Genomic DNA, 142,761 nt, shown 5'->3' on the forward strand with positions numbered 1-142,761 from the left:
TTATTTAGGGTAAGGAACAACACATGACACAGCTCCAGTCTGCTAGGCTTGATTAACCTGTGAAGTTGGCCTGGGGCAAAAATTTGTTGTTGTGTACCTTTTAACGCTGCAGCAACAACATCGTCTTCAGTTTAATTAAATTCAGTTTTATTTAAGACATTATATATATTAATTTAGGGCTGCACGGTGGTTAGCACTGTTGCCTCAGAGCAACAACGTCCTGAATTGACTCCATCATTTGGCCGGGGCCTTCTGTTTGGAGTTCGCATGTTCTCCCTGTGCGTGCATTGGTTTTCTCTGGGTACTCCGGCTTTCTACCACAGTCCAGAGACATGCAGTTAGTGGGGTTAGGTGAACTGGTGATTCTAACTTGCCCACAGGTGTGAATGTGAGTGCAAATGGTTGTCTGTCTCTCTGTGTTATCTCTGTGTTAGCCCTGTGTCAGGCTGGCGACTTGTCCAGAGTGGACCCTGCCTCTCGCCCTAAGGTAGCTGGGAGCAGTGAGACGAGCAGACCAGGATATGGCTCTTCAGAACCAGAGGCATCTGCTAAAGAGGTGTGAATTTATGTTAATCCGAATAAAGAAAACCACTGCTACGTCACTGGCTATGTGTATAAAACCCGCAGTGCTAAAATAGACTAGCATTCAAATTTGTACTTTTTTAAACACCAGTGGATAGATTAATCTATAAGAAAGCAAGTAACTTGTAACTACAACTGTCAGATATAGATAGTGGAATGAAATGGTTACAGTAGCACTCTGTGCGGTAGTGAAAAAGGTAAGTCATTACCAGAACTTCCTTAAAAAGGCAGTGAAAGAGGAGCTTTGGTGCACTTGGAAGTTTAGTGACCTTTTAGTTGTAGCCTCTTTATCATGCAAATATCAAACTCTCAAATATGTAACCACAAGGATTATACAAGAAAAGTTTTCATCTTGACGTTTGTGGTATTTCACAAGACTCCAAAAAGCCCTGATTTACACAGGAAAAAAACAGCTGCCCAAACTCTGTGTTTAAGCTGTCATTAATAAAGTATGAATGAAAATGTCAAACCAAGATCGCTGCACAATGTCTGTTCATGAATGAATCTGACTCACTGCCTCTTCTTTTGAAAACTGACATGTCGCAAAACTCAAAAGTACAGCTGAAGCTCATTCGACAGGAAGTTATCTGCTGTTGTGCAATAGGAAGAGGGTGTATCCATGGTTACCTTTGTCTGACCCTTTCGTAACAGTAGCGAACAAAAGGCACGCCCATTCACCCGAACAGTATCACATAAACACCCACCAACTAAGTTTTTTTTTTTTGGCCCATTTAAAACTCTCAAGTACTGTAAAATTCCTGGAAATTGAGGCGGGATTCAGATTTGGGTTATAGAGTGAGGTGAAATACGCAGAGCACAGCGTGTTTGACTGATTATTAATACCATTCTCAGGCTCTTCATATAAACCATTAAAATTATAATTCAAGTAGTATATAAAGTACAGTTTGTACATGCCACATGAAGTATGATCTAACCCTGTTTATTTGGCATTCATAAGCTGAAAAAAAAAAACACAGATAGGGGAACACTTAAAGTGTTTGCTCATTCATTGGTCTTTAAAAGTAAATTAATAAGTTACCGATAAAATATCACAGGTGTAAAATTCACAGTATATACAGAGAAGTGTCAGTATCAGAATTGTCCTTCATATAAATGTGTTTTGTCCTAACCAGCCTGATTAATGGTAGCTTAAAATAAATGTTTCTAACTGAAAGCTAGATTTGTTCATTCAGATTTCCTCTGTGCTTTCAGCCACATCTCATGACTGTCATTCGTGAACAGGCTTAAACATGTTACTGTAAATATTCAAGTAAGTTTTGATTACCAGTAAAAATTTAAAACAACCACATACATGTGCTGTATTTACATTTCCTGTTATTAAAATGCTTAATGTGAATATAGCTGTGTTACATTTCACCCCCAATTACCTCATACATGACAAATGCAGTAAAGATATCTAAAAATGATCTTATTTTGGTTTACAGTTATATTAGAGTCCTTCATAAGCTACTTATTTTAATATAGGAAGTAAAAGTGTTACAGATGTACATCTGTGAAATTTCCACAGTTTCATAACCCAATGTCCTGTATTATAAAAGTAATTCCGAGTAATCCAACAAGCGATCTCACAGTTGTTAATCTTTATCATTAATCCTATCATTGTGTGTAAGTATGTGTATGCTTGTAGGAGTGCTCAACAGTGCGTCACTGGACTGTCTAGATGGCAATGATAAGAGAAGTGAAACCGATGGGCTACAGATCACAGCAAAACACCATGCAGCAGGTCATTAACCTTGTAGTTTCAGGTCTCTTAACTTTCCCTAAGGTGATTTTATCTGAACAAAATAAACTGCATTTAACTATTTTGGTTGTTTATATTTTCATCTACATCATAGTCTCCACTGCAGCAGTAATTTCCCCCACAGAGATGATTAAACGTTTTATTTTCTCACATCTAACAAGGGAGTTGTCTTAACATCACAACATATACTTAGTCATGTTTATATCTCTTTCTAAAAGAGCAATAAGGGATTCTTGCACTAATAGACAGCTCTAAAATGTTTGCATAACTGAGGCAGCTGTGGTTCAGGAGATAGAGTCGGTCGTCTGTCAACTGGAATATCATGTGTGAACTGGTTTGAGTCTCGGCCTCCAGTCTACATATTCAGTATCTTGGGCAAGATAGTGAACCCTAAGTTACCCCTGGTGCATCCACTAAATTGCGAGTGTGTCAATGTTGTGTTAAAAGTCCTTAGGTGTAGAAAAAATAGAAACTTATATGAATATGTGTGTGAATGAGGCTTCTAGTAAGAAAGTGCTATAAAGATACCAAACCATTTAAAACAAAACTCCCTATAATTACTGAGAAAATACATGAATGGACAATAAGAAATAAACGTATACTACTTTAAAATATGGAGTATTACTTGTATTTGGTGTTTATAAATACCAAGAAAGGTAGTTTAACATTAAGTGTTGCCTACTGGCGTCGATTAAAACATTTCTGTAATCTCACAACTGGGTTTAGGGAATTTAAAAAAAACAAACAAACAAAAAACGTTTAGCATTTGTATCATGACTACAAAAAACAACTACAATTCCCATCAGCTACGTGTGTTTACGGAAGCCTGACCCGTAAGCTAATGGTTGCCTCGTTTTGCTTTTAGGGTACAAGCTGATGTGATTTCTCGCAGGGGCGGTGACGTACAATCTAAAATTCACTACATAAAGGGAACTGTTCTCGTGAGATACTGGTTAATGAACTAAGCACACCTCCATTGGGATTTGACGACCGTTACGTCGTGCTCGATGTGATGGTTGTTGTTTTGGTTGTTGTACGTAGCCTAGCATATTTTCTTAGTTAACAGTGCGACTTAACGACCATTAAACATCCATGAAACCGACAGACTCGGATGAAGATGAAGCAGAGCACCCGAGCTCCATGCAGAAGGAGCTGAGACGTATGTTAATGTTTTGTCGTGCTACGTTTGCTAACCTGTTTGAATGGGCAGCTCAAGAGAGCGTCGTTTGATTGTTAGTTAGCTCATAGTAAGATGAAACCGACTTGGTGTCTTAAATTTATGCCGCCAGAGCCCAATAGAGCATTATCTCTAGAGGTATGTTACCGAAAATAACTATTATTGGTGGAAAAGTACAGGTGAAAGGCACATGTCAGCCACCTGTTGCTGCTGGGGCAGCAGATGAGGACACTTCACAGAACATAAGTGTCAATGCAATCTTAAACCAAAAGAAAACACAAGCTGACCGTAAAATGAAGCTTCAGATTCTGAATCCTGGCGCTCAAAGTGCAGCTAAAAAGGAGACATTATGATCTCATGTGAACTTGACCAGGGAAACTGCCCTTGCTGTCAGTGTACAGAAGTTTAACTACATATTTAATCCCCGAGATTTGTTAGCATGACTCTTTGGGCTGAAAGTATAAGAAGTAAATGTGTAAAATTGCAGAAATCTGAATTTTAATTACTTTGGTGTAGTATGAATGACCATGGAGGATGTCTTTATCAGTATGAAAACTTGTGAAAATACAATTAAAAGTCCCAGATTTCTGTTCTCCTTCTCCTTTCCAAAGCCATTTAGTGGGCCAGTTTGGAGCCTTTGCTGGGCCGATTCTGGACCCCGGGCCTAATGATTGGCACCACTGCTCTAAAGCTTTCATTTTAGGATGCCTGCCCTAGGAAAAATAAAAGCTTTGCATTATTTGGCTACTGACTGGCTAAAATAAATGGGTGAAATTGAGATTTTACAGCTTAGTTTTTGTGCAAGTGCCACCTGCTTACCTTCGTAAACACAACACTAGTGGTGTATTTGTTTGCTGTATAGACATGACTTTTTAGTTGTCTGTGCATTTCATCAAATAAATGATATACTGTGTTACACTGGCATCTATGTGTATGCTGAATTCAGAGCGGGCCAACCAAAGCATCCAGCATCTGAGCAGTGCTCTGCTGCAGCTGGACCCTGATGGAGATGAGGTGGAGAAGGTCAGAGGTGGTGATGAAGACCATTTTACAAGCATGGCCGAAGAGGACAAGGCTGCATGGAACCAAAAGTCACAGAGTGAAGCAGGTGACTGATTGAATACCTAGAAAGTTGATTCTGTTCACTTGCAAGCATTTCATTCCAAGAAACCTTACACCACTCAACTAACTTTTTCTGCTGACTGCAGGCTTTCTCAACCTTATAAACAGTATAGTTGCATAATGACGGAAATTGGCACAACTGACTAACAATGTGCAATGAGCTCAGTCCCGTGACTGTTAATATGCCAATTGTCATGAACACTGATCAGTGAGGAGTGGCTAAAATCATAGCATTGCAAGATTGTGAAAGATCTACTCTCAGGCCCCCTCCAGTGTTAAAAAAATGGTCACCCCTCTTTTTTACATAACCAAGTGTTCCTCCCAGCCCGGGATGCAAACTTCCTCACCATTGAAAGATTGGGCAGTACCTGTAGGTATAATTACATGCAGAGTCTTGGCTTGACAAACTGAATATTCTGTGTTGTCCCGTCTGCCAGTGGTTGTTTGGGTTCTCTGATAATGTATAATTTACTGCAGTCGTCTTAGCAGCTGCATATACTGTATTCCTGTGTCTGTGCTGGAGCACCCAATCATTGAGGTGGACCACTTTTTGACGGATTGTCTTTTGGTGTTGGAAACCACAGAGACATGGTGTTTTGAAAAAAGAAAAATGCATCTCAGCTGTTCTGATACTCCCGAAACATAAGAGATCAGATTGTTTCCTTAGGCAGCAGTTGTCCTTCTTCTCTCCTGGATCGCTCATAGCATTTTTCCCAGCTTTGACTAACCAACCTGGGATAACCACATTTTAATAAGGAGCTCTTTGATATGACGTTCTTTTGCTTCCCTGGCTGCTGTGTCCATTGGGATGGTGTTTGCTCTAAAACTAACCGCAATGGTGCTAAATTATGCACTTGTACTGCTTATAAGGCTGGGAAACGTGCAGTCAGCTGAGACAGAAGAAGTTACTTGGACAAGTGATGAAATGTTTCTGATTAGTTGTAATTCGGTTACCTGATATAACTCAGCCCTTATAGTGGGGTATCGTGAGATTTCCCCTCTCACAGTCTTTTTACACAAAGTTTAAATAAAGTGTTTATGTGTTTGTGTACATACTTATTTTTTATGTCTTTTGTAGTTAATCAGCTGAAGAGCCTTCTGCTGAAGCAGGGCAGAGAAATTCCCACACCTGTCTCCCCTTCCAAGAAACAGTCTCCATCCAAGGTAGAATTAGCAGTTTTGCATGGTTTAACATTTAAATGCGTTAGATCTGACGAAGGCCTGTTACAGAACTAATACTCAGATTAGGAACCATTCTCCAGACTTGAATGTACCATGGTTTTTGTAGTTCACTAAAATTAAAGAAAAAACTAAAACTAGGTTTGAAAACTAAGTGAAATAAAATAAAAATAAACAGGGAAGGCCCTTAGTTTTAGTCTTTGTCATTCTAGCAAGCATCAGGACAGGAAGCCCTGTAAGTTTGTTAAAATTTGTCACAGACAAATACGACTCACTTTCTAATAATAAAAAAGTAAAATAAAAAAAATGTGCTAAAAGTGAAATGTGCAAAGCCACTTTGAAAACAAATGAAAGCTAAACTGAAATGAAATGAAATTAAAACTGACTTCACTTGCCACTCTTCTGTGTTTTGGCTTTTATTTTTTATTCTTCTTTCCCTTTTGCATGGCAGGAGGGGATGTCCAGTTTACCTGCCTTTCAGGATTTGGTTCCTGTATTTCACAAGTCAGAATACATCCAACATCTGGAAGCTGAGGTTAAATTCTGTAAGGTCTGTGTGCACAAATGTACGTGTGTGTGTGTGTGTGTGTGTGTGTGTGTCCTTCATTACCAGTGTGCTCATTTGAATGGATGTTAATCAGCTTCTCTGTTTGTGTGACTTCAGGAGGAGCTGCAGGGAATGAAACAACGGATCAGAGTAGTGGTGGTGGAAAATGAGAAGTTACGTTCAGAACTGAAAGCCAAAGCTGTGGATGAATCCTTAAAAGATTACACGATCCGAAACTCCACGGTAATTTGTGCGCGTGTGAAAATCATTGGTTTGATTTTTGTGATCGTGAAACCGGTAATGCATGTAACAATGAAGGCACGTATAGTACAAACATATAATGTGTGGAATAAAAAAGACTCTGAGGTTGCCTTATGGCTCAGTCACACTTAAATAAAAATAGGACGGTCATTTCTTTGCTGCTTTGACACTCCAGCTTTGACAACAGCAACTCAGGCTTTGAGGATGCAATGAGATTGCAAGCCCTTTGCATTAATCGTAGTCGTGCTATGGTCTGCAAACGCTGTTTTCCTATTATATTGTGACTGTTGCATTAGTCATTTTTCTCTGGACACTTTCAGTAGAGAGACACTAGAATATAAAGTTAATGTAGCCAAGTTTTTATAGTTCAACAGACTGAATTTAAGCATCATAAACGCATCTTTCAAATTAAAGATTTGGTCACCCGTTCCAATTTTTTTCCTCAGATGAACGAAGTCATCGACAACAGCCACATAGCCTCCGTTAGAGACCACATTGTGCAACAGAAAGATGAACACAACACATGGAAAAATGAGCTGGTAGGAAAGATGAGTCTCTACTGGTTGCCCTTCGGTTCTCTTTTACCTCAGTGTTCATCAGATTTTATGCGTCACAATAATGCACAACAGTCCCAGATTGTATTTTAAGATTTGTCTTTTGCTAATTTCCTCCAATAAAACTTTAACAGTAGAAACATTAATTCTGTTTTTTAGTACATTTATATAGGAAGCTGCTGCAATGTATTTAATTGCATCCAGTTATACACTGTGTTCCAAAGTTAGATTCAGATGTTTGTGCTCATCAGGAAAAACTGAAGGTGATCTACCAGGCCCAGATGGAAAGCTTGGAGGCGCAGGTCATCTCTCTCAGGTTAGTTCTTTGCGGCATCAAACGAGCAGAAACTCATCTGGGTCATTCCTTGAAGAAAAGGTCAGTTCCTCCCACTTGACGCCCCCAGAGTCTGCAGATTGTTTTTTGTTTAGTCACTTTAGTATTTTTAATGACACCCTGGAAAAAATGTTTATTTTGTACTAAATATTTTCCAAGTTAAAAGTGCAGAGGAGTTGGTTTAAAAACAAAATGCTCCTTTTTCCAAGTTATTATCTTCTAGCATTTTTGAGCTCAGCATAAAACGTTCAGGGCTGAGAAAGACATTTATGCTCTATTTAAAACTGCAACCAGATCAAGTGGACACCCACTCAGTGTCACAGTGCAAAACACAAAACGTTTTTGTTCAGCATGAGTTTTTCAATAACTAACTTTGAGCATCAACATATAGTTTCACTAGCCAAACTACTATTTGCTGTCAATGGTGTCACAGAAACATCAATTTCCGACCTGAATTTTTTTTTATCTGTCTTCTGGTAATTCACTGGAGAAAAATTTAAAAAGTCCATTTCTCATATGCTGGTCAAAATAAGTCATAGCTTACCTACATTTTTATACCAAGGCCATCTTCTATCCCTGATCCCCTCCGTTTTGAAACCTTAGTCATTTTTATCCCTAGTAAAGTCTGTAAAAATCAGTTATCTTTAATTCTTTTTTAGAACACTTTTCTCTCTCTCATATCTTCAGAAAGGATCTGTCAGTCAGTCAGAAGGAGTGCGAGGAGGTGAAGCTTCGCCTGAGACACAGAGAGAAGCAGGCCGCAGATGCACTGAAGGCTGATGGAGCTCCTCGTGTGGCAGGATTGTGCCTGAAGTGTGCACAGCACGAAGCTGTGTTGGCTGGGACTCACACAAACCTGCATGTCCAGGCTATTGACAGGCTCACAAAGTCAGTGGTAACAAATGCTTCCTGCAGAATCACTCACAAGTTAGCAGCAGCATACTGACTGTGTAAACCATAGCATTAGTTTAGAAGTAGTTAAGTGTACAGATTCTGCTTTTTTTTTTTCTTTTGAACTTTTATTGCCAAAAATAACAAGGCAATTCACATCAACAACACCTGAGACCAAATCTGCAGTATATAATGGTGAGGGTTATTCAAAAACTTAATTTAAAAGGAAAAACATATATACACATATACATATACATACATACATGCATACCAATACCTAAGCACAGATGTAACAATGTTAAGGCTTGAGTGTCCTTTCAAGATATTTTATAATTGGTCTCCATTTTTTTCTCAAAGGTTGGCACTTTTAGTTGTAGTTGAGCTGTTATCCGTTCCATCGTATAGACATGTCTAGTTTTCAGAAGCCACTGGGCAACTGTGGGTGTTTCTGGTTTGAGCCAGTGAATTGTTATCATTTTTCTTGCAATCATGAGGAGGAGATGTAGGAGAAAGTGCTGCTCATAGGAGAAACCATCAGGAAAGATATCCAACAAAAAGATCAGAGGATCCATTGGGAGGTTGACTGACAATATGTTTTGTATAATGTTCTTAACATCCATCCAGTACTGTTGTATGTAAACACAGTCCCAAAAGATATGCATCTGGTCCCCCACAAACCCACACCCTCTCCAACATTTATCACTGACACTACTTTTGGATAGAAAGGTTTTCAGTGGAGTTCGAAAAAATCTTAATTTAACCTTCCAGTCAAATTCCTTCCACATTTGACTACCCACCCCTCTGTGGCAGCCACAGCAGACACTCTCCCATGTGACATCATCCAACATTATATTGAGTTCCATTTCCCATTGTTGTTTTATATGATAGGTATTATCAGACATGTCAATCAGCAGTTTCTGGTAGATCAAAGACACTTGGTTTTTCAGTGTACCCGACTTTTCAAGCAGTTTTATAAAATGGTTTTCCAACCCGATTGGTTCTCTTCTAATATTGTCCCAATCTTTATGCTTTGTAATGTAGTCCCTTAACTGTAATTATCTATAATGGTCCCCTGGGGATAAAGCATATTTAGCCCTTAGCTGGGCAAAACTTTTAAGAGTATTCTTTTCAAACAGCTGATTGACTGTAATCAATCCTTTCTCCGCCCACCTCTCAAAACTCCGATCTGACAATGATGGAAGGAACTCAACATTTCCAGATTCTGCTTTTAATTCCTTTTTGTCTGATTTTTCTCAGAGAGCGGGATGAGTTACTGGTGGCTCTGCGTGCTGTGAGGACCAGTCAGCAAGAGACACAACAGAGGGAGTGGTCGGCCTGTCTCCAGGTCAAACAGGCTGTGGAGATGGCAGAGGAAGCAAACCTGCAGAAAGCTAGGGTCAGTGAAACATGCACACACAAAACTTTCCAGCTGACTGCCATCTTTGCTTATTATAGTTAATATTTAGAATACATTGCATTCTTTAATGCTCAGATTTACCTATTTATAAGCTACACACACTGTATACATATACAAGCTTATGGGAATACCACTATCATCATACGTCCACTAGAGGGTGCTTGAACATTGCCAGTAACTTGAAATCAAGGACATATTCAGCTTTCATGTTCTTCAACCTCAGTGTTGACTCACAACATCATTTTTTGTTTTCTTTGTTCTAGTAGAGCTGGTTATTACTCTGTTAACCCTTCTGTTTTTGTACACATGCAGGTGGAGGTGCAGTGCGAGCAGTTGTCCAGGGAGCTGGCTCGACAGAGAGAACAGCTCGACCGAGACGCACACGGTTTGCAGCAGAGACTGGCTGAGGCCAGAGAGGAGGGCCGAGCAGAGGCCCGCAAACAAAAAGAGGAGCTGACGAATATAGTTAGTCTTTCTTTTTCATGTACATGATTATTAGTCGCAGAGTTGGGAAATTCACAGAAGAAGTGGATTAGAGAAGAATGAGTCCGTTCATTTGCCTGTAAAATACTGTAAATAACTATATTAACAGACAAATAAAAATATACTCTTTTAATGAAACATTAAGTAGTAAAAAGTAGGAAATTGAATCATTGCTATTTGCTTTTGCAGTAGCTATTGCATATTTCTTGTACTTAGAGTTTGTCTGTTATGTTTTGTAATGATACCCTAAAAAAAATTAATAACGTGCAAGTGTTTGTATTTGCAGGACATTTTACTTGAGTTCTGAGTGACGCTGCAGTGAAATGGCCACAGAAATGGTGTACTGTGTTTGTCTGTCAGGTGTCTGGCCTTTCCCAGCATGTCGCTGAGTTGGAAGGACAGCTAGACAGAGCTCTCAGAGACAAGAGTTCACTGACCAGTCAGCTGGAGGACACTCTCCGCACACTTACCAGCCAGGAACAAGAAAACACAAAGGTATAGGATGCTGTTTGCGCAAGAAAACTTTGAGTCAGTATGTGTTCTCATTTCTTATTGATGGCATGATGAGCATTTCGAATAAACATGAGTCTAACTTTATCTGTAGAAGTATGGGATTGAAAAAGCAAAAAGCTCTTTTGTTGTTGTTTAAAAACGTAGAACTATTAATTTTAAGGACCCACATGCTTCACTATCTGCTTGCATTTAATTTCTAAATCCACTGGATGGCAGCAAAAGATAATCTATTCCAACTTTATATTCAGTTTTTGAACACGTAAATGCAAGAGCATATTTTTCTTTCATTAATATTTGTATTTATTTTGAACAATTCAAGAACACAAACAAAAACAAAAAGAAACCAAGTGACTCAAAAGAAAAGCGAACAGCAATCTGCTCCTCTCATTCGACACATGGCAATCCACAAGCTGAAAAAGACTTCAGAAAAAGACAAAGTGTGTGAGTTCACACAAAATTCAACCCTCATATTATTTTACAAATCTTATAAAAATAAAACTTAGTTTACAACAAACAGCTAGATTCAAATCTTTCTAATAATTCAAAGAGGTTCTCAGAACTTTTCAAATGTGTTTGTGTTTGTTTCTTCATCCTTCTAGGGGAAAATTAGAGATTAAACATCACAGTGCTTTTATATTTTTGGTGAAAGACTGAATTAGTAGGTGCTTTCAGGGATGGTGAAATGTGAAACTCTAGTCAAATACACGAGTGTGAAAACACTGGAAACAAGACAGTCTGATGATTTAGATGGGTGCTTTTCAAAGTAAGGATATGATAGGATAATAAAAAGAAAATCAATAAATGATGAAGCATTGAATGTGAAGTTATACTTGTTAATTAAAAGACCGTCTGTGTTTAACGAGGACTATTCATCTATAGGTATGTGTGGATCTGAGATATCAGCTCAGCCAGGCCGCGCTGAAGAAACAGGAGGCTGAACGAGAGCTCAGAGAGCTCAACGCCAAGACCAGCAGACAGATGGAAAAGGCAGCACAGGTATGTGCCGATGTATTGATTAGGTAGGATTTATTTGATTAATTTGATATTTGTTTAAGTCAGCTACTGACTCAGTATTTTGTAGAGTTGATTATTTCATAAACAGTCTTTATTTTTTTTAATTTTTTTTGAGGGTCTGCAATGAGCATAGCAAGCAAAATTAATATTGAAACTTAGATTTTCCAAATTATTTCAAGTTATTTGCACAAGCATCAATTATCCAAACTGTTAAAGGGATAGTTCACTCCAAAATCAATTTTTCATACTTTTCCTTCAGCCTTTAGTGATATTAAGCCATAGAGATTGTTTTGGTGTGAACTTTTCCGCTGTGGAAATGACTACCTTCTTTTATATAATACAATACAATATAATACAGCTAAATGGCATTTTCCTTGCCCCATGACATTGGCATTAACTTCTCTTTACAGAAGTCACGACTCAAAGTATTGGTAGTAGTTTGGGATAACTGTGTCATGATTTCTAGAAATATATTTTGTGTCTTTCAAATGTATTTCATGTGCTTTGAGCACCACAAGGCAAATGCCATTTAGCTCCTTTATTTTCTACAGAAGGCAGACATTTCTACATACCTCAGAAAACTGGACAAGATGCACCCAAACAATCTATACGAATAAATGGCATTAAAGGTTCTGATTGATCATTGGGTGAACTGTCCCTTTACATTTAAATAATGAATGCTGGATATTCTGTGTTGGGAAAATACACGTTATACTTTATTTAGAAAATGCATTGCTCTTATATGTCAAAATATTGCTTGACCAACTGAAATAAATTTCCATTTTGAGGTTCAGACGATCAAACCTGACGTCTTTTTCTTGTCCTGCTCAGTTTTTACATGTTATTGTAACCAGGCTTTAATGTTTTGTTCATCTGAGGGCACGAGGTGGGTTGTTGTGAAAGATTTCCTCACCTCCTCTCTTCTTCCATCTCTGCGGGACAGGAAGTGGAAAGGCTGAGCTCAGAGCTGGTTGGCTGTCGGCAGCATCTGGAGGCGGTCCAAAAGGACGGGAGCCAATGGCAGGCCGAAGCCCTGAGCCTAGCAGAACAGCTGGCAAATGCCCAGCGCCAACTGCACCTCACCAGGTAGTACCTAATCCTATTATACATGCCACCACACTCACACACACACAGTGCTCCCCTCTGTCCAGCTCCTGCCCAGCTCAGCCCAGTCCAGTCCAGTTCAGACCAGCACACCAACTGTACCGCACCAGGTAACAGCTAATCCTATTATACAAACCACACACACATAAACACACATGCGCGCCGCTGTGCCATGGTCCCGATACCAACTGGACCTCACTAGGTCACCTCTAATCCTGTTAAGCATGCCACAACATAATGCAACACAACACACACACACACACACTGCCCACTCTGTGCCACCAGGCCAGTGCCCAGCCCAGCAACAGCTCCAACAGAGCCAAAATGGCGCCTGAGCCTTTCTTCTGTCCCTGGCGCACACACACACACACACACGCGCACACACACACACAACAGTGCGGCTGATGGTCACTGGACAGCCTGGCCTCAGTGCCACCTGCCAGTGCCCTGCACCCGTCCTCACAACGGGCACTACCGGCACCCCTCCATTATCTTTCTATCTATTTTTGCACCATTCTGTCCTTTTTTTCCAGTGTCTCTATATCAAGACCTCTGATATTCTTTATGATTTCATCCCACCTATTTGCCATAGATTCATATTTACTACCACCCGCCCTTTCGTCCTTAGCTGGCCTTTCTGTCTCCTCTTTAATTGAAACTAATCTCCCCATAACGTTATCCTATCGTCGTCCTCCCTTTGACATTATTCTTTCTTTTCTTTCTTACTACAGTCTTGTCTTTTTCTTCCCTCTGTCCCTCCTGTCATCCTCTGGCTGCTTTTCCCTTCCACACCATTCACCGCCAAGGCCACGCCAGCCAATGCCAGCCGCTCAGGGCACTCTCTCACCCCCGCTGCCCACAGCCGAGGTGTTTGAGATGGGCACAGATGTGGCGGCGGTGCCCCGTGGTGCTGGAGGCTGCGGGATGCAAGTTTGTGCAATCTAAGTGTGTATATGTGTGTCTGGTTTAAGTGTGTGTGTCCACTGCTGCTTCTGGCTCTGATCTGTGTTTAAGTGTGTTTGTCTGTCAGCTGGCCAGCATTTACACACTGGTTTCATGACTGGCTGCTGTGTTTTTTTTTTTTTTTAGTTTTTTTTTTTTTAAGGATGATGTAATGAGCGTGTGTGCGTGCGTGCACATGTGTGTGCATTTTGCAGCCAGCTGTGGAGACTGACATGCATATTAATGTGGCTACATGATGACTTTGACCTGTACTAGAGGAGCTACTGGACGAAACCATTTTACTGCCATGTGTGCGCCTGTATGTGCATGAGAGAGTTTATAGTTTTATCTGTCCTCAGTTGCATACTAGATGTTTGACAGCTGTTGACTTGGCTGAGCATGTAGCCATTCAGATTCAATTTTGGTCATTAGCAGTGAAAACCACTTCTGATAGAGATTTAATGTCTGCTTCTTCTTTTTTTTTTTTTTTCAACAGTTTTAGATGACAAGAAGTCTTAATTTTTTGCACACAGTAACACCTTTAGTCACATTTAAAGGCAAAAGAGTATAAGAGTATAAAAATGATTAATACCCATAACCGCCCCTGGTTTTAAGCTTGGATGGTTCCATAGTGCGGTGGTTTGCACATTTTTCTGACAGCTGAAAGATTCCTGGTTTGACGCTGAAAGGAGACACAATGAAACCTGTGGAGCTACCTGCTATGACGACTCTCCCGTGAATAAGGCAGCAGCTGAAAGGTGCTTTTTGTAGCAGCTGGCTGACAGTTGATTTCCACTTCTGCCGTAAATCTTTGTTGAATCTACAATGTAACCAATGCAAGTGGCCTTCTGCATGGTATTTATTATCTTGTGGTTGTAGCTCAGTGTTTTAAATGCAGTGCTACCCAAAAATCCTGGGAGTTTTCCCCCCTTTTTTTGTACATTCCCACTCCCAACAGTTTGGCAGTCTCCCCTCAAGAGTTTGACCACATCTGTGAGTACTAATATTAAGGCTATGATTGTAATTTCTCATGTTTAGATGATAATTGTTATTCTTTCTCTGCTTCATTCAGAAACTGCAGTGAAAAAATAGCTAGAAACACATAGTACCTAATAGGCCAATCACAATAGCTGCAGGCTGGGTCGATGTGACGTCTAGTTATAGTTCCATGGAGGTGCATGTCAGGTTAAGGTGTAGTTTAAATTGTAGTTTTTCAGATTTTTCTGCAGTTACAATTTACCTGTAGTGTCGTCCTAACACAGAGGTATCAATCCACCGTGAGTTGTTGTGTTGTGACAGTAAATGTTGAACACAGTTTGACTGTACAGACAAAAGGTTTGTCCGTCTGAGATGCATTTTAAAGCAGTTTCAACTCATCACTTTTGATATTTGGTTAATCATTACTCTGAGCTCTGAAGGAAAAAGTCTGCTGAGGACACAGAAAGCTGTCCAGCAGGCCTGTTTCCAAAAAGCAGTTTTCTTAGGAGCGTGGAAAGTCTTAACATCCATACATGGATATGAGATCTCTGTTGATTTAACTGCTTTAGAGAATGGCATATTTCACTCACATCTTAAATATGAAACATTTTTCAGCATCAAATTTGGAATGTAAACATTCACAAGAATTTTGATACATTTCTGGCTTTTTAGGAAGTTACTCATTGACAAACACTTTCCTCATCCTCCATATGATGACTTTCTATCTCATCTAAAATCTCAAACTAAATGCTGACCCCAGTTCTAGCCCTAACCTTGAGCCAGTTCTAAACTAAACATTAAAACCAAGTCTTAGCAATGTAATGGCTCTGCACAAAAATGTATCCATACAAAGATGGTAGCATACATGCATCGCACACACCTGTTGAAGTTTGGTCAAAGCCTTTGTCCCTCCTCAGCACTGCATTATGTTTGTTTTTTCTTTTTTTTCCCCCCCCTTTTACTTGTCATGTTCTCATCACTTTTTTCTTTTGCCATTCCAAAATGAAACAAATAAACCTCAAGCGATCGTCTCTCTGCTCTTTCACTAGCTCTGTGTCATTCTCTTTCTGTCCATCTGTGGGCCTTCAGGGGTTATGCAGAGCTACATGTATTTCATTCATAGTCATGCCCTCTGCTGTTGTTCACTACAGAGCCATCCAAGGGTCTTTGTAGCTTTACTGGGCTGTGTTTTTGTTGCTGTGTGTGTGTGTGTGTGTTGTTGGAGAGTAAGAGGAGAGGGTGAGATTCACGGTAGCAAGGCTGGAAGGCATTTTATGGCCAGCCTTCGAAGGCAGCTCTTTGATTTTTCTCTTTGCAACTTGCTCGCTCCTCTCTTTCATTCGGTCCACCTCTCGTGGCGCAAATGATCACAGCTCGCCTTCAAACAGGGGGGACATGAAGCGCAGACAGCTTCTGTTTGATTTCTGATAGCCCTACCTTCCTTCCTGATAAACACATACATATAATACGGACACACACACTCACACACATATTTGTTTGTACAACGGCATCTTTGCAAATGTGCACGCCGATATTCACATCAGTCTAACCCACATGCCTGTACACAAAGACGCAAACACACGCGCTCACACACAGATGCAAGCACGCATCCGGGGGTCCCATGGCGGCTGGTGCGCTGCGCTGTGCTCCAGGATTGGATCATCAGCCAGCTGTGAGTTGGACAGCCCAGGATCTGTCCTAATCCCCGCCACTCTGTTCACATCGCCTCACATGCGCACACACACTCTCCAGTCCCGGCCCCAACCCAGCAGAGGGCTTTACTAAGTTTGTTTTGTTTGTTTGCTCCTGCCTTTCTTCACTTTCTTTCTTTTCTTCTTTCCATGTCTCCATCCGGCCTCATCTCTCCCCGTGTTGTGATCACACATCCCAAAGGCCATAGTGAAAACTGCCCAGCATAACTTCTATTTCAACACACGCCAGATAGGAATGAGATGTGTGTTTGCATGCGTTAGTGTATCCATGGTTAGTTGAGACCTGTGGGCCTGCATTGTGTTTGAGCCGAGATGAATGTCTGAGGCTCCAGATCTTCCACCGGTTTTGTTATCCCCATGAAATCAAGCATCCATGTTCATTAGGGTGCTTGCTTAGAGCTGTAGATGGACCTGGAGCTTCAAACTGCTTCTGTGAATAAGTTTACTTGCGCTCAGTTTTTCCACCTAAAACTTCTGAGTGTGGAGTCTTCAGCCAGGAAATATCTGAACATGCCGGTCCATATAATCTGTGCCTGTATGTGACGAACACCTGAAGAACGAGTTTTCAGTTTAAATTGTCCTGGCAGCAAATTTGTCGAGGAGGCTGAATAAACCCATTATGAGGAAATCTGCAGTGATGATTATCTGGTTGAAAATCCTATCAGCAAATGTTCATCTTTATGCATTTGGGGTCACAGTTTCCAAAGGTTGACACTGGATAATGGGGGCTGTGAGATGAGGAAGGTCTTTTGGGTTTGGATCAGCATGTCCTCATCTGTTCTTTGGCAGCTGTTCTAAGTGCACCCACTGCAGCAATATTGCATGCTAACAGTCCTATTTGAAAGAATGGGAGTAAGTCAAATGTTTATGACCCAGGAGGCCACAGTTTGCCTTCCATTAGGACCTTTGTGCTTGTGCTATGTCTTGCCTTCTCTTTAAATTGCTCCTTCATTTGCTTTTGAGGTTTAGGCCCTTAAAATGTATTAGATTAGGATTAGCTAGAAAAATTGGTTTGGGTTAAAACATCCCTCTTCAAAGTAATGATAAAATGATGCTTATCCCACGAGTCAAGGGATAAGCATGCAGGTGGAATTGAGAACTAACAGTTTTGTACAGTTAGGTCCATATATATTGGGACACTGACGCAAGTTTAGATTGGTTTTTTTTATTTGTTTGATAAAACATATTACAATTATAGTTATATAATGTGCATGGATATAATGTGTAGACTCTAAGCTTTCATTTGAGGGTGTCCACATTCAAATTGGATGGAGGGTTTAGGAGTTTCAGCTTCTTAACCTGTGCCACCTTTGTTTTAAAGAGAACAAAAGTAATAGGACAACTGACTCAAAGGCTGTTTCATGGGGACATGTGGGCAATTCGTTGATTATGTTGTTTTAAATTAAGCAGATAAAAGGCCTGGAGTTGATTTCAAGTGTGGTGCTTGCATGTGGGAGAGTTTGCTATGAACAGACAACGTGTGGTCAAAGAAGCTTTCCATGCAGGTGAAACAAGCCATTCTTAAACTGGGGAAACAGAAAACAAACATCAGAGAAATTGCTACAATATTAGGAGTGGCAAAATCTACAGTTTAGTACATCCTGTGAAAGAAAGAAAGCACTGGTGAAAACAAAAAGACCTGGGCGTCCATGGAAGACAACAGTGGTGGATGATCACAGAATCATTTCCATGGTGAAGAGAAACCCCCAGCCAAGTGAACAACACTCTCCAGGAAGTAGGCGTATTAAAGTCTACCATAAAGAGAAGACTGCATGAAAGTAAATACAGAGGATTCACTGCAAGGTGCAAGCCACTCAAAAGTCTTCATAATAGAAAAGCTAGATTGGAAAAACATCTAATAAAAGTCAGCACAGTTTTCAGATCAATTTCTACCAGAATAATGGCAAGAAAGAAGTATGGAGAAGGTGTGGAACAGCTCATGATCCAAAGCATACCACATCATCTGTAACACACGGCGGAGGCAGTGCGATGGGTTTGGTGTGCATGGCTGCCAGTGGCACTGGGACACTCGTGTTTATTGATGATGTGACACAGGACAGAGGTGCATATTCACTGTTCCTCTGAAATGAAATCTGCCAGGTAAAATAGTAGAGGTATGTGATGTATTCAGAGCGTATCCAACAGCGAGGTGAAGACACCATTGTTGATCTGCCATGCATCCTTGCTTTAACCAACAAATAGTTGCAGTAAATAGAAAAGATTTGGTAGACTTTGTACTGCATGAACTAATATCTTTCCCATCTTTTGGCATAATTTTATATTTTCACAAATAGAAAGAAAAGGGCTGATTAATATTTTCTGATTGTGTAGTTGTTTATTGAAGTCTTTCTTGTATTTCTTGTAGCTATGTTATGCATGCCATCACTGCATTGCTTTTTGCAAAAAACTTAAAATATAGTTGGTACTAGATCAGGTCTGGTTAGGGCGCAAGAGATGATGTATTAGAGATGCAAACATGTGAGACATTTAAGGCGTGCATGCACATGTGAAATGATTAAATACACCAAATTAGTAGCGAGGGAAATACAAAAGTAATCATATAGGCCGAGCAAGGAGAGAAGCATACATTTTGTGTTTTAAGGCCACAGTCTCCTTTCTGTGACCCTGAAATCAGAAGATGGGTGCAAAGTGACACAGAGCGAGAGGGTTAGGCAGACAAAACTCCGGACCACCCGCTGTGACTCTTATACATGAAGTTCCCCAAACTCTATTAAACACGTCACGCTGCTGCGTTCCCTCTGTACCGCTACCTCGTTCTATTTTTTTCTCCCCTCTGTTGTACATCGTGATAGCAAGGTCTGGAAAGGCGGTGAACAGAACTGTGTGTGTGCGAGGGCGGAGAAGTGTAAATGAGGAAGGTGAGGCAGCAGATGCCGCGTCCCGCCAGAGGCTCGCTTTGAGCAGCGAGTGAAATCTGGGCGCGACAAAACTGCTGCAAACCAACTCGGCGGGAGGCCCTTGTCCAATCACGGCCCGGAATAAAAGGGCCGGGGCGCCACGCGGGCTGCAGTCGCTCAGGAGAGGCGGGGCCATAATGAACCTTCAAGCGCTGCCAGCGAGTGCACACTCACACACACACACACGCACACACACCACAAGAGCACAGCATCGCTCTTTCTACCTGGCATTAAGAGTGTCTAACCACTGTCACCATGAACATGAATGCACTCAGCCTCTAAGGCAACTGTGTGCATGTATTCTTGTGTGTGCATGTGTGTGCGTGCGCACATGTTTGGAGTATTCTTGTTTCATGAACTGTATTGACTTGTTTGCGAGCGTGCAATTAGACGAGCGTGCGTGCACGTCTGTGTGTGAATGTTATGTGTTGATACCTTTGGGCTACACCTGTGTCTGTGAAGTTTGATGTGTGTGTCTCTGTGTGACAGCAGCAGTGCAGTGCCAGGTATGAGACTCGCTGTGTGTTTCTGTGTGTGTGTGTTTGTGTGTGTGTGTGTGCTTGTCTGGTCGGCGGCCATGTTGTTGGGTAGCAGATGGCACCATGGTTGGCAGGGGAGGGGCTGCTTAGCACAACTAATCAGACAGTTACGGATAGGGCAGCTGGGAGGGCCGTCGGCCAGCCGTGTGTGCGTGTGTGTGTTTGTGTGTGTACCACAGAGTGCCATGATGTTGACAGTGGTGGGCCCGTTGGCCCGGTGACGAGACCTTGCCGTGTTCTTCTCTCCTCGCTGTCGGAGTGCCCTCTCTGCCATCGTGCCTCCTCGCCTCTCTCTCTTGCACTCTTCCTGTCTCTCTCGCTCAATCTGTTGAGACCTACTTGTTTGTGTCTTCCTTTTAGCTTTTTTAACTCTGTCGCCTTTGATCTTCCTGTCACTGCTGTATTTCTTTGGTTAACTGTTCAAAGGTTATGTTAATTTGCCTTATGAAACTGTTATTAAAATACTAGCAAATTTATACTGAAACCATTTTTGTGCAGTTTTAATGGAATTGGCACTATACGTATAAAAATGTGACCCCTTGAGCAGGAACATGTCTGTTATGTTGATGTATATTGACTTTATGAAGTAGGTCAGTATCTGAATGCCTTTTGAAATCATGCATATAGTCACTGACATATTTCGTCTTCACCCTTGATCTTAATAAATGTGTCTTCTCTCTATATTGGTGGTTCTTATGCTCTGCTTATGAATCTTTTCCCTTTATTCTACCTGAGTGTGCATAACATTAAAGGAAATTTACCAGACTTGAGGCATCTGACTACCAGGTAAGATGGTTCTTAGAACAGCATTACTACTGCATTAGTACATATGACTTAATGGCTTTGGCCTTACCAGGTACTCCCTGATCCCTTAAGCATGTGTTTCATGTGCTGAGATTGTATTCTGCAGTGATTTTATACGATTAAATGTTATTATTTTCATCATGCATGTAGGTTTAAAACAGTTTTCCAGTTAGGTGCAAGTGTGGATAGTTTATGTAGGGAAACACAGTAGTTTGAGCATTACAGAATTGCAATACAGAGAGAATTCATTCTTGTTAGGCTCTCAGCCAGTGCACCCATTTCTCATTAGTATTCGCAACCTAAGTATTATATATAAACATGTTATATGTTATGGCTGATAACTTATAATGTGCAGCCATGGTATGTTGTCCTTCTCACTCTTAACTCAGGAGCTTATTTATGTCTTTCGCAGTTAAAATATAGATGCTATAAATTCACCAGAGAATATTCACACTCTGTACTGTAAGTATGAAGATTATTAAGCAGGACTGTAATCTATCCATCCGGCGGGGCTGGGAATGGATAGAAAAGACAGATCGCTGACTGTGAGACCTCAGGCAAGATGGAGGCAAATCTGTCGGCTACAACTGTTGCCACCCCAGCCAAGTGTGCCCTGGGACACTGGCCTACATACACACACTACTGCTGGAGGACAAAACGAAAGGGAGTACCAGCCCTCTGCCATCCATCCACCATCCACCCTTCACCTCATTCTGTACTCATCCTTTGCATATCTTTCTAAACGGGTATGGTGAGAGGGGTTTACCAGTAGCTCTATACATTTTAGAGGATTGTGTTGAAGATCCAGTGCAGGTCGATTTTGAAATCTGTGTTTAAAAGTGTGTGTTGTTTTTGTGTGACTGTGTCATCTGTTCAACTTTTGTGCCTTTGCACACCCCTGCTGTGAGGGTGGCAGGATCAGTGGTGCTACCCAGTGCCCACTACCCAGTAGGCACAGCTTTCATCCAACATGACAGAACCTCTCTCTGCCCCCCCATTTCTCTTTTACCTCTCTCATTCTCTTTTACCTGATTGATCTATCCTTTTGTCGTTTCATCCTCTTTTTTTTTTTTTTTTTTTTTCCTGCATAGCTCCTTTTTGTTCAGTTTTTTTCCCCTTCCTTTTGCCTTCGTTCCATCAGCTTCTCTCTGTTACCCTGGGTGGACACAGCAGTGCCAACCGGTGCCACATAGGTAGTGGGCCAGTGCTGCCCTCAGCAGATTGTACTGGGAGTTGATCACAAAGAGCAGTAAGGAACAGAAGGATGAAAGATCAGATTGGAGCAAAGTAGCAGCTAAGTGGAGATGGAAGATACAGCAGGACAAATACTGAAAGGGAAGCGTGTCAAAGAGTTCAGACGGCATAGAAAAGTAATAATAATTATATACTGGGAAAAGACAGAAGGATCTACTCCTACAAGCTAGATCTGAGAGATCAAATCAGGCAAAGCTGATAAAAACCCAAAACAAAAGAAGAAATCTGATCAGTGTGGCTGTAAGCACTAATAGGAGAAGCCCCAGGAAGGAGTGCTGTCCACTTTGGTGTCTATACATGGCACCAGCAACAGAGCTGTCATGCAAAGCTAACCTGTCAAGTAGCTTTGTCACTTTTTAAACCTTTTTAGTATTCACTGCTCGAGCATATGTACAGTCCAGTGGCAGAAAGAACATGAAGAAGGACGATTTCTCCCCTTCCTGAGGTAATATAAAAAATTGCATTATTTGACCACTTTGGCCACTGCAATGAGTGAAACAGCTTTTTTCTATTGGTACTTACAGCTACACTTTTAACATGATCTAATCAACTCTCCATGGTGACAACTCTCTGTAACTGCTAGGCCTCTTCATTGGCGCTTGCAGCTACATTTAAAGTGAATTAATATAATTTCCCTGCAGTGTATGTTGATGTGCTGCTCATTCCAAACAGCCAGGTGCGAGCCAGGTTGAAGACGCGTTGACCTGGTCCTGACATAAACTGTGACATCACGCATTGTTTTCTGATTTCTGCATTTTGAAGCCTCAAGATTAGCTTTCTTTGGCAGCTATTTATTTATTTATTTATTTTTTACCATAAAACCATATCTGGACAAGTTGGAAGGTTGTTTTGCAAGCTGCATTCATAAACTGAACAGGTGCAATGTACCGACAAACATCTGCTAATTAGTACTAAGTAAGTAATGACTAATGATAAGGCACAAGGCACTAATAATACCAGATTTTCACTCACCAAAACTGAAGCACAACTCCTTGGATAGTCTGTACACAGCAAGCTGTATTATTTGTCAGATAATTTCATTAAGGATTGCATCAGCAGCAATCGGTGATACCAGTTAGCAGAGGTGAAGCCTAGCAAATCCTGTCCGGCTACAGCTCCCTGTGCCGGGACAGTTAGTCAGTGCAACCACTCCAGATGCAAAGTTTACTCAAATTTAAACCTGTAAAGTTGTCCTGAAGAATGCAAAAAGAAAAAAAATAACTGTAAAGTATTTTAAGAAGAGGGGGCCTCTGGGAATTTATTCGATTTTCTTAGGCATCCTCAAGTGGCCACCAGGGGAACTGCAGGTTCTGGCAACTCTAGTGGTTGCTACTTGGTAAAGACACAGCTGATTATAAATAAATAGCCCAGGGGAGAGGAGAGACGTTGTCAGAGACACGAGGTATGAAAGTAAGCAGATGATTGAGTTCACTAATGACCGTTTGGGTGTATAAGCAGAGAAAAGTGGTGCATATTCCTTTGAGCCTGTTGCCTCCAAGCACACGACCCACTGTGAAGGCTGATGGATGTTTTAAATAACATCATGCATGTTTCAAGTAAGAAGTGAATTCCATCACAGGTAGACGGTGCTCATGCCAGCAGAGAAAAATCTGCTGTAGTAAGATTTGAACTTGTAGTATAAGTACCTTTCTCACTCTTTCCTCTCTCTGTTTTTATTGCATTGCATGTAAGTTAAGTGTTTAACATTAAGACATGTACAGTTGTAATCACAGATTTCTTTCTGTTTATTTGGGTAATTAACCAGAACCTTTTGTTATTATATTTGTCCCATAAAATTTACACAACAGGTATTAGACATACACTTTAAAAGATGGCTAATGAGAAGTAGCCTGGTTGAAATAATTAATTTTAGGCAGTCGTTTACCTTTTCTGCTAAAATAGATTTGACCTCGAGCACTGCCACATATGCTACCCACAACTATTTCTGCGGGGCACAGATTTGACACTGACGTTGGGTCCTTGGTTTCTGGATTGGGTCAATATGAGAGCATATTGTACGTATGCTGTGTGTTTATTTTTAAAAATCACAGATGCCTGCGCTGCCAGGCCGCTTTTCTTGTGTTAAGACCATCAGTCATCTGTGCCAATTAAGATTTTTAAACTTCTCTCGCTCTGTTTTGTGAGCAGATAGATGATGACAGAGGCCAATCAGCCACTAATTGCTTCAATCTAGAGCTGGGTTTTTTCTCTGAGGGAATGTGTGCTGTAACAGCAAATGTTTGTTTCTGCAAGGGTCGTGTCTATTTGTAGCCGTCTGTGTGTATATGCATACATTTATTCATATGCATGGGAGATTAAACAGCTTTTCAGATGAGCAAAATTGCACACTTTTTTTTGTGCATACTTTTGCATATGTGTGTTAGTTTGGGAGGCGGGGGGTATATAGAGATTTTTTTTTTTTTTTTTTTTTTTTGCGCTACTTTTAACAGTTGCAGCTTTCTGCTTTTCGGGCACGATTTGCTAACCACTGACCTTGGTGTCGGCGGGGGGCTTTAGTGTTCCTTGAAGAAGAAAAGAGGCTTGGGCCGCCCGCTGTAAACAAAGTTGACTTGCCGACAGATGGATTGAATGACAGAGAGGCTAACTGAGCCAGGAATGGACCTGGCAGCATCGCACCAAGCGCAGAGAGAGGGAGGGAGGGAGAGAGAAAGAGAAAAAGAGAGAGAGATAAAGGGGGGAGAGAGGGGAGAAGAGAGAAGAGGTGGCCAACAGGAGAGGAGGTGTGAACAGGTGCAGGGCCGCTGAAGGAAGAACCAGCAGATGGAGAGAGACACAGCCAGTTTAGTTACAGGAAAAAAAGGGTGGGAGGGAAAAGAGGAAGGAGGAGGGAGAGATGGGAACGGGAGGAAAAAAAGGATCGGAGCAGAGATGAGAATGCTCTGGACAGATAGATGGACGGATATCTATATATATGTATAGATATATATAAGGCTGGGTGCAGAGTAAAGAAGCAGTGAGGCTGCATCAGGCCGCCTCTGTGTTGGATGTGCTTGCTTCACGGAGTCGGACAGCAAGATGAAGGGAGGGGTGCCGGAAGAAAAAATGTGGGAGCAGAGTGATTGACTTGCATCACCCAGAGGTTTAATAAAAATGTGCTAAAACACATTGAGGTGCGTGTGACGGGAAATCGTGTGACACTCTGCGTGGTCTGCCACACGGAACAATTCAGATGTTTATTGTGTGCGACATCACCGATACGCAGCGCTGCAAATGTTCAATATGTCACATTATTTTCTCTGTATCGCGCTCATCGATTGTTGGCAGTTACCAGTTAGACGGGCCTACACGAGGCCGCTCGCTCACCGTCTCTCTGTCGCACACATAAACATCGCACTCGCACATAAGCAGAAATCATCTTTGTAGTCTTGCGTATCAAACTGTTGAATATTAATATAGTCTGATTGATGCAGTCTATCATAAATAACTGTGTATCTACTGGAATTCCTCCACCAGAGTGAATCATCACGAGTGTCACCGTTTTGAGCGGTTAGAGAGCAAATAATTAACAGTTGTCATTTTATAGTATACTATGAGTTTATTTCAGTAAAATCTTACTGACTCGATAAATGGGGTGGAAATTAACTGGGGTTTATTTATAGCTACGTTCATATAAGTGGCAAAACAAAGGGAAAAACCTGACCCAGATCTGGTATGCTGTGTTTTGCTAGGGTGATTTGACTTCATTTGTGGCCTTAAAATAAAAGAAACTATCTCCTAAATTTAACATTTTTATTCTGGTGAGGGAGGTCTCTTCAAAGATGGCAGTGCTCCCTATCCAGGGGTCACTGTACAGGCTGTAAATTAGGAAAAACTGAGTGTTAGGACCTTCTCAGTCAATCCTTTTGAGGACCTATGAGAGATTGCATCAAGAAGGGATGGTAATTGGAGGAACCCAGTAGAGTTAGAGAGACTCAATGAATCAGTGGCGGGGAGCGCCAACGTTTTCCTTTAATTAATTTAATAGGTGCTTAAAAATCTCATTCAGAAATCAGTTTGTTTTTTTGTTGATACTATAATGAGATCCTGGTTACATGTGTAGGACATTTCACATCATACATAAATCTGTAATTCTGCAATTAAAATGTTACATTGAACCGCTAATTCAATAATTGATAGCATCTTCTGGTTCTGGGCTCTCGTAAGTATTTACCTGTGCAGTAGAAATGCTGCTATTTGTCTTTGTCTTGATTCTTCAACTCTTTGCAGGGATCATCAGTACCTGCAACATTCAGTCCTTTTTGTTGCAAACAAAGCCTGTGTTTTCACATGTTTTTTGCTATAGGCTCAGTTCACAGTCTGTTCACCTGTATGTTAATTTCACACCTGTTATTTTGCACCACATGAATATTGCAGAGCATAAATCTGAATATTCATTAATTTGAGGAATTGTTCTTTTTAGCTTAATGCTTGTTTTTATGTAGATAATTAATATACGATACACGTCAATATTTTACGCTTTCTTTATCTTGCAGTGGGTTGAATAAGTGGCTCCAGTTTTTGCTTCATCAATCTTGTGACTGCTTTTTAAGCATTTGAAATTACAGCCAAATATAAACTAAATGATTGTTTTTCCCCATTATCTCCGTGTGTGTGTGTGTGTGTGTGTGTGTGTGTGTGTATATTCGTATTTTTATGCTTTAAATATGCACGTATATGTATGTGAGTTATATAGTGGAGAGTTGATTCTGTTTTTACTTTAGTCAGAACAGCGGTCAGTTGTGTCTGGCGTTGGCGAATGTCTCCAATTCCTCCAAGTCCACCGTCTGACTCCAATTTGTGCTCGTTCTGTGATAAACCACGGCATTTGGTGGTTCTGGCGTGGGATGCCGGCTGCACCATGGGGTGCTGCAAACTCCGCGCTTGGTCAGGCCCTGGCACCCCACATCTAATGGGCAACAGCTTGAATAGTGCCCACTTAAGCAGGCAGTGTGGACTGGGCTCCCTCTTCTTCCTCACCACTCCAGCCAGCTAGTCAGCCAGCCACCGCCTCTGCCACCTCCCACTTACCCAGCAGCCACTGTACCTGGACGCAGCCCCAGAGCCATTCCAGCCTACCTTAGGCCCCTGGCCCATGCAGCTCTCCGCCATACTTATCAAGCTGTCCTACTGTGCATCAGGCCAGGCATATACAAACAGGCCCAGCTATCTGCTAACTGAACAGTCAGTCTATTGCCTCCTAGGCCCAAACAAGAGTTCCTGCCACAGGCAGCATCCCAGAGCCCATTCACCAATTAACTGGAAGGCAGATTAATGCCCAAGGAGAATTCTACAGCTCCAGCCCCACATATTCAGCCTCTGCTCTACCCGTCACCCCTTATGCTTGCTCCAGGGCTTGGCTTTTCGCTGATACCTCGCCTTCGCTTTCTCTTTTTTATGCTTTAATTTGATAGTGCTCATCAGCAGCCATTTTGTGACAGCAATTTGCAAGTAAACATGTTGCATTGGATTAGAGGTACAAAATGGCGCAGGGGAGAAACGACCGCGGAAGTTTGATCTGCCAGCTTCAGTTTGATCGTTGGTGAGGCATTCAGGCTCTTGTCACAAAGATACAAGTACTCGTGCCCAACTTATCGAACCGAAACCTAAACTCGGCGCACTTCTTTCGGGTTTCTTCACCCAGGAACGAAAGCTTCCAGTCCGTTTGTTCAATTCTCTGTACTTAACTAGGTCGTACTTCTGAGGTTCGGTTCTGTAAATCAGCACGACCAAGCAGATGCCAAATGTGAAGCTCTCTGTCTTTTGATTTCCTATCCTCAGTTTTTATCACCCTCCTCTTCCTCACCACCACTCTATTGCTGACTGCTGGAACTTTCTGGCGATCTGTCTGATGCTAATTGGTGGGTAAACAGGTCTGGTGTGAGCCCCCCCCCCCCCCCCCCCACCACCACCCCTCGTCCCAATCGCACACAAACGCACACTCATAGAAATACACAAATACACACGGCCCCCTGGAACCTCTTGCAGGACCAAATGGCTGGCAACGCCTGCCCGCCATCTCCCGCTGAGCCCTGGTGTGCGCTTTGGTGGCTCAGGCTGCTGTTCAAGCCCAGCGGGGGTTCATTCACTCACACACACACTCATACGCGTACAGACACACACAGTCTCCTTGTGTCCCCTGCACACCCGCCACCCGCTTTCACACCCCAGACAGCAGGACAGCAGGAGAACACACACACACACGAAGGAACAGACAGACGCGGTCACTTTAGAGATGCAGGCCAAGCGCTGTAGGGGAGAAAAGTTTTCACTTAAACTGGAGAATTCTCTCTTCATTAGCGCCTTTGGACTTCAGGAAGAGTTCTGTTTATTTGTTCGTTTTTTTCCGCTCTTTGTAGTTTTTCTTTTCTTTCCTTCTTTGTCTGTCTCTCTGTTGTTTGGGTACGTTTGGACTTAGTTGAGATAGAAAGTTTGGTTCAGACAGGAACAAAATGTGCCGTTGTTCAAAGCCAGAAGCACCTCAGCTTGAATCGTACCTGTTCTATTCCGATACCGACACAAATCTGAATGCAGTTTAAAGTTATTTGACTCCTTCTTCACATACTTACAGACATGACAGATCAGCTGACTCACTGTTGTGTGTTCTCAGCATTAGTGTAGCATATATCAAACCTTTTATCAAAATGTGCGGGATGGCAGTTCGAGTGTTGTGTGAATGAGACAGCTGCTGTATCACTCAGGGGTCTCTAAGCTGACAGTGGCCTGACACATTTACCCTTCGACCCCCTCCAAGTCTTTTCTGTCATTGTCCTTTCTGCCCTTCCTTTCTTTCTCATGTATGTGCTCTCCTCCTGCTTCCTCTCTCACCTTGGTTTTAGCAAAAAGCCTCTCTGACTGTCTCTAGACACAGATACATATTGTTTCTTTTTATAGAAACGGCTGCAGATACGACCTGGCGGATTCTTGTCAGCTAGCTGGGATTCACTTGATAAATGCCCCCGATTACATTGTAAGCCTTTGTGCATTTGTTACTGGACGCCTGGGAAGTCTGAAACACCAACAGTAATGAATATGATCTGACGTTTAACTTAACGCCTAGTTTCCACTTCTCAGTTTGAGTGCAGTTATTAAAAGTACTGCTTCCAGAGCAGATTGCACGCAGGAAAATTGTTTCTCAGTGTGTCAACAAACTAATCTCCTTTGTAACCAGAAGCCACTTAAATGCACTGATTGACATGTTTGTTAATGCACAGACTTGAACTTGATCTAAGTGTACAAATCGTCTTCTGCATTATGTTGCAGGAGTAGAACATTAGACTCATTATTTCTGCCGTTTTTAGCCACAAAACACAAATTCCTACCTAAAAACAAAGATTGTGCTTGAAATGCTTCAGAGTGAAACCTTTTTCATGCACCATCACCCGCAGAGTGTGATGAGTAAGACGCCACAGAATGTCAGCGAGTGGCTGTGGAGACTTTTCACATTATTTTCCTTTACACATGCGATGCTGTGCATGTGTACACAGCAGCTATAGAGGTATCAGAACACTCTCATCTAGTCTTTTAGGGTTCTAATAATGGGCCGCTGTGCGTGTATTTTTTTGCAGTGCGCTTTTAAATGATGTGCCAGAAACTAGAAAGTGTGTAGAAATGGTGAAAACACGTTTTCTTTCACTGATTCTTCTTTTTTTTCTTTCTTTAACTTCTTGGTTTTTCTCCTAAGACAGGACAGAGAGGGTGCAGACCGGGCTCACGAAGAGGAAATGGCATCTGTGACTCTTTCAGCTCGGGAAAGGGAGCGAGAGCTGACTGTGATGCTGCAGCAAGCAGAAGCCGAACACCTGCAGAGAGGTCAGTGCTTCAATCCACAGCAGTGACAACGGGTTTGTCTTCATGCTTTTGACTTGCGGCACAGGTCACAATGTCCTCTTTTCACCTCTCTGACTTAATCAGCCATTTTTGGCTCACATCAGGACAGGTCAGTTCTTCAAAAGAAAAAGCCCCTCCTTTCTTCCCCATCGGCATTTTAGTCACCACAGAACCTGTCATTCAGAGTCATGCTGTCGTAATACTTACAGACTGCACCACAGCTCGGTGTTGCAGTTTAATAAATGCTTTCTGGAAAACTTGGACGAGCAAAGCGTGATAAAGCTTCTTAAAGCAATTTATATTGTAACGTAAAAACCATTGAACATTATAAAGCTTACATGTTTTGCAAGAGTTTTTTTTATGCTTTTCATATTTATAATTTTTAAAACGCTTTAAAAACTGCATTAGCAGAAGGAATCTTGTAATGTTTGTTATTCTGTTTTATGCTTCAGACAAACAAAAAAAAAGGGTCGGGAACTAATGAATCTTTAAATGTTATATGTACAACATGTGAATAAAGAAATCCGAGTTTGTGGATGCTGATAGAGCAGGTTCATTGTTTAAAAAGTTTTCAGCGAAGGCCTGCACACACTTGAGAAACTGTACATGGCTATGCCGCCGTCTGTTCTCAGATTTGCATCGCAACTAGGTTTACTGTAGTCCCCTGCAGTACACAGGCACGTCAGTTCTAACACAGAGGAGAGGTCGGTGTACAGTCGACACAAACACGACTACAGAACGCAGCAGGACTGAATGGGACGGAGCAATTAAAGTCAAATATCCAGAACAACAAGAGGCAAAACAGCAGAGATGACCAGGGTCAGCTACACATTCACATCCACTGAGCTGGACGATTTTCATTCTCCTCCTCAAGGACGATTCAGTATGGTGGATCTTTGTTCAAACAAGGTCTTGAACTTGCATCATCCAGTTGAAGGGTGTCTTTCTTCTTTCTGTGCCCCCTCGTCCCTGCCATGACGGCACAGAGAGGAGAGCAATTCATCTGAACTGTGCAAAACATGGCTGAAGTGACCTCAGAAGTGCAGAACAGAGCAGAAAGAGCCAAACAGAAGCCTTAAGAGGAGAATAGAGAGAAGAGGGGCAGAGCAGAGGGAAGGTGATGGGAGCAGAGCAGGGAGACCCAGCTCAGAGCTCCCTGTCTGTCTGCACAGCAGAGCTGCTGCTGCTAGCACATCTGTTGCACCATCTGGATATCCCCCCCAATAACCCACCACCCACCCTCAGCCACTCTCCCTCCCCCACTCTCCCTCCCCTCCCTCCCTTCCCCTATCTTTTTATTTACCTGTGGTTCCCTTCAACAACCCGGGAGCCTGCTGGTACGCAGAACAAAGATGGAGGGTATAGAGGGAGGAATGGATAGAGGGAGGGGTGGTGGCGGTGGAGGTGGGGGGGTAAACAAAGAGTTTTTTTGCTGGCGCGTGTCGACAGCACACATGTTGTCTAAAGAGAGCTGACATCAGAGCACAGCAGGAAACTGTGGATGGGGAGGGGATAGAGGGGTGGACGTCCTTTAGTAGCTCGCATCACTTCCTCTCCCCGTGCAACCCAACAGACGAGCTGGATAATTAGCTTTCTTGCTCTCCAAATCCCGCCTCTCTGTCCATCCGTTTGTCCTTCCATCCATCCGTTCCCCCCCTCCTCTCTCACTTCTTCTCCGCTCCCTCCCACCTTTTTTCTTTTTTCTGAATTTTTTTTTTTCATGTTTCTTTTTTGAGTAAATGTGTACAGAGCAGCCTCTAGATGATATCAGATATTTGTTTCTCTCTGTCCCTCCCTCCCTGCCACGCTTCTTCCCTCCATCCCTCCCTCCCTCATTTTTCCTCTGTTTGTTTCCAGTGCCAGTTCTGCTGTGTTTCTGTGTCCCAGGGTTCTTTTTGGCCTACGCATGGCCAGACGCATTCAAAGCCTGTTCAGCTAATTAGCATTCTTCATACAACTTTTCCAGCACTGACCAAACTTTGTAGAGTGTATGTGTGTGTGCACGGCTGTGAGTTTGTGTAGTTTAGTTTAATAGTTTAATGCTCAGTAGCATCCAATTTCTGCTCGACTTACATTGTCTGTGGTAGTGAGGCGGCTGTGGACAGTGAAATAAAATAGGTTAGAGGTTCCTTTGGAGTCATAGTCAATGGATGAGGTGCTCATCATCCTAAGCATTACCCTTTAAAATGCTCCCAATCAAGACTTGTATAACTTTCTGCTTTAATAGCTAATCTGCAGCACGGAGAGAGATGTCTAAAGGAGAGAGTCCAGTTTCTGCCTGCAGAGATCTGACATCACAATATATCTTTATTTTCTCCACAATATTTGCCGTATGAAAAGGAAAAAAGTCTGAGTTACTTTTCAAAGACTGCGAGTCCTTGGTGTTTTTTGGTTTTTGGTCGACTGTAACAGAATGCCGGAGCAGGTGGATCATTCCCTCAATCCAACCGGCAGCCATTGTTATTTTAAAAGAGCAGACATATGTTGGAGAGCTGAACGTGGACCATTTCAAAGGAACGATGAAAGCCCCGTGTTGGATTGTTCAGAAAGAGGCACCCATGAGCGGATGAGGAGGTGGCAGGAAGGGTGGAAAGGAGAAAGAAAGCGCTTTCAAACAACTATCCGCTCTTTTTCTCCACCTTGTTTTACCCTTCTCACGCACTTTATATTTAAATTCTCTCTTCTCTGCATGGCTGCTTTTTTTCTGTACATTTATTTGTGTCTATTGAACAGTTTTTATTTTAATAGGATTGTTGACTAAAGCATTTTTTGCAGATTCAAAGAGACATATGTACCTATATGTGACTTTAGTTTCATTGTTCTGCGCTGTCCATAAGGTAGACGTTGTCCTCTGACGTGAGGCCACTTGGGTTTTTTTTATGTGCCCACAGAAGTTGGGAAATGTCTTTTTGCTAACTTTTCATAACAACATGTTATGTTTATTGTATTTTATTTAGTCAGTCACGGTGTAATTTTTATTCTGCACAGAAACCAAGCAGCACACATAGTCACACCAACATTTAAACAATGATTTTTCTTTCTAAAACATGAGATCTCACATGATGACTCCAGTTTACCAGACACAGTGAACATCCTCTAGTGCAGTCCTTTAGTACAGATCACTTTGGCATGATATCCTTTTTTTCTAACTTTTTTTTGTTCATATTATTGGCCCTGACCCACAATTTTGTTTTTTTACTTATTTAATTATAATTTTTAATCTTTTAATGACATGAGCATACAAAACTGCTAATTTTATCAGCTTAGAATAAAAGGGGCAACTGAGATTTTCCAAAATATGGAGGCCTTTTATAGGGTTCTGTAAATGTCTTTCAATAATTTCTCCAGATTTGGAATCAGATCTCTGTCTGTTAATTATATCAATAATATTGAGGGGAGTATGCAGGTATACTTGAATACTTTGAAGGATGGATGCTTTACTCTCCTCATGTTCTCTCTTGCCTTGTCATTTAAATAGTCTATTATCTTTCCTTCCTTTCAGGTTTATGAGCTGTGGCGCTATAGTAAAAATATACTTGGATGATATCTTAATGATTATGCTGTGCTTGTATCGTTCTCACCTGTGGGGGGGAAAAAAAAAAAAAAAAAAAAAGCAGTAGCCCAAATCTTCTTTTTGACATTCAGTATTTTATATTCTCAGAGGTGAAACTGGCAGATACAGTCTTCAAATTAAGCCTCTCACTCTTCCTTGTGTTTAAAACCTGCATACGCATAAAACATTTATTATGCTGTCAATTTTTTTGATTTGGCTCCGCGGCTTAAAAATGTAATCATCATGTCCTTGTTACTGAGATTGTCCTTTTTACATATAGCAGCAGTTAATTAAAGGGAGTGTAACCGCTGTTAGGTAAACAACAGCTGCTACACTGTCAGAGCAACTTATTCAGTTGTGTTTAAGTATTAGATTGGAAATGGTCTATTTAGGCTCAGTTTGGTTTTGGTCGGACTGGAGATTTATTTTGAAAGGACCTGAATACACATCTGTATCTCTATAACCTATGTGTAATTTATCATTCAGAAAAAGGTGTCGAATTCTTCTCTATATTTAGCTGGCACATGTTGATATCATCATTGAAGCCAGTCAGCTATAGAATCACTGATGGCATTAAACTATGTTTGCATCCAAAATAAATAATATTTAATTTTTAAAGAAAAGGGTCGGTAGGTGAGGACTTCCACCTCCTTCTGGAAGGACGTCACCTGTGGTGGTTAAACCTAAAGTGACTGCCAGCTTTCCCATCATTGATTACAGTTGGAGAGTTGGATGGTCTCCTGAGTTCCCAGAATTCCCTCATTGGGAGGCTGAAGGAGGAGTGCTGCAACCTGGGGACCAAACTGGAAGAGCTGGCTGAAAAAAGCAGGTCAGTGTTTCCTCTGTGTTTAAACATTTATTCGCTCAGTTATGCCTTAATTTTTTATTTTTTTTTTAAATTTGCTGTTTGCTTCCTAGCTCAGTGGCTTTTTTTTCATGAAACAGTTGTTTGCTCTGCCACTCTGTTGTTTATTCCCTCTATCTGCTGGACATCCATGTCATCATTTCACAAAGCATCATCTATCCAGGCTGTGTGAACAGAGCACGTCAACATACTACATACTGCTTTCCAGTCTGACCTGTTTTCTTGTTAACCTGATGCTACAGTAGTCACAGCAGGCCTGCCCAGCTCTCCATCTGGGCTGAATGCGTGTGTGTCTGTGTATGTGATTGTCTTCTGGGTGGGTGTGTGTATGACAGTGACCCTGGGCTCAGTGTCCTGTCAGCTGTTGGAGCTGTGCTGCACATTAGTCACATGACAGCCTCCAATCTGGCCCTGCCAGACCGCACTGGCCTCACCAACCACAGGACACATGCACACAACACACACACCAAAGTACACTGTGTATTTTGTTTGTTTGGAAGGATGTGAGTGCCAGGTACACGTATAGAGTTTTTATAGGTACAGAGTCATGCAGACACACTGGCCTGAAGGCTCATTGTGTACATCTTCTGGATGTGTGCATTATGTAGTTTAGCAGCAGCGTGGTGGTGTGTTTGGTGCCTTGGGCTGTTTGAGTTCCTGGAGTCTAAGCCCAACGTAGCGGTTAAAGTCCTGCTGGACGGCCTCACTCGGGCTAAGTGAGGTTACAGTGAGACAGTTGCAGGAAGAAAAAGAAAAATGATCATCTGTTTTTGGTAGTCCTGCTGACTCTGCACCTTTTATCAAGTGTGCTGCTGCAGATTGGCCAGTGTAATGTTGTGAAAGTGACACTTACTACGTCTGGACATGCAGCCCATTACCTTTATTTTTATCCCTGCATTTCCTGCTGTTACCTCTACTGTTGATGTTAGGTAGGCAGAGTGGAAAATGGTGATCTTAAAACAGGTATGTTTGCCATCTTTGACCAAAGAGTAAATGAAGTCACTATTTATTTGTTGTTTTGCCTCTTGAGACTTCTATTTCCTGGATCAACATAGGCATCATGAACCTAGCCTGTTTTTTGAGAATACACCAGAGAAAAGTACTCAGGTGTGTGAGCTCTGTTGTGAGGCAACAATGCTAACCACTGAGCTACCTTGATGCCATTTATTTGATGACACATACGTTCTCGTAAGATGTGTGCACACACTAACAAAGACTCTGCTGCCATCTCTGCTATTTCATTGTCTGGGACTACGCAGATACACTTTACTAAAAAGTCTTATATTAAAGGAAAAAAGTGGATGATGAATTCAGTTTGTTGGTTGTATAATGCTTCGTACGTTGGTAGTGTGAATATAGCAGCTGTGTATGTGTGTGTGCAGAAGTGAGCTGGAACAGCTGGCATTGGAGAAACAACACTTGGAGGAAACGGTGAAGAATCTGAGAGCTCGCTGCTCGGATATGGAAGAACAGTGTGTCCAGCACGGTCGCATGCACCAGCGCATGAAGGACAGGTGGGCGCATAACACACATAACTACACAGCTACACATACTGTCCGTGCAGCAGAGGGCAAACTCCCCGTCAAGAATTTTATCTGATTGAAAGAGTCCCGTAAACATCAGTGACATTACATATAAAACACTCCTGCTCTCGGAGTGTTTTAAATGTTCGTTTCTTTACATTTCTACAGCGATGGCAGCGAGCCTTTTAAAAACAGAAGCACAGTTTTCTTCACATTCTGTCCCCCCACCAGTGAATCTTCTGCACAGCTGATGTTTATTTTTATATAAGAATTGTTTTAATTTTTTGTTGACACAGTGGTTTTTGTGTCAGCGCTTTATTCTCCTGCTGTCTGTACTGAGGCTGCACACACCAAGAGTTCCTGATCAGAAACTTTTCTCTTACATAACAGACCGGAGGAAAGTAAAGTAGTTATAGCAGTATAACGAAGCGGTTGCGACTGTTCACCCCGTTCAAATGCAAATCTCTCACAGCTCAAAATGTATAACGGGGACATGTTGAGGGGAAAAAAGTCTTAAATCGAGGACGTTAGGCGCTCCTTTATCAGATTGCTCGTTTACAGCTGTGCTTCTTCACACCTCTGTGGCTCAGATGAGTTATGAAGTTAACAAGTGGGTAATTCATGAGAAGTTGTGCGTCTCAGCGGTGACTAAACCTATAATAAGCAGTGGTAAGTTGATCTCTTGTCAGTGGGAGCTGACACACGATGCTCCCGTGAATTTTTCACACTCTAATAGACTTAATTACACTGCAGTGAAGAGTAAAGTAAGATTTGGAGAATTTAGAAACCATCAATAGTCTTCAAGTCATAGAAGAACATTGCAGTGTGGATTTTAAGAAAAGAACAAAGCTGAACAGAGTGAGCTAATGAACTGAGAAGTCAGTTAAGAGAAAATAAATCTGATAGTGTAACAGCTGAGTATTTGTATTTTAGGTGAAAATGCGTAAAAATGACTCAAACGTCCTAAATATGAAGATTTGTTGGGTTTCTTTACTTATGAAAGCTGCAGCTAAAAGTGCTTCCATCTTTGGCTTATGCTACAGTATCTGTACATGTGTATGCGTGATGCGGGGGTCTCTTCCTCCTTAAGTGCGGAGCCCAGTTGGCGTGTGTCTCCACGGGGCGCCTGGCATACAGCCTGGCTCTGCCAATGTGGGAGAGGGTGTGTGGGTGTTGTTGCCCCACTCTGCAGGATCTCTACCCCAGTGCCCCCCACTTTTCCTCTTAACACACACACACACACTTGCAATCACGCTCACCCTTTTCTCCTGCTCCATCCATGACACTACATATTGTCTACCTCCCACCGGTGTTAACCTGTCGATAGTCACACGCTGCCAAAAAAACAAAGTTTACCAAGTCACAGCTGTCTCCTGGTTCTGTGTGACTCTTTGTGTGGTTTAGAGAAAGAAAAGCTATTTAAGTTGACAAGGAGTGTGAAGTATGAATATTCTGTATGTTTCTGTGCATATGTTGCTGTGGTATTTTGTGTATGTGTGTATGCGTGTGTGTGTTGGTTGCTATTGCATGTTCTCAGGAGGTTTAGCAGAGCAGGAATGTGGCTGCCAAAAGTGGATTGGCTGGGAAGTTGGCACCTAACTTCTCTCTTCTCCCAACTGAACCACGATAATCACTCTTGGCATTTACTGAGTTTTATTTTCTGCTTTGACACTTAGTTTGTTGATGAATCCTCCTGATATTTAAAAATCTCTCGAGTTCAGTTCTACAAGAGGTCACTTCAGGAGCGACTGTTAAGCCAGCTGACCGCGTTTTTGCATTTTATTTTGCAGCCGGTAGAAGGTGTGTTTGTTCGAGAGTGCGTTTATACGGGTTTGACGAGTAGTTTTGGCATTTATCTGCTTTTTTTTAAAAAAAAGGTGCAACATAGAGATGAGGTAGAGAGGTGTGATTAACATTTATGATACACAATGCTGCTAAAACTTGTTTTTTTAATCTCTATATGTGCTTCTTTTTGAGGTAAACATTATAGAATATATATAATAAGAGTATAAGAGAATAACATTTGTTGGAGTTTGGGAAGTTTAGCGACAGGCTTGAACTTTGAGATGTCGCTTCCGAGTGTGTGTGCATGCAGTTTTGTTTGTGTGCGTTTAAGCCAGTACGTCATCAGTTCTTTTCTTGTACTTGTTGTCGTGATCTTCGGTGTGCCTGCGCGTCTATATGTCGGGTATATGTTCGCTGGTCCCCGCAGGCCCCGAGTGTTCGGTGGGCGCCCCGCCGTGCCGCTCGGGGGTTAAGGTGTACGTGTTAACAAGCTGGTGTAAGTGGGTTCAATATCCAGCGCCCCGCCCCTCCCCACAGCCTCTCCATCGGCCTGCAATCTGTGCTGCGAAGAGCGGCAACAGCGCACCACGCACAAAACATTTGGAAAATCAGCTTGATTTATTTTTACATGGGCAAGCTGATTGCCAAACTACACAGGGGTTTTAGCACACAATGTTTTGCTGCACCATTTAATTATTTATTTTACTATTTCTGTGTTGTTGCTTTTTTTTCTTTCTTCTTTTTCTTTTTTTCTGCTTGGAAATGAAGAAATGGAGCGGAGGGTGGAGAGATGGAGCAGGACAGCAGCGAGTTAGAGAAGATGCATAGATGCAAATGTTGAATATAAAAGCGCTGCGATTATTATCGTTTTTATCAGCCTTTTTTAAAAACATTATGATTTAGTTTAGTGTTTAATGTAGTTTGGGATTTTAGGTTTAAATAGTATTTTTTTTTTTTTTAGTGTTCAAGAATATTTTATTTAACATGTTTACTAAGGTATTTGATCGTTTTCAGATGCTTTTGTGTCAGAAAAATACAAACAAGAAATCAGCCTTTACTAACTAAAGACAGCCGATCAGGTGGGCAGGTGATGTTTGTAAGTTTGTATTATGTGAAAACAACTTAATACAAGCACAAACGGAAGAAAAAAGATGTTTTGGTTGGCTTAATATGGTTTTAGATTTTGCTAAAACTGTGACAAAAGTGAACATTTTGCAGTGCAGATGAATTAGTTAATAGAAACATTAAACTCTCAGTGCAAATCATGCATTCTTAGTTATTCCAAAATATTTAAAATCATGACATAAGTAAAAATGAGCATTTCTTTTAAAGTAAAGATATTATTAAAATATGAAAACGCTGCATGAGTACATGTACAGCTGGCCCTGAAACTTTAATCCACTTTAGTCCATTTTAGTTGGAAATTTCTCTTATAATGCAGCTTTAACATGAAAAAGGAAAACATATCTATTGATCTCTCTATATATGAAATAACCTTTTTCTAATAGAGTAATGTTGGTTGGGAAATGTGACTTAAATTAACTGTAACTTCTCCAGTTTTCTATTCATATTAATTATTTTTTCAGCTGTGGCTCTTCTGCCCTCCGTCTCCTCTTACCTCCCCCTTCTCTTCTTCTTATCTCTTTTCACTTTACTTTCCTTTCCTGCTCCAACTTTTCTCCTCTCCTCTCTTCTCCTCCTCCCCTCTGCTTTCCGTACTAAACACCACGCAACCTTTTCTCACCCCACAGCTGTTGGCAGGCTGTTTTACCAATTATCACTACGCATGTACACACTTAGGTCACGCACATAGACTCTCGCACACATGTACGACGGACCAGCACAACACCAACGCTTGCTTAACCACGCATAGTGACAGCGGAGTGTGTTTGTCAGGCCTCGGTGCGCGAGTGCTGTAGAGGTGTACGAGCGCTTTTATGAGCACGCAGCTCACTGTGCAGCCCTTTAAGAAGAGTAGCAACATATACGCAGATGTGTCTGTAGATCCACAGGCTTCACTGGGCCATATGGCCTCCACGGAGAAAGATGGTGCTTGCGTCTGGAGGAGAGCAGAGAGGGAGGGAGGGAGGGAGGGATGGAGCGGAGGATGGAGGGCCATGTGTGGCATGAGCTGTGCAAGCAGTTGTTGAAGTATGTATGCCTGTGGATGTGTGTGTGCGCGAGTGCATGCGTGTGTATGAGTGTGTGTGTTTGCACCAGAGGCTCCAGGAGATTGGTTAATGGAACAAATGGTCGCGGCGGGCCAGGGAAGAAGGAACAGGCTTGCTGCTACCGCGGGCGGACAGCGAGCCTCAGGCGAGGGCTGCTTCATCTGGGCTCATGCCACACACATACACACACCCTCTGTCAAACCCTCGTCTCTCCTCATCCCCCCGCTCCCAAACACACAGTGTGCTGCCATGCCGCCCCAGAAGCAAAAGGACGCTCTTCGCAAAACTTTTCATTTGCAAATGAAGTTGGCAGAGGCTGGGCAGAAGAAAACAGGACAGCTTTCATTTGTCTCATCTGTGTCTTCGCGCACACACACACACACACACACACACACGCACACACACACACAGATGCACGCACACACACACACACACAGATATTTGTGTGTGCGTGCATCTGTGCGTGATGACTTGCCACTATGTGTGTGTGATCTAAGAGGTACAGAGAAACAGAGGGACGATAAAAAGAGTGAGATGTGGAGAAAGTGAGGATAAAGACAAAGAAGGCCCAGTGTGAGGTTCTGCGTCGTTAACGCCTCGTATTCATCTTCCACAGAGCGCTAATATTAACATCACCTCCTTACATTTCACGTGCGTTTTTTTTTTTTTTACTGATCACACATAGCTGTTTTTTCACAGATTTTTATTTTTCACATAACAGCAGCCCCTTGCCTTTCAGGTTTTTATCATAAAGCACTGATCACAGGTAGGTAGTTGGGTAGTCAGAATGTGGTTTGTTAGCAGCTACTGTACAAACATTTCAAATATTTAACTTTACATTTCAAATTTTTACAAAAGCAAACGTGAGGAAGTATTAACCGTTTTAAGACACTGCCTCCTTTTCGTTCCTCACTCATACTTGCGTTCTTACCTCTGGATGGCGCTGATCAGTCGTCTCCCTCCTCCTTCATCTTCCTCTTCTTCCTTTCTCATCGTTTCTGTCTCCGCATGGCCCAGCTGGCTCCCGTAGCCGGGAGCGACTGCAGGGCGGCCTGCTGAAAGAGCATTGTCAAACGGTGGCTTTACAGCTCTGTCACACACACACGCACACACAGACGCACAGATTTGCAGCTCAGATGTCAGGCTGTAGCCAGAGGCTTGCAAGCTGGAGCGTTAACTGTGCAAAGCGTCACATCTCAAGCCCCAGTCAGTGACTCTAACACTACTTCATAAAACTACAAGTAGAAAACTCGAGCAGAAGCACCTGCCCCTTCTTTAGAAAAAATGTTAAAAGTAACATCAGCAGAAACACTTTAATGCCAGCAAAGCAAACGCTCAAACACACGGCTTAAAACAGTCAGGAGGCCTCACGGCAGCAAACAACTCTGACATTAAATAGATGATTTCCCAGCCTGCAGCAGCACCGACACCTCTGTTAATGCAGAAATGAAAGCAGAGACGACTTCTGTGCCCGTTCAGAGCTGTTTACAGCTTCGTCAGATCGTGAATATATTTCTAACATCCCTTCCTAAACTCTTTCCAGATTTTATTTTTAATTATAAATACTGGCCAGGAGCCTTTCGTTTTACGCTGGTGAACTGCTGTCTGGGACGCTTTACCGGAATGAAAGAAAAAGCACCTGAAATGATGAAGGAAAATAATTGATATTAACAATATGAAATTACATCATACGGAAGGTGATGGCACCGAAAGGTCTTAAGATGAAAAAAGACAAACAGATTTACCAAGTTTGTGTCTGTTACAGATGTTTTATTGGGTACAGCACAGCTGACGGCCTAATACTAGCCCCACTTTATCTGCAATTAAGATTTTTTGCACAGACCTTTTTAAATTTTAATTTATTGATAATAACTTAATACTTAGGTAAGCTGGATATTTATGGGTTTTGTTACAATCAGCGCAAGAAGCAGACATGATGTTTATTTTCTTTTAATCTCAACTTTATGTTTACTTTAATGTAAAGCTAAAAACTTTAAAGCACCACAGCATGCAATGTAAATGTAGCAGTAATATCAAGTAATTGTATTTGAAAATAAAAAAAACAGTAATAATATAAATGCTGTTTTAGTGTTTTTAAATCTTATATAAAGGTTTAAGAGTGCTGATCTTTTCTTTTAGAACAAAAATGTCATTAAAACTCATTTTCTTGCACCTGTTAAATAAAGACTTCACAATAAAAGCATGATTAGTTAACATGGCTTTGTAGTAACAAACACAAGAGAAGCCAAATTAAAAAATCAATGAACAAAAACAAACATTTTTAAGTAAAGTATAGTATTTTTTAATGTTGGTGATCAGATGCTGAAAAGTATTTTTCACTTCATGCCGTGCTCTTAGAAGAAGAAGCTGACCTGACAGACTTTAGGTTATTATATTCACGCTGTTATTCAGCGTGCATGAATATAAATGTTCACAGTGCAGTGCTCAAAAAAATAAAAGGAATAAAAACTGAACTGCTATAGGATCGCTGCCTCCTGTATGTTGTTCCCTTAATAAGTGCTGAATATTGGTTTTGCAGGACTGCGACAGATGAGTTGCAACTTTCATGTGACTGTTCATGGAACATCTGGCAGGCTAGTAACATCTAAGACACTTTTTTTTTCTTCCCCTCCTGATCTTCACACTGTGCTCAGCACTGCAGGGGAACAGCTGTGAGCTGGAAACTAATGGGGGAAAAGAGCAGTTTTAACAGAGGCTGCTTCACAGATGATTTTTTTTTTTTTTAGTTTGACGATTAGATGCCAATTCACCCGACATTTGTTTAATCGCCATTTCTGTCTTCACAATTTCTATTTTCCTCTGTTTGATAGAAGTGCGGTGCACCAAAGCCGCTCCAGTTAAAATATACATATTTAAAGATTACTGGATCTTAGAGGATTTTGCAAATGATTTGATTGTTAGGATTTCTTCAGTTCTAAATTACAGAAAAACATCAACTATATCCTGCTTTAGAAATTGCCCATAAACAATATACTTCTTTAATATCCAGTATATGTAATTTCTTTATCTGTTTATTCAGGGGATGGTGATCTTCTGTGTCGTGGATCTGGAAATGAAACTGACTTTCAAGCGTGACGCTCACATGTGAAATCCGCTGTGCCTTTACAGAATAAAGTCTGTGGAAATTGCCAGGTGGCCGTAAACAAAAAGCAAAGAAAATCAAAAGACAGTGAGGGAATGCATGTCGGTCTCATCCCGATCAAAACCCCGCAGCGTCAGCAATCGCGTTCCCATGTCAGATGCACATGTTAGCGAGAGCAACAACTGGCATGACAGGTTGGTGGAAGAGGACGAGGGGCATGGCCTTCAGGCACACACACATATTCTTGAGTGCGGTTTTGTGCCAGCCAAGATTTAGCTGGAGCGCTGGGGTGTGAGGGTGGTGATGGTGGGCATGCCTGGGGTTGGGCGAAATATGGTTTTGTGTTGTGCGTGTGTGTGTGTGTGTGTGTGTTTGTGTGTGTGTGTGGCAGCTGCAGCCTTCATGCCCCTGGCAGTGTTGTTGTAACCAGGCAAACCAAGGCCGTCTGCCTGCGTTCTTCACCCCCCTAGGCCCCCTGCCTGCTACACACACACACACACACACACACACACACACACACACACACACACACACACACACACACACACGTAGGTTCAGAGATCTTTCATTGTCTTTAGATTTAATTTTTTGCAACATTGAGTCCGATTCCTTCGTTTTTTGTGATGTTTGAGCATGTGTTTTTATCTCTCTGGTTTGCAGATTTTTGAAATTTACTCTTTAATTACAGCCCACGTTCGCCATCGCTGACAGATTTTCTTTTCTTTATTTTACTCTTTTAAAAAAAAAGTAAAATACCTGATCTCACAACCCAGTTTATTCAGGGTAGCGTCAGTTTACTCTGTGGCTTTTTTTCGAGTAATTTTGATAATCTATGCACTGTGCGATAAATATTTTCTTAAAGTGGCACGCTCCACTGGCTGATTTGTTTAGTGATAGGAACACACACATTCATAAGGGGCTGCTGAGTGACAGACCTGAACGCCGCTTCCAGATCTTCTGTATCTATTACAGTCTCTCTGTTTTTCTAACGTGACGTTAGCACTTTCCCTTTGGACCATGCCTTTAGGACATATGCTCCCACCTGTAAATAAATATGCAAACACAGACAAACACGTACACACACAACAGAGTTTAGACACTAGCTGTGGGCTACGACTGATGTATACCAGAGAGAGGTAGCTGTGTCTGTGTTTGTGTGTTGTAATTAATCTCCTTACTAGCAGCAGTCAATAGAGAGTGCTGTGGTTCGAGGTGCAGATTGTGAGCAGAGTTTGATTATTGGGCTGTCAGGGGAAATTACTGCAAACTGCCTCCCAGCAAAACTTGCTTCTGTCATGTCTGCTGGAGAGCAGAATACACACTTAGTACCAGGACTGCTCTGGAAGCTGTTTTCAGGTATTTTAGGGGAATTATTTCAGTGTAGATGTGTGTGTTGTGTGTGTGTGTGTGTGTCAGTAAAGCGCTGGATCCAGCAGGTGGTGTCCTTTTACCAGGTCAGCGGGGAAGCTTTCCCTTCTCTAACCCCGGTCACTGAGCTGCCAGCCCGGCCATCAGCAGGCAGCAGGGGGATGGTGACGGCTGGAGCTTGGAACCTCGGTTTCTCTTCGCCCCCGCCACTGCTCAGTCCGACACCTCACCTGACACCACAAACTGTCAGCCCTCGTTTTTCACCGGCTGCAGATCCCCTTCACACAAACATCCGTTTATCTGTCCTCCCATCAGTCGGTCAGTGAATCCAAGCTTCCTTCTAACCTAACCCGTTCCAAGCAGTGTGCAGAACTGAGCCAGCCAGCCAGCAGTGTGTGTGTGTGTGTGTTTAGGGGGGTGTTCAGTGTAGGGCAGTGCCTGAGCATTAAGCCGTTTTAAGCCCTAATTAATGAGTGTGCCAGTCGATAGAGACCAGTTATTGGATTTGCTGCTTTAGCTGCTGGAAGGAGCGCTACCTTAATCACACACACACGCATATACACACAGCCCCCCTAGGAGGCGGGGTTTCAAGGTGAGGTGAAGTGGATTAGAGAAAGTGTGTTGTGTAAGGTCAGAGGTTGGCGTCTCTGAGGCCAGACAAACTGCGTCTGTGGTTGTTTATGTCTGCCCTGGGGTCAAATCCTTCACTTACTGCATTACATAAACCTTCAGCTTACAACCTATAGCCGGTTTAAACATCTCGAGCCACGACCTGGCCGACTGATTTACTGGCTGCCTGCTTAGCTCACTTAGCGTCACGTCAGGGGGTTGTGTAGAAGCCTGCTGGCATTTTACATTTTGTACAGCTGTTGCCATTTTGTTCAGAATCATTGTGTTTTGGATATATTAACTCCAGAGTGACCCAGTTATGCTTTAGGAATGGATGATCAGTGTGTTGAGAAAAAACAGCTACAAAGTTACTTTGTGGAAGTGTAAAATGTAATGTAACTATTTAAACCCCGTTTTAAACTGAAAGTAACGAAAAGGCAACATGTAAAAGCTCATTTTGAATTCAAGGGTAGCAACGCATTTAAAAAAAAATGTTAGGATGGGGGCATGTTGACCGCTGTGTTGCATCACCTCTTCTTTCAGAAACACTCTGCATGTGTGTGGGAGCTGAGACGATTAGTTCCTGTAGTTAAAAGTTCAGCCGGGGTCAGTTCAGGACTGCAGGGAGGTCATTTTCTTTTCACCTGGACTCTTTTACTGCAAAGCCGCTCTGCTGTAATACGTGTGGTTATCTTGCTGAAATATAAAAGCTTTCCTGAACAAGATGTTCCAGATCTCTGTCTGTATTAATGGCGACTTCAAAAATGTGCTAATTGAGTGTGCCATCTGCTCTAATGCCTCACATTCAATCACCGATGCTGGTTTTTGATCTCTGTGCTGATATGTTGGATGATCTCTCTTGTCAAGATGGTTTTGTCAGGAAAATCCCAGCAGATCAGCAGTTTCTGAAATACAGACCAACAACCGAGCCACGTTCAAAGTCACCTAAATTACCTTTATTCCCCATTCTGATGCTCGGTTTAAACTTCGGCAGGTTGTCTTGACCACGTCTACATGCCTAAATGCAATGAGTTGCTGTCATGTGATTGGCTGATGAGATACTTGCGTCAACAGGTAGGACTATTAAAGTGGCTGGTGAGTGTATGCTAATTTAGACTCGTTTTTAGAAGCGTCCCTGAGTCGATGCAAGGATTTCCACTACACTGCTGTCAAATGCAGCGCCATCTGAAGGCCTGATGTTTGGCGTCCTGCCTACTTCCTCCCATTCTGCTCCAGACTCTTTTAGTAGTACACCCCCCAATTTTTTATCGCTTTAGATAAACCTTACACCTTAAACATAGTGACTCCCCTCTCCATCCGGACTTTTTAAATTCTTTTTATAAGATAGTCTCCAAGTGCATGTGTCTTGTAGGCCAGCCATGCTACTAAACCTGTTTTCAATTAACCTAATCACTTTAAAGATATTCCAACAGGTGTTTTTCCCACTTTTTTTCCCCAGTTAAATAACTTTTCCAGTCTTTTTCCAACACGTTGCAGGCATCAAACTCAAAGACAGCACACATTAAAATAAAAAAAAAAGAAATAAATGTTCTCAGTTTAAACATTTAGTATGTTGTCATTTCACAATGTTTATTTAAATAGAGGATTTAAATGATTTAGACTCAAATTTGAAACAATATCCACATTTTGAAGAAGGATAGTTTTGAGATACAGATTTTAAAGAATAGTGGTTTGTGCGTGAAAAAAGAAATTTGATTAAGTTAAACTTCTGAATGCAAACAACAGAACTCTCTGTAGGACTAGAAATATTTTATTTTGGGTAATCTGACTTTAAAGTTAAAGTTGATATAAAATGAGATTTTTAAGATATGGCAGGTTTTGTTTTGTTTACCGTTGTAGGATATCGTCTGTGAACAAGTTGTGGATCATTTCATAGAAATATCCTCGCAGCATCAATCAATGAATGAATACATTTTCACTCCAGTGTCACATTTTTCTCCACTAGCAGACAAAGTGTAAAACCCCTGTTGGATTATAGAGTGGATTTCAGAGTGGATTTCAAAGCGGGCCAAGTCATCGCCACAAAATCTCCCGTTAATTCTCTTTGATTTTCGAAGTGGTGCATCTACATGTATCGATATCAGAGGGCATGACTGGATAAGGACTGGCATTTTCTCAGCGTGACTCAGATTAGTTTAGTGGTGTGGAGCTAAAGGCCTTCAATCGACACATTCCCAACACTTCCCTCATCAAACATTTACAGCTTCAGAACAACAGGCTCTGTTTCTGACCTTTAGGTGCTCCGCTGTGTGTGTGTGGCCGACATCCCCGCACTGGTTGTGTTTGTACCTTGTGTCTTCGCTCACCGCAGCGGGGCTGCTTCTGTGTGTGTGTTTGTTGTGTTGTTGCGTGACGTGGCGATGTCCTGCTGTGGTGCTGTGTGAAGGCGTAGGAGGTAGAGCAGAGTGGGAGGAGGGAGTGAGGGGGTGGTTGGTCAGGACAGCTTGGCAGCCGGCTGGAGGAACACCAGGCAGGGAGGGGAGTCATCGCCCTCAGCCTCCAGGACTGGACAGAGCCTCCAGGTCTGGGATAAACCACTCAGCGGGCCCTGAGACAGGGTGGAGGAGAAGGAGGAGGCTCAAAGAGGGAAGGTAGGGATGATGAAGAAGGACAGGCAAAAAAAAGATTAAACCCTGCAGAGCGGAGTGAGGACCATGTGGGTGGGGAGAGCAGGGTGAAGTGTTGGGATGTTCGCCTCCCCCGTCTGTCTCACACAGGCAGCACTACCACTGCCAACATGACCAGCAGGGCAGGGGCATCTGTCTCCCTCCCAGCTACCCCCTCTCTGTCTCTCTCTGCCCCGAGCCACTACCCTCTTCATCCTCCTCTTCTTCACTCTTCCTTGTCTGTATCCCCCCACATCATTGCTTTCTAATGAACTTGTTGAAACAGCGACAATTTTAGCTTATAATTCATATCAGAGTAATTAAAATTCCTCACAGGGTGCTTATGAGCTCTGAGGAGCGCCGCAGAGACCAATGTTGGTTTTTTAGATTCAGAAAATGTAGCAGATACTTTATTAACCATTTTACATTTCCTCCTGCCTCCCTCTAAGTAGTAAGTAAAGTTTTAATACCACAATACAAACATACACTGATAATACAGGCTGAACTCTTAAGTCTTAAGTAATCTATGTGATGTTTTCAAGAGGAAGATTAGAAACACCTCACCCAAAAATAAGGATGGAGGACACTATCAGAGCAATCTGGTCTTCAGAAACACTCAGCAGTGCTTTAAGCTGACCGTCTCCATGCCACGTACACTGCAGCAGTAAACTGTGGTAAAGGAGCTCCAACCAAGTGTATAGTTTTTGGAATTTGGACATTTTTGTATTTAAAATCTCTTTTATACTGGTCTTCAATAATATTCTAAGAATTTGAGATACTGGATTTATGATTATTCTTATGTAGGGCATTTTTCCATTTTTATTAGCTGCATATCAATATGTGAGCAGTACATAACTTCTAATGCTCCTTGAGGTGGTGCTAGTGTGTGGTTTGTAATCTAAAGGTCGGGTCCCTACACAGGAGAGAAACAAAAACAATAAATCCTGCCACAAAAGTGTTTTATTCATCGAGAACTGGTTTAATCTTTAATATTTCATCATGTTATAGAGGATTAACTAGTGGCTATTTTTGTTTAATAGACATATCAGACTAAATGATACATTTCCTTTTGAAATATAGCAGAAGTAAATAAAAAAAAAATGAAAATACATAAGTAAAGCATGAGTAATCTGAAGTTGTGGTACTCGAGTAATTGTACTTAATACTTTGACGCATTGTTTTATGTGTGCAAGAGTCTCTAAATTATCCTAAAGTTCCTCATATAGAAGACAGAAATATGTATACTTTTATAGATGGCTGGTTAAATATGTAAATGTGCATTCCAGTGCTGTGATGTCTCTTATTTTGTGTGTGTGTGTGTGTGTGTGTGTGTGTGTGTGTGTGTGTGTGTGTGTGTGTGTGTGTGTGTGTGTGTGTGTGTGTGTGTGTGTGTGTGTGTGTGTGTGTGTGTGTGTGAGAGAATGAGTTCACCACTGCATTTGAGGGGAGCATGGCCGACTGAGTTGATGGATGAATGAGTGAAATAATGGGCTGCTGGTGGGAAATATCTCAACAGACATTCATCCACAACCCCCAAACACACATTCGACACACACAATTTCTCACACATCCTTGAACTCCAGCTGGAACACACACACACACACACACACACACACACACACACACACACACACACACACACACACACACACTGAGTTTAATCCTAGTGTGCAGTGAAAGAGTTCATTGTCTGCAGGAGCGGCTGTGTCAGAGGGGGGGACACACTAATTGGGATGTCGTAGTAAAGATCAAAACTTCAGAACTGCACCCACACACACGCACACAACTTTCTCACCAGACTGACTGTTTTTGACAGCTACAGGATGACAGACTGATGATATAACTGAAGAAAATCCGAGTAATTTTTAAAGAATAAGTACTTTTGAATGATCTCGTTAGATAGATGTAATATCCAGACATGCTAATGTACGCTGCAGTGATGAAAACGGTGACTAAAACAAATGAATGGTCAACATGTCTTTTGATCGCTTTGTCCCATTTTATCAAATCTTACTTTATTGCAGTAACTGAATCTATAGTTATAGGTTAATTTTCTCATTATTATCATTTAAGAGTGGAAAAAAAGCTGTATGACAGTATGTTGCCCATAGTAATGATCTTGATATAGTGATACTACAACTCTCTATGTTGGAAGTCCTGAAAAAGCAAGCAGTAGGAACGATGCATGCATCTTATAGGTCTGAAAATCTAAAAATGAAGTCAGTGCATTTTTTTTCTTCTTTCAGTGTCCAACAGGGGGCGACTTCTTTTGGTAACTCGCTTTGTTTAGAAGTCTAAAGGAAAGTCATTTGATCTTTGACCTGAGAAAACACAATCCTGAGGAGTATATGAGCTCCATCACTAGTTTAAAGTCTTACTGAACACCACGTGAAGCTTATTTTCTTATAAAGTCATTAAAGTCAGCAAAAATGATGAAGGATTGTATGAGTGACAAGCTGCTGCCCTGTGAGCACACAGTGTCCCTCAGTCTCTCACGCAGGGATTATACTCAGTTAATAACGAGCACTCATTCCTGCTATATCACTCTGAAGACCGCAGGCAGAGCTGTTGACTTGTAATGTCTGCAAAGGAGTGTTTGCAGTTGCAGACATCTGCAGTGCAGCATATCCACGAGGTGGAAACTGTGACACGCCTGTAAGGCCTGATGTAGATTTCTGTGTACTAGCCCTCACATCCATTCCTATGGTTTCAGCAATCCTCCTCGAGGAACTTGTTGTCACTTGTGAGGCATATTTATGCTTTACTGTTATTGTCACTGATAAATTCAAAAAGTGTTGGGAAAAGTACCTGGAAATTCGCAGGAGGAATCAACAGTACTGAACAGACCAATCAGAATAGTTGCAGGCTGCGTCGACTTGACGTGTAGTTGCATTTTTAGGGAGCTGCCCGTCAGGTTACGGTGTTTGCTGTTAGATAAAAACGAAAGTTTGAGGCCTGCGGGCATCACGGCAACTTCAATAATCATTTTACTCTGATTCTGTTGATGAGAAACACCAGCTGACTCATGAACTGGTAACTTTGGTTACTAATCACTCTGAAGTTTTGGGAAAATCAGATTTTATAAAAAATATTTGGTCCAGTGTGTCACTAATGTATCCCTGAATAAGTGTTTTCGTAAGATTTCATCCAGTTTCACATGAGTGGTTTTTTGTTTGTTTTTTGTTGACTCTTCCTCATTAATTATCAATAGATAGATCATGCGGCCTACTGGATTAAACTTGGTATATGTTCTGTATATAAATTAGCTCTTAATGCACCAAGCTTATCGACTCGATGCCTCAAGTCAGCATTTTTTTTTTAAACTTACTTTATGGTTTTCAAAAACTGTCTAAAAGAGGAATTTTTAATATCCGTCATTATATAAACATCTGGCCAGCATCCAGTCCTTTGATACATTTCAGATATTGCATCGTCCCTGTGTGCACTCACAGGGAAAAACTTAGACTGCACTCGTATCCCTGTAAACACTGTTGATTGCTTGATCAAAACAAAGTCCAGTGATATTAAAAGCTCTTTGTGGATCCAGCTCTCTTTCAATATTTACAACATTTGGTTTTATATTAGCCAGGAGGGTACGTTCTTCTCACACTCTTTCAGTCAATATTGTGTGTGTGTGTGTGTGTGCGTGTGTTGCAGGCTGCAGCAGTTGGACCGTCACTGTCAGAGCAGCGCCCAGCAGGTGTGTGAGCTGCTGGCCAAACAGAACCAGCTGATGCAGGAGAGAAACACACTGAGCGAGGAGATGCAGAGCCTACGCATCGAGGTACGAACGCACGAACACACAGAGGAGTGTGTGATTGTGTGTGTGTGACTCACTGTTCTGATACTAAATGAATTTGTAGTCGTGTCTTTTCTCTCCGGGAGCACGCTAAGAGTTGTCAGTTTACCAAGAATAAAAATCAGTAAGAAGACATTTGTCCCTTCGTGACTAATGATTCTGTCTGGTTCTGGATTTGCTGAAAAACATGTTGTCTGTATTCTGCTGTGATTCATTATCGCAGGGTGTGTTTGTGCGCGCCTCTGTGTGTGTTCACATACACTTCTCACTATGTGTTGTGTGTTTGTCTTTCAAGCTGCCGAACATGAGACGAACTGAGACTCTGTCCACATGAGTCTGTCTCGCCGGTTTCCCTTCATCGCTCCGTGGATCAGGATGTTCTGTTCGTTTGTCAACAGGAAAACAAACCGTTGTTTACTTAGAGGATATTTATGTCCTCTATTCGGTATTAATGTGGATTGTGTTCATGTAACTGAGTTTTTTGTGGCATTTTTTTGTCTCATGAGTGTAATTATGATTGATAGGTCAAGTGAGTATTCAAAGTTGGTTTTTTTTCCTCCCACTTTAGTATTCATTTTAACAAATAAAAGCTCAGTTCACTAATGAGCTTTCTGAAGTACTACTTCTTTATATAGAAATGCTAAAATGATGCACAACTCAATGTCCAATAGGAAGTGTCCTGGATTAAAAACTGTAAAGATCCTAATCCAAACTTTACTTCCATTACAGGATTTTATTTGCTGGGAAACTTTGAGCATAAAGTGCCTCTGTAAACCTCTGCCATACTGGACATAGACTTGATTTATATTAAAGATTGTTATGTGTGCAAGGCGCACCCCCAACACTCATTTTGTGAGTTTTTAGTGAACATTGTTTTTTTGCTCTGTTTAGACTGAGCTGAAAGTTCAGGGCGGTCCACAAAGCGAACAAAAAGTCGACACGATGGCAGCAGATTGACATAGTGCTTTATTGAAGCTGTCTGTAAGAAGGAAAATAATGTGCATCCCTATCATATACATTTTATGTGTAAAAATACTAAGGATGTACAGAGTAAAAAAAACAGCTTCATGTTGATGGTAATTTGTTGTTTTCACATCGTGGCGGGCTCACTGGCCAGCAGCTCTGCATCTGCACGGAGCACAGAAAAATGCAGTTTGATCCGCTTTTCTGTGAAGCTCTCCAGAGTTTCCCCGATGCCGTGTCAGAGTCTACGCCGTCTCTGTGCCTTCGACAAGAGCGACGCCGACCTCGGCCGCGCAGCGACTCGGGAAAACGCGGCCCACTCTGCCGAACAGCTGGAAGCTGTCCGCAAATGTCTCATGCAACTGTAAAGCTACAGTGGATGGACATGGCATCAAAACCCAGTTATACTGTGTAATATTTGTACATGTTTGCTGTTTTGTTTTTTTTGTTTGCCGTTTATAAATAAATGCATCTCATGCTTGTTTATGTTAACTGTGATGATAGCGGTCTAGTACCAGAGAGAGGAAAGGGGAGGGGGAATCTGCCGCAGACACGAGGTCGAACACTTTCACCTTCCAAACACTCGAGCTTTTACTGATCACCTGGTGGAGAGCGGTTTGCCGTTTAGAGCTGATGGGTTCATTAACAATGGAAGAGGTCGGTTGTTGAAAGAATTTTACATATGTCTAAAACGTAAGTGGGGTCTTATGTGTTATGTGATAGGTGTACAAAAAGCAGCAGCGCAGCATCAAATCTCAAACTGTTGAGGTCACCAGTAAAGCTGTGAGGAACAATGAATTTCTGCATTCAGTTTAAGAACCTCAGTGCTGAGAACTGAGCCACGTGCCCACGTTGCTGACAAAGTCTGATACAAAAGGGTTACCTTCCCCCCCTATTAAAAGTCAGAGGAAACCCTTCTTCTTTTTTTATGATCTCTGACCCCACAGTCAGACTCTGATATCATTGCTGTCACTACATGGACCTGTATCCATCGAGGATAGAGTGGGGGAGAGTTGGCGGCTTACTGTTAAAAAACTTTGCGAATCAGAGCAGGAATCTGGGACATCAGTGCCACGGCTGATCAGTGGATTTGTTTTTTTTAAACAAACACTGACCAATTTACTAAAAATTCCAACTGAGCCCAGTTCACAGCCCGCTCTAACTCGTCTCAGCGTGCGGCACACTTCATCCGGTCTCGCCAACTCTCAACATCAGAGCAACATCAAAGCTAGTGGTTGTAGATGGAGGGGGAGATGTGTTTTGAAAAATCCTCATTTCCTTATAAACATAAAAAAACAAGCTAAAAGTCTTCCTTTAAAGCAGAGCTGAACCAGACTCCTCTGAGTCATATAAAAAGTGATGGGTGTTGAAAGTGCTATGGCCGAAGCTACAAAGCGATATTTTATGAACTCTGGTTTCTAATGATTTTTGGCGTTAAGCGTGCACATGCAGCTAGAACTCCTCAGTCGCTCGCAGACCTGGGTCAAATCAAAGCTGAAATCCTTCCAAATACTTGGGGAGCGTTTGCTTGAGCCTGTCGAGGGTGCCAGCTGGGTGGGATTTGTACTCATTTCGCTTCAGCCGTGCCAGACAGGCTCAATCGATCACAGAGCAGTATTTTTCATACGAGTTCCGAGTGCCACTTTGACTCAGGACTGGTGAAGCGGACAGAGGAGGACTACAGCTTGCAGGCCAGCGCCATCCTTTTATACTTTCTGCCATAAAGCGCCTAGTAGCGGTTTAATGGATGTGCAACAGTAAAGCATATGGACTTCAGAGCAGCGGAAAAACAGGTAATTTGTTGTATATCTGGAAATGGAGAAAAAAAAAAAAGGAGACATTTATTTTTAGCACAAAGTGTTGAAACACAGCTACATCCCCTTACTGCTAAACGCCAAAACAACATTAAATAAATTAAATAGAAAATCAATTCAAGTTATCCATCAATAAAGATAAAAACATTCAAATAAATAAAGTGGAATACAGTTTTCCACGGCTAATAAGAGCACATCCCCTGGTACTCTTTTACTCCGTCATCCAGACACTGAAGGTGACATCTCCCCCACAAGATGAACATGTCGCTATTTCAAATTTTTAAAAATATATTACCTCACATCTGGCGATATATATATTTTTGTCTCAGAAATGCTGGGTGTCAACGTTTTTGACTTGTTCTGAGCTAATCCGTAAGGCTTACCGGCCATTTGAAGACAGTGACTTTGAGGGGACTTTCAAATCTTGTTGGTCAGACTGGAAGACATACGACAACGTGATGACTGCAAACGAAGAAAATTCCACACCGGAGAAAAGACGGCGCACGTCACAGACAGAAGAGCGCGGGGATGGTTTAGTGGTAAGGACCTGATCTTTAAATAAACTTGTTCTTCTAAACATCCAAAGAACCGACAGGAACACGACGACTCGCCTTCAAACGTACATTTCTTAACCGAGTACTAACTCACCTCTCTCCTCGAAACACTTACAGCTAAAGCCTTGCATTCAGCCTTTTGTGCTGCACTTGTTTTCCTTCTCAACTTCCACTTTGTCTTTCTCACCCAACTGTGCCTCAACCATCACCAACACACACCTGTAATAAGAATAAATATGAGCGACATCTACTAGTCTTCATATCTGACATCTCATTGAGATAATTATGCAGATTCCTAGGTGTCCATTCTCCCAAACTTTCGTCGTCTGTCTTTAATATGTCCTGTCACCTCTGGGCTGTCACATTTTGGTCACAAAACAACACGACAACATTAAAACAACAACAAAAAAAACACACAAATGGAGCAGGAAGGCTATCTGCTTTCCCTCCTACATTCTTCAGCCATTTTTGTTTCTTGAGGTGCTTTTTTTCCTCTCAGCCCTAAGAAATAACAATATATTTCTTTCTAGAATAATGTAATAACAATAGAAAAAGTTAAATAGAAAACTGATGAGTAGAACAATAAATAAAACATATATATATTATAACCATTGCTGTGATTCTTGTAAACCCATAACTGTTGACGTGTACCTCCTCACGAAACATATATACTTTTTAAAATCCTACAAGAGAAACTCACAGGAAACAGATCAGCTGTTACCTCACGGCTCCTTATCACATTATAAATATTTCACATCTTTCCTGATTTTTTTCTCATCACTGCACTCACCCTGCCATCTCAGACTTTTTTTTTTTGCTCTGTGCTGAATCTGCTCCTTTCTTCAGGTTCCCTTTCCTGCACAAAGACACAGAGGTACAGCCGCATGGATCCAAAAGCCGCTATAACGACGCGTCACAGTAAAGCTTTCCATCGTCGAAACAAAAGTACCGATTTGCTTTTGTTTTCCCTTTCAGAGAATTAAACTCAGAGGGACTGAAAACTGAAAAAGAAAAAAAAAATTGGGGGGAACATTCAAACCAGCTATTTTCACCTCTGCAGTAATATATGCATCGACCATCTTGCACTGCACTGTAGGTTATGTAGTAAAGCTCATGGTTTGGGAGACACATCCTTCTGAACTGCTGTGCTTTGAGATGCGATCTTAAAACACAAACCCATAACTGGACCTTAAACACGCACACAGACACACACGACACGCGTTTGATCTACAGAGCTGATGTGTAAGAGCTGCATCAGGAGCAGCAGCTGTTCTGCAGCTGTATAAGCATAGGTGTGGTTCATGTTTTGCTGGCGCCTGTATAATGATCAGCAGCATTTAGCCAGTATTGTAGCACCGGGTTTTAGTAGTAGCAGTAATAGTATAAGAGCAGTAGGAACAGCGGTACCTGTAGTAGTTGTTGTAGTAGTTGAAATAGCAGCAACGATGATAATGACTTGCACTGAGCAAAACCTGAGTCAAATCCTGCTCGACAACATGAGGTGTGTAGGATTCTGCTCACTGGTGACAACTGCTTCCTCGATGCGGCAGCCTCAATAAATCCCAGAATTATGTAACTGAGGATTTCAAATCTGACCTGTCTGCAAAAGCCTGAGATACAACTGGTAATGGCAGTTTGGGTTTTGAATGATTCAAAATGCTGTGTTTCCATCCCACGGATAAAGAAGCCACAAAAACGTCTCCTTAGAAATGCATCAGCTGTTGTCTAAGTGCATCAGAGATGTTCATTTTTAGAGTTTGGCAGGGCCGACACGTCAAAGCACAGCAGGCCACCGGAGGTGCTCCCATCATTAAAGGGTCATTACATAACAACTGATCACATCACAGTTCGGATCACCTGGGGTTGCAGTGCAGGATTAGACCGTAATTTCGCCTGAAGGTTTTTTCTAAGGAGGGACTGGGGAGAATTTAAAAAAAAAAAAAAGGAGAGAGAGAAGAAGCACACTGGAGAGGTGAAAAACAGATAATGAGGAAGAGGAGAAGGGCAAAAATCCTTCAAGTCATAGTTGTTCTGGGTTGGTCCAAAGCTGTGGGTCTCTTTGCGCCCACAGTGATGGCCTCAGAGACCAGCTGTGATGATGTCACTGTGATGGACAGTTCATTCCCGACCGCTGGCAGAGTACGAGAACTGCGGGAAGTGTGGTCGTCTCTCATTGTCTAGACAGTCCATCCCATCCTCATCGACTAAGAAAAAATACGAAAAGTATGGATTCAGAGGTCATTTTTAAAGCATTTACTATATAACACAGTTCATTTGTATTAATACATGACATCAATCAGGAAATATACAACTTCTCTCTCCCATCTGATCATCTTCTCTGTTACTGTCGAGTTAAACAATTAAAAAGTAAGTTTCTGATGTGCCAGTTTCATACTACTAACATGTGACCTACAAACAAGTGGAACCTCACATCAGTTCCCGTCATGTATAATACAGCGTTAAATGATTTTAAAAGCACGATCTGTATCCCAGAAGCCCTGAAGAGCTGCATGTGGCCGGAGGACTAGCACAGAGACACTCGAATAAACAGACAAAGGTGTTTGTTCCACAGTGTGAAACAGTCATCTGTTTGAGTAAACGCTGTAATTTCACCACTAACATTTTACAGAAATCCTGACACGTATTAAACACCCCACAACAGAGAATGGTGTGTTTGTTTATTTTGCCATTATGTCCAAGGACAATATCTGCAGCTTTGTAAAATAACAAAATGTTAAAAAATACACATGTGATTTAGTCAAATTTTATTCTTGACTTATTTGTTCATGTGTGTGTGTGGAAAAGAAAGAGACACTCACATTTCTCTGGTGGGGTGATTGTGATGGTCTGAGCTGTGAACTCCTCATCAAAGTATCTGGTGTCTGTCTCCGACGTCACCTGAGGCTTGAACGGAGGAACGAGCTGGGACAGAGATGCGAAGAGATCAGATCAGATTGTAAATAACAGCAGTGGTCGTTGTTGCCGTTCCAGACTGACAGGCATAAAAATTCCTGTAACTAAAAGTCAGGGGAAAAAAAGGCCAGTAAGAAGAAGAAATAAATCCACCAAAATCCTCCTTTCACCACAGTTATTATTCATAGTTAACATCCGAGCCACAGATCCAGAGTGTCTTGTCTTTACATCATTACTATAAAACCCTATAAATAGTTGTTAAAGCAATTGAATAATTTGAAGGAGGTCTTTTATGCTTTTTAATCACTGGACTCTACTAAACTCTGTAACAGAACAAAACAATTTTTTTTAAAAAGTCAAATGAGGAGGCTTGACACCTGTATAGCTGCTTAAGTGATGCCACCTGACTCTCACTTGATGGTGTTATATGAGCAAACACATGCACAGGATACAAAGTCACACATCTCTGTAACACTGTGCTCTTTACAGCTGCCCGTCTTCATAAGTTGAATACATTATTTTCTACAGTCCTATTATGTTTAATTAGACATGCAGACTATACCTTTTTATCGTAGACGTCCTGCCAGTCAATACCAGAGAAAAAACTGTGTCTCATTATTTCTTTAGCATCATCTGGCCCTCCTCCGAGCCTAGGACAGAGGACAGGTGAGGACAGGAAGTGACAAAAGCAGTAAAACATGAACAGCACAGCGTGAACAGAATGTAAGAAAGATTTCTACAATCTATCGACAAATGGTGGCTAACCAGTGATCTACAGAATGAAAGGCTTTGCCCATTAAAACATCAGTAAGAATCAGCACGTCTCTATATTTGTATTATTAGTGGCTGCGATGGTTGTTCATCTCTAATGAAGGCACTAAAAGTAGTGGGTGTTTTTTGTTTATATAGCAAAACAACTCAAGTTAGTCTCCTCTGTGTGTCTGAAGGTAGTAACTGAAAAATTACTTTACACAAATATGAATCAACTTCCCAACTTTCCCCACTTTTGCCGGTGGTTGTCAATTTATCAGATCTGTTAATATCTTGTATTAAGTCAGTCCCGGGCCATATTGGTGATACAATTTAAGCGGAAGTAAAAATTTAAATTTTGCTGACGTGGTGATACAAATAAGGAGATTTAGTTTACGTCAAAACAGTATTTCTAACAGAGGTCACATTACTGAATAAATTTGATTTCATATGAAAGTTAAAAAAACCCCAAAAGCTTCGACACACACCGTTTGTTCGGATCTTTGAAGAGCAGGCCAGACAGCAGGGACTTTGCGTCAGCTGACAGAGTGCGCGGGAACTTGATGTCCTCCATGAGGATGAGCTCAAACAGCTTCTCGTGGTCTTGGTTGTAGAACGGCAGGCGACCGCACATCATCTCGTACGTCACAACTCCCAGACCCCACCAGTCCACCGCTCGACCGTAGTCATTGTCCTCCAGGACCTGAGGAGCAGACACAAAGATACGAAACTTCTGTGTTTTAAAATGGGACCATTAGTTTTATTGGGCATCTGCGTTTTCTCCTGAACGTCTGCATTTATTTTATTGGACAATATTGACTGCTTAAGGTATCCAGTGAATAAACAGATGAGAAGGAACGGCACCAAAGGACAGTCAATATGTCATTAGGCTCCAGGGATGAATAAAACCAAAAAGTTGTCTGAGATGAACAGAAGTTGCTGCACAGTTATCAAGGGCTAAGGTGTAGACGACAGCCCCCACCTCTCTCAATACACAGCCACGTACAGAGGCAAATATTATGGGATGGCAGGTCTTCAGAGGCTCCTGTTACAGTAGGAAAGTCAGCGTGTTGGCGTGGCCTACCAGATGCCCCCCCGGTTGCTGCCAGCTCTCCCTGGCACACTAAGCTCTCCTGGCAGTGACAGACAAGAATGTCCCTGGATGGAAAAGGCAGGAACAGCCTCCAGTCCAAGTCAGGGCCACACCAACCTTCAAGCTGGGTGGCAAAAGTACTGCATGGTAAACTGCTGTGTTTCGTGTCTATTTGTGTGTGTGTTTTAAGGAAAAATGTACTGTTTAGTAAGTCACTTTTATATCAAAATCTCGTGTTTGGGCCGCCTTCCTACTCTTCATCCCTGCCTGCCTGCCTGCCTGCCTGCCTTGTACTGTCCTCTCCATCCTCTAATCATGCCTTCCCTCACTCGCTCTCCTCTCTTTCATCCCCTCATGTTCCGCTCTGCACACCTCTGGAAGGGAGAAGGAGAAGAGAAGGAGGCAGAAACAAGAAGAGAGGTATTTCAGGTGCTGTTGAGGCCCTCATTAACATAATAAGCTTATTAACATGATGAGTACAAGTGTGTGCATGTGTGCCTGTGTTGCACGTGTGTGTGTATGTGCGTGTGACTGACAAACAGACAGGGCTGGAGAGCAGCCAGAACAGCATATGTTGTACATCTCGCCAATAATAACAACATCTCACTCACTGTTAATAATGGACCAGTCAGGGTGGACATGAGCACACGCTAACAGAGACTAAAACATTCACAAAAGGCCTGTTTGTACTGCCACTATTTAAAATGACATGAAACAATTACACAGTGAATTTAATCATATCATAATATTTAAAAACAAACTCCACTCTGAACGAACACCAGGCATTGTGTGGCAGATGCTACGAGGACAGGTGTCATAAATACATAACTGGCTCATATTAAACGGAAAACAGGGTCACATATCAAAACTTTTAATAAAGTTTAAAAAAGAACAACAAAAAACCTTTGATGGCTTTTTGTTGGGTGAAAACAGTCTCTAAAATTAAACTATACCACTCTAAATGAATCAGTTCAATGTTATGTGATATAATCAACTGTATGAGGAAACTCAAGGAAGCGAAATCTAGTTTTATTTAGCATATTTCTGCATTTTAAATCCTAAACAGAGTTGCTGTCATTTAAAGTAACCACAGCCTAAAATGCTGTGAAGGCAGGCAGAAAATATGCAATATGCTTATTTTGAATACATTTTTACTTTGCAGTTTCTTTTCAGTTCTACAATTAGATAAGACTGCTGAATTCAAATGTCATAGTGCACCACGCAGGGAAGAGAAAAAAAAAAAGAATACGAAGAAAACACCAAACAGCTGCCTGTGAGTTTCCACAGCAGTTCAATGCCACGGAAAGCTGGTCATTAACTGACTGAGCTCATGCACTTGACACTAAACTGCTAATGATGCAGGCGGACTGCTTCAATGTGTGCAAGTCAACATGTACAGTACGTGGAAGTGAATAAGAGACTTATGAGTGCTATTTTATGTGTGAATGTGTGTTTGGGTGAGAATTAAGCTGGTCACCCAGTTGGCAGCTGCAGAGTAGAGCTGGGGGAATGAAACACACCGCCAGCTCCAGATATATTACTGACTGGTACGGCTGGAGGGATAACACTGGCTTAGACTGCTGGGAGACTGAAAGACACACACATGCACACACACAGCAGATGGAATATTTATCCATCCTCATCAAATTCATAAAGTTTTGAGTGTGAGATGTTTGGTGTTGTTTCAGTTCCTGCAGCTCGAGGAGACACACACACACACACACACACACACACACACAGGGAACAGTTTATGAAATTCAGAGCAGCTTACGAGGCTGATTTTGCATCTTTGTACAAAAAAGGTACAGAAATGTAAACTAATCAACGGGTCCAGTTAGGCATGTATATGTATGTGCTTGTCAGCGTCTGTAACAGTGTGTGTAATGGTGTGTCCGTGTGTCCTGGGACTAAAGAAAGTGGTGGCAGCTCGGTTGCAGGCAGGGAGCAGATTAATCCACACAGAGCCAGAATGATGCCCCACAGCCCGAGGCATGGAGGCACTGGAGTGTGTGTGTGTGTGTTTATGGCATGTGTGGTTATGTGTATAATTTAAAAAGAGGCAGGGCAAATAAATAGGACAAGACAGAGGAAGAAACAAATGGGACAAATCGAGAGGAGAGGAGAGGAGAGGAGGAGGAGGAAAGAAAGAGGAGAGGAAGAGGAGGAGAGGATGAGAAGAAGAGAAGGAGGAGAGGAGAGTGATTTAAAGCAGCAGTGATGGAGAAGGTCCTGTCCTGTCCTGGTCCCTATAGTGGCAGCCATGTGGCAGCTAGCTGCCGATCGCGGGATGAGGGCTTTGGCAGCCTGGACAGGGCTAGATGGGACGGGATGGGCACACACAGCCTGAGGCTGTACCAGCCCAGATACCCAGCAGGAAACACAAACACACATCCACATACACAGTTCATATACTGTGAACATACTATCCCATATTGTGGGTATCAGACAGAGGCCTTCCATCTCCAAAGTGTCATCACTTGGAAATGAATTTGTGCTGTCACTGTGCTAACATTTTGAAATACGCTGACTGTGCCGCTATGTTTGTGAAACATTTACAATAGAAAAGGAGTCGCAATAATATCCAACATATACAACATACAAACAAAATAAAAACAAACACATACAAATAAATGGAAAAGGCCCAAATCCATTCCCTTTAACACTTTCAAATTTGCCACAAAGAAATGTGTCAAACGCACAAAAAAAGAAGAGGAAAAAAAACACTCTCCATGTGTTTTCTCTGATCCCGTTCCATCCCTTTGCGAGGATCTTACACTGCTTATTTTTTATTAATCTTACATTAATCTTTTTTTTTATTGTTGACTTCCCTTGAAACAAACAATAACACTTCAATCTAATTCTTTACAAGTTTGGATGAAGAATTATTCAGCGTTGCGTTGCTGCAGTATCTGTTTGTGTGTTCTTCAGGCACGCAGCAGACAGAAACCCTCTTTATTCACTTCTCATCTGCCCTTTTCACTGACGGCAAACACAGGAACTGTCTGAATTTCACTCCTGTAACCCTGAAATATTTTCTCTCCCTTCTCATCTTCCTCTGTCTTCAACCCCCATCCCCCCTTTCTCTTTTTTATCCCGGCTACTTTGCATCTCTGTAACTTGGCTCCGAGCAAACTGTGTTATTTTTACACGCGGGCGGGCGAGCAGAGCGTGCGGGCGGGCGAGTGGCGGCGGCGGTGGTGTAGATTTCCAGGTTTTTTCCGAGCACCTTCCTCCAACCTCGCCCATCTGCCGCCATCTGCCTCGCTTTAGCCTGCACTTTCTACTGCAATCACACACACACAGCGCACACATGCGCGCGCACACACACACACACACATAAATACACACAGACGCACATCCTGTGAAAAATAACCAACAGCCTCCAATCAGCTTTTGGCACGCAAAGGAAGGGACTAAAAAAAAAAAGCACAAAATGCTGCGCCAAATTGTCCTCCATACTTTTTTGAGTGGGATATATACTATGCCTCTCCCCTCCTGCCTTCATCTCCACATCACCATCGCTCTGCTTCCACCACCCACAGTCGTGCAACACTCTCCACAGTTGATCTGCTGGCCTTCGAGTGAGGCAGAGCTGATGACTGGACAGCGGATGGTTGAAAAAAATGATTACAAGATCGTAGCGCTGTGTGTTTGTGTGTGTTTTTGTGTGTATGTGTATGTGAGAGGAACCGTGCTTTGCCCTTTTCCAATTCAACCAACACCCTGCTTCGCACGCAAAAACTGCATATTTACTGTTCACCCTGATATTATGGAAATTGTTTGCCTGTGAAATCTGCAAATGAAACTGTACATACATAAATTCCACTATAAGAAGACTCCTAACACCCTCATGAGTGTTATGGGTAACAGGTCGGGAGAAAGTCTCTGGATCATCACTTTGTGATTCAAGTGTACTGAACGCATTAGCTCCGCCTCAACCAGACACATAAATGAAACAATAACATAATTCATGATAACGAAACACAGAATGACCTCTCTTTTAGTGTGTTTCAATACTTAGAAATACATTTTGCTATTAACAATGTATTTTTGCAATGCAGTAAAGGATACTGTATGTGTGGTTCCTGCAGGTTCTTCATGAACCTACCCTGCACGCACCCATTTATCAAAGCTCAGTAATAATTCCGGTAGTTAAATTAATCAGCCAGGGCTGTTGTTAGATAAACAGAAACTGTGCAGTGGGCAACATGAGCCTCACAGTTCACAGGGGCCTTCCTGGTGGAACCCTGAGCACTGCAGAAAAGCTGCCTAATGGATGGGCCGCCTGTGGATGCCACAGATGCTTTTATGTACTACGAGGCCCGAGTCAATCTGCTCAGTTTACGGAACATAACATACAGTCACTGAGATTTCTGTTGTTGATCAATTATATAAATCAGTTTAAAAAGTGGACGTTCCTTCTTGGATCTGGTGGTAGAATCCTTCACTTTTTGGCCTTTGAACACCTAACATGTTCATGATGACTGTGCTGAATCAATGTCACATGTGGAAACAGGCTGAGCTCTATATCCTGCACATCTAAAAATATCTTACACGTACATTGTCCTGACGGTGTATGGTTTTTACATGGTGCCCAGAACTACTATACAGTACAAACTCAGTGGTAAGTGTGAAGTCACTCTCAGGAATGTGCCCTGTGACATATTAACAATTTCTTTAACTGCTTCTCATTTCTTCTTCTTATCTACAAATAAAATCAGAATTTTAATGAAAAAGTTAAGCAACAAACGCATAAAATTCTGTGACACCACACATCACGTTATACTTCAAATTTCACACGTGGGGTACACGTGAGTGATCAATTAGCGAAAATCAAAGGAAAAAGCTTCTCCTTTCCTGTACAAGATTACAGATGTGCATGCATCCAGCTGCAAATACCAAGGATGTGTGTTTATTTGCCGCATTGCAGTTCAGTGCAAGCACCTCACATTCACCCTCTGATGACAAAAAAACATAAATATATATACACACATTTAAAAAAAAAAAAAAACATTACCTCAGGCGCAAGGTACTCTGGTGTACCACAGAAGGTCTTCATGGTAGCAGCATCAGTGATGCCCTCCTTGCAGAGCCCAAAATCTGTGATTTTGATATGGCCATCTTTATCCAGCATTAAGTTTTCCAACTGGAAGGAAAGCAAAATCTCTTTGTCATTATGTGACACTTTATTAACTGGCTGAACACTTTTTGTGCACTGTGGAGTCAAACTTGTTATCACTTTGAAGAGGAAAGCAGTGAGGGACGAGTAAGCTGTATTGTATTACTCCACAGTGTGGCAGTACACACACTCAGACACACAAACACCAAGTTGAAAGGGGAAATAAACTTCAGGCATGTAGTGGAGCCACTCAACCTTTTAATTTTAATGGCTGAAGTGTTTTTCTCACTCTCTGTCTGCTTTTTCTCCTTTCTGTTTTCTTGGCTGCTGTGAGTGGGGATGGGGCCAAGGCTGCCAGGCAGGCACTCAGACGGAGCCATCTACCTCTCTACCTCTGTGGCATCAGCAGCTCTCTCCTTCCCTCTCTCCCTGCCTCCTGCAATTCTTTGCTGCTTTATGTCTGTGTGAGCTTGTCCCTGTCCGTCTCTTTAATTACTACACATCCTGAGCCACTCGTCTTCTCCTGGACGGGGAGGGACACCGAAACACAAGAGGTGGGAGGGGGGCAAAAACAAAAGAAGTTTTCCCTAAAATATCTGATCACTCTCTTCCATGCCCCCAGCCTGTTTTTCCTCCCTGTTTCTGTTTACCTTGAGGTCCCGGTACACAATCTTGGCTGAATGCAGGTAGTCGAGAGCCGAGACAATCTCTGCGCCGTAGAAGCGCGTGCGCTCCTCTGAGAACACCCGTTCTCTGGACAAATGGAAAAACAGCTGCGGGAAAAGGAGGAAGGACGAGAAGGGAAGAGCGGGTGAGAGGGAGAGTAACAGAGAGAGGGCGGGGGAGAGAAAAGGGGGAGAGACAGCAGGGACGGCACAGCAATAATTACTGATTTATTGGAGGAAATTAGCACAACACAAACTGGCTGCCCGCACCATATTGAGATGATAGATAGCGGAGGGGAGGGTGAGTGGGGTGTGTGTGTGTGTGTGTGTGAGGGGTGCATGTGTGTGGGGGGGTCTCAGAGGACGGCGGGTGGAGGCGCTCGGCAGCTGGCGCCTCATCTAGAGCCCCCCCCACACCCCCTTCTCACTACACATACACAGACACGCATACCTCTTCCACGTTACCCTCTGGGCTAGGTTGGCACGGCGCTGGCGTGGAGTTCGGCGATGGGGGCCAAATCAAGGGTTTAATCAATACACCAGTCTAGTTAAAGACAGGCCGACCGCCGCTGTCGCCAACAGCCCCCCGACTGCCTACGGTGCAGTACTCATTAGTGGCCTAACTGGCCTTGCCCCCTGAACCTCCGTCTTCATTTGCTCCATTCTCATATCCACCGTTCTCCATTTTTGGCACAAGGCTTATTTTCATACTTTAAAGAGTACAACCCCCCCCTCTGTGGTTTGACCTCCTCTGTCTTGCTTTTTAAATGGCTCACCTCACATTCCCTTCCTCACTTACTTTCTCCTTCGCTGTCAGTTGTCAAGTTCTCACTGTCACACAGCTACACATGTGGCACCAAACTGACATCAGCCTGCTGTGCCGCAACAGTCGAGTCGTACAAATTACCCATGAGGCCAAAGGGCACATATCTCCCCATTAATTGTTCAGGGAGGTTTGCATAATGGCCACTGGAGTGATGCTCACAGACCACCTTGCTCAAATGGTGTCTGTTTGTGTGCAAGTGTGTGCATGTGTGTGTATGTGTTGAAGCTGTGGTGAGAGGGGGTAACACGACAGGTGGGCCTTCATCAGTGTACTGGCAGCTGTGACTGTGGCAGGTTTGTAATGGGTTCTCTGTGTGTGTGTGTGTGTGTGTGTGTGTGTGTGTGTGTGTGAGGTATGTGTGTGTGTGTGTGTGTGTGTGAGGTGTGTGTGTGTGTGTGTGTGTGTGTGTGTGTGTGTGAGGTATGTGTGTGTGTGAGGTGTGTGTGTGTGTGAGGTATGTGTGTGTGTGAGGTATGTGTGTGTGTGAGGTATGTGTGTGTGTGAGGTATGTGTGTGTGTGAGGTATGTGTGGTCACAATTTGTCCGTTGAGGTAAAAATTTGCTGCGTGTGTTTGTCTAAGTATGTGTGCCTTTTGTGTGTGTCTGTGCTTGTGTTCTCAGGGTGAGTGTGTGTGTGTGTGTGAGTTCTGCTCAGGCCTGGCGCTGGCTGAACTGCTTAACTAGCTGGGAGGGGAGCAGGTGACAGTTACACTAAGGGAATGAACCAAGATTGCAAAAACGGCCCGATTAAAAATCTGAGAAATGGAAAAGTGGGGGAATCCAAACTCATTTCATCTCCGACTGTCATTCTGGCTGTGTCCGCCCCATAGGTGTGTTCATAAATAGACACACGCAGGAGAAGGAGTGTACAGAAAAGAGAGGCGAGAAGGCAAGTGAGAGGCCAGTTGGTTGGAAAATTAACCGTGTTAGAAAGCAATCCAAAAGCGAAACTTTAGCCACTTCTTCAGTGTTTGCACGTTCAACCGATCATTCCCGGCACTGCTGCTGCTGCAGCTTTGCACATACAATTACAACATATTCTGTATTCATCTGTGAGACATTTATGAACCCAAAAAACTGTTTAGGAAATTGTCTTTGAAATAATAATAATCACAAAAACAACTAATTTACAATTTAAATCCAGTCTCTTTTAGTTTGGCTGAACACTGGCATCTGGAGAGTGATTAAATATGATTTAAAACACTTGTAACTGCCCTGATATATAAAAACTGAAATGAAAATTAAGACAACAGATCCAGGAACGTATCTGTTTATATACCATAAGACAGTTACTGTGAGAAAGTAACTCGCCGACAGTTATTGTGGTGGAAATGTGGTTTAACCGGCTCTTTAAAGCAGTAACACAAAGATGAGAAACCACACACAGCACATCCATCACAAATGTGTGTGTCTCTTACCTCTCCTCCATTCACATACTCCATGACGAAACAGAGGCGGTCTTTAGTCTGGAATGAGTATTTTAGAGACTGAAACGAAAACCACACACACAAACAATTTATATGACAGAAATCATTCACCGAGGCACTGAAAGCATCAGCCTTGCATTAATTAAAAAAAAAATAAAAATCTCAGAATATATATATAATATAACATTTCAGGCCTAACTGGTTGTACAGGAGAGGTAATATGAAGTGCTCCTTTTTCATTTGGCTTAAAAAACACAAACAATCTGCCTGTTTTCGTATGCACTCCCTGTACAGTGAACAGTGAAGTGGGTGAGTGAACGATTTCATACACAGCAGGAAGTCTTGCCGTTCTAGCTAGAACAGCAGGAGCAGCACAACGTGATCGGCCTAAGCTTTAAACTGTTTATGCCTCTATTTGTTTATTCAAAGCAAGTAGGTGTCTGTGTGTCTGTGTTCACTTTCTCTTTTGAGGGAGAAATCTGCTAAACAAAAGAACAGTTGGTTGAAGTCTCTTTGTGGCTGCAGGTGTGACGGGGCTAAACTCAGATGTGAACTGTAATTGCTCTTTCGATAGTGTGTGTGTGTCTGTGTGTGTGTGTGTGTGTGAACATGCATATATGTGTGCAGCAGCTAATGTGTGAATGTGTACATCAAAGCTAACAGATGCAGCTGTTAAAGTACAACAATGTGGCGTCTAAATCGTAAGTGGCCTCAGGAGACTCAGGTATGTGGAGGATCAATAAGCTGTGTGCGTACAGATGTCAGGACACTGTCCATATGTAAAGATCTATAAATTTAAACCAGTTGTGTTTAGTGTGTATGAGGTACTTACAGTTAGAAAGGGGTGCCTGGTGTTTTTTAGTACTCTGCTCTCTGTGAGTGTGTGAGCCACTTCATCCTGTTCAGACAACATGCAATGAAAACCATTATGCGTCCACTTAAACCACTAAGAAAGAGGACAGCTGAACAGTGCTGCAGCAGTGCAATAAAAACAACCGATGCTGCCATCCGACACTACTCAGAATCAAAAGTACAGTAAAAGATAAAATATTCAACTTAATGGACGCAACTGAAAATACATACTTGATGTATTTTCCAGACTCACCTTGGCTATGATGACTTCTTTTTTAAGGATTTTCATGGCGTAGTATTTCCCGCTGGCCTTTTCCCGGACAAGAATCACTTTACCAAAGGTTCCCTTTCCCAGCAGCTTCAGGTAGTCGAAGTCGCTCATTGTCTATTAGAGGAAAAAAGAGAAGGCCAATATCATGAGTTCCTCAGTTAAATAATAGATGCAGTATCTACTGGCATTTAGAAGTTTTAAAATCCCATTGGAAGTGTAGGGCTGTGAATATTTTTAAATAAGTATATTTTTCTTCTTTAAGCAATACAATGAGTATTCTCTATAAAGCCTTTTTTCATGTAACAGAAAAACGGCACTCTTCCTCAATGTAAATGATATCTAAATTCAAGCAGCCAAAAACAACATTTATTGACTGCTACTGGGCTAAATGCCATGAAATTCATGAGTGATGTTAATGGCACCCGTGGGATGACTCCCAGTCATCTTCATGACCATGCCGAGTGCGACTGTCAGGTCAAAACAAGCCCTTTAGTCTACGATAGACACTGAAAACAGATTTTTATTGAGCCATAACATTATTACATAAAACCTTTACAGAGTGGGGTGTAATAAACAGCAAAGCTGGAGGAGGCAGCTAGTGGTAGATTGTTAAGTTTATTTTTTATGTATGCAGTAGAAAATGTGCCCAAGTATCACCTGTGCATTCACAGAAGATATTTTGCATGACTGTTTTTACTCACTGGAGTATTATAACATGAAAAAAAATTATTAGTTGACATAAAGCAACACAACAGCTGGAATATTTTTTGTACCTTGGGTATAAAATACATGCACATGTAAGTGTAGTTTTTACCTTTCTTTTGTGGTGCGTGGTGGAGATGTCCATCTCCTCCTCCACCATGTTGTCGATGTTGGAGGTGGGGCTGCACTGGATCCTTTCCTCCTCTTGTCTCTGCAGCTTGTCAGCCACCATCTGAATGGCCTCTGTCCACTCATCTCTGGAGTCAAAGCATGTAAAAAGGTAAAGTTAGCATTTGCAGCCTTACTAAGACCTTTCTTAATATACTGACTGTCCAAAAAGGCCCAGTTTACTATGCTTAAGCACACACCTGTAACTAGCACATGTATAAAAACATTAAATTGGTGTAATGCATTATACTGGTCCTAATATTAAAAAGAAATTTGAGTGCACTTATTTAACCAGGTTTTTAAAGGCGTCAAAGTGTTTTCAATTAACATAAACACCTATTTGTTCAACAGAGTGGAAACACGGTCAACTAGAGAATCAACCAAATGAGCAATGATCATAGAGCAGAACTAATGCCTACCAGTCTGTGTGTGTGTGTGTGTGTGTGTGTGTGTGTGTGTGCGAGAGGGTGAATGAGTGTGTGCAAATACACACCAGTGCATTAGAGGGAACAATGCTTTGTTGTTTGCTAACATTGTTCCTCCCCATTGACTTTCCATTAGCAGTGATGTTCAACATCTGTTCAGAGAAGGTGTGTGTGTGTGTTATTATAATCTGTAGCAGCATGGATGGCCATGCATCAAGATGTTAAGGTGCATTAACTGTATTTAACAATGATGAATATAATGGTTAGGACAGAGGGTGTAGCTTCCCTCTGCCCTAATGGAGAAGAGAAGAGAAGAGAAGAGAAGAGAAGAGAAGAGAAGAGAAGAGAAGAGAAGAGAAGAGAAGAGAAGAGAGGAGAAGAGAAGAGACATTTCTGTGATTTTAGCAGCATCCAAAAAACTGTAAATTAGTTTAAGTTCATACAAAGAACTTGAAAGTTTTCCTCAAGAATGAAATGGTTCAAAATGACTTGTACTTTGAAGTTTTTTTTTATGCCACTGATCTTCACTCAAACAGAGTTAATCCTGTGCCACATGCAGGGGTTACATGTTAGCAGAAAACACCAGAGAGCTTGAACTGAGGTGAAGTAAAAATGATACTCAAATATTCAGAAATCCCCTGGACTCGGGAGAAGCAAATCTGGATTTACGAGAATGCACTTTGAAAATACACTCACCCAGAGTAAGCTGTGAGGAGATCATAATAATGAAACCTGCTTGACTCATAAACGTTCACCTCTGTCTGCTTTGTTTTGTTTTGAGTTAGACGCCCATATGTTTCCTTGAGGGATCTGGAGGAACATTCATCTGAACCTAAACAGAGCAGTGTGTTTTTAAGATCTGAATCTCTTTCTTCTGCAAAGACTTCTTAGCGTACCCTACACACTCCAAAACAAGGGCAAACTCAAGTTACACTCTATCAACAACAGTGGAGCACTCAATTTGTGGCATCCATAATTGTGTGAATGTGTGTGTGCTACGTGAAAAGCAACGGGAACTCTCTCAAGGTCAGACAGCAGATAAATGCTCTCTCATTTTGAGTATTTTTTTTGTGTAATGAGGGGTTTTTTTTTGGTTTTTTTTTTGCTAATGAGAGATAATGGGCCTGCCTACAGTCGGGCACCATGCCAACACGTGCCACCCTCTCTGGGTTGGTGCTGTGGTAGCTGGAGCTCTGCCAGCACGGGTACAGTACAACAGATACAGTAACACACAACAGCACAGACTCCCACACGCAGACTTTTTTCCAACCCACTTCAATAACGCAAAAAATCTTGCGCACACTTCTACAACAAAGCACAGGCACATCTGGAGCTCACAGTCATCTACTTCCTCTTCCTCCATCAATATAAAGTTATTAGTTTTATGTTAACTCTCAAATGCTTATTTGATTATCTAGAGACTAAACTACTATAAAAGCAACATATAACACCAAGTTAGACAGACAGCTGCAGCCCACACACACAGACCCAAAAAAAATGAATAAATAAAAAGAAGAAGAACACACACACACACACACACACACACACACACACACACACACACAAACTCAAAGGATGCACAGAAGCATCTGTGGTCTTCTGGGCAAAGCTGTTCATTTTCTGGAGATAAACACCTCAGCTCCTCAGAAAGGAACTAAGCAGCTGGAGAATTTATGCCAACGCAACTTGAAAGGTCTCCTTTCCACTCTGTCTCTCTCACCCTCTCCTTTCTCTCTCACACCACCAAAAGCAATACAGTACAGACCTCTTCATACATACTGTATCCCTGCCCTTGATAATTCTTTTACCCATGTACTTTCCATTTATTTTACTTCAACACGAATTATACTCATTTGGCTATTTTTGCTTCCCTTAATGAAAAGAAAATGCTTCCTCAAGCAGTTGTGGATGTCAATTTGACTGGTGGTAGCCACAGGTTATTGAGAAAGAGGCATGATACTGATGAAGTAAAATTCAAGCACCAATTTGTGGCATGAAAACCACCGGAACAACAGCTGACCCTAAAAGCAACTAACTGTCTCTTTTATCCTACTTGTCTCAGGTGGGAATCTAGAAGAGCCTAATTTGGAGAGTGTCATAAATCAAGACCAAACGGAAGATAATACAAAGAATACATTACTGTGCAAAAATCAGCCTGTCATTTCTTTATATTTTGCATCCAATGATCCAAACTCTCATGCAATTTTTAAATTCTTTTTATGTGTTCTCGAGCAATAGTTCTCTGGGCTTTCTGAAGGGCTTTCAAAGTGGTTCTTTGGCTGGTTTTCATTCATTTTTAGTCCAGTATCTCCACCTGATCATTTTCAGTTTAATGTTTTTTGTTTGTTGAAACACTTAACACTGACCTATAAATCATACAAGAATAAAAAGTCAACTAACTCAAGAGATGAACCATTGTCGTGTCTACATATAACAGGCAGCTTAACAAGGAACCAATTTTAAATAACTTTTTTTACAAGCGTATAATTTATTCTCATTTCTTTAGTTGAATCTTTAAAAAAAAATGCCAAACATAACACAGTTTGGTAAGCAAAAAATAATATTTTTGCACTAATGAGGTGATTGAAGAAGCTATTAGCCAAAAACTTGGAATATCTCAGCATGGTGCGCAGTATCATTAAAAATATAAGGAAACTGGAGAAGTGGAGGACACAAGCAGTAGTAGCATGCCCAAAAAATATCTATAGTGGAAGAACAGGATCTGAAAGTCATGCATTCCAGCAAAGACCTGACACAGAACCTGAGGGATGCACCAGGACGTTCATGATATGTGATCCATCTACTGTTAACTGAAGCATCATCAAAAATGGTCTCAATGCAAGTGTAGCTATCAAGAAGAAATTCTTAAGGAAGAGAAATGAACTGGATTGAAAATCTGTGGCAACCAATCTCAGGAAGCAACATTTCCAAATTTCACGTTTTTGATTCAAGTTGTTGTCAGTATGTACAGAATACAGATGTACAACAGTGAGAGTCATCAATAAAACATGGTGGAGGCTCTGTCATGGTTTGGGGTTTTCAGCCAGTAGTGCCGGAGATTTTCACAAAACTGGTGGAATTAACACAGAAAAGTACCGGCGCAGTTTGATTCAGCATGCAATACACCTTGTGGATCTGATTGGCAACAGCTTCATTTTTCAACATGACAATAATCCCAAACATAAAACTCAGTTTTGAATTTACAGTGGCTTGCAAAAGTATTCGGCCCCCTTGAACTTCTCCACATTTTGTCACATTACAGCCACAAACATGAATCAATTTTATTGGAATTCCACATGAAAGACCAACACAAAGTGGTGTACACGTGAGAAGTGGAACGAAAATCATACATGATTCCAAACATTTTTTACAAATAAATAACTGAAAAGAGAGGTGTGCGTAATTATTCAGCCCCCTGAGTCAATACTTTGTAGAACCACCTTTTGCTGCAATTACAGCTGCCAGTCTTTTACCAGCTTTGCACATCTAGAGACTGAAATCCTTGCCCATTCTTCTTTGCAAAACAGCTCCACAACTGCCCTGTGATGGCCTCAGAGGTTGTCCAAGAGAATATTGGGAGCAACAACACCATGAAGTCCAAAGAACACACCAGACAGGTCAGGGATAAAGTTATTGAGATATTTAAAGCAGGCTTAGGCTACAAAAAGATTTCCCAAGCCTTGAACATCCCACGGAGCACTGTTCAAGCGATCATTCAGAAATGGAAGGAGTATGGCACAACTGTAAACCTACCAAGACAAGGCCGTCCACCTAAACTCACAGGCCGAACAAGGAGAGCGCTGATCAGCCAAGAGGCAGCCAAGAGGCCCATGGTGACTCTGGACAAGCTGCAGAGATCTACAGCTCAGGTGGGGGAATCTGTCCATAGGACAACTATTAGTCGTCCACTGCACAAAGTTGGCCTTTATGGAAGAGTGGCAAGAAGAAAGCCATTGCTAGCAGAAAACCATAAGAAGTCCCGTTTGCAGTTTGCCACAAGCCATGTGGGGGACACAGCAAACATGTGGAAGAAGGTGCTCTGGTCAGATGAGACCAAAATGGAACTTTTTGGCCAAAATGCAAAACGCTATGTGTGGCGGAAAACTAACACTGCTCATCACTCTGAACACACCATCCCCACTGTCAAATATGGTGGTGGCAGCATCATGCTCTGGGGGTGCTTCTCTTCAGCAGGGACAGGGAAGCTGGTCAGAGTTGATGGGAAGATGGATGGAGCCAAATACAGGGCAATCTTGGAAGAAAACCTCTTGGAGTCTGCAAAAGACTTGAGACTGGGGCGGAGGTTCACCTTCCAGCAGGACAACCACCCTAAACATAAAGCCAGGGCAACAATGGAATGGTTTAAAACAAAACATATCCATGTGTTAGAATGGCCCAGTCAAAGTCCAGATCTAAATCCAATCGAGAATCTGTGGCAAGATCTGAAAACTGCTGTTCACAAACGCTGTCCATCTAATCTGACTGAGCTGGAGCTGTTTTGCAAAGAAGAATGGGCAAGAATTTCAGTCTCTAGATGTGCAAAGCTGGTAGAAACATACCCTAAAAGACTGGCAGCTGTAATTGCAGCAAAAGGCGGTTCTACAAAGTATTGACTCAGGGGGCTGAATAATTACGCACACCCCACTTTGCAGTTATTTATTTGTAAAAAATGTTTGGAATCATGTATGATTTTCGTTCCACTTCTCACGTGTACACCACTTTGTATTGGTCTTTCACATGGAATTCCAATAAGATTGATTCATGTTTGTGGCTGTAATGTGACAAAATGTGGAAAAGTTCACTTTTGCAAGCCACTGTATGTCTGCATGTTTTAATATATTGTAGCACCTATTTTTCATAGCAAAGAAAAAAGAAATGAAGAGTGACTCAGACTTTTTTGTACTTTAAATTGTTTGTATTTACATAGATACCACAAATAATTCAATAACACGCAGGTTCTAATTATAGAATAGAATTACACGTATTAGAAATACTTATTTCTGTACTCACTTGAGGTGGTTAAACAACAGAATTTAAGTCACAACACAAAATAATTGTAAGCTGTGGACAATTCTGATTCACGTTTTATTTCCAACAGGGAGAAGTGCCAGTCCAACACTGGTTCCTCAATCACCTTCATCCCTGTATAATAATCTTACGTAATACAAACTAAACTCAATAAAGAATCAAAAAACTTAAGGGAAGAATAGACATTTTTTGGTATTCTGACTAATAAATTTAAACTAGATTATAAAATGTCCATTCACCATGCTGCACTCATTTATCAGAGAGACATAGATACTCATTGATCAAACCCTGATTGTTGAACGCTTTAGGAATTGTTGCCTAAAGGAAAACTGACCTCTCATCTGGGGAGTCCACATGGAATGTCCTCTCGATGACCGTGGTCCACTGGAGGCAGCGTATGATGAAGGTGTTTGGCTTCGGCCTCTCTGTCTTCATCAGCTGACATTCTAAAAAAAAAGAAAAAAAAAAAAAACGGGCACCCAGAGGGAAAGTGATGTCTTTACTGTACGATGACTGCAATCACTTTGCACTCAAGAAAAACAAATAAGCAGAAACAAACTCAGACGAGGTCAGAGCACTTCTAACTCTACCAGAAATAAATTAAGATGTAGTGACTTCAGGTCAAAGTTACTTATGACAAGTTAAAAATATGCACGTATAGCATGTTGGCCATTGGATTTTCCAGGGTATTTTTTTTTCTATACTTCTGCCTAGGCAGTTGTTATTAGCAACATCTGTGTTTTTCCCTTAAAGCCCTCTGCTGTTAAAAAGGCCTAGTCCTTACCACAGTGACACTAGAATTCATTTAGCTGGAAAACGAACCCATGTAACAAATTACCCTTAACATTATCATTAAGAAAACATGCAGTTTGTATTTTAATTTGTTGATTTAAAAAAACGGCAACTTCAGCAACCAATGACGGTGCCAAGGGATATTATGTGGTGCACCACATACGCATCTGGTGACTATCAGAACAGACGCATTTCTATGAAAATAGGCAATACAGCAGTCCATTACTGCGCAAAAGCATACTACAGTACACAAAAGCAGAAACGTACACACACATAGCCAGATGGGGCTGTGAGCTCGCTGTGGGAAAGAATGCATCTTCATTGCCCCTTCACAGTCTCTCTGGTTTTTGGAGACGAGAACTGATGTAAAAGAGCCTAATGAGTCACCTTTTGTCCTCTCATCTCCCCCACTTGCTCTACATATGTGACCCTCCATCTCTTTCTCTCGCTCTCTCTCCTGTTTTCTCCTCCCCTCTGTCCTCTTTTTGTCTCCTGTCATTCTCCGCTCACCTTCTCTCCCTCGCTCATCTCTCCCTTCCCCTCCTTATAATGCTATCTGTTTAACTGTGGCACAGCACAGCATGTCATGGCTCTGCCTAAATATAGAGAGGAAGGTTAATGACAAGACCACAGTGCTTCGATGTAAACACACACAAAACTACACACACAAAGAAGCTACAACCTGACTTGTGAATACAGCCTGCAGTGTTGCCTGAAAACAATGTTATGCTATGGTTGATGCCAAAAAACACTCACACCCACACACGGACAAACACACACATACACACGTAAAAGTAAAGTTTGAATGAAATTGGGTTGTTTGCCACAGCAGGCAATTGTGAAAACTGTGTAGCAGTTTTAGTGTGTGTGTGTGTGTGTGTGTGTGTGTGTGTGTGTGTGTGTGTGTGTGTGTGTGTGTGTGTGTGTGTGTGTGTGCGCGCGACAGGCTTGTATGTATGAGTCCCTCTGCAGGGAACAGGCCTGTACCATCTCTGTTCCATCTGACCACTTCTGTTGTTCACGCACGCAAACACACACGCACAACCACGCAAAAACAAACACATACACGCACACACTCACATACACACACACACCACCTGGCCTCCCAGCTTTGGGCAACAGATGTGGCAATGCCAGTGCTGTGCCAAGCAGCCAGGGCCGGATGTATGGCCTGGCTTGTCCTCCTCGCAAACTCTTTTCTCTCCCCTTTTTCCTCATTCTCCAGTCCTGTCTTCGTCTCCTCCTCCCTGTCTGTTCGGTGCTGATGATCCTCCTCTCTCCTAGTCCCTCCGTCCCTCTCTTTCTCCACCCTAATCATCCTTCCATCTCTGCCCTTCCCTCTTCTTCCTCTCTCCTCTGCCACCTCTGATCAGTTACCATCGCTCATTCCCCGTACTTGTCCTCCCTTCCGGACTCCTATCTTTCATTCTCCACCTCCATTGTTCGATGTACCATTTTTTATCATTTTCTCTGAGGTATCAGCTTGTATTCTATCATACATCATATTTTCTGTTTTGGCTCTCGTCTCACACATATTCTCTGCTTCTCTGCAGATATTTCACATGCCCTGCAGGTGCCATTTGATTTTTAAAGAATAAACATATTCACCTCATTTAGGTTATTTTGAAATCTGAGATATTGTGCAGCAATACAGTGTTAATTGGAAATAGATGCTAATAATTTTGGTGGCATCTGCATCAGGCCTTGTGCCAAGAGGGCAAACACCATCATAGTAACAATCAGATTATGTATAACCATGAACTAGAGTAAACAACTAGATAATACATACTCATTTATTCATTAACAGACAGCTGCTGCGTGTTACACTGTATTTTTTATAAAACAACAAAATGATCTGGTTCATTTTCCAAAATTAAACAAGGTTATCTGCTCCTTTATCTCATTTCAGCTTGAATGGTAGTCCTTGTGGTACCCCCCCCCCTCAAAAGAAATCAGGTTTACTGCCTCCACATGTGCCCCCAGGCAGTTCAAGATCTCTGCCTAGTTGCACAACTTACTTCTCGAGGACTTTTATTACACGCATTCTTTAATACTGACAGAGATATAACTGTCTTCTCAACCCGCCTCCCTCACTTGTAGACTGATGTTCACATGGACAGATGGTAATGATTTTGTTTTCTTCCTTTTCAGTCTTTCATTTTATCTGCTATAAGGCACTTTCAAACATTATCTTTACTATGATCTGACTGATATCTTTAATCAACGTTACATGAAAAAGCATTTTACTGCATTTCCACTAAGCCCAGCTAAGTCCACTTTTATTCTCATTTCCCAGACTTAATGTCTTTAATCTATGTGTAATATAAAGTAACCTTAACTTGAGAAAATTTGATATTTTTAAAAACAGAAAGGTGCCTCGTTAGTTAATAGAAACTCAGTTCTGTCTTATAAGCAATTGGAGGCAATACTGATGGTTATTAAAAGTTCATCAAGTGCTGAGTTGTCCTAAAGCAAGACCGTGACTCAGTACCACCTGCAGAGATTCTTCATTGAACTGAAATGTTCCCTTCAGAGATAAATTACAGGAGGTGTTACCATATCATTACTTAATTATGAGCCTACAGAGAAGTATGCAGGGTACGTTGGTTGTACATAGAGGAAAGATGCAGGTTCCTGGCTACTAGTCTTCCCATATATCCTGCTTACAGTTTAACATTTCAGTGTCTTTAAGGTGCTGACGTGATCTGTCAGCTGAATTTTGAGAGTAAAACAAAAAGATGCTCCATCAGTAATCTACATGCTGCATCCTTCTGACAGGAATCTGTCGATCATCATTTTCTCACTTGCTTTTAATGTTCCTGTCTGTATACAATGTAAAAATTCATGTAGACAAAGTTTTAGAGCACAGTGTCAAGAGTCTATTTTGGCATATGTTGTAGGTAACATACTTGCTACTGAGAAGTTATTTAAGGGGTAGGGCAGGTCGGCATCCTGAGGTTTCTCTTTGTAGCCGATGAAAGAGCCGTCTGTCTTCAGCAGGAAGTAGCGCGGTCGCCAGTTCTTTATGTATTCACCTGAAATGAAAGATTAACACAAAGAGAAAGAAAATGTAGGAGTTAAATATCTTCAATAAATACTTCGTGCACACACAGGTACATTCAGATCAGATTCAGAGGAAAGGGTGATGCTGATGGAATAGTTCATTCAGGGGTTGTGATGATTACTATAATCAGCATGATATATGGACAGTTGCATTAACTGCAACAATAATAATGCTAAGGATTTTAAATACAGATTTTATTCCCTGGACAGTTAGGAGCCTGTCTGCTCAACTCTCATCTGTCCAAAAGATGTCACACACACATATACACTCTGCAGTGTTACACAAACACGCATATACACACAGCATCTCTATGGCTCCCACAGCGCTTGCCAGATTCAGATCGGATTATCATGTAAAAAATGACAAAAACATGTTTACCAGCACAGAACTCAAACTATCCATGCCAGAAACATCATCTGGCTGATACATGGGCAGGTGTTGAGGTGACGACCCCTCTACCAAATACTCACACGCGGACACACAACGCACACAAATCTACAAAAACCACTGGTCACTAAAAGTGAAGGAAGAAGAGACAGATCAGGTGAGACAAGATTACATGAGATAAGATAAGATTGCTGATCGAGAATAACCCTTCCTAGACTGCAGCGACAAATAAAAACATCTGCTGAGCAGCTGGTGGCAGAGTTTTACCCAACTGGCTGGCACAGACTGACGCAAAGGTGGCACCACAGCTTTATCAGATGACCCGCTGCAGGATTACATGAGTGTCAAGCACTTCCACACCACAGAGACGGATAACACTTACTGGAAAACAGCATGGATACACACATGGATTAAAGTGCACACGTGTGCAGATTCACACAAAGTTGGACGAGTAGAATGAGTGCACATGCAGGGCGAGATGGAAGCTGTGTAAACGTCTCAGTTTGTCATTTTAAGCAGCTGAAACCTCAGCCCCTTTAAATAAACTAGCCAATGTTTGACACGTGCATACTTCGCACACTTTTAACACACCTTTTTCAGATAATATGTGTAGAAATGCTCACAGCTGACATACAAAGCTCAGTAACAGTTTTGATCACCTTGTTTCAGCTAATTCGCTGGGAGAAAAGAACACGGAGAGCTTATATATGTGTGTGTGTTCTATTTGTGACATCCATTTAAAGCGGAAATGACAGCAGGCCGTGCTCGTTAACACATCGCGGAAAAACACCTGCTCCGCCGAAGGAACCATGCGACTGCGGGCCCTGCCGGTACCTCTGGGCGCTGATGGTGGTAGAGGTGCGTGTGTGTGTGTGTGTGTGTGTGTGTGTGTGTGTGTGTGTGTGTGTGTCGCAGAGTGGAGTGATTGCGACTGATCTGAACCACCACACAGAGACAGACAGACACATAAAATGTTTGTGGGTGCCAGTGCGTCATCAGGGCTACCAAATCACACCTCTCCTCTCCTCTTCTCTCCTAGTCTCTATTTTTCTCTTTTTCACAAATCCACCCACTCTCTCCTCCTTTCCTATTTCCTTCTCCTGTTCTTTCAGAAACAAAGCATATTCTTTGGATCACTTGCTACTGATAAACACAGTGCTGCAAGAGGGACTGAATGGGAGGGGTGGAGAGAGGCATAAGGAAGATGAAGGAAAAATTATTAAAGAAAGCATGCCAAAAAATATGGGGGGAGAGGGAGGGAGATTATAAGCAAGCAAAAAAAGAATCTCTCATTATTCTGACCAAACAATAATAGATAATCAGCCATAAAAAAAGATAATAAATATTTAATGAGGTTCACAGTTAATCAATTCAGCATTTTGTTATACTTTGTGGGTTTTGGTTCCCTGAAGCAGGAATGAATGTTTCTTTCATTGCTACTTTGTGAATAAATGTAAGTGGAAAGTCACTAGACTTTCTAAACAACGTGTGCTTTAAAAAGTCCAGAAAATATTATCTAAGGCAATAAAAGCCCTGTGATAAATACTGAAGGTTAGAATTTTCAGTGCCTGTGGAGACCGTGTCTGGAAAACATTATGATGAGATATTCTCTTCTGTAGCTGAGTTAAGCTCCTTTAGATTTGCATCAGAGAAAGTGTATTAATCGTCAATTTATTGAAAGTTTAATTCCGAGGTTAGATTATCATTTAATCATTACATATTAATCAGTAGACAGAAGTTCTATCTAATGATTGAAAGAAACTTGAACGAAACTTAAAGTGAAACTAAGTAACTTAAAACTGGATTAAGAAAAAGATGGACTTTCAAAAGATGAAGTTACAATAAAAATTAAATGCAGATGTTCAGTGTTTTTAGAGATTGGACATGTCATGATCCATCTTTATGGAAGCCGGAAAGAGCCCACCAAAAGGTCCAATCCAATTGGATGGTTTTGCACAGTGTAAAAACTGAAGGAGGGCTTAGGATATCTATTAGTTCAATAAAATGCACAGGAGCACCAATGCCAGAATTACTATACAGAAGTATAGAAGTATAGTACAGAAGAATTACTATATTACTATATTACTATATAGTGCACAATATTGCACAATATTACTATACAATATTGTGCAACTGTCCTATTGGACAGTTGCACGTAGATAATATCAGGCCATCCTGATATTATCTACGCTTGTACAGTAGTACAAGTACTGCAGGCAGTGTAAAATCAACTGTGGTCCACAGCATAAAATGTTTGCAATAAAAACTAAACTCTACAGTACTGCTGAAAATATTTAATCCCTCTGTGCACACTTAGTATGTAACATTGTTTTACTGCTGAAGTTAACCTAATGCAACCTCGTAGTAATGTTACTAGACTACTCAGCAAGCCTCCCAAGATTTCTGTATCAATAAAATATAATGCTCATATTTTAAATAAACCATTGTGTCAGTGATGTAAAAATACATTTTATTGGAGAGGTTTAAGATTAAGTAAACAGAGTAATCATTTTTGGTTTTCATACCATGACACCTTGATATGGGTATCAAGAATCAAAATGACATTCCTACACATCACACAAACTGAGTTTGGCAGTGCAAATGTAAAATATCATTGTGCAACTGTGTTCAGCTCTTATAGATATGCATCAGACATTAAAAATGAATGAATATAAGATCTGTGGTGGAAATTTAACAAAAATTAGCAGTTTGGAGGTTTATCTGTTCCAGCTGTGAGTTCAGAAAGGAATGGAAATGGAAACTAATCATCTGGAAAAAAGGAACTCTGCTTAACTTCAAACTGGATTGAAAAAGAGATGGATTGACTGTCAAAATGGATGAAGATAAAGAGAAAGTTAAACTGATAAAACTATTATAAACTGGCAGGGACGGCTGGCCTGCCGGTCCAAGTCCAGTCATTTCTATGAGTCAGTTTCTAGATGAGGTGTCCAACCAATGGAAGCCTGTGGTTGGCCACTTCATCCCTCAGCTGTCCAGTACAACTGAAAACATTTAAGCGATCCTTCTGGCCAGGCCTAGACAGCGTGTACGTGAGTGTGTGAGTCTGCGAGTGTGTTTTTCTGTGTGTACATGTCCACTGGGGGGCGGGGGAGGGGGCAGCCAGGGGTGGCACAGACGGAGAGAGAGGAGATGGACAGTTGTCCGCACGCGCCGTTCCAAACAAACACAAGCACACGCGCATGCACATACACGCACACACAGACTAAAACAATTCTGCTCTGACCGATCCAATTCTCTGTATGATCCAATGCTGTTCTGTCAAGCTATCCCGTCTTGGCCCTGCCTGTAATGAGTCCAGCGAGCTCTCCCACTCTGGACAGCTTGTCTGGGGAGCCACATGTCTCTAGCTTGGACTGCTGGAGAAAACAGAACAGCCGGTCTCCTTCCCACACCATCTCTCTCGGACTCCTCACTTCAGTTTCATTTAGTTTTCTGCACAACTTTACTTTTCCCTTAAGGCCAATTAGTAAATACTACACTACACAGTGCTTAAAACAACAGGAGTCTCTTGTTTCTTGTTAGAACGACAGGGTATCAGTAAAACAGGAGAACGTGGGAGATCTGAAGGATTGAAGGAACAGAGGATGTTTAGGAGAATAGGATACACCATTCTGAAGTGTATTCAAATTGCTTCAAAAAGACGACAAAATATAGACTTCAGCCGGAGTTGTAAAGTGCTCTTTTCCATATAATTAGAAATGAGCGGTTGCATATTCATACATTCCTCTCTGTTCCGTTTTCTATAACTATTAGGAAAATATTAAATAAAAGTGCAACACTGACTCACAAAGGTCAACATGACATAAAAATCAAACTAGACTTCTTTAAAGTAATTTTTCCAATTTATAGGCGAAATAAATCTCGTTGGCACCTCCTCCAGTTGCAGCTTGTGGATTTAGCAGAAAGAAGCAGAGATGAATCAGCTGTGACTGTGTCCGTTCCAAGCTTTCTGATTGGACAATTACAACAATGCACTCGCTAACTGTCACTCAATTAGCGGACTGATTAACTATTCATTTCGGGGCGGAGGAAAGAAGGGGAGAGAATCAGTGAGGGAAACGCAGAGAGAATAAATGGGGAGACAGGTACAAATGACGAGGCTGAAATTCAGCCAGCAAAACAGGAATGAGACACACAAACTTGCACAAACTTCTTTAGTCTCTCCCCATCTCTCTGTTTCGCACAGACTCCTTAAGGACATCAGTACACCTCTGCTCTCCTGATTTAACCACATTTTAGCTCAGAACACGACAGACGAAAATCAGGAAAAGCTTTGATGACAATTAAATAAATAAGTCCATAACTATGTGAGCTCACCAGCCATTTGTTAATCAACCCAAACAGGGATTTAATTTAATGCTTTGGCCGAGGCTAGAGCTGATATGCAGATGGTGCAGAGACGGGGCTGTGTGACTGGCACTCTGGGAGCTGGAGAGGTGGTGGGTGGTGGTGTATAGAGGTAGGGAGAGGCGGGGATGAGGGTGGAGGGAAATTTCTGCCACGTTCCAGCACATACACAGCAGCTCACCAGCAGAAAGAGGAACGTCTGGCCACATAACACCACACACACTCACTTCCATATAGCAGGGTTTGCTTGCAATCAGATTTACTGCAGTTTTCTATTTCTTTAAATTAGTTTTTTCATGTATTTTTTGCCTTGAATTTTTGCTTTCAATCCTAGTTAGTTTCTGTTAGTTTGCAGAGCAGATTTAGTTGAGCTTTTATTAGTCTTTTTATTTATTATTATGACATTCCAGTTACTCAACATCTGCCCCAGGACAATCTGCTGACAGATGTGACCACAACAGCAAAGGATAAAAACTAAAACTATTTAAGAATTTTCTCTGCATTTTTATTTTAGTTTTATTTATTATTTGTTTTTGTACATCTTTTTTTTCTACAAAGCATTTTTTAGAGTTTGATTTAGTGTTTAATAACATTGGTTGTAACAGGAAAAAAACAAATACATTTAGTAACTGCTTTCCAACTGTCGTGGCTATTTTTGGTCATTTTTTTAATCAGACTTCATTTACTAAACATGGATGTGAAAGGATGTGCATTAAAGCAAAAAATTATCTTATGTTTAAAAAGCATTGAAAAACAAAAATATTATGCAGTGGAGCTATAGTAGATGGGGGGGGAAGCACTGGTTTGTTAGGGGTTTAACGAACCATTGTGAAACAAAAGCAGAACACAGTCAAACTGGTAGGTGGGCTTTTAGCTGACCTCTTTATTGACAAAAGTCAACATACATCACAAGACATTGAACCTCCTTCACACAATGTGCGAATCTAAAGCAGGTACAAAAGGCATTAACAGATCGTGTGGAGGACAAAGAGGGACACCTAACTGGTTTCTGATGTTTAGGGAAGGTAACAGTGTGGTGACTGCACAGAGAGCATGGAGAATACGGGGAACTGGGAAAACTGTGCTGAAAGATGCTTCAATATGACATCTTTCTGAGAGTTTGTCCAGTATATGCAGCTGCAGAGGACGTTTACTGTCATTCTCACTGGTTCAAAAGAGCGCAAAATTTTAGCATTATCTGGAGAGTCTACTCCATCAGCCATGTGTGCATTTATTAGGAAATATCTGTATGCGTGACCTCGACCCCAGCAATTCTAACTCCAGTCTGCTCAGACATCTTAAGGCGAATCCAGACTCTTCAAAGCCAATCTACTTAGTGTGCATTAGACTCATTACCACATCGGGCTGGACTGGTGTCAGTGTGTGAGCGTGTGCATGACTGCTTTAAATACAGTGACAGCATAAAACTTATGCTACATGGTCCCTGTAAAACTGAGAAGGCATTTTTCCTGCTTGTGCTGTGTTTAAACATTTAGTGCTAGAGTAATTGTAGAAGCTTATAGCACTGTACGAGGGGCGTTACTAAATGGAGCCACAACACTGTAATGATGAAGAGGATGTCATGGTGAAGAGAGAGGGGAAAACATTGAGCAAGATACTGAGTGAGAGTGAGACAAGGCTCAGTGTGTGTGTGGTTGAAGCTATGACAGTGACAGAGAGCTGGGACAGGGCAGGGCAGCCACAGGGTGACCAGATTGAGTGTAAACCCATGGGAGTATGTCCATCCCTTGGGGGCCAAGGAGATTTCACCCAGCCAGCTGCACACAGCCAGAGCCTCCTGGTAAGCTGTGCTGGGTGCACTTAGACACACACACACACACACATATGCATGCAGCATGCCCTGGTGCCCCTCTGCTCCCCCAGCTGGTACAGAAGGAGGTACACTCATGCACTCATGCACACACACACAAACACACTGACAGCGTACACATTCAATTGCAATACAAGGAATACAACATTTATTTTGGTGAAACATTACTACAGAACTGAACCTTTTATTTTTTTTTCTTGACTTATTTCTTCTGCTTTTTAAAAAAAATTCTTCTCTTTTTATGATATCCTCTCCTGCAGTACCACTACAGTCCAGTAGATGGTGGTGGCTCCCTGAAGCATGGTGGCCACTGCTGCTATGCTGGAAAGTGACTGACAAACATGGTTCAGCCAAGATGCCGCTCATCCTAATCCCCCTAAGAGCGCAGTTGTGAGTGTGTGTGCTAGTGTGTGTGTGTGTGTGTGTGTGTGTGAACAGTATATATTAGATGGCAGTTCTGTGTTTGTATGTCAATTGATGTCAGCTTGACCATTTCTCTAGTTCAGCCAGCTTCAATCTAAACGCACGTGTGTGTGTGTGTGTGTGTGTGTGTGTGTGTGTGTGTGTGTGTGTGTGTGTGTGTGTGTGTGTGTGTTATACACAAGTTATTTCCTTGCGTTCTTGGGAAAGAGGGTCTGTTGCTTTCTAAAGCACCATAGGATTACTGCAGTGTTAGCATATTAGCATCTTAGCTGGAGGGCTGCTGCTCAACACCACTTGTGAAAGACAGGAGGCTCTGACTACCCGTTAACTCTACCTCTCACCCCTAGCCCCACCCACACACACACACACACACACACACACACAGCACCACCAAAAATTACTTACATGCGGAAACTCCAGTTCTACTGTCTTAATTCACAGTTGTAGCCACTTAATCTGCCTCTTTACATGCTGCTATAACATTCATTTCTTCAATTCAGGTAACTGACTTAATTCTATTTTCAACACATTAAATTCAACATCACAGTCTAGCCAATTGGTGGTTTTTGTGCCATTACCAAGTGAAGTTATTTGGAAAGGTTACAAACTAGAACTGAAGTTAGACATAATCAATAGGAAGGAAGATCAAATTAACATGTTACATTAATACAATTATTCAACATATACCATTTAATGTTTAAGACCAAAAACATGAAAGGCCTGTTCTAAATTGTGAATCATTCAAAACAATGCCAGAAAACAAAATATCTGGGATGGGATGCAATGTCAGCTTTTAGAGCTTTTAGATTCATGCAGACCGAGAACTGTTTGAACACTAAAGACTAAAAATTAGGGCTGTACACTCCTTGTCGTGCATTAAGATCATCAGGTCAATTACTCCTGGCCCAACCAAAGTTTAGACTGAAGACTAGAGGCGATCGTGCCTTTGCTTCAGCTGCACCCAACCTTTGGAATAGCCTCCCCGCTTCTATTTGTGCCTCAGACACTATCCAATCCTTTAAATCAAGATTGAAAGCATACTTATTTAACCTGGCTTTCCCAACCAATTAATACTCTTTTTCAACTTTTTATTAATTTTATTATTTTATTATTAATTTTACTGCTGTTTTTATCTTCTTAGTAGATATTTTGTATTCACGATCTGACATTCCTACTGAATTGAGGCTTGATACCTATTTTACTTAACTCTTCCGGTCTATTAGTGCCTCCATTCTGTCTGTGCTAGTGCTCGATCTGTACTTTGTTATTGCCTTGTGTTGTTTCTCTGTATTACTGTGAAGCACTTTGGTGTGCTTTTGGGTTTTTAAATATGCTATATAAATAAAACTGTATTGTATTGTATTGTAGGGTTGTGCAATATCATATCATCCACGTTAATATGATATACATTTTAACATAATAAGAAAAAAAGTGTCATATCATGATATCATTGCTATAGCAACACCGTGCGTTTACATTCCCTAATGCACGAAACAATGAGACCAGTCCAGACATGTCCAACAGCCAGAGCTGCATGTCACCCTCCAACGATAGTGGTAAAGGTGGAAACAACAAACTTGTTTTACCACAAAACCAAAACAAAATACACACATCATACAATTCAACCAGGCTAGGAAGGCACGCAAGGAGATGAGCAGCAGGTGATGTATGGCCCAAAAGTAAACAAATATTCAATGGCTAGAGCACATGCTAGACTCCATATAACAGGAAGACGGGAACAGCAAACAGTGGATGGAAATTATTGATGTGGTTAAATATTGTGTGGCCAAGTATACGATGCCAACTCATATGACAAAAAAGGAGTGCTTTAAGCAACTAGTTTAAAAGCTCAACCCAGGCTAAAACATCCCAAGCAGAAAATATTTTTGAATTTCAGTTTTATTATGTGACCGCATTGTTTAGGGTCTGTCACCCACCCCTACATCAAATCTTTTCTTTGTAAAAGACAGAGAACAGATATGTAACACACACAAAAATGCCCACAGAAGCTAATGAACTTTAGAAAGTGTGAGGAGTTTTCTGACTTAATGGTGTCATTCAAAGGGTTTTGCGATTCCCCATCTGCCCAGCTTTTTGTTCTATGCTCTTCTGTTTGCAGAAATCAGTCCTGTGAAGAAATATTATTAGGCCCAGGAAACACACCTGGGCCCAGAATGACCTCCTGTCCAGTAAGTGAAGCCTGGCTCAGTACAAATTCTTCTCCTTACACATTACAGAGGCTTCTTTTTACAGTTTCAGCTACAAATAAAATACATCTCTACTTGAACCTGACTGGTGCTGACCTTTAGAGACTGGAGTACATGAAAAATTAACTAATTTGATAGTAATTTACATTAACCTACCCATCAGATTTAATTGCTTATTAACTGAAGGTGCCAAAACACTGATCCGGGTCGCCCAAGCCTACTTTAACCCCTGCTCTCGAGATATTTTGACAAAGAAGTAATCATGGTTAGAAGATGAACCTGGTCATCAAAATGAGATCTTTCTCATGCTGGGCATTAAATTGATGTATGCCAAGTACTGCAACTCATCATAATGATATTTAAAGTTGATAACAGAAAAAAAAATCATGCAGTTAAAATGCATTTTTCCGTCCTTTTACCTTTACATGACTCAAACGTACATTAAGTTCGAAATTTCTATCCAAGTACACCAATTTACGTTGAGTCAGAAAACTGTCATAGTATGAAGGTACAAAAAAATTACCCTTAAAATAACAAATATCATACAACAAACATGCTAATACTAATATATCTTCAATAGACCAATATCAGCCACAAGCAGTCAATCAATCCATAAGAAGACCATTTTTTATTTATCAGAAAAATATTATACTATTTCTGCAGACTTTCCCTATAAATCGTTACATTTCTTAAATGCGTGGCTTGTTTGTCAATGTCTAAGTAAGATTTAATATGTGAATACTGATACTAATAGAATCATTAACCAGAAAATCCGGGTTTAAATCTGTAAATTTTGTCAACAATATTCAAAACCGCTCAGTCAGATGGTCTAGCCCCCCCAATACATTTTTATATATAACCATCCACCCCCACACACACAACTACCCAGCCAGCATGTCACTGAAAACACGAAGACTGATCTGTTTGTGTGTCTTCTCGCACATCAAGAAGGTAAAAATACAATCTGAGCTAACCAGAACAAAAATCCTTTGCATTCAAACACCCGATAACATTAGGAATGACATGCTGCTTGTGTTCAGAAAGAGGTGGATCCAATGAGATTAGGAAAGGCACACACACACAGCCAATAAGCAGGCTAATCACATTGTACTGATTGCTGCTCCTCTTTTTCTCTCCTTGTGGCATTGTGTGTTAGCACCCTGGATTTCTTTATTTTTGTATGACTGGCATTTACATTTAATGCAGATGTCAGTAATTAAATGCTGTATAGATATTTCTCATTTACTTTTAATAGAAATAAAATTTTAATCTTTAGCAGGTCTAAATATATTTTTAAAGTGTTTCAACCAAGGCAATTTACTTCTCTCAACTATTACTTTCAGTTAGTTCATGCCTGAGAGGCACTGTTTACAAATCAGAATCATCATAACAATACCAAAGTTATCAGTGGTTTCCTAATGACTAGTCTGGTTCTGCTGCAATGATGACATTTCTCTGTTTATCTGGGGTAAATATTCAAATGATGAAGAGGTTGCAGATTTTAAAAGTCTTGAGTTATAAAAAGGATTTTATTTGTTAGCCTGGAACAAAAGGGAGGAACAAAAATAACCCAAGCCAGCTTCACTTATAAAGCATTTTAAAAACAGCTAGCACTGACCAAAGTGCTGAACATAAAATAAGAAAAAATTTAAATATAAATACCAAAAATAAAAATACAATAACAGTAAACAAAAAACAATACCAGTATTGGCTCACAATTTTACAACGGGTTGCATTCCCACCCCCATTCAGTATTTGCTACATTCATACTGTGCATTAACACTTAGAAGTGCATTGCTTTGAAGTTCCCCATTTAAATCTGACATTCATATTCAAATTTTATCCTGTTTCTTTGCCTCATTGGATATAAAACTATCCAATCAGGGGAACAGAGTAACACAACTGGACCAATCATTCAGTGAGAATAGCTTGCCATCAGTAATAGAAGGGGAGGGTCAGGAGACAGACACAGCTGTCTAACTATTGCCCACAACAGACTCAAGGGGGGTGTGGATATGCGTGTGTGTGGGGGTGTGTGTGTGTTCGTGGGGTGGTGAAGCCCAACCCTGTCCAGTTAAGCAGTGGTGAACAGGTGCAAAGCTTTGTGCATGGATGTGTGTGTGTAAATCACCATTATTCCAGAGTGGCTGGCCCTGTATTATTAATTCAGAAATACTGGGCTGGGGCTAAGGGCGGCAGCTGGCATTATGTGTGCATGTGAGTGTTTGTGTGGCCAACATAAGACCCCCTCCCTGATTATTTGTGAAGCCCCTATACTCTTCTAGATCAACAGAGAAGCACTGTGCCATTTGTCTCCTTGAATGCCTGTAAACTTTATACACACCACCACACATACGCACTCTACTCTGTAACCACAAATACACACTCATGCACGCATACACACTAGAGCACAATAGCTCAGCCCCGCAGGCAAGAGTAAACAATCAAGTACTATACCCCAAGTATTGTCAAGAGCACCGCCTCCCCTGCACCCGTACTCCCCCCAACACACACCAGCCCAGCCGCGCCTCATTCAAAGGGTCCATTCATGTGCTGCACTGAAGGGCCGACAGTAAGTGCTCTCCACCTCACTAACTGCTGCTCTCTGCTCTCCTCTCCGTCCTGCCTGTTTACCTGTCTGTGTCTCCACCTGCCTCAGTGTGTGCCCATCTGTCTATTACGGTGAATTCACTGTGGGCATATTTAGAGCAGCTCATTCACACACTTTTTATTATATTCTCACTAAACTTTGTTCTTGCAACTCAGAAATTGTGATGCCAACAAATAACCAGAAAAAAAGACTATTTAATTTTTTATGTGATGAAGTACATAAGTAATATAGTTGTTTACATCTGAATTCAAGGATAACGGATATAGAGGGATGTGACAGACTGCAGTTCATAGAGCTTATAAAATGTAATACTTATTCAATTGCCTCACAATTACTCATTCCTCATCATCTGAATGAAAATCATATTTGTTTTGGTTCACCTGCAACTAAAATGTCCTGATGTCTCATAAAGACACCACAACTCAGTTCAATAAAAGACTTGAATGTAAGCCTTAAAAAATATTTTCAGGGTCTTGTGGAAACAGTGGCGCCCCAGTTGTGCCCACAACAGGAGACTTGTGCTTTCACAGGTAAGGGTGAAAGCAAAGTTAAGCTGTCTATAATTCTGTTAGAGACCAAAAGCACAAGACCTCAGATACCAGAATGAGCTTCTATTGGTAGGGGGTCACCCTAGTGTTTGCTCATGACAATGACCAGCATAAACTAGGTGTCTATTTCTGGTTGGACATAGTTTGGGCATCTCCAACCAGATGTAGACCCCTAGGCAGGCCAAGGATGCTGAAGAAATTACTTCACCTCTGCATTCCCATCCTCGGGAGGTCTTGGCATCTCTCCTTAGACTGCTGCCCCCATGATTCAACCTGGGTAATCAATGAATGGATGGCTGGATGGATGGGCTGTTTATTTTAAATTTGGCAGTGTAAATTCAGGAAGTATTATAGACTTTGGACAAACAAATCACAGTGTGATTGCAATTAGTGACCGCTTGCCTGTCTGTCACACTCTGAGGTGGCAGACAGTATATCACTTTAACTCCAACAAACACTTTTCTCTCTGTCCCTGGGAGCTGGTGCTTGTCATTTTGTAACGCCTTTCTGTCTAAGAGGCTGTTTTTGACAACTTGTCCACCTCAGCTGGCCAGCATCAGGCACTTAGGGCTCTCACACAGTTAAAAAGAAACAAAGATGGCTATATGTGTGTCATCTATGCTGTAATCAGTTTTAGCCAATTACTAATGAAAATTAATCCTTTAATTTTCATTTAACTCAAAGCATTCATATTAAGCATTAAATCTGCTGCTTGCACTTTCTGAAAATTACAGACAAGATTAAAAAAATACATATGCCAGACTAAAATCAAACCCAAGTTTTCACACGTAGTCATGTTAAAATTAATTCACCACAATGGGGAAATGGGGAAAAGTTCCCAGTCAGTAACAGCTAACTACTGTAATTGCAAAAAAAAAAGCTTCCAAACAAGTGATCAATCAAAAAGTGAAGACAACAAATCATTATATATGTCACTCCCCTAACAGCAAAGAGAAAATGATAGATGACTGAAGTATAGAAAAACTCAAATATAAAGACAAAGAACACCAGCTAACAAGCAGTACGATTTATCTGACTTTAAAATATTTCTTGAGGTTTATAGTTTCACCAACTTGTTCAACTTTTTGCTCTCCATGTCAAATGGCTCATCTGTTTCTCCACAGAGTATTTCACCAACAAAGACATACGCCCATTAAAACAAAAAGTTGGTGACGGGAGATAAAATCGCATTATTGGTTAAATACTTAAGAATATTTGTGAACTTGCCAGTCTAGTCCTGCAAACTACTTAATGAGCAGGCAATGTCCCAGGCCTATTCCAGCTCAAAATATTTTGTGGAAACACTCAAACCACGGAGCAATATCTGAATATGGCAGATGTTCGTCATCTTTTCTTCTCAGTTCTCCCCCTCCACCTCCTCTCATACAGCAGTCTGCTGTTGAACCTCATGTTCCAGCCGCTGTGCTGTGAGACATCTGCACCTCACTCACTGTTTCTTTCTTTCCTTTCTGTCTCATCTTTCCTCTGTCTATGCAAAAACACACACACACACACACACACACACACACACACACACACACACACACACACACACACACAAAAATACAGAATTCTTTGCTTGATGACAGATGGCAAGTCAACAATTGTACAGCGTCAGTCTCTCAAAACACAGACACACACACCACATGTACACACAAACACAGAAACAAACACCACCTCCTTGTCCTCCTGTCCCTTTGTGTCCAATCCCTTGTCAAATGCCTTGATTTGTTTCTTACAGCTGAGAGTATGCATTAGTCTGTGTCTGTGTGTGTGTGTGTGTGTGTGTGTGTGTGTGTGTTTCTTTACCTTGGTATATTAAGCACTAGTTTAATGAAAGCATGGTGAAGAGCGGGTCCCAGCCAGTGGACCATATGGGGGCCATTTAGCCCCCTCAGAACATTGAGCCAAGCCTCGCTGACATGATTACCACTGCTGTCCACTGCTCTACACTAGTGTCAGATTGGGAATGGGGAATTTTATCATGGACAGCTAATTAATGGCTGGAGATTGGCAACCATAGATGGAGGAGTCTGAGGGAGGATGAAAAAATGTTGTCACTGTTTGGTGTCGTCTTTTTCTGTTTTTAGTCAGGCCAAATAACCAAGATTCTGTGAAACATGTGTATACCAATAAGAAAAATGCATGAAAACAAACATGTACACATGCGGAAAAAAAAACATGGTCACATTTTATGCATTTTCTCTGCTTTGCATGCACTGTACACCTTTACATCTTTATTAATGCATGTATTTATTCATGTGTCACATTTTCAGCGTGTCTGTGTGGCACAGCAGGCTGAAGCTAGTGGCTCTGTTAATCCCGTCAGGGACAGATTACAGGTGGGAAGTTATAAATAGACTGACTGACCCTTTAACCATGATCACTGTAACATCAACATGCAGCTCAACTATTAAGTCAGGCATAACAGGAGCAAACTCAAACCAAACCTACTAAAAGACAGTTTAAAAAAATGTTTCATGCAGTAATCAATCATTCTTCAACATGAGCTTAAAGACACCCTCAGATGTGGTGGTATGTCTTGGCTTCACATACAAGCAGAGGTCTTCACACATGCACTACAACCCTCTGAGCATTTTAGATCTTACCCCACAGAGGTGTGTGCGAGAACCCAAATCCACAAAGTTGGATCGGACAATAAAAACTCTGCCCTGCCAGCTCACTGCACAAACCGTGATCCCAGATTGCGTGAGAAGAGTGAATTTAAGCAAATGACTACATATCCTACGTGCTGATTCCTGCACACTCCATCCAGGCATAACTTACTCCTAAACCAACCCAATACCATCAGTCACATTCAGAAATGCTGAATAAAAATTTTAAAAAGGGGCTCCAATAACCACAAAAACCTCCTTCCTGGCTTCTGTAACAGACGATGCTCTGTGGAGCTCACACTGAGATTTAAAAATGAAGCAACAAAGAGCTGTGTGCTACAAATTGAAGAGAAACGCATCAAGGTCCAGTTGCTTTGAGAAAACAGATGTACACCACTGTCTACCATTTTGGTTCTGTGGAAAACACCTTTGTTGTGCCAAAATATAAAATTTGTTTTTCTAAAAGTAATACACCTGATTTATTCTTGCTGCAGCCAAATCAACTGCAACATCCCTTATTTCCCAAACAGGGGATAAAGCATTTCTTATATTATGCTTAGCTTATTTGAAACTTCAGCATGTGGAAAAAAAAAATCATACAAGAATAAAATCATCACAGAGAAAAAAACTGGGCACCAAAAACAGTTTCTAGGGAAATCACATTTTCAGCATTGAAATACTAAATAATACACACACTGTTACTGGAGCAGTAATCATTTTGTCAGCTGTGGTAAGCAACAGCCTGGCTAGTGTCATCCTGTTGTCAGTGTGAAAGGCAGTTCTAAGACATACTATCAGATTGTGCTGTTCTATTATTTAAAAAGGCACAAACAGACAGTATTTCTGATTATCTGTACTACTCGATACTGGAGAGAAACACTAGTTTGAAATGGAGCTCTACAAGGTCTCATAACAGCATTTTATTAAATATAGTAGACTATTATTTTTCTCAAGGATTTGAAACCAGAAAGAAGTTTTAATATCATAATAAGCTATGGATTAAAATTTTGTCAAAACTGGAAAAGAAAAAAATGGCCACATAAAAAGCCAAAACAGTCTCACTCTGGGGTAATACTTCTGCCAGCTCCTGTAACACTTACATTAGCTGCTAGCGACTAGGAACTAATCTGTTGGCCCAAATCAGCCAAACCAACCCCCACTGTAACCTGCCTTCTCTAATCAACCCAAAGCCTGCTCCCACCAGCTCACAATAACCTCAAGATGTTAAACCACACACTACCCTATTAGTCTAATCTGTGTTAGCACATTTAAACATAGATTCTGGTTTCCACTTAAGCTCAAATTGCTTTGTCAAGTGAGGACAGTGCTGCTGCTGTCAACAGATCTTATTAAACTAAAGACACATCTACAGGCTCCCTTTGGAACAAGGGAAAATGCTTGTGGAGGAACCTGAGGTGTGTAGGAAATCTAGGATTCATAAAGGTTTTTTCCCTAAAAAAAAAAAAAAAAAAAAAAAAAAAAAAGTTTCCTGAAACATTGTCTGGGCTATATTTGAAAAACGAAGCAAGCATTTGCAACAATATTCAACAATAGCCTTACTGGTGTAAGTGGCATAAACCATGTTGTTAAAGAAATCCATCGTATAACATCTGTTAGTTGTTGGGTTTGTGTTGCGTGACCATGACAATGTCTAACAAGCTTGAGTCACATTCTTATATATACACAGTAGCACCTTTATAGGAATGAATTATTAATTTATATATGTATTAAATTCTAACATTTATAACAAACTGCATAATTTGTTTAATTATTAGCAGCAGATGACAGACAATATGTTTAGCTGAGGGTGCTTCTGATCACACTTATTACTAATCAAATGAAAGGAGTGATAATGTATAGTAGGGCTGCTCAATTAATCGAATTTTAATCTAGATTACGATCTGGGCTTTCAACGATCTTTAAAAATGACTGAGCCGATTATTAGCACCTCCCTCGTGCTTTACTCTCGCGCTGCTCCGTGTGGCAAATCGAGCGCACCTCTCTGCGTTTCGAACACGCATCACAACAATTAAGAGGACCCGAGGGAAGCTCGGAAAGCTCGGAAAGCTAAGCAGAAGTTATTTGTAGAAGAGAGGATAATTGCTGCTGAAGAAAGAATGCTGTTGGTTGAAAAGAGAGGTAAAACGACTTCAGTGGTGTGGAAACATTATGGGTTCGCGGAGTCAGACGTGGATCAAATATTGTGCAGTATTTTGAAGTTCACTAAACATAGATGTTTACATTTTTCATTTATTTTTTATATTGCAAACATTTCCACTGTAATCAGTATTTGCACACTATTTCATATTATTTTTTGACAATCTTTAAAGCCATTATTCAATACATTGTTATTGTTAAATAAATATCGTCAAATAATCGAGATCTCAATTTCAGTGAAAATAATCGTGATTATCATTTTTGCCATAATCGAGCAGCCCTAATGTATAGCATGTAAGCAGGGTGCATTAAGCAAAATTTGGATTCTGACACTGATTTTCAGGGTAGTGATAAATAATAACTAACAATAACCTTGTGAAGTGTACATGTGTGAATATATGTGCATCCACCCACAGTGTGATCACATGTTTGAGGTCAGCATTTTGATGATCCTGAGCTGCAAACTAATCCCATTATTCAACCTCTCCTCCTTTACTCCCCACTCGTTTCCTCTGTCCAAGCTGTTCATCTGCACTGATCAGCACTCCATTCATTGATTCACTCATTCATTTATCCAAGACTGCCTAACTCTACATTAATTCATTCACACACCCATCCATTACTCCAGGAGTGTCCTTGTCCGTGGCTTTTATAGGGATGCTTCAGCTGATCTTACTGAGCTGACAGTTATATTGCTTCAGGCCATTTAGCTCACAACTAACAAAATGTATGCGTGGGTATGCTGAGGCAGTGTGATGCTAACACAGTCATAATACAAAAAACAAAAAACATATATTCCAGCTAAACACAAAGTTGTCTGTGTATGTTATCCATCTACATTTTGTGTCCACAAGTGCTAGCTGCAGGTCTTTTTAGTTCACAAGTTGGCTTCCTCTGTTCCATATTGGCTCTACCTGTCACAAACTGTCTCTCTGCTGTTCGTCTGTAGGCTCTGCAGACTAGTCTGTCTGCACTGTGCTGTCAGTCTGTCTGACTGCCTGGCTGTCTGCCATTCTCTGCAGTGTAGAGTGAGTCATTCTCAGGACAATGGAGACAGTTTGTAAAGCCACACTGGAGCGTACACTTCCTCCGGATGTGGAAGAGGATGCCATTCATAACAAAGCCTTCACTGTCTGTCTGTCTACTATTGGCCTGTAGAATAAGTTTGAGAAAAAGAGGGGATGAATAGTGGTACATGGAAATGAGAGAGAAGAGAAGAGAAGAGAAGAGAAGAGAAGAGAAGAGAAGAGAAGAGAAGAGAGAAAGGCGACACAGCAGACAGTAGCGGAGGCAGCAGTGGCTGGTGATTGATATCAGAGATCTGGCACTGCCACCTGATCCAGCCAGCCAGCCTCCAGCATCACTGAACTCACTGAACTCACTGAGCCAAGATGGCTGCCTCACTGCACTGCACCCAATGAACCCCACAGCGGCCCAATGTATACAGTATAGCACGTACAGTTCCCAGAGGGATTAATTTTAAGAGACTGTACAAGAGGAAAGAGTACAGAAAGGACAGGTATGCTGTTCCTTATTTCAGCTCAGCGTCTCATAAGATAGTGGCGAGATGCAGACAGGTTGCGAGAAAAAACCTTAATGTAAAACTGCACAAGGACGAGTATGTACAACATCCTCTTGATTCTATCAACAAAGAATTATTGATCTTGACCACTTCGAAGCATGTCTGTAACAAGACACACTCCACTTTGACATAGTTTAGAGATCAGTAGCTTTGAGGAAAGCCACTTCACAGGGGACAGATAAATGGATTTTCATAAAGAGACACATTGAATATCTAATGGAGCTACTTCCTGGGTTCTGTATTATGTCATTTCCAAACAAACGATGGAAAGATACAGGCAACATGAGCAGCATGAGCAGAGCTAAAGATACAAATGAAGTTAAGAAGAACAAACATTTTTGTGAATGTGTAGGATGCTGCAATGTAATTTAATTCCTTTTATAATATAATATCATAACCAATACACAATCGAGACCATATGTCCGAGCCTGTAGTCTCATTTGACCTCTTGATTTTTCCCTCCATTATGCAGTCAAAGAAATCAATAATTTCCACTACAAAATTATTGAACTCAGAGAGGAAGAACAAAGAGAAGTGTTCCTTCCTGTGGTGGTGATTCATATATTATTAAGATGACTGCATTTGAGAAAACATGGATGTGTATTTGTAGTATAATTTCTAGTTTCTTACAGCTTATGGGAATAGAAGTGATATGCAAAGAGGTATTTGAACTGAACTAGCCTGATGCCCTTTTATATCTTTAATTCCTAGCAGAAATACAAGGTTTATACTTTTAAATGAAGCTGAGTGAAATTTAAAGAAGGAAACATATTGTTTTATTAGCAAAAACTGTAGCATATATTTGCAGTATATTGTGTGTCCCTTCTGACTTCAACAGTTAGTTTTCATAGCATTTTCTTTAAACATTTTTCTAAATGCTTCTATATTCTTTAAACCTCATGTAAAAATAAATCTAAGTTGTTTGAAAAAAAAACTGTATCTCTCCTTTATCTCTTGGGAGATAAATAATGATCAAACAAGTCTGCAAGAAGCCTAACTCTACTTTGATATAGTTTTGAGATTATTAGCTTTACAGAAGAGCACTTCACATGGGACAAAGTGTCAAAGAAAAGACGATGCTTTTCACCCTGTCCTCTCTCCTTCAGTGTTTCTCATCCCTCCTAGCCATCTGTTGTGCTGACTGCTGTGTGGGCTGATGCTGATGGAGGTAACATTATCCACAACTACTGTGTGACCTCTGTGGCCTCATATAGGTTGTCAGAAAGTAAAGTCCCAGCTTTGGCAGAAAAGAAGAGGGGTACACTTCAAGATTTAGATATTAAAGCTAAACTAAAACAACTCTGTTAGACCTTTAAATGTTGATTTTTACCCACAGATAATCAACACAATACAGTATTTTCAGAGATTAATAATTTATTTAGATATTTTTAAAATTTATAGTTTTTTTAAATTCCATAATGATTTTGGTTTACTTCTCCATCTGTTCCTTTTATGACGCATTGTGTGGCAGCTTACGGGATTTATCCACTGTTTTTTTTACTTCCATTGATAAAGACATAATGCAGCCAAATGCACTCCCCAATCTGATTCAATGAAAGGAGGAAGGAAATCATCATTGTGGTAGTGAGTGAGTAAGCATTCAAAGGCTCGGTCATCTAAGGACATGCTGCACTCTGTTTTTATAGAGGTAAAGCTCTTGATGCTTATCTCTGGGTTGCAAGACTACAAAGATAATTCATCTTAACTTTGCTTAACTTTAACTGCTTTTATTACATTTACATTTCATTACGCTTTATTTTATGCGATCTCTTGTGCATTTCTTTCGTGTCTTATGGATCTTTTACTCAAAGTTTATAAAACACTTTGTATTTTAAATTGGTCTCATTGTTTGAAGTAGAAAGGCAATACGGAAAGTAAGGATACATCCTGAAGCACTGATATAGTTACAGTACAGGTTAAAAAGTAGCCAAAGTGAAGAAATGACTGAAGGTGGTGCAGTTGGACATACATATACAGATGTGAGCTACAGAAGTAAGTGTATACAGACACCAATTATTCAACTTGTCAAATAAACTCACAGGTACACATAGTCCTTTCGAAGTCCATGAGCAAGAAGTCATGACCGTCACTGATACTTTGAAGGGTAAATGCTTTCTCTTAATCAATCATTTCTAATTTATAAGCAGAAAAAATAGTAGCATAAAACAATAAATAAAAATCAGACATTTCTTATCATAGTTATCTTTTAGCTAATCTAGTTAAATTAAAAGAAGACAGAACTGTCCGTTTTATTTATTCAATGGACATACATATCTACAACTTTCGAACAGTTATATCATCAGCAAACGTACAAAAAACAGTCTTTATAAAGCTCTTTTATATCTGAACCAAGCCTGAGCTATCAGCAATCAGACCAAATAAAACAACAACCAAAATATTCAACCAACCTGCTTTTTATTAAAAGAAAATTTCTGTACGCAAGCAGAGTTTTTCCAACTAATTAACATCAAGTTGTTTTTGATAGCAAGATTTTACCATATTGGAACCACATACTTAACAGCTGCTGTAGACCTGAACTGAGAGAATAAAATTAAACTAAAATGATCAATTACAAGATTACCAAAAATACAACCTGAATTATGGAATACACAAACAAGACTGAATTAGTAACAGGAAGACAAACACATCAGTACTCATCTAAGCAGAAACTATACACAAACCCAGCAGTTATTTAGGTATTGCTCTCATACTGACTAGAACAAAAACAGGTGTTTTTACAATTTTTTTAACTAGAGATTTTTAAAGGCACTTAAGAACCTCATTCTTTTATACAGAGAGATTCTAGAAGTCCAGTCTGTGTGTCCACTGTCACTCAGTTCAAAACAAAAAGACATCAGAAGAGTTAGAAAGTACAGGCTCTTCCAGACAGTGAGAGCACAACTCAATGCAATCATATTAGCACAATGCTTTGTGTATGTGGAAGTTTAACTTTCTGTGTTGGCCTATCTTGCCATTTTATTTCAGCATAAAGCTGTCTAATGACTAAGACTGCAGTGTCTGCTGTATCACGACCTGGACAGTGAGTCAGCACCCTGACCTTGCTTTGCTCCACACACAAACGCAGAGAAAGATTTAGCATATGATGCAGACAAACATTCATATTCCTGACACAAACAAACACCCCTTCTTCCCTCCCTAACCTCTATCTCTCTCTCCCTCTCCCTCACACTGCAAGCACTAGTATTGCTGCGTCGTGACTGGGGGCGATGTGTTCCTCTTAATATGCACAGACGACTGTCTGAGAATCATACTGGCATGCTGGCATATATTGACAACGATTTGCCCCTCTTTTTTACTAATACAGATTGTTTTTGAGTGTCTGACACAGTGAGAGAGAGAGAATCCAGTCCATAGTAGGAGCAGCATATACTCCTGCTGTGCTGTAGGCTGAGCCTACAATACCCAGAAACCTGCTGTCTGTTATGTACCCATGTCACTTCCTGTTCAAGAGTTTCTGTTACACATTCCTAAAACAACATCACAGTCAAGAGGATGCTGCTCATTGGCCTAAAAGACTGGAAATCCCCTTGTTCTACCCCTGAAGCGCTCCTTCTAAAAGACATTCACATACACTTAGTGTTATCCCTCAAGCAGACACACGAAAATTGTGGTTTAGGAGAAAGACAAAAAAAAGTCCTGAAGTGTCTACCAGTCAGTGGTGCAGTCATCACAGAGCTACTCTATAGCACTTTCTTGGCCAATTCTGTTCCAGTCTGGCCTTGCTACAAATGCCTTCTTTTGTGTTGTGACTACCACTGAGTGAGCATAAGCTGTGAATGTTTGAGGACAGGGAAGTACTATTTTTTGCCACATGTTCTTCAGCTATTGCAAAATTTTCCCATTTCTCATTCATTTTGCTGTAAACAGGATGTGCTGTCAGTGAACCCCCCTACCACACACACACACACACACACACACACACACACCCTGACTCCACCCCAACTATCCCCTCAACCCCACGTCATATGACTCTCAATGACACCACTCTACGAACTTAAAACTTCTGTTTTCAATAACACCGCAGAGAGACAGAATTAACTGGATTTCAGACAAGCAGAGACACTGGCATTAAAAAAAAAAAAACAAACAGAAAAAGAACACTAGACACCAGCCCAGTAGATGTTGTTAAGTGCACACATGTATACACTTGTGCATACAAATTTAAGCACATACCCATGCACAGTCCTTTCAGTCACAACCTGAAAGGGGCACATAGTGGCTTAGCAAAGACAGCCAGGCAAGCTTATAATACAAAGACACCCACACTCATGTATAGTCTCATACTACATAATCAGACATCCATGTTTTCACTCATACACAGACACACACACACACACACACACACACACAATCGCAACACTCACATCCTCCCACCAGCACATGTGGACAGCCAGGCCCTCAGTCTAGACAAGAGGCAGAGGAGAAGAAGAAGAGAGGAGGCAGAAGCACAGGGGAGGGGTGTAGAAGAAGAAGAGAGGTACTGGATGTACTTACCCCGTTTCTGGAGCCATCCCTCTCTAACGATGGTGACATCGCTCATGGTTCCTTCACGCCGAGTCCGATGCCGCTGCACGCCTGCTCCACTGAGAGAGAGAGAGGGAGGAGGGGAGGAGAGGAGGAGAGAAAGAGAGGGAGAGGAGGAGGAGAGGAGAGGAGGGGGGCCGGCTCTCCCAGCCTCCGCGTCACTCTCCCTCCCTTCCTTTCCCGTTCACCCTCTCGTTCGCGCAGCCTCTCTCTTAGACACACACACAAACACGCGGTGTGTATGTATATTGTACGTGTGTGTCGACTTGCTTCCTGTTGTGGCTTATCTCCCCGGCTCCCTCCCTACTTCTTCTCCTTCTTCTTCTTCTCCCCCTCCTCCTCCACCTCCTCCTCTGTCGTTCCCTCTCCAGACCTTCCTCCTCACCAGCAGTGACTCAGCCTGGAAGGAAGTGAAAGGAGAGAAAAATAATAATACAGAAAAAAGTAGAGATGGGTTTATTTTTCTTCCTCTCTTGCTGGTCCCCTCTTCCTCTCATAAGTCCTTTTCTGACAAGACAAACAACTAGTTATTGGGAGGGTTGCTTCCTCTCCTTCTCTCTCCACCCAATCATACACCCAGTTCCTCTTTTTATCCACGCAACACTCTCTCTGATAAACAGGATGAATTATTACAGAACTGTCAATGAAGCCAAAAAAAAAAAAAAAAAAAACTGACACTGACTGCCAAACCAACATCTCAGAGCTAAAGAACTCATTCATTCACAGATATGTCTGTTCTGGTTAGCAGGTCGTGCACCATACATAAGCCAATCTAGTGCCTTGTTTTCAATGTATTTATGTATATCAAATTAGTTTTTTCAATGTGTGTGTGTGTGTGTGTGTGTGGGTATGTGTGGGCTGATTTGAACGTATGTGGGAGGTGAGAGAGCTTCTCAGGACTGTGGAGTAGGGCTTGGTTATAAATAGCAACAACGGCAGTTAGGGATGCTCTCACGCTCCCTTTCTCTCTGCAAATCTCTGCACCTCTCTGTCGTCTCACTCCTGCTCTCCCTCCCCTCTCTTTGTCTCTCTGCATAGCTGCTGCGTTCACCTCAGATGCACCCTACTACACTGTATTACAAAACCCGCAACGACACTACCCTGCTCAGCTTGAATGAAGATCAGCACCACGAGAGCTAGGCTAGTAGTCAATGCTATCTAGCTGGAAATCAGTATTCAGATCAGCTACTGTCTGCAATGCTGCAGACACTTGTGAGGTCTGCAGCGTCAGAGCAAATGCTGGAATAGACCCACAGATGCGCACACACCCTAGTAGGTGACACAGGGCTTTTTCTTTTCTTTTTTAAAATAAATTTTGAGGCAGCAAAGTCATGACTAGTCAGCGAGCAAGTGAACAAATGCAGACTAGTTCATCACATTTAAGTTTGTGGGTAATCAAAGCTCAGAGATTCATTTAATCAACAGGAGGATATCTACGTTCACATTTCAAACATGTCATATGTCTCAAATGTCAAAATGATAACTTTTTTTCAACACTTTGGACTTAGGAAATTATAGCACCTGTTTTATGCTGTTATTTTGTTTAATTATTGAAAACAATCAATAATGTACATTTTTGCACCTTTGATAATACCTGAAAATGACCTTGGATTTGAGGATGTTTAATATTTTACCATCCAAATACAATGATTGCAATTAGGTATGTGAGCAACTAATCAATCAACTGATCAACTATACAATTAAACTGGAGTTTCTAGTCAGCATATTCACATTTTATACAGGTACATCACCAGCTAACTGTTGGTTTTAAGATTTTAGGCAGCCACCTACGACGGCTACTGTCCTGCCCTGAAGTTGTAAATATCACATCATGATTCTGCACTACTTGGATCTAAAACAGCAAGAGGCTGTGCCAGAGTAAAACGGCAAAGACAACTCAACCATGTTCTACAAAGGTGCATGGATATTAACCTGCAAGAAAGAAGGGTGCTTACGCTAACACAGTAAACATCGGCCACACTTTAGTGTCGAATTGCCACACATTTCAGCAAACTTGGAAATAAGATTTGATTATCTGATTATAAAGAAATACATTTTTGTTTTCAAACAACTTAAATGCATTTAAATTGTGTGTGCTGTCTTATTTTTAGACTAGTTAAAAAGTCTAATTTTTTCCCCAGCACATCTAACCTATTAGTTCTGTTGGCAAATATAGTAACCTATGGGAACATCTCTTGCTGTAGTTTTAATGTTTGGATTTTATTCATCACATTTTTTTCTAGTTCTTAAATGTCTATTTCTGAAATGTCTAAAAATTAAAAGCAGTCAAATTCACAACATAAGATATAGGTACTCGTGTTACAGAACACAAAAATCAAACATTTACTTTACAGTATTACTTATTCTGATGGTTCCTTTTGTTTCCTTTTGATCAATAGAAAGAGACCTCGTTCTTGAAATCCAGTTCATATTTGTGAAACTGAGGCATAAAGGCTATTATAATGGCACTACTTTAGAACAGAAAAATAAATGACTTTCAGCCCTAGTAATTACATCCAAGGGGATCAAATTCTTTTTATAGACACTATACAATTCTGGATTAAGCTTTAACACTGTGGTGTTATTCAATAAAGCTTTGGTTAGCTTCAACCTTAATCTGTGGAGCATAGCCCGGATTGAGTTGAGGAGAGTTGAAGTGAGGAGAAGAGAGAAGAGGAGAGGAATGTCCAGACAGCGGCAACCCCTTGTCACTAGGGTGGCTGTTGCTATGGTGACATGTACTGCCATGATGAACCAACCATGCCAGGGGAAGCACCTGCCAGACAACATTTATTTCATGCCCTTTCATTTCAGAGGCAACAACAAAGACAAAAAAAAAATAAAAAGAAGGAAAAGAAGCTTTAAGAAAAGACAAAGAGACTCGGTGGAGGCAGACACAAGCGGGAGCATTCAAAGAATATGTGTTACATAACAGCTGAACCCTGTTTTTATTATTTACTTTGTTTTGCAGAAGTGATGTTCTGACTATAATTTTGAGATAGTGTATCCAAGAGCATCAGTTCCCACACCTATAGAAAACAATGTGCGTTCAAAATAATAAACTAACTTACTACTTAGTAAAAAAAAAACAAAATAGCACATGAGATATTTTTTCAGTATATGAGCAATCTCAATACGAAGGGAATATTATAGTTTGCAAGCACAAGACACCACATTGGCATGTATACTCCACAATGCAATGTATTGATATTGATGGACGAGTAAATTGGGATCTAAAGCAAATATAAAATTTTTCCATTTTTAATTTGTCTATCCATAATTTAAGTAGTGTTACCATGGAAATGCATTTCTGAAAGACTGACTTAACTAAGACAAGCTTAGAAGTTCATCCAAAAGGATAAAAACAACTGAGATTCACTCTTAAGTTTGTTGAACCATGATATTAAGTACATAGAGCACAGTATGGGATTTTGAACTCAATGTAACTAGAAGAACTATACTTACAAGGTGTTGTAACTATACAACACCTCTCGGCACATATTTAGGCAATTGATATAAAGCATTATCTGAATTAAGTTTATTGTCAGTTCATTAACGGAGACATATAAATTGCATCTCTATAATCACCAGTAAGTTCCACCCCAGAATAAGGCTTTAAATTCTTTTTTGTCCCCAGAATTATACTTCCTCCAGGGACATTATATTGAGGGTTGCTTGAGAGCTCTGTGTTTCTCTTTTAACAGTCTTTGTTACAACTGAGAACTACAGAATACTTGATGAATTCTCCCATAATTTACTCTGAAATTGTGATGAAAGTGGAATAATTTCAGCACTTTATAAGCTCCATCTGCTTTAGCTTTGAACTGGAACACTTTCAGCTTGACGAACACTAATACAACCAATGCCAGTTCTTACACAAGTTAAGCTATCTACACTGCTCAAATCACCACTCATGTCTCTTAATATTGCAAAGGTAAGAAAAAGACCCAAATCCAAATCCTAATCCACAGGTCTGCCTCAAACAATTTAATCTTTGTTATATTTTACTTAAAAAAAAAACAAAAAAAAAACAAAACAAAAACAGATCACATTTCAGACACCAGCATTTTCCAACCAATGTTCAAGGAAAGAAGGCTAAACATCTTTCTTGTAACATACTAACAAGCATACCTGCAAACAGGTTCTCTAATATTTCAAGACTCTCCTGGCAACCTTCTGTATTTGGCATGACCCGCAAACTTTCTTCTAAAAAAAAAAAAAAAAAATCAGCAAGTTTTGTGTTCCTCTTACGTTGCCCAAGTTACCAGACTGTCTATGAAACACAGTCTTCATACACACAACCACACACTACATAGAACTTCAACCATCTGGCAGCAAAACCTGGCAACACACATCCCAATTCATGGGTCTGTGCAGCTAGTCTCTGCACAGGCAAATTCGTTCATTGCTGAATTACTAGCTGGCATCCTAGCTGTTGTTTCACCACTTATCTCTTCTGATTGTGAAAATACTGTAAAGACTAAGACTTTAATATACCAAAATAAATAATGGTGAGTTGAGGCACACATACTACTCTTCAAGTGTGTGTAATAAGGACTGGTTTACATCAGTATAGTTGGAAAGAAAGTTCACTAATCCATAACTCATAACCAAAACATAAAAACATTAAAATTCATATAAGCTAGCCAAACAGCACTGGTCTCTCTGTTCAGCTGACTGGAAGATGATATCAAATGAGACTGTGTAAGTCAAGCTTGTTGAACTGCTTCCCAGTCTCTTACCCACAGTAAGGTATATAGTTTATTAATTTAACTCTTTAATGGTGTCAATCTGTACTCAGTATCAACAGATACCTAAAGCCAAGGTATTAAGACAGAAAAAGTTATATCACTAATTGATACCAATTTAAACACTAATAAGGAAGAATGTCTGCAAGTAGATTTTTTTGCAGTGCTACGATAGAAAACTAAAGCCTAAGTGGAAGAGAATCTACTGTACTCCATGCAAAGCACCAGTACACAATATACAAATATATAAGGCTAAAATATGCACCATTACTGGTGTAGCTCTACAGAACAAATCATCTACAAAAGGAGATATACGGTGACGTCGCAAGCTATCACTATTCTTTAGCTAATTCTATATGTAATCGGCTCTAAAAGAAAGAACATTCCCATCAAACTCAGGTCAGGACAGTACAACTCACCTCAGTTCACCTTTCATCACCCTTCCTCACCCGCAACACTGGCCTCATGCAAACTCTGGCTGACATCCACAGCAGCAAGTCCACAATCTAAATTCCTAAATGAAAGCCAGCCTTTGGCAGGACCTCAAGTGTTACACTCTGCTAACACAGAAAGTGCTTTAGGTGTTGTTGTTTTTTTTTTCCCTTTGATGGTCTGTTTAATGCGGATCTGATATAAGAAATTCGCTTCTATTTTAATCAATGAAGCTGCCTTCACAGGCTACTTAGGGTTCAAGTCTATTTTCTTCTCTTCATAAGCATTTAACGAAGCGAGGGTACATTCGATGGTGAGCACTGCCAAAACACAGGTAAGCACACTACACTGATGCTTCTGTATGGAGTGCTGGTTTCATTAGAAGAGATGGAAAATAAAATTAGAAATAAAATGATTAGTCAATTGTTGTACAAGCGTTTAATCTTTGGCATCAAGCAAACATGCTGAAGATGGTTATCAGAGCTTCTGAAATGTAAGTTCTTCCTTTGTATGAAAAGCCTGAGATGTGGAATGGAATGTAACTGTTATTTATTTGTTATTATTAAATTAAAGTGAATTTAACTATAAAGTGAACACATGAGATTAAATGTTTGTGTCCAGATCTGTGTTTTATTTTCTATACAAATCCTATCAAACTGAGTGTCCACAGTACTTAAAGTCCTAGACCCAAAACTGGCCTTGGTACACAAGTGTTTTTTGATTTTTGTTGCGTTCTTTGTTCAAAACAGTTCAGGTCTAGGAACTTGTCAAGGTCACTTCTCTCTTCTTTCACTAACCAACTGAAATCAGAAGGGATGGGACTTAAAATATCAGCTCTGCAAATAACAGCAAAGGAGAAAAAGTTGAGAAGCCTTGTGTAGCCTAGCAACAAAAGGTGCTGGACAGAGGCATTTGATGCACTAAAACTTTCTCAATGTATGTACTTATGACTCTCTCATTTACTCCTCACTTCAGCAACTGGTGAGAAAACTTAAAACTGAAACTAGGTTTCTACTTTAGAATCAACAATAAGACTTGTTCAGTTCAATTTAACTCAATTTTATTTTTATAGCACCAAATCATAAAAACAGTCACCTTGAGGCACTTTATACTATACAGTAAAAACCCAACAATAATACAGAGAAAACAATCAAATGACCCCCTGTGAGCAAGCAGTTGGCAACACTAGGAAAGAAAAATGCCCTTTTAACAGGAAGAAACCTCCAGCAGAAGCAGGCTCAGGGAGAGGCAGCCATCTGCCACAACTGGTTAAGGGTGATAAGAGGAAGAGGGTTCCTCTTAAGAGGAAAAGTTTTGAGGGTGGGTGAGGGTTGCAATGTGCAAGACTTGTTGCTTGAAATTTTATGTAATTAATGGATTATGGTATTGGTATGTTATTTATATGGCATGCATAACCTCAATGTTGACATATGTTGGATTCTGTCTATTATAGACATTTATAGACTTAATTTTTCCATTAATTAAGTATTATTATTATTTTTTACTATTATTGATACATTCCTCGTTTGAACCTCTGGCCAGATAGTGTCTTTCTGTACTGAGATCACATGTTCGTCCTCCCAAAGTCTAAAGATATGCTTCTTAGGTTAATTGCTGGATCCAAATTGGCTGTAGGTGGGGATGCAAGTTAGATAAAGTGCTTAAGTGGATAGAATAAAGTGCTTGTAGTGTAAAGCACTTCAATTGGCCAGTAAGAGTAGAAAAGTGCTCTATAAATTAATTTTTCCTTTTACTTAGAATTCATGTACTAGCCATTTTTCAGACTTTATGTAAAGAAACTATTAAATCAAACAATTTAAAAAAATATACATATATCTAAAAAGTGGGTCAATATTTAATGTTTAGTGTTGCAATACCAGGGCTCGCAAAATTTCAAAATCCCTGGTAGCCCTTCGGGCAGGCACTCTTCAGTTTTTGGTAGCCCAAAATAAATTTAAGTAGCCCGAATTAAAAAAAGACGACAATTTTTTGATTGATGTTTTGTTTCCTTTACAATATTACACATTAAAGTATAAAGTAATATTGTAAAGGAAACAAAACACCAATCAAAAAATAGTTAAAACACAAATTACAACAACTATATAAAAAATTACAATCATCAACTCAAATATTTGGTTCTAATTGAACAGAAATTTCTATGAACTTGTAAGAACTGTGTAGAACATGAATCAGTCTGTGTCACATCCTGAATTTGAAATTTCCACTGAAATCACAGGTAAGGGGTAAGTGGAACCAAGATCTAGGACATTTGCTTTTTGAAGTTTGCATAGGCTGCTAACTTTTGCCAATGGTAGTTCACTCTTTGCAACATAGCACGCTTTCTAAACAGCTTTTTCAGGACTTTTTGTTGTGCTTGGTTTATTTTTAGTATGTTTTTTGCAATTGGTGTTTGTTCTGGGAAAGATACTGCAGACTGAGCAATAATGCATTTCTTGTGAGGCAGAGATTTCTCATGGGTTCTGATGGGGTCTTTCTTAAAATTACTGGTCCCAGTAACAAAGGCACTTGGCGACTCAGATATCGAGGGAAACTCACGACACACCCGGCAGAACATTATGTTATTTTGCTTGTCATATTCCAGCCACAGAAATCCTTTTGTTCATGAAACCAAAAAAGCTGCACTTTCTTTTTGCCTCATAGTCTGATTTGTCATAATTTTTCTGTTTTGTGGTAGGCTTTTCTTTGGCTGTCCCTACTTCACCTTGACCTGTCTTATTTGGCTCAGCAGAACTAAAATACCTGCGTAAATCCATTTGCTTTACACACGCACACATAACGGTCAGCGATTCTCTGCGCAATCAACCTCTATCACATGTTTAAGCTTGCTGCGGGAGATTTCATTTGTCACGTTTGAATAGTAAGCTAACGATTAATAAGACGATGCCAGAGGAATTGGTTCGCAATTAATCTGTGACTCACCGATCAGTACTGTCGCTCTCTATACACAGTTCGCGCGATCGCAAAGTGAAAGTGAAGCAAAAAACAAACGCAAATTCAAACGCGATTTCAATATGTCACATATTGACAGAGGCTCATCGATGCCAATGACATAATTACCCAGCTACATTTGTGAAAGAATGCAAAAGCATTGACATATTTTTCCCTTCCTATGATAGCCCGACGAGCAGGGCTGAGATAGATATTGGTAGCCCAACTGGAAAAATCGCTAGCCCCGGGATGTCGGGCTAGCGATTTTGCGAGCCCTGAATACACATACTAAACAGAGGCTATTATGTTCAAAACCAAAGTAATGAATATGCCTCGGTGATTACCTTATCGCCACTCAGTATCTCTGTGCATTTGATCAGATATGTGTTTTGTTTTGCTCTAAGCTTCTTGAGAGTTTGCATTAAAAACAAACCCACTGAGGGGGTCCCTTTAAGGTTGTAAACTGACATTTTGGTAAAAAGGAAAAGTATATTCCCTATTCACATTAAGGAGACGGATATGGAAAAAAACAAACCAAAGGATTACATTAAATTGTTTAAATTGAACAATTATAATCTGTTTGGGCCTAATTAATTGACCCAAGTTGTTTAAATTAAGCATTTGTATTAGAGATGCGCCAACTGACCGGCCAGGGACCAAATCGGTCAATTGCCAGTCTTCTCGGCTCAAAACCAGTGATCGGATGGTCAGCCTCCCATATGACCTATTGCAAGCTCAGAGCCAGCAGCCTCAGTATGAGCAAAGAATCAAAGCAGTTATGAGGAAAATTTTGAAAATGGGTAAAAAAGAGAAAAGGGTGAAGTTACAAAAATTAGGTAAATGATGCAAGTGCCTACCCTTTGTCATGTTACATAAATCTGGGGCACCTACTTTTCTTTCATAGGGTAAGATAAAGGTGGGTAAAAAGCAACTCATTTTCAGTTTATTATCTGTATATCTTTCCAGTAGCAAAGCCTTTTTTTGAGAGAGAGAGAGAGAAGATTCTGTAGCCTTATTGCAGTTTGGGGATTTTTGTAATGATCTCTTTAACATAAAGATAATATTTTGTTCTGATACAATTCTTAAAAAGAAAATAAGAATCAATAAAAAAAAATGGTATGCAAGTTTCCTCTTATTTTTATTCTGCTTGGGCTCCTAAATCGATTACAATCCAAATATCAGGCTCCAAAAGTAAACATTTGCAACACATATTCTTTACTAATTCAACCAGCACTATTCCCATTGTTATCAACTGGATTATCTACGAGTGTGGCACACCCTCTTAATTACTTGCCGTAACTTGTGTAGGCAAATCAAGCCAGGCCTAGTCTGCCGTTTCTCTGCATACCGCGTACATGCAAATCATCCCAATAAACCGCTGCCTCAAACTGCAGTGATGTATCCAGCAGGTAGGATGAATATGATTGATTAAGACACACAAGTACCACCACTGCAATACCTGCGTCACGGTGATTTGAAACAACTGACGCATATCACACGCAGGCAGAAAACTGCACGCACGATAAACGTTTAAAAACACTACTTTTTTATCCCCCGCCTCAGTTGTCCCTTGTGAGCGGTCAAACACACCTCGCTAATGTTATCACGACGCATTATCTTACTAGCTTTAGCGTGGCTCGTGCCGTGTTTACTGTCAAAACAGTGTGGCTAGCTAACAGTATTACCTGTAGCCGCAGGTGCGGTAGAGGTGGTGGTGTGTGGTATCCCCCTTGCACCTGCTGTTGACAGGACGGCTCGGGTTATTAATTATTTTTTCCACGCTTCTTAAGTGAGGAACACTAAGCTATCCTGGGACTGTGAGCTAAGTAAGCTAAGAAAGCGTCGTCGGTTCACCTTACGAGCCGATGCAGAAATAATCGTTTGGAGACACATCAAACGGATTTCCGCGGAGCTTTCGTTTACCGCAGCCAACGGTTGTTTTGACTCTGGTGAGAACAACCGGTGACGTCACCCAGGGAAACGGCAACCCCATTTCTGTTATGTCCCCATCCCCCACCCACATTCTCACACACACGCGCGCGCGCACTCCCTACCGTCTCGTCTCGTTCTCCAGTTTTCGATTTTAACGGTTTCAGTTCTGTGTCTGGTTTTCCTTCCCTGTGGAGCTCTCTCATCATCTCATCCCAACAACCCGTGCGTCTGTGCCGGCTAATAAGCCAAGTATCGCGAGAATTAGGTGTTTAGGCGGTTTATCTGCCAGATAACTGAATCACAAACACAAACATATCATCAGAGATAAGATGTGAGAAAGACTTTATCGATCCCAGAAGTTTGGAGATTATTGTGTCACAGCAGTCAAGACATTACACATCCTATGACATTAGCTTAAATAAAGAAGAGCAGTATGACAAGAGCAGAAAAAGTGGAGCACAATTTTTATAATAGAGCAATACCGTGATGTTTTCTAATTAGTTTTTATTTTTATTTAATTTTTTTTTTACCTTTTTTAAAATTCAGTTTAGTATTATTTGGTTTTCTTAGTGGGAAATAACTTGAGTTCTTATTCTTCGAAAAATGTAAATTTCGTTTTAGTTTTTATTTCTTTTAGTGTTTTTGTTAGTCTTTTAGGTAACAGCTTATAATAAGCCTATCATTAAGGGCCCAAGTCCCCTGTAATTAAACTTAATTTCCTCTTTTTTTATTTGAAATTACAATGTAATTATATTTACCTGGAAATACTTCAAGGTAAGTACACTAGAATAAGGGGGCACCAAGTCAGGTTTTTATGGGAAACAAAGAATTAATTACATTGTAAGTAATTTTAAGTACAGGGCAAGTGAATTTCAGTACACCATAGGTAAATTTAAGTACAGCGTAATTTCATTGTATTTTTTTAAACAACATTTCATCGTAAATCTTACATACTGTTAATCTTGCTTTCTTAGGTGCTTATTTGATATTCATTATGTTAATGTGCATGATGGATGTTCTATTATAGAACTGTGCTTTTATCATAATAATCTGTGATAATGTGATATTTATATATAAATGTGATAATGACTATTCTTTTTGTAACTTACACAAAAACAAATACCATTAAAATTTAAAATATCAAACTTCACAATCACTGTTCAACTATAACTTTAACAATAAAGTGTTCTAAATCCCTACTGCATGCCTACTATAGGGGGGAAATGAAAGAACAGGCAACTTGCACATCTAATAAATATTTAATAAAGATGTAAAACAAATAAAGATGACAAAAGATTAAGTCACTTCATAATACGACCTGCGCCCCAAAACGTACAGTGTACTTATATTAAGTATACATAAAGTATATTAATAATACACCAGAATTTTTTTGTTTTTCCTCAATATTTACCATGATATTACACACAATTTTACTTATGCTGTATTTAAATTTTACAGTATAATTCATTCTTTATTTCCTGTAAAAATCTGATTTATAATTTCAAATAAACACATTTAAATTCCTTTTAATTACATGCGAATTACGCCCTTAGTTATGGGCTATATTACAAGGTGTTACCGTTCTTCATTATTGTTCTTACAGTATTGAGCACATACAGATTTAGGAAAATCATTAACTTTTTGAAAACACACTTGCAGTCATCCAAAATCTCAGTAAACATCTCAAAAAACATGTCCATTAAATTAATTTTATTTAGTTTTCAAACGTCACAAAATCAATTTTCTTTCTATTTTTTTTTTTAAAAGTCTTGTTTTAATTTTTTTTTAAAATAATTAAAATGCATTTTTCACATCTAGTTTTAGTTTTTAATTAACAATAATAACAATGCTAGGTGGAAAAGATTGCTTCTGTGCTTGTGACAGCAGCGCTCAGCAAGGGTACAGCCACTTATCAGCTGTTCATCAGAGCTGTACTTACTTGAATCACCATAGGGGTGTCAAACATAAGGTGCACCAAAGGATCGAATTTGGCCTACTGGGTTACTTTGCAAAGTGTGAAATCATTAACTAATTTTTTTTTTTTACGTTAGTGTTGAAGCAAAGACTGTTGAACTGAAGTGAGGTTTTTACTTTGTAAGTAAAAGTACAAGGCGTGTGATAACTTTAAGTGATTATTCTTAAATAGAAGTGCATTATCATGTGTATTATGTTCAGCTAATTACAGTAGTGTGCAAAAATCTTGAGCCACACCAAATGTATTTATTTCTTCAAAATTTTCTGATAAGGAGCCAGACTTTCTTGTAATTTTTTAAGTGATCTTAAGCAATACTCCTCCAGAATTTCACAAGTTATATCAAGGTTTTATCAAGCATTGGCTCCTGTTTCATTCATTTTCAGTGAATGCGTCCAACTATGTTAAAATGAGTTTTTTCCTTGTTATTTTTGTTTGTTTGTTTGTCAAGCCACTTAACACTGATATATGAGTCATTCAAACTTAAAAACAGAACCTAAACCAAGGGATGCATTAGTGTTGTCTATACAAAACAGACATATAGCAAACAATTTTACATTACATCTACAAGCGCTTTGTTACTAGCAGCCTGCTGCTGCCTGTTTGAAAGGCATAAAATTACATTTTTCCACCAACAAGAGATTTTGAAAGAACTATTAGCTGAAAACCTGGCATATTTTGACATGGTGTGTAGTGTCTCCTTAAAAAAAAAACTAAGCAAACTCAACAAGTGGAAGACACAAGAAGAAGTGGCGGGCCTGAAAAACAACCTACAGCAGATGAAGAGTATCTGAAAGTCATGTCCTTAAGGAAAGAAAATCCAGCAAGAACCTGAGAGATACATCTGGCCCTCCAGCTAATCCAAGAACTAATTCTTAAGGAAGGGGAACAGGGAGAAAATGCTGAGGTATTCCAAATTACACAGGGATTGGATGAAAATCAGTGGAAACAGGTCTCTCTGTTTTGTATCCCTTGTCCCTTGCGAAACTGGACACATCTCACAAGAAACTTGTGGCTCAAAAAGGCCTGATCTGTGAATGGATCCTTGGCGAAACCCAAAAATGATTACCACACAGAAAGGCAACTGAAATAACAGTTAGAAATTTCAACAGGTATTGCAACAGAAAAAGGGAATTCACTAATGTACAAATGTTTTCAGTTAGACCAGAAAAACAACATCTAACCTCCATTTAGGTGCATAAGAAGGTATGAATTAAAGTAAAAAAAAACAAACAAACACCCAACATTATATTTATTCATCACAAGGCTGATACAAACCAGTTTCTTTATCTTTTGCTGAAGTATATCACAGTTTCATATTGACTCTCACCATTTGTAATATGTCCCATATTAACCCACACAAACCCACCCTTCAGCCCAAATGTCACCCTAATGTTACAATGTTACAATTTAATGTCATATTACAAAAAAAAAAGCCATTAGATGTTATTACCATTGACTGAAAAAGTACTTTTTCAGTTGTATTTCTGCTTATGATCATGAACACCATGTACCAAAAATACCTTCCAGGCTGTTCTATATTTTTCCATTAATTTCAGCTACATCCAAAAATATGACTCATATTAATAATAATGCCCCGTTCTGCAACTGCTGTCTCTGTGAATAAGCAACCAATTACTAACAATACTGCCAAAATTTTAGCTTCACCAAATGTCAACAAATGATCCATCCATTTTCTTTACCTTATCCAGTTCAGGGTCACATTTGGACTGGAGTCTATCCCAGCTGTTACAGGGTGACCCATTCTAAAATCAGTGGAGCTAAGTGTTACTGATATGGAAACCATTACTGATTTATTATTTACAGTTATGATCTTACTGTATTTGGAGAAGAGATTTTCCTGCACCTTCATGGGTTCTCTCCTCCCACTCCTCCCACACTTCAAGGACATGCAAGTTTGGCTTATTTGTAAGTAAGTAAGTAAAACATTGTTTACATAGCACCTTTCCAGACAAAGATAACAGTGTTTCACAAAAAAAATTACCAGAGTATTAAAAAATGAGAAAATAGGGAGTTAACCAAAAGCAAGTCTGAAAAGATGAGCTTTAGTTTAAGTTTTAGTTGCTTCTTGAAAGAGACCATTGAGTCCGTAGATCTCAAGATCAGAAGGAGAGGTCCAGAGTCTGAGGTCACTGTGGAAAAAGCGCTGTTTACTTTAGTAACACACTGCCTTGCATACACACATCCGTCCCCTTTCAGACTGGTGTGGTGGACAACAAATAGGCCATGATCACAAGATCCTCAGGCACCTGTTGGGGACGTTTGCCGATGTGAGCTGGTGCTTGTCCATGAAGTCAGAACCCAGAAACCCAAAATTTGCTTAGAGAAATGAACAATGAATCACATCAATGCTGTGATGAGTGTGATCCTAAATAGGTCGTAAGTGTGAATATGTGCGTGACTAGTTGTCTATCTCTATTAGACCTACAATAGACTTGCGACATGGCCCCCAAGATGGATGGATGGATGGATAAATGATATTCCTACTGTTGCTTGAAGAAAGCCTATGACATCTTTAAATCTTGAAAAGTTGAAAAACCCTTGATCTGTACTTATAAAAATAGAGATACCAGTTTAAGACACTGGGCTGTTGTATGCAAACAGATAAATCTTGGAAACCACTTACTCCTACAAGGCAATCTGGATTTCAGTTAAACTTTTTTTCATCTCTAAGATCAGTCTTGGAATAAACAAACAAAAACCATGAGAATTCACTGGGCCGTTGTGTTACATTGAAATGTTGTATCATTATAAATGTTGTAATAGATTTTTCTTTTGTTTTTTATTTCTGTTTCTATTTCTGTTTCAAAGACACAATGCAGTGCCTGAACAATGAGCCAACCTGTGAGCCTGTGAGGTCAACAATCCATGCATCCTCTTCACGCTGATATTTTCCAAATGCTGTTTACAGCCGGAAGGATCAGACAGCTGCACAGCATATGACTGAAATCTCTACACAACAGCTGATCAGTCTAGTGTAAACCAGAATGTTCAGTGCACATATAAGGCTCAGATTGTTTATGCAACACATTTTTTGAATTCCTGTGCAGTTTGTTTTAAGCCAACAGGGTCAGCTGTCCTATTATGGTTCTTTAATTTTGTTACAGCCAGTATTGAATTAGAGCATTCTAGCGTCAGTTTGGTTATTCAAGAGTTGATGCAGACAAATGATTCTTAGGCTTTTGATAACATCTTAGAAAGACATGTCCCTATATTAAAACTAGAATTGTCATTTGTTTGCTTTTTGGCCGCCATTATCATCATCTGTGTGGAGCATGGAGCTTCAGCAGCAGAGGGTTTAGGTACAGGACCATGGCTGGGCACAGAGTACAGACACAGGTGGACCTAGCGTGTCAGATAATATATGTGTGTACTGTTCTGGCCTCCCTTAACACACATACACGTATTGCCATCAGCTGGCCTTTTGCTCACAGGCCTGTGTGCACGAGGGGGAGTATGGGTAGCAACCAGCAGCAAAAGGAAGGTGTGTGTGTGTGTGTGTGTGTGTGTGATTGTTGTGTGTGTGTGTGTCTGTGTGTGTGTTGTGTGGAGGTCGAATAACTGAGGTGGGGGTAAAGAGACAGCTTGAAAAGAAAAAAGGCAACACAGGGGAGCCCTTCTGTTACTGTTGCTGTGGCCAGACGTGCCCCTGTGACACACACACACACACACACACACACACACACACACACACACACACACACACACACAAACACACACACAAACCTACAAATAACTTAGAGTCAGTAAGCAACTTCAAAAATATTAGCCCTCCAATAATACAACGACATAAGAGGAGTAAAACACAAACAAACAAAAAAAGCACTACATATATTTGAAATAAGCAGAACAAACTCAAAGTAAATATTCATATATATATATAGAGAGAGAGAGATCTGAAAGAAGCAGTACTTTTCTAGTTTTTAGCACAACATATAAAAAAGAAGAGATCAGCAACTTCTTTGCCATTCGCTTTGAGGTGTCCATCTTGCTTTTGTGTGTGTTTGTGTTTCACTGAGGTTTTTGCAATCTCAAGAAAAGACACTAGCTAACTAAAATGTTGGCAAATCTTTCAAAGACAGCTGGTGAAAGTCACACAAAATAAATAAATAAAAATAAAATAATGATGATGTAACAGAAGAAAGCAAGGTGACAGATGTCTCAACCTGTAGCTGGTGTTACATATAAATACATATCAGTTTGCTTCCTGTTTCCTGCTTCCTGTTTTCTACAGGAATAAAATACCTGTCAATATCTTCCTGAGGCCAAAAGAAGAGGAAGAAGAAAGATACACTGCCCTGGGAAACATGAATATCTGCACTAAATAGAATAGAATAGAATAGAATAGAATAGAATAGAATAGAATGCCTTTATTGTCACTATACGGTTGTACAATGAGATACAGAATAAATGCTGTATCAGTCCATCAAGTTTAAACTGAGATCCTTTTCAGCTGTTGGTGCTCGAGGAGAATGTCTGCACAGTGTTTCATGGTAATCCATCCAGTGTTTGCTTGACTGGATGAAAATTGGTGCACCCACAGATGAAATGACAATATAGTTCCTAAAAACTGCTCCATTATGATAATAACTGCCTCACGATCAGCATCCCTCAATGAAATCTATCCCAGCTGACACTGGTCAAGAGGTGGGATACACCCCAAGCAGATGTGCCAGTCATACCCACAGGCACAGTGAGAACATTCATAATAACATAATAGCTCTTCAGCTTGAGCAGATGCTGACCAACATAGTGGCTTGAATCGATGTCATCCTTTGCTGCTTTTCTTTGACTAGGGTATCCAGCTGCCTATCATTTTAATGTCGCCTTTTCTAAAGATTCTGACAAGTCTGTGAATCTTAACACATGACTGAAATCCGTTGTGTTTTAAATGTCTCAATAGAGTCACATTTCAATTTTTTGAAAATGCTCTGGAGAAATGTACCGACTGAAGAAATCTGCTGTACAAAGAACAGCAAACAACACAGTTTCACAGCCTTGATTTATGTGTACCTGGACAAAATTTATTTTGAATCTGGCCAGTATCATATGCACCGATTTGTGTCCTTGTGTTTAAAATGATTGTTTTCACTTTTAAAAGGTTGGATTTTGCTGCTCTCACCAGAAACCAAAGTTTGAGTCTTGCATGTGGCAGGTTTTCACACTTCATTTATATGGTTAATGTAGAAATACGTACATAACCTGTATGTATGTAATCCATACTGTACATAAAATACACAAAGATGCCAAAAGTTGTTTTACAGTGGACCAAAGTGGTGGTCCTTGTCAAAGGGTCAACAGTTAGCAGCTGTCCAAGCACATATTTGGACAGTTGTCTTGAAGAATCTATAAATAAGATTTTTCACCAGCAGTTCTACATTATTAACATCTCAATCCAGTCTTTTATGTTATTTCTTTTTTTTCCCAACTTCTTTAATTTATAAACTGTAAAAATGCATTTATGTCTGTTAAACTAGATTCTGTGATTATGTCAGATGTTCTGTTATTTCACCCATCTCTTAATATGGGTGTGTTTGTCTTGTAATCTTCTTTTTCCACTGGGAGTCCGATGTAACGGTGGACCCCAGGTCCCCTAGCCGTCGCTTCTTACCAAGCTGAACATATGACTCCCTGCGGGTGAGGGGATGTGCTGCTGAGTGAATAACACACACATGCACATACTCCTAGGTGACACCAGAGCACAGAAAGCCTGCCCAGGTTGAAAAGCAAACAAACACAAGGCTAAACTTCCAGCTTTTGATGATCATTACATCCCTAATCCCGTTCCCTTACCGCCTGTCTCTGCCCGCCTGCCACTGTGACTCCCTTCACCTTCTGCAACACTCCCTCCTACCTTAACTCCAGCCCCAGCTCCCAAAGCCCAGGGAAGCAGCCGTGCTGGCCGGCACAGCACCCTGTGCACCTACAGCCCATCCCTGGTCTCTTTGAAGTGGCTTCAGGAGAGAGGTCAGCCTTGCCCGGGAGACCCGCATAGAGGTAGGGACAGCTGAGGTCAATGTGCAGGGGATACGTACACACACACACATGCACATAAATGTATGCACACATGAGACAGGACAGAGCAGCTGCAGCCACGGTGTTGAAGGTGTGCTGTACAGCAGGACAGCTTGGGAGCCAGTATGGTCCAGCATGGCTCTGCTGTGCTCTGTTCTCCTCTGTTCTGGGTCACCTATTCTGCACTCAGGTGTGAAATGTAGTCTGCGAATTACCAGATGACCAGATATAAACTTCAGCTCGTAAACAAAATTTTTGTTGCTGTTGTATGTTTTATGTTGCTGCTGCTTTTCGAAAAAAAAAAAACTTGGAATATTTGGCTGCTATGTATTCACTGATGTTCGTCTCAGTGATATAATGGCATCACTCTGTCAATATTTGCATTAAATCAATAATTAAGATGGTCCACATCAGTGCAGTTCATACTGCTGTTCAAAGCAATGTGTGGCCAAAATACAAGGAGATCAATGCAACTCCACAAACTATCCAAGTTCCAGTCACATTTAATCTCCACCCTCTTGACACAGAGTCAACAAACTGAACATTACAGCCACATTACCCCACAGCTGTAGCTGTGAAAGGGTTTCATTTGTTGCAGGGATATTGCATTTGATTGCACCACACGGTAAACTGTTCCTATTATTTTGTCTATACCCAGTATGTGATCAAAACATTTCACTTCTGCAAATAGAGTGTCCAACTTACACCCTGTGTGCAAATGAGAAGGCACTTTGGTTTTGTGTATATCAGTGTGTAGTTGCTTATATGTGCTCGCTTGCTTGCCTGTTTATGTGTTATCCAGTGTTGTATCACATGTTCACACACTTGCTCGCATACGCATGTGTGTGTGTTTGTGGATACCTTCTGCTCACGTGCAGACAGGTTGAACTCTCCCTATAAACACCCCGTCCCCTGGCCCTTCATCATGCACACACTCACACACAAACACACAGATTGTCCTCTACCCCCACACTGCCTTGCATACACACATCCATCCCCTTGTTTGGAGCAGCCTGGTTTCTCAGGTTGTGCAGCAGTGTGCAGCTGCTACTCTAAAACGAAAAGCTGTGGGCCAGAAGAGTGGAAACAGATTTTAATTAATGTTACAAGAGTAGTAATAACAATGCAATAACCTCTTCATTAACTTTAATTTACAACTTCCAATCTTTCCATATTATGATTGTCAAGGGGAGGCGTTGGCTGATTAAAGCATCCAAGTCTGATGAAAACTGTAATGTTTTAAGACAGTTAAAGGTAAAGAGTGACCCAGAAATGTGTCAGAATATTAGAGTCTATGATAAAACAGATTTTCTTTATATTGTTATTCCGACACCCTGAATAAGAAATAAGATTATATTGTTATAAATCTCTGTTATAAATTGCTTTCATTCATATACTGTAACCAGTTTCTGTAATTTGAACAGTATTATACTGTAATGCCAACAGTAAGATAGTATAGTAGGTTTATACAGTAATTTACTGTAAAGTGCAAAGGATTGTGGGAAAATATTGGTCACTACCGTAATTCCATTTTACAGAAGTAAAACCTGCATGGGAAAAACTGACCAATGGCAGAGTCTTCTTTTAAAATTCAACTTTTAACCATCCTTTTGAGGTTGCAGCAAAAGGATAACAGAGAAAAGATATCACTTTAACAGTTAACTGCCACTCAGCACAAGGTGGCCACTTAAATTTACAGCAAATTACAGTAAATGCAATTACAACAGGATATTTTGCTGTAACTTTCTGGCCTCCAGCTGCCACAAAGTTACTACAGAATTTACAGCAGCCTTCTTACATTGTATCTATACATTACGTCCTTTTAAATAAGAAAACATGTCTATGACAGAAAGCTCTCCCAGTTCAACCTTGTGAATCAAATTTTTTGTGAACCTCCCACCATGATAAGATTCATGAGCAGCTTCTACGTCAGCAAGTTGTAATTCCTGTATCTCTGACAGCATGTGACAGCAGATTATTTATGAGTGAGGGTAAAAGTAATTATGTGATTGACCGCTGCTTAGCAGCAGCTGCTGCAGTAATGTAGGAATCATTTTGCGCCATGGTGATAAAGAGAGAGCTGAGCCACAAAGCAAAGCCTCTTGATATACTGCTTAGATTTGCTCTGACGGCCAGCACTAACGTCATAAGCTCTTGGAAGTGACTCTAAGAATGAGACTGCACATTTCAGGAAGGGGCTGTTTATTTTGCAGGACAGCTGGACAAGCCGACAGGACTTAGCAAAGGTGTTTTGTTCACTTTACGTTGTCTTTTATTATTTGTCGTTATGAGAAATGAGTGAATGAACAGGATGTGTTTGTAGACAGATGTTATCCGCATGTGACAGTGAGGGCAGCCAGAAACCCCATTCTACCGTCATCAAACATCTCCGAGCTCTGGACTCTGGACTCTGTGACATGTACATACAAATGAAATCCCTATGTCTCACACACACACACACACACACACACACACACACACACACACACACACACACACACACACACACACACACACATTACTCTTGTTGCTCTTCCAGCTACATACTGGAGCTTAACTGGGTGCCATCAAAATAGATTTTGTTCACGTAGAGGCAATGGAGGATGACACAGGAACACTGCCACTGCTGAGGTGTGACCTTGACATATGGCTAAACACATACTCTTATAAACGTTTAGAAATAAAATGCTCCCAGCTGCATTGAGATTGTAAAATATAATATAGAAAATATCGAAAATAATTCTGTGGTTGTTCTTTATAAATAGTTTATTATATTTCCAACACAAATTTACTACAACATGGATGGTTAAAAGCATGCTTAAAAGTGTAGTTTTGTGGCAACAGTTATTTTACATCTAAGATATTTCTGTATTGGAGGCTACAATTATGGTTTTGCATCATTTAGCAAGAAAGAAATTTTTTCAAACAACACCAACAGTCCTGATGAAGCAGGTTTATGACTTTTAAGATAAATAAGTAAATAACTTGAAAGGTGCTTGGCCAACTGATAGTCAAAAATATTTTATGTTGTATTAAGATGTGGAACCATTTATATGATTGTCTTAATTTGTCTATTTATGTTTGATTTCTTTAAAAATGGACTGACAGGCCTAGAAGTCATTACCTTTTGTGGTCTGTCCGGGAATAATTCAAAGGGTTCTTTACCCCTCCAAGATCAGGAAAAACAGGATATTTTGTGTCATATCATCATAAATATGCCACCTGGTCCCAACAGATGGCTGCTCCTCCCTAAGTTTGGTTCTGCCAAAGGTTTCTTCCTGTTAGAAGGGAGTTTTTCCTTCCCACTGTCCCCAAGTGCTTGCTCATGGAGTTTTCTATGTTTTAATGTGGGAATCTAAAGTGCCCCGAGGTGACTGTTGTCAAATTTTGGCACTATGTAAATAAAATGGAATTAAACTGAGCTGAACTAAATTGAATTAATTGAGCATAGTTTAAATTTAAATGACGAAAAAAAAAAAAGGAGGCTTTAGATTGACTTTCTGAAGAAAATGTGTTAAAATAATCCGAATGTCCTTCTGCGGTCCTTCAGGGAATCAGTTCATGGATGTTATGCAATCACTGACATCTTCTTTCAGTAGTGCTTATAAAAACAAATGGCCTATTTTCAATTATGACAGTCCAATATACGCATAAAAATGTGTTTACAATGTGTTTGAATGTGGTTTAATTTACTTTAATGACATTCTGTCTCTAGACTCTGTATAAAAAATGCTGTAATACCAAAAGAGTTCATGCAGTCTTTTATTAGGACCCTTGAATTAAAGTTAAAAGTGTGCGTTTCAATCACATCTTAATTGTTTGAGTAGAAATTCACTATGGAGGTTTACAGAGGTAAAACTCTAAAAATTGTGCCTTTATCCAACAGATTATGTACTTAACTGTGTTGTGTTTGAAAACATGATAACCTAACTACCTAAAAAAAATTAATCAATAAATTAATACAATACAATTCATTTTCAATACACAACATATGTGAGTATCTAAAGGGTATTTGACAAATAGGATAGAAAGGTCAGGATGTGACATGATAAGTAGGATCAGACAGGATGGGAAATGATGAAAAACAACAGATGAAACACTAAAACGTTGCTGCCCAACCTAGCCCACCCTGTGAGAGATGACAGCTCCCACCATTCCAAACCATCCCAGTCAATCTCAACATCCTCTCTGCATGTGCACAGCTGCATGTGTGCAGGAGCCGCCCCAGACCACTAGGGAGAGCTGCATTAGCTCCAGCTATTTGCCTGTCTGTCTCCCTGCCTCTCCCTGAAATTGCCGACTATGATGCAAACACATCTGCATGAGACAAATTCTGTGTGTTTTAGTTTGTTATAGAACATCTGGAGCAGCAGAGTGGACACCTTGTCTCTCAAGAGCACAGCAGCAGCACACCACTGGAGCTAAGATTGGTTTTAGGAAATATTGGAGTGTTTGTTGAATCCCTCACGAAAGCCAGGAGGACTGTTTCTAATGGGCCTACAGGAAGGATGTGGGTTACTGTCTCCGCTGTGTGTGTATGTGTGTGTGTCATTGTGCACGTGAGTTTCAGAGGATGTTAGGCTGTGCACGGCACATCTGTCAGCATCTGGGTGCACAGACTGTGTTTGGCTTTCCAACAACTGGGTGAGATCAACATCAAAAACACACACAGTTTGAGCACAGCCAGAGGACACAGCACACACACGCATTTCCAAAGCTTCTGATGGCCCCCAAGGGCCCCACAGTTTCCAATCCTGCCACTTCCTATTTCTGGTCTGTGCCTCAGTTATTTCCTTTGCACGACACTTTCTTTCTCTCTGTCTTCTTTTCTCTTTAGTCTCCTCCTCCTCCTCCTCACACTTGCTCACAGACACACATGAATACTTTATGTGTAAATGTGATTTTCCCCAGGCTACACACTCCTTGGGGAAGCACAGGAGGAATCATCTTCTCCTTCTCTGAACAAACTGCTGCGTAACATCTGTGTGCAGGAAGAGAGAGACAGATGTGAGAAGGATATCTGTCAAGGGAGGAGATGTCTCTCAGTTATATTTCTCTCTCAGCAATTTGCATTTCCCAAATGTGCCCTAAGCCGTGTTTGATAAGAAGACGCACATGAATGTGGGGCAGATACGATCAATTCAATTTATTTTCTTTTATTTTCTAATAAGGTTACCATAAAACCCATTACATTTTTATCATTGTGAATCCATTTCACACTAGCTCTGCTGCATCAGTAACATCTGACAGCCGTTACTCATAAACACTCCTGTGAAATGTGTTAGAATTTGTTGACAAAAACAATGTTTTTCAAAAAGGATAAACAGATTTTAGGATGTCACTTCAGTATAAATACTGACATACGACCAAGGTAATTCACTTTCATGACAGATTTAGGCGATAATATCCCATCCAAAAATATGCCAGCAAATACAACATCATAACTCCATGTCCAGTTGTTGTTTACTCAGTCAGTGTGTGATGGCTGGCTGGAGGTCGCACACAGGGGAGGGCTGCATCCTGTTGCCACAGTGTGTGCTCACCATATGGGGGGGCCTTTTCTCTAAGCCCTCTGGAAGTCCGCACACACGGATCTCACAAACAGAGCTAAAGCAGCCTCACGGATGTCACTTCTGTGGCGACATACACACACAGACGCAAACGTACACACACATAAATCTGCTTCAGCATCACAGTCACACACCCTCCAGATGATGAAGCTAATTGTGCCCCACTGTTTGATGGAACATGTTGTGTTTTTATTTTACAAACCGCCTTCTTGTTTATGGAGGGATATTGACTTTAGGTGGTTTGGAACACACTGGATTTGGTGATTAGAAAGGACAGAGGGTGACCTCAAAGTAACACAACTGAAGGTCGCCAGGCTGGATTATGTGATGCCATCATTTTTCATGGTAATTTATAATTGGTCATATCAATAACCTGAAATGAAATGACTGTGCAATGTGAAAAACCAGACTCAACAAAGAAACGTTCTCTGTCATTACTTTTGGTTTTGCTGAAACGCTGCTCTTGCACATTTCTCTCACAGCTCTGATTTGTGGCATTTTCAGCCACATTTTTAAAAAGTTATGAATCACTAACTGTACATAGCCTGCCTATCAAACAAACTTTAGGTAGTGAAAAGAGTGAAGCTTTTATTGGATAAACTGGCAGATATTTCCCTTGCTTACAGCTTGTTAAGGCTAAAACTACAGTAAAAGAGAGATGAGTACTGGATCTTAAAAAGGTGACTCTAAGCAAATGACTAACATAAAAAAAAACAACTTTTTTGTATTGTGCTTTTTATAGATTGATGTGCTGACCCCAAGAAGTGAACTGAATGCTGCAGGTTTAAAATCCACTTTTAGAAAATGTAATCATTCACTTTAAGAATGGTTGTAGTATATTACTGCTGCCAAGGAGTTTTGAATGATTTGTTTTGCCTGTTTGTTTGTTCGCCCGTTTGTTAGCAGGATTACTGGATGACTAAGAAAAATATATTTGGAATAATTTGCTTAAATACCTGACCAGAGGTAGGACAGTAACTAACTTCTGAGTTGATCTAGATCCAGGCACTTTTGGAAAGAATCTTTACCATTGTTATTTGGATGGGGGGGAAAAAGGCGATTCAAATATGCACAACCTTGGTTGTAACAAATGCCTTCCCATCAGCTCAAAACAGTATGTCCATTCACCTCTGAAAGAAAGGTAGATCATTCTATGTAAACACTACAGATATTTGTGAAAATCCAAGTACCACCAGCCATTAAAGATCACTTAGATCACCTTCCTTTCTCATTCTGCTGCTCAGTTTAAACTTTGGCAGGTCGTCTTGACCATGTCTAATTGCCTAAGTGCATTGAGTTGCTGCCATGTGCTGATTAATTATTTGCATTAATGAACAACAGCTGAACAGGCATACCTAATGAAGTGGCCGGTGAATGTATATCCGACTGAAATAAGAAAACTGATGTTGATATCAATTTCATGCCTCCCAGGGGCCAGAGGTTTCAAGTTATACCAACACTGAGCAAAAATCCATTAAAGTGACATAGTCTGATTAATTTATGTTTCAATTCTTGTGTGTGAAAGGTGAACAGGCGCATCGTATCACATGATATCGCTTTCATCTGATTCATCTTCCAGTTCTTTTATCCTTTCATGTGGTCTCTCTTTCTCTGCAATTTACTAGTCCTGAATAATGAGAGTGTGGCTCCCTCCATTTAGCCCAAGGCTTACAGAACTAACATCTGGGCTGTTTGGCAGGCTGGCTGCCATTGGCCTTGTTGGAAAGCCTCTTCAATGCTGCTCCAGATGCAGGCAAGGGAGGCCCAGCACACACAGATGGAGACACACACACACACATACACGCACACATCAGAGCTGGTATGTACACATGCAGTGCACACAACATTAGCAACATCGCTGCTTATACACACTGGCACAGTGCATACTACACACAAAAAAAGGCTTTTCATTCATGCACACAGCTGGAAATACAAATACAGATGTGGAGAGTTAAAGGCACAGTAATCCGCTGACAAACAATACGCACGCAAATCCAATCTCGCGCCCAGATGGAGACAGAATGGCAGGTGATGTGGTGGGCAGAGCCGGCGCATTGTTGGCACAGGTAACATGTTCTCAACAGCTGGCGCAGGTTAGGCATTCCTGGGAATTGGAGCCACAAGGCAAATGTTCCCGCTGGCTCGGGGGCTGGCGCTGTGGCAGGCAGGCTGGCAGGCTGGCACGCCATCACCCCTATCCACACACACTTTACGCAAAACTGATGAATGCTGGAGAAAAATGAAAGGCGCACGAATACTTTCACAGGCAAAGAACTGAACTGGTTATAGCGGTCATATGCGCATGTGCAGCAACATGGATTTCAGGTTCAAAGCAAACTGATATGCAAAGAAAGAGACGAGTAACGCTTTAGCATCATCCCTGCACAGTTTTTTCAGTGTGTGTGTGTGCACATGTTTTGTTTTGGTCTCTCTTCACCGTGTGGAAGTGTATTAGCCTTTTCACTGCCTGGGGGCTCATTTCCTGCCGCAGCTGTTGGCTAGTTCTTCTGACATCTGGACTGAAGAGAGACAGACAGGCAGGCAAGCAGACCGGCAAACAGAGGCTACAGTAACTCGTTTCATTTCAACATGATCTCTGAAATCTTAGTATAAAGATTTGAGGAGATCACACTGCTGCTCTTGCACTCTTGGCCTGCGCTCGGCTGCATCTGCTGTGTCTGTATTTATTTAAAGCTCTGTCCATGTTAGTGTTTCTCCCTCTCCCTCAGTGTATTTGTATGTGAATTCTGCCTGGACAGATAGCAGCTGCAGCAAGCCTGACCAGCTCCATACCTGGCTCTCACAGACTCTCTTTAGAGCTTTAAAAGTAATTAAAACATATAAAAATAAGCAACAAACTCATCTGCTGCTCATTATTAATTATGCTTTAGAAAATATTTTTATAGCCTTTTATCTATACAGCACTGAAATGCCCAAAGCATTCAACCCCAGGACACTCTACAGTGATTATCAGTGCTTTAGTAAAGTACAAGTTAAGCACACTTTCCTGGGCATTAATCTAATGAAGGGTGGCAGATGTGTGTCCTTGGTTGCATTTTCATTACTACTACTCATTGTGAGTTCACCTCACAGGCTCTGCCTGTTATTTTACCCTCTTCAACTCCCTCTAGACCTGTGACTGGCTTGTATTTCTTGTTATTATAGGATGAACTGCATTTATAGAGCGATTTTCTAGTTTTATTGAACACTCAAGACACACTCAGTTATTCATGCACACATTGGTACAGCATTTTTATTGTATAATAATAATAATAATAGTAGTAATAATAATGAAAAATTAAATTCATGTGAGGTCATAAAAGAGGCTGCCACACTAGCAGCACTGATGGAGGGATAAAAATCACACTCACTTTGGCACTCGGTCATTTTTTCCCCCAGATTGAATATTTCAGCAGTAATTGGATTGACGTGAAAATTGGTCCATTTTTTTCCACATTTGAAGTGAAATAATCTGATTTTGCTTGATTGCTTATCATAAAATCTGGCACATGAATGAATGCTCTCCCCAGGAACTGAAATAAATGAACTGATATAACCTACAGTCATGTGAAAAAGAAAGAGCAACTCATGACCCAATAACTTGTAGAACCACCTTTAGCAAGAATAACTTGAAGTAATTGTTTTATGTATGACTTTGTTGGTCTTTTTCATTGTTGCTTAAGAATTTTGGCACTTTCTTTCTTGCAACATGGCTTCAGTTCATTGCAGTTTACAGGCATTTGTTTATTCGCTTAAAGTCCACACAGCATCTCAATCACGGTGAGTTATGGGCTTTGACTGAGCCATTGCAGCACCTTGATTCTTTGCCTTTTCAGCCATACTTGTTGAGATTTGCTGCTATGCTAGCTCTCATTGTCCTGCTGCATGATTCAATTTCATCCCGCCTTTTCCTGTTGAACATACGGTCTCACATTTTCCTCTCAGTGCTTTGGTATACAGAGGAGTTCATGGTTGACTGAATAGATGTAACCAGTCAGTATGAAAAACGCTGTGCATTATAGCTAGAGTTGGCTGGAGTTTACTCCTTACATGGCAATAGACTCTAACAAGCTTTTAACATGGGAAGCAGATGGGAAGAAGATTTAAGTGTGCAGTTTTAGGGAGGGTCCTGTTCCCCGTCCTCTCCGTCAACATAGTACATATTGTCAGACATGGAGAATGCAAACTGAATGCGGAAAGAATGGAAAATAATGAATATGTTCTTTTCGATATTCAAAACATCTGTGAACTCTGTCAGCTGGACTGTTAAATAGTATTATGTGCCTTTTGCATAAGAAGCTATAAATAAACATCAGTCTCCTACCTCCAAAAGTGTTTATACAAGCCTCCAAATCTGCCATCAGAGATCGGACATTCAAATATTTTAGGGAACTCAAGCAGCCATCATTCTAATGTTAACCTGAGTTACACTCCTGACAGTCCATATTCATAGTGTCAAATTCAACTGCACAATGTAAATTCATTTTGTGGTCCCAACAGCAGGATAGAAGAGACGGAAGTCAAACACAGAGTGATCATTTAATGCAGAAAGACTCCAGAATATTGCAAAGTCCAAAACCAGGGATATAAATTCATGAAACACAGAGAATATGTGGCTAGGAAGCACAGAGCTATGAAACCATGGAACAAATGTTAATATTTGACAAAGATATCCCAAGTAAATACAAAATGCAGCTTTTAAATGTGATTTCATTTATTAAGGGGAAGAAGGTTAATAATAAACTTTGTTTGATTTTGTTTGATCTGAAACATGTAAGTGTGAAAAATATGCAAAAAAAACAATAAATCAGGAAGGGGCAAATCCTTTTTAATGGCACTGTATGTAGACAACACAACAAAGAACAAAGGAAGACTGAGACAACTGAGACAATATGCACACAAACAGAAATAGGTGGAGACTATACACAGCTGAAAACAATCAAGACAATGAGCAGGGGAAGATCAGAAAACTAGACAAGATACAGAAGATCAAAGAGCTGCCAAAACAAAACAGGAATTCAATTCAGTTTCATTTATATAGCATCAAATCACAACAGCAGCCTCCTCAAGGTGCTTTATATTGTACACTAAAAACCCTACAACAATGCAGAGAAAAATGCCAACAAACAAATGATGCACTATGAACAAGCACTTGGCAACAGCGTGAAGGAAAAACTCCCTTTAAACAGGAAGAAACCTCAGACAGAATCAGCCTCAGGGAGAAGCAGTCATCTGCTGTGACAGGTTGAGTGTGAGTGGAAGAAGACAGGACAAAAAACACACTGTGGAAGAGAGCCAGAGATAATAATAACTAATGATTAAATGCAGAGTGGCTTGTAAGCACATTGTGAGTGAAAATTTGAGTGAAGAAGAAACAGCATCCCCCAGGCCTATTGCAGGGTAACTAAGGGAGGATTCAAGGTCACCCGAAGCCTAATCTAGAAAGTAAAGAGGGTGTCCGTCTCCCGAATCAAAACTGGGAGCTGGTTCCACAGAATAAGAAACAACTAAACAAGGAGCTAAAATTAAAGCAACAACTCTGCAACCAGTCAACTAGGTATTAGACCTTTGTGTGTCTATTAATTAGACACACAAAGAACCCAATGCAAAGGATTAGCTAAAATGAAAGACTCAAAGGAGCCTAATTATACCTAAGGGCCACTGGGGAGCTATAAGAATGTAAAAAGTGCAAACAACCTAAATTTAAAAAGAAACAAAGAACAAAAACAAAGCAATCATGAGCTCTTAAAACTCAAAGTCCTAGCTCCAAGATTGAGGGGCCACGATGACTCGTAGAGCTATGACACCAGATATTTACCCTAAAAAACTGAAGGACCTAGCTTCTGGCTGATGGAATTGTAAAATGGCCCCTCAAAGAAGAATGCCAGGGGGCAAAAAGGATACTTTTTTGAGAAAACTACTGAAAACAGTGACCTGAAATTTTCTATAATTCCTTAATTAGTCTATCTTTCCCTTGGATATTTTTCCTTTTCATCAAATCAGTCAGATGAAGGCATTTGAGGAACTAACAATGAATGACCCTAAACACAAAACCCCCGGAATATGACAGTGACCTCTTTGTGTTCTAATTTTAAATCACATATTAATCAGCATTTGATAACTTTTCTAAGTAAATCTCTCTCTCTCTATTGTTGTTGTAGTTAAATGGCTTCCAGCGTAAAGTGATAGGTAATTTACTGATCTACCCATTCGAAGTAGATCCCCTATTTTATAAACATATAATATTGTTGAAAATTGACCAGGTGGTGGTATTGATTTCGTCACAAGCTGTTCCATAATAACAAGAATGAACAAATTAATAAACATTCTTCCCTAAAAACATGAGATATTAGACAAGCAGGATTAGAGGCTGTATAACACAGCTCTGTGTAACAGTGGAGAGCGGTGTGGCGATTGGAGCCAAACGTGATGCTTCTTTATGGTCTCAAAAGCAGCAGTTTGCCTGAGTGAACAAAATTAATTTGATTTCGTTTTCACTATGAATTTGGAAGGTAAAAGCCCTTAAATGTCCAGCAGGGGGTTTTGTCTGTGGCAAGGCAGCTGGCCAGATGTAGAGTCCCCCACCACAGAAGCCCACCACCCCCACTGCACACACACACACACACACACACGAACACCTCTCTTAGCTCAGCAAGGGGACGGCCGGCTGGCTGTTGGCTTGGAGGCGCACTTAACCAATTTAGCTTCCAGATGTCCATCATACAGGCTCAGCCAAAGCTCCACAGTTCTCTGCGAGCTTCACACAAATGGGTGTGAGTCTCATGCACACACACGCACACACACACACACGCACACACACACACACACACACACACACACACACACACACACACACACACACACACACACACACGTTGCATAGCTGTGATATGCTGATGTTTGCCGAGACAGATACAGATATGTATAGAATGGCACAGACATCAGATGTATAAAATTCCCTTTAACACATCACACACGCACACAGATGACTGCACCAGCGTGCTCTCCTTGTGCATATATGAGAGCGACACTTGATTGACAAGTACAGATCCTGATAAAACTGAGACTTGCTTTTTGATCATGTCTAATGATCCTCCACCATCTGGAGATGAGCAAGTTAAATACACAGTTGTTTCTCCTGATGTCTGGTCCCACTGAGACACACGCACGCACAAATACACACACACTCTCGTGCATCCGAAAATGTGCTCTTGTACGCACACGCATGCTCAGGAACACACGTGCAAACGCTAGAATCCACTCACACAAACACAAATTCACTTTCCTTAAATGGACAGATGCTGCACCTCTAGAGGCACAGAGACCCAGCAGCTGTTCCCCAGCCAGTCAGATGGGCGACCATTGATAGTTCATGAATATTTTACACTCAGTCAAAATGGCTGCATTCCAAACCGCCTACAACAGCAGCCACATTGAACCAGATGATCAAATCATTAAACTATATGGATGGATTTCCTCCCACTGTCAGCTGAAACAAAGTTTGTTCTTCCTGGAGGTTTTGACACTGACAGAAAGTTTGTGTTGGCTTTTTAGCTTGAGCTCAGGTGTTCGGGAGAGGATGTTCCCATTTATGTCTCGTAATGCCATGCATTTGTAGAAAATTTAGGGACCTGCATAAATCCTGGGCAACATTGCTGCTGTATTCACATGATTAATCTCAGCTGAACAGGAGGTATGAGCCTGTTATTTCACCAATAACAGGCTTCCTTTTTCTCATATAGTCCAGTGATATAGAATGGATGCGCTGCGAACTTCTGCAAGAAGAAAAAATGGTGGATCAGGATGTCTGGTATGCATGGAGGAAAGAGGGCAGCCAATTGAACTAATAGAAATTGCTTCCATTACGTTCTCTATTTCTCTTTTGCTGTCTCTGCCTTGGAGGATGGATTAATCTCATCTGCCCCAGGGCTGGGATTCAAACATCTGTCTGCACCCCCTTTCCTTCCCTTCATCTTCGTCTGACAGCCAGCCAGTGTCTCCCAGAGTGTCTCCCCTCTTGCATACCTCCATTATGGGCATAATTAAGGAAGCTGTGGGACATACTGTGGAGGGCTGCTGCCTGCTGCAGGTTTGGGAAGCTCAAGGATTGATGGATAAGGAGTGTCCCTAACACAGGCTGAGACTTTATGAGAAAATACAGGTGGTACACTAATTTATGCTCTTTACTTATATCAATAAAGATGCCCAAACAATTGTCAAAGGAAGTGAGATAATGATCCTGGCTGCTGCATACTCTGCTGCCCTTGTGCGTTGCTTTTAATGGGTTTATTTCATTATTTCAGCCCCCTGCTGCTTCGAAACTAAGCTGAACCATCTACCAGACGGGATATCTCTGCAAATGAACCTTTTTCTTTTTTCTTATTTTTACTTGGAACATTTAGTTCATATTCATTCAGGGCAACTTATAAGACGTGCAAATAAGCTTTAAGATCTTTATCGCCAAATTTATCATTAACTTAAATGTAAGAATCACAGCAAACTGATGAGAGCGAAACATAGAAAGCAGTATTAATCACAGCACAGGCTACATAAATTATACAATGAGATCGGATTTAGAGCTCAGATCTTAGAGTCGCTTCTCCTGCACACTGAAATGAGCCACTTGATGTGATTCAGGCATCTGATGCCACCTGGACAACTTCTAGGTGAGGTTTTTAGGCCAGCTGGGAGAAGACCCAGGGACAGACCCAGGACATGTTGGGGACATAATGTCTTTCAGATGGCTTGGGAACACCGCAGTGTCCCCCAGGAAGAGATGGAGGAGGTGGCCAGAGAGGCAAGTCTGGGCATTTCTGCATCGCTGCTGCCCCAGCTACCAAGACCCAGATAAGTGGCAGAAAATGGATGGATGACTAGATGGATTTAATTGTAAATAAATATATCTTCAGTTGAGCACCCTGAGAAGTCATTTAGTTTTTGCATTTCAGGGGGGAAAATGAGGACTGTTGAAAGAATTACTTTTAGAGGTGCTTTCAAACAGCTGCCCATGTTAAAAAAAAACTTTGAATATAAAAACCCCTTAACAAGCAAAATATAATTAATGCTGGCAGCGAAAGCCAGAACATGTGAAGCATGCAGTCCTAATATCTAAGGTATGGCCAGAGGTTTCCAGTGATTTACTTCATCTGCCAGGTGCACAAAATGCTTTTGTTTTGCTTTAAAAAAAAAAAGCTGTTCTCAGGACTATCTATTCCAACAAAAAGATGAATAGTAGCATCAATCACTCTCTGCTAAAAGACAGTAAAAAAGAGTGAACAGAGAAAAATAAGCACTGGGAACACAACTACAAGCCAGAGAAGCATAAAGAAAGTGTGCTTAAATCTGAAGGAGATTTATAACACTTCCAATCGTTCTTTGAAGTGATTTTTTAATATTCTAGCTTTATGTAAGAGCTCAAACACGTGCAGATATGTAGTCTAGTGTTTTCTTTCTTGCATGTATGCCCTTTATCAGAATTATTTTTAATCAAAATGTAAAACAAGCAAAGATAGGTTGAAGTTAAGTGTACTGGACAGAGAGTGAAGTGGTGTGTAAAATATGGGATCTACAGCGACCTCCAGAGGCAGAGATTATAACACTTACTCAGGACAATGCTGCATTTATTCGGAAGCGACACACATGCTGTAATTAGTCTGGCTCTATATGTTTTCCTAGAAGCATTGTGCATGATTCATGTTTAAAGGAAACAACTCTTAGCATTGTTGTCATTGTCGTAACAGACAACAGAAATGTGAGAAAGGTCTGAGTGCTTCAACATAAATATATGAGACTATTTGTGGATGTTTTGTTTTGTTCTTTTTTAATGTCCTCTGAGTTTTAAGCAGAAAAAAGGGGAACTAAACCTAAACAAAACTTCTGCTACAGATAATAAGCTCTGCTATGCATACTGGTTCTTGCATGTTTCTCCCTTCTGCCTGCCGTCTGCTTTGTCTTTCAGCTGTAAGGAGGATGAAACAGTAGTGCAGATAATTTCAAACATCAGTCTAGCTCTGCTTTCTTGGCTCACATGTTCATACACTTGGCTGTATTCTGGCATCTGTCAGTGGCAAAACAATATGTGGATCAGAGGAGGGAACACAGGAAAGGTGAAAGAAGTTTAGAAAATTGCACAGGAGTCTCTGGAGAACAGATTTCAGTGCATCCAAGGCTATCTTTCTCTTTACAGTCATCATATACAGAAGCTACAAAAGACACTGCCGGAGAGGTGAGCTTTCCAGTACATCTAAAGAGAAACTCTAAATGGGAGCGTATATTAAATATGGTTACATCTAAAATGCTTTGACTGCCATACATTTATTACACAAATTAGCCAACAGTTTTTAAAAGCCTGTCCTTCACTCCAATTTCCTGCACTGGCCCCCTCGTTGAACTTTGTATTTTTGTGCATGAACAAGAGGCTCATTGTAGTGCGCTGGTAACATGGATCCCTAAATTGATAGACACATAACAGGGTCATCATTCATTTGCATTTTAACAAGTCCTTCAGCTATGACACCAGATCGTGTGAATTCATTACCATACAGGGCTGCGGTTCATCCTGCCATCTATTAGTGACGCCAATTAGTTTACTGGGACAGGTTCACAAGATGCAAATAGGCCCTCAGACGCACCAAGCAGAGCTGCCCCAAACTTTTTCACATCGAGACTCTCATGGCAGACACACATTTAATAAAGGTTTTTGTCCCAGTGACCCACATCTGTGAGAAGTTGAAAAATATGTTGTAAGCATATCATTTGTGGTAAGTGGTGTAATAAATAAATTCATCTTGTGTGTCACTCTAAGCTTTAAGTCTCTGAACATCCTTATTTTGAAATCTGTGAAATGGTGTCCCTTTATCTGGACAGGAAGATACATTGCTGCTGATGTTGCACCGTGTCCTAGATTCAGTACTCTCTTCTCTCAGTTGTCACGTAGGAAACGTGCAACCTCAATATCTGTGAAGCATTTCATACTGCTAAAGGTATCCATAACAAAGACTGATAAAAAAAAACAATTAAATTAAAACTAACCAAAAAACAAAGAAACATCAGCTTGATTTCTGCTCGCCCGTTACTGGTGGAACAAACCAGTCCGGTGTAAAAATGTGCAACAGCCTGTTTATTGTAAACTGCCACTTACAGGTTAGACAGGCCCTGCCACCAGAAGCCTTGATGTTACTTCAGCAGGACAGAGCAAGTCACAGGTCTCCCGTGAAAGAGAAGTCCAAGACAACTCATGTGTCACCCGGGAAAGATAGGGGCAGTTAAAACCTGTCAGCCAGCACAGGAACCTGTTACTTTTATTCACCCTTTTGTATCCAAGGCCACTGCTGGGCCTGTATTAGTCATTTCAGAAAAGAATTTCCTTCTTCCTCCTTTCATTTCAGACTCCCATTGACGCCTGTAAGAGTGATTTCTGGTGGAGACAAAACAAACATTTTAACTACACCTTACAGACATTTTGGATTTGTTCTTCTGACTCACACAGCTTAGGCAGCCACACTTTATTATAGGTCTTAACCGTGCTATAACCATGAACAGCAACAGATGCGCATTAGTTTTTCTCACTCCAAAAATCATCATAGCCTCAGTTAAGGAGACAGTTTCCTCAAATATGTTAACATGTCTTTGGATTAGTTCAAATACAGATATAGACTTTCACAGAGGAAAGACAAGTTTAAGAATTTAAGAAATTCTTGGTATTGGACAAGCTCATAGTGTACAGATGTGACTCAAGCAATCATTTTATTAGTGATTAATATTTTTATTGTGTTTAAGCAGAAGATAAATTGCTGTTTAGTTCATAACACGTCAAAAAAGTAAAACAAATGATCATTTTACTGTTAACTGTGGCTCTCAGAGCTGTCTGTTTATTCAGTCACTAAATAAATAACAAAAACATATTAAATAAAAATGCCTTTAATGGCCTTTGTAACAGTTAACTGCAGATAAAATGTTAATCAGTTTTATTCTTTGTGTTTTGAAGAATCATCCTAGTTATATACTGCAATTTTGATATTATTATGAAAGTAGTAAAGCCTAGATTGTTCCTTCTGACAAATAACACTAGGCCTGATAACATGTCTCAGATGCACTATAACGAACATGGGCTCTGAAATCTTTTGAATAAAACCCACATACTACTACTGCATCAGATCCACAGCTGGAAAAGGTTCGAGGATTTGCCACAGGAGACACTTTGAAGGGAAATGACAAGGGTATTATCAATAGCTGTATTCTCATTTTTGTGGATTCTGATTTACTGTCATGGCTTTCTGATACACCTACAGGCCAGCTGAGCCATCATTAGCACTGTGTTCTTTTTCTACCTCGGCAAGTCAAAACAGGTTTGGTTTATATTAGCAGGTAGGCGCCTCTTTGCTGCAGCAGCCATTTTGGCACACAAAATACCGTCATGGTTTGACCAAGGCATTTTGGCTTGGGGGCCAAATAAAACATACAGGCAACATTAACAAGGGGATGCTGACACTTCCTTTATAGGGATGGGGGCATGTTTTTGTCCACAGGTGCATTAAGAAAAAGTGAAAGTTAAACTGTGTCTATCTGTCTATCTATCTATCTGAGTGATCAAGGTTAACTATGTGTTGAAGAAACAACCTCTTTACTTTTTACTACAAGCTGCAATCACCCATTCACACACACCATACAGTATTTTTCTATCCATCACTTGGAGTGCAGTATCTTGCCCAAGGACACTTATCTGACTAGTAGATAAACTGATCCGCATCCCTGCATCGGGCAAAGAGAACTGCACCCCCCCCCCCCACCCTTTTTTTTTCTTATTGATTGAACAAATTTTTTTATTTTTAACTGGATGGATAGCGCACACTTTTAAAACAAGGTGGCATTAAAATGAAGTAAGGTAAGTGAGCAAGGTAGGTTTGTTGACTTTACATCTTGCTAATTATCTATCAACTATGTAAATACGTAATAAATTGTTTGTAACACTTGAAAATGTTTATCAGCGGTGCAATAACAAACACATTAATATAAATGCTCGCATTTGCTTACAACTACTATGCAATATAAATCATTTATCACATCTTCATCTGGTCATCATACATAATACATGTCCACCTCTGGAAGTGGTGCAGCTGGCTTTATGCCTGTGTCTTAAGCATTATCCAGCACCACTGGAAAACCCAACCACATGTTTTTACTTCCTGTCAAGGTGGTGCACCTGCTCATATCAGCTCCACCCCCTTATCCTCCCTCCCTCCCTGCCTCCCCCCCCACAACACCTCTCGCTCCAGGTTTGACTACAGTACCCAGAGCGCACCGCGCCGCTCTCCACTCTCCCTCGCTCTCCGCTGCGCCAGTCCGCCTCACTGACTCGCAGAACCAGTTGGTTTGGCCCAGCTTCTTGTTTCCTGCCTTCTCACTGTGTGTGTGCTGCTGCTGCTGCTGTTGTTGTTGCCTGGTGTCAACCTACGCCGACGGGAGAAGAAGACATATCCCTCCCTCTCCTCTGTCAGAGGGCCGCTTCCAATTTGCCTTCACTTTCCTCCTCGCCGGCACCATTGGCTTCCGTGCCGTGCCAGTCAACTCGCCTCCTTCCCCAGCCCGAGTTGAGCAGCAACAGCTCGGAAACATCTGGCCGCCGCAGAGTGCTAGACTCCCCGTCCCTGCGCCTGCTCGCCTCGGCAGCCTGTTATGGAAATTAGTCCAAAGTCAATCTAGTTTTGTCTCCGAAGGAAAAAAAAGAGGGGATTTTGACGGAGGAAGCGGGGAAGACGGTGGACCTTCTTGTCTGTAAGTGCTGCTTCTAATACCGGAGTCCGATTAAAGGAGGCTCAGGAGAGAGAGAGGGAGAGGGTGGGTTACGGAGGGGAAAAAGTAGCTAAACCTTCCTTAGCATGACTGTGTTGTCTCCACGCACTAATAGTTGCTATGTTAGCCGTCCCTCCGCGGTGTTTTAGGGGCTGTTGTCATAGCACCTGGGCCTCCCGAACAACTGTAAATAGCTCAATATTGCAGCCCGTCCGCCTTACTTTTGTTAGCCGCGATCGGGCTATAGCTAGCTGCGTGGGTCAGTGTGTCTCTGTGTGTGTCTCTCCCTGTTTTTCTGTGTTTGTTGTGTCTTCTGGTAAGAAATTAATTACAATCCTCCTTTTCTCGCTCGGAGACTTGTCTCTGAACAGCCTGTCAGCGGTAGCAGGAGTTGGACTTTTATGCTAATTTTCTCCTCGGACCGTCGTGGGCAGGCAGCTTGAAAATTGAGTCTTAAATTAAAACAAACTCCAGCAGACTTTCTCCTAAATTTGATACCACTTTAGAGGTGATAAAAACGCGTCAAAGTGAGGTGAAATTGATTTTTTTTTAAAGCGACTTTCAAACTGTGTAATTAAAAGAACTCCGGTGGTGAAGTTAATTAGAAGTTTAAGTTGGATAATGTGATGTTTCCCGCACTTTATTTCTGTTTTATTGAAAGAGTGAAATGTTTCATTACAGGAGATTACACGGCAAATATTTCTAATTAACTCACAAAATGTTGAAATGGGTGATTGTGAAACAAAGAAAAAATAATATTAATGTAATTTATCTCCACATTTGTGTGCAGCTGTGATCACATTTTATTGTGGAAACTCAGTGGGCGGTGTTGCTATTATTTTATTAAAAAAAAACTTTATTAACAGCCAAAATAAAATAGAAAATAAAAGTTGCAGAGTTGTAAACGTTACAGAAAGTTTGCACAAAACGAAAGCGAAATACAACCGTTGTTATAAGTGTAATAAGTTTCTCCCCGGCTTTATTAAACACCCTGCACACCTTTTGTTTTGCCCTTCGCCCTCACTGGACTCCTTCGGCTCATTTTTGTCACCCTGTGAGTTGTCCGAAGGGTCCGGGCAGTGGTGGTGGTGGTGGGGAGGGGGTGGTGGTTGCTGGATACATGGATATATGGATGGATGGATGAATGAGCGGATGAATGAGTGAATACAAGACGAGGCAGCGGCGCTGAACCGTAAAAGAGTGGAAAACAATATCAGCTGCGTGCGTCTGTCAGTTGCAAATGTGCCGTGTTGGCTTTTGTTTATGGTAACTGGAAGGAGAAAAAGACAGACGGAGAAGGACAGAGAAGTGCATTTCAGATGATTTTAGACGCCAGGTAAAAGAAAAGTTATTTGTGTGTGTATGTGTGTTTTTTTAGTGCGTAAACTTTGCATTTCCTTAATAGTTTTGGTGGCAGTTGCAGCTCAGTGATTTTGATGTGTAAACTCCAAACACCAAATCCCAGAATATTTTAGCCGACTTGTGTTTTATTTCCCGGAGAGAGAAAAAAAGGAGGGGGAGAAAGAGAGACAAAGTTGTGCGGTGTTGGTAGAATGAAAGAGGAGTCTGGTGGCAGGAGTGTAGAGGAGGCAGCATATGGCTGTAGAAAGAGCACAGCTGGAGGTAGCATCTCCATCTGAGGATGATGTCAGAGCAGCTGACAGGCTGCCATCCACCCCACCTCCTCCTCCTCCATCCCTCCACTGCCTCCACCCCTCCCCAGTCCTTTATTGTGAGTCTCAGCGGCAGCCTGGGAGAGTCAGTGCTGTGCGTGTGTGTGTGCAGTGTGCGCACGCTGTGTGTGTGTGTGTGTGTGTTTGTGGCTGCTGATCAGCGCCAGTTAGGAGGAGGAGGAGGAAGAGGAGGAGGGAGGTGGTATCTCGTTCCCCCTCCAACATCTCCTCCACTTTGCATCTGTCCCTCGCAGTTTGAACAGCGTGTTTTTTTTTTTTTTGCTTGCCTGCCTGCCTGCCTCCCTCTTCTTCTTCTCTCCTCTTCTACCCACTCATTGATTCAGAGAGAGCGAGCGAGCAAGAGAAAGAGCAAGAAAGAAGGAGAGAGAGGGAGAGAGGGAGAGGGCGATACACAGCCATTCCCAGCCAGAGAGCCCGGCTATTCTGCTACAGTGGAGTTAATCAAGTTGATGCATACTGCTGCAGGTATCGTTTTGTGTGTATATGTGTGTGCGTGTGTTTACAGTAGGAGAGTCCGGGATGGTGGAGTTTTGTTTTGTTGTGGGGGATCTCCGGTGTGTCAAACCAGTGTGAGAACTGCGTGAAACTGCTGGCGAGTGCTTCAGAAGTAAACGGCAAAGGTAGCCGGTGCTGCCTGTCTGAGGGGTAATTGCAGCCCGGGAGCAGTCTGCTTGTTTTTAGCTTGCAGTCGAGAGGGGTGCATTTAAAACTTAAGCTGCTGCTTCCTGTTTGAGCTGTCAGGCGTTTTGTCGGGACACTTGTTAATTGAAAGGGAAGTGTAGTTTTTTGCAGTTTAATCATGATCATAAATCATAAAAATTAAGTCTCATTTGAAATGTAGTAATTAGACATTTTAAGAGAAGACAATAAACACATATTTTAGCTAATAAATAGGCTTAAAAAACCTCTAGAATAAACTGAGCAGTTATTTAATCTGTATTATCTACTCTACTTTTTTTCCAGTTAATTCTAGCTCGCTGAAAAAATTACTTGAAAGCATGTGCCGTCCGCTCTACCCATTTTTCCCCCTCCTGTCGGCTGGAGTAGAGGAGACTAATTTAGAAGTTGCAGATTTGAGCTGCCTGAATTGGCTAGACAGCTGTAATCGCACTCCCTCCTAGTCTTAATCTCTTTATCTGGCTAGCAGCTGCCATATGGCCCCCGTCAGCTGGATCAGATGTGGGTAAGCCTCCCTCCCCGGCCGTCCCAGCCTCTCCCTCACCCTCTCCCTCCCTGCCTGCCCCTCTGTGTGTGTCTCTCTCAGACCCCTGCCTGAGCCGGCTGGCCGGGGCCGGGTGGGCTGGGTGACTGGGCTGCTGCCCTCCTGAGCCTCCGCCGGCGGCTCCCTCCCCACCGCCGCCACCGTCGTCTTTATTTTTAGCCATCTTTAAGGATTAGGATTGATGCTGTGACGAGCAGGGCACTTACAGTGATTGTATTGTAAATCTTCTCTTCTGGGTGGTGGTGGTGGTGGGTGGAGGGGGTTGAGGAAGAGGGCAGTTTCTACTATGGGGCGGATGTGCGGGATTTTTCTTGTAAGATTCAGATGGGAAGGAGTGCATGAGTGACGGCTGGTGTATGTGTGTGTGTGTGTGTGTGTGGAAGGAGGAGGTGGCAGAG

General features: G+C 41.0%; 3 protein-coding genes and 1 long non-coding RNA gene across 15 annotated transcripts in view; 2 read left to right on the forward strand and 2 right to left on the reverse strand.

The window, feature by feature from the left end:
- Nucleotides 1-403: 403 nt before the first annotated feature.
- sdccag8 (SHH signaling and ciliogenesis regulator sdccag8) lies at nt 404-52,441 on the forward strand. 2 transcript variants are annotated; one of them, XM_025897676.1, is made up of 18 exons: nt 404-556; nt 4,468-4,629; nt 5,722-5,807; nt 6,274-6,372; nt 6,487-6,612; nt 7,077-7,169; nt 7,436-7,500; nt 8,206-8,406; nt 9,667-9,805; nt 10,139-10,291; nt 10,670-10,804; nt 11,702-11,818; nt 12,780-12,922; nt 29,769-29,896; nt 34,188-34,296; nt 35,715-35,846; nt 51,176-51,302; nt 51,613-52,441. In XM_025897676.1, the coding sequence occupies exons 2-18, from the start codon at nt 4,578-4,580 to the stop codon at nt 51,649-51,651; spliced, it is 1,944 nt and encodes a 647-aa protein (XP_025753461.1). In that variant the 5' UTR covers nt 404-556; nt 4,468-4,577; the 3' UTR covers nt 51,652-52,441. The 2 variants fall into 2 exon arrangements, with proteins under 2 accessions (XP_025753461.1, XP_003438350.2); XM_003438302.5 differs by lacking the exon at nt 404-556 and adding an exon at nt 3,212-3,503.
- Nucleotides 40,468-44,332, reverse strand: LOC112842001 (uncharacterized). Its single transcript, XR_003213552.1, has 2 exons — nt 44,093-44,332; nt 40,468-43,956 (listed from the first exon to the last, which is right to left on the reverse strand). It is a non-coding gene; the product is annotated as an uncharacterized LOC112842001 (long non-coding RNA).
- akt3a (v-akt murine thymoma viral oncogene homolog 3a) lies at nt 52,267-112,338 on the reverse strand. Of its 9 annotated transcripts, none has more exons than XR_002064296.2 (16): nt 111,832-112,138; nt 101,988-102,417; nt 78,589-78,714; nt 75,222-75,333; nt 69,379-69,523; nt 68,547-68,678; nt 68,274-68,339; nt 67,433-67,501; nt 65,174-65,296; nt 64,422-64,550; nt 58,800-59,014; nt 58,124-58,211; nt 57,468-57,570; nt 56,506-56,852; nt 55,439-55,504; nt 52,267-54,867 (listed from the first exon to the last, which is right to left on the reverse strand). XR_002064296.2 is itself a non-coding variant. In XM_025897677.1 (16 exons), the coding sequence occupies exons 4-16, from the start codon at nt 102,031-102,033 to the stop codon at nt 56,767-56,769; spliced, it is 1,440 nt and encodes a 479-aa protein (XP_025753462.1). In that variant the 5' UTR covers nt 102,034-102,417; nt 106,149-106,223; nt 111,832-111,885; nt 112,001-112,145; the 3' UTR covers nt 52,267-56,766. The 9 variants fall into 9 exon arrangements, 5 of the variants coding, with proteins under 5 accessions (XP_025753462.1, XP_005474384.1, XP_013126928.1 ...); XM_025897677.1 differs by adding an exon at nt 106,149-106,223 and having other exon boundaries at nt 52,267-56,852; nt 111,832-111,885; nt 112,001-112,145; XR_002064293.2 differs by having other exon boundaries at nt 52,267-55,504.
- Nucleotides 112,339-139,032: 26,694 nt separating this feature from the next.
- The window catches only part of zbtb18 (zinc finger and BTB domain containing 18), a 10,363-nt gene continuing 6,634 nt past the window's right edge, over nt 139,033-142,761 (forward strand). Inside the window, exons 1-2 of one of the 3 annotated variants that reach the window (XM_005474323.4) lie at nt 139,033-139,429; nt 141,465-141,606. In XM_005474323.4, the coding sequence (XP_005474380.1) occupies nt 141,591-141,606 (16 nt within the window). In that variant the 5' untranslated portion in view covers nt 139,033-139,429; nt 141,465-141,590. Of the gene's footprint in view, nt 139,430-140,808; nt 141,607-142,761 lie in introns of those variants that run through there. The other 2 variants (XM_005474324.4, XM_019366707.2) reach the window with 2 other exon arrangements.

The sequence above is a fragment of the Oreochromis niloticus genome, linkage group LG13 (genome assembly GCF_001858045.2).
Source record: "Oreochromis niloticus isolate F11D_XX linkage group LG13, O_niloticus_UMD_NMBU, whole genome shotgun sequence".
Taxonomy (NCBI): domain Eukaryota; kingdom Metazoa; phylum Chordata; class Actinopteri; order Cichliformes; family Cichlidae; genus Oreochromis; species Oreochromis niloticus.

Bases quoted from the DNA above. Each gene is read 5' to 3' on its own strand.
- sdccag8 (XM_003438302.5), top strand. From the start codon at position 3,437: ATGAAACCGACAGACTCGGATGAAGATGAAGCAGAGCACCCGAGCTCC. The intron at 6,373-6,486 runs GTCTGTGTGCAC...GTGTGACTTCAG, and splicing joins CTGAGGTTAAATTCTGTAAG to GAGGAGCTGCAGGGAATGAA. The intron at 8,407-9,666 runs GTCAGTGGTAAC...GATTTTTCTCAG, and splicing joins GCTATTGACAGGCTCACAAA to AGAGCGGGATGAGTTACTGG.
- akt3a (XM_005474328.4), bottom strand. From the start codon at position 102,033: ATGAGCGATGTCACCATCGTTAGAGAGGGATGGCTCCAGAAACGGG. The intron at 58,212-58,799 runs GTGTGTGTCGAA...CCTCTGTCCTAG, and splicing joins TTCAAAGATCCGAACAAACG to GCTCGGAGGAGGGCCAGATG. The intron at 57,571-58,123 runs GTATAGTCTGCA...TCTCTGTCCCAG, and splicing joins AGGACGTCTACGATAAAAAG to CTCGTTCCTCCGTTCAAGCC.